Genomic DNA, 141435 nt, shown 5'->3' with positions numbered 1-141435 from the left:
AGGGCTCCGGAGCCCACCCCGCCCACGCCAGCCCGCACACCCCCGCCCAGACGGAAAGGAGGAACACCGCAGGGACCCCGGCGAGGGGAGAGGGCCCAGCCGCGTGTCCTCCGGGAGAGTTTGCCGGGCATCTGCAGTGGGTGCCGGCCCCAGCAAAATCCAGGTCTGAAGCCACGTCCGCCTGGCCGCAAATCCAGGGTTCCTTGTGCTGGGGAGGATGCCAGGCGCGGGGCAGCAGCCACTGGGGGCCCTGAGGCTGTGCGGGGCTGGGGCGCGGGGTCCCAACGCAGACCCCAGCGAACGCACGGGACCGAGCGGAAAGGAGCGCCCGCCAACAAGGCAGGGCGGCTAGAGCTGCGCGCTGGGCGCCACAGGCCCGAGGAAGAAGGGAGTTTGGCGCCTTTGAGAAGCTCAAACAGTGAGGGAGCTGCGGGCAAAGGCGCCCGAGGCCGCTTTGCGTGTTCCCCGCCGGGCGCCGCCGCCCACCGTCACTTTTGTGCACACGGTTGTCCGGAGGTCGGGGGGCAGGGGCCCGGAGAGAGCCCCATGCCTGCGGTCCCCTCCTTCCTGTCCCCTCCTCCAAGTCTGCCGCCTTCCCCCAGCTCCCTCTCCTGCGGGCCCTTTCCCGTCCTCCTCCCGCCCCTGCCCAGCTCGAGGCTGCCTCACCCACGGCGCCCACTCCCACCCTCTCTTTCGCCCTCTCTCGCTCAGACGCTTCCACATTTGGGGTCCGTTTCTGCATCTCCGATCTCTGCACATCTCTTTCTCCGTCGCTCCCGGGTCCCGGCATCTTTCCGCCCCGCCCCCCGCGGTCCCCAGGGCCCGCCCCCGCCTCCACCTGCCCCTGCCCCGCGCCGCGCCGCCTCCTGCGCACAGCGCCGCTAGCCTCGCTAATGCGTTTCGCATGGCGCGTCAGTCAAACGCCCTTCTAATGTCCTTAAAGCACGCAGAAAATTGCATCCTTATGAAAAAAAAAAAAAAAAAAAAAGCAAATTGCCTGGTGGAGGCGGAGCTGCCGCGGGGCTCTGGCGGCCGCGCGGCGCGTTTTGAGGGGCTGGGCTGGCGGAGGCGCCGGCCCGGGGGCTGCTAGAGCTGCAGGGCGGAGGGAGCCCGGATGCCGCCTTCCGGCTAGCGCCTGGGCCCGCCTCCTCGCCCCCTCACCCACCACCCTTGACCACCTCTCCACACTTGCTTCCTCCACCCTGGCCAAACTCCTAACTGCCTCAGGACCCTTGCATGCGCTACGCCTGCTGCTTGGCATGCTTTCCTTCAGGTCTCAACTGAAGGGTCAGCCCAGGGACAGAGATCCTCTCTGACCATGCCGACCGAAGCCCCCACCCCACTCATTGTCTATCACCTGCTTTATTTTCTATAAGACGTTGGTCACTCCCTGAAACCATCTTGTAGGTTTAATTGTGCCTTCTATGAGGTTTACCCAAGCGCCCTCACCCCCAACATGAGGTCCTTGGGTCAGAGGCTGCGTGCCCCTCGCCTAGCACAGTGCCTGGCACACAACAGGCATTTAATAAATACTTAGTGAACAAGTGCACAAACTCATTCCGGGCAGGCAGGGGCTGCAGGGGACCCTAAGGCACCCGCAACACCCCGAGCTGAACCTCCAGGCTGCTGGGCAAAGCGCAGTGGAGGCCCACAGAGGTGAAGTCAGATCCGAATTCTGCTAATAGCTGTGTGTCCCTGGGCAAGTTGCCTAACATCTCGGAACTTTATCTGTAAAATAGGAGTAAGGTACATACCTTACTGGGCTGTCGTCACTGGATCAACATAGTGGGTGGGCTTGTGTCGCACGCTGGGAACTGCCTGCCACGCTCAGTAACTGCTTTGCTAAATGAATGAATGGTCCGAGGAAGTGCTTGGTTGATATCAGAGTCAGTCCACCATGCCACCGAAGGCAGACACCGATATTTCTGGAAGCACTAAGAAAGAAAAGTTTGCGAGGACATGGACAATGTAGCCATCACCCGATGTTTTTATGTCATCAGAATTTTTATGTTATACTTACTCAAGGATCTCTTTGGGGCCTATTAAGACATTGATTTTTTTCACAGGCCACTACTGAGTTTACATAAAAAGGAAACTATCAAGGAAATCAATGGCTTGAGGTATTTGGAACACCTCTCTGAGGTCAGAACTGCTTCTGAATCCATGACCTCCCACAGCCAAAGCCCTGTGCCTCTTGGCCTCTGCCTGTGTCTCCCCGAACCTCCAGGAAGGTCTCTCCCTCCCCTGCCACTCTAGGAAGCTTCCTGGCTTTCTCCATTGAGGGCCAGGGCCGTTGTTGCTGCGGGGACAGTCACATCCTGCAGACCCCAGGACCCACAGTGCCTGGGACACCTCTCCCCCAACTGTCATATGAACTCAGATTTCAGGAAAGGGAAGATGCTGTCTTAAATTTGATGAGATTCAGTGAGAGGGTGTGAGAACTAGGAAAAGGGGACCTTTGAAGTCACACAAGGGAGAGGCCTCCTGCAGAGTCAGGCCAGGGGGTGCCTGGGGGGGGGGGGGCTTACTGCAGACACAGGAAGATCTACTTTTCACTGCATCCGTGTGTCCAGTGACCCAGGGAGCAGGGCCAGCAGAGAGGCTGGCCCAGAGCCAAGCTGACTCCGCATGCATAGTCCTGTCTCTGTGGCCACCTTTCTTCCCCACTCACTGACAGGGAGTAAGCCTCCCTTACTCCCTAAAGTGGGGATGGGGAGGTGGTGTTTGAGAAATTTCCTTCAGCTCGAAGAGCCCAGGCCAGGGGCAGGTGGAGGCGGGGGAGAACCCCTCCGGCTCCTGGAGGGGCTTTGGGGGCAGAGGCTTCCTGGGTAGGCTGGGATCCTCTCTGGACCTCGACGTGGAACCCGAGATGTCACTTTGAGGCAGGAGCCCCTCTTGAGTGCGGCAAGAAAATCAGGCAGAGGGGCAACCCGACGGTGAAGGGGCTGCCTGGTGTCTCCTCCCCCCTGCAGCCCCTGGAAGGTGAGGCAGCGGTGCCGAGTTCAGGAGGAGAGGCCGGCTCCGCTGCCTCTTGCGTCTGCTCCTGGGTACCGTCAGGAGCGCCCTCCCTGCAGGAGGCACAGACTTCACACCGGCCGCTTAAGCGTCGCCCGGCACGCCCTTCTCGTCTGACGTAAGGGCTCCCACCAGCACTTTTCCAGAACTCCGCACCCGGAAGGGGTTAAGCCAGAGTAAACTTAGTATCTTACAAAGTGGCGTGGCACGGGGAGGGTGGGGAGCCCCCACTCGTGGCTGCACCTGTCACGTCCCGGGCCAGGGGACTGGCTGCCGGCCCCAGGCCCGCCTCGATGGGACCCCCCTGTCCCAAAAGCTCCTGTGTGCCGCCCGAGCTAGGCTCCCGCTGGCACGGGCCAGAGCGACGGGCTCAGGGCCAGGGTCGCCATCCCGCATCCCTCCCTCGGCCCCTCGCAGACCCGCCCCCGATGTCTCCCCTACCGCCCAGCCCCGCCGACCCCCTTCCCCTGCCCTATAAGCACAGAGCGCAAATTTGGCGGCGGTTGCGGAGCGCGGCCGCCAGGCTAATCCGGAGACGCTCAGCCAGCGGGCGGCCTCGGCCCTTCCCGCCGAGAGGGTCCGGGATGCGGCCGCCGCTCCCCCCGTCCCCCACCCCAGGGCACGGCTCTCGCGAGACGCCGGAGCGCGCTCCCTCCCCCGGCCGCCGGCCCAGGGCGCCCCAGGCGCGGCCGCGACCTCGTCCCCAGCGCAGTCCCGGGGCTGTGTTTCCCAGGACCTTGGGGCGGAGCCGAGAACGGTGCGGCCGGGAGCGGCGAGGGGGCGAGGGGGCCGTCCCTCCTGCCGCCGGGCCTGCTCGGAGGGGCGCGCGCTGCCGGGTGGGGGAGGAGGGGCCTCCGCGCGGGGTGGCACCGCGTCACCTCCGTGGAGGGGGGAGGGGGCGCGGTGCGGCCCTTTCCCTGGAGTCGCGGCTCTGCGGGCGGCGGGCTGCGCGCCAAGTCTGGGGCGCCGTGGACACGTCGTGGCTGCGGCGCCTCCTCTTCTCCGGGAAGGGCTGAGCTCCCTCCCGGGGTCCCCAGGGCAAGGAACGCACCGCGGGGGCCAGGCCTGCTGCGGTCGCCCACTCCCAGGCCCACAGCTACACAGGCAGTGACAAGGAACCCTCCCACCCCCGCCCGCACTGGGGGCCCAGCTCCCCCTCTGACCGGCTAGTGACCTCTGGACAGCAGTGCCCGAACAGGCTCCCCATCTGCGCCTGGAGGGGCTATCGTGGCTGCAGTACGGGCCCCTGTGCTCTGGCGCCCGGTCCGGCCGGATGCCCCCCGCCCCAAGCCCTCCTCCCCCGCGGCCCTATCCTGCAGTCCGGTAAGGGGGCTGCCTTGGGGATACGCCGCGGAAGCGCAAGGCAGTCTGCCCAAGGTCGCATTCCTCAGAACGGAGTCCAACCGAGGGCCCCAGCAGCGACTTCGAGGAGTGGGTCAGAACGTCTCCTTCTCTTCTCTTGGACCCTCCTTCCTTATACAGCTCCGCGCCGCTGAACAGGGGCCGTAGCTGGAATTTGCGCCCTGGGAGCACCCGGGGACAAAACTGGTGGGACCTTCCCTTCCCTTTGAAGTGGAGACAAGGAAACGGAGCGGCGTGCAGGCTTGACTGGCCCGGCTGGGTGCAGGAAGGTTACCGCCCACCGCCGCAGGGAGCCAACCAGGGGTGACCCTCAGGGCCGGAAGGGATTGGGGGCGCAGCGGTACACCGGGTTTTGGGGGCGCCTCGGAGACGCTGGCGAGCGAGTAGGCTGGAAGCTGTTTGCAAGATTGAGCCTTTGAGTGCGAGCTGGTTTCCTTGAGACCGGGCAGGGCTGGGGCGCACGGAGAATTGCCTGCGGTCCTCAGAAAGAACCCACTCTCTTACTCCTCCCGGCCTTAACCCGACGCCTGCGATGCTCAGGGACCAGAAATCTAAGCGCTGGTTTCACCAAGGAACGATTAAGTCACAATTTGAAAGGCAGCCGTCGCCACCACAGGTGGAGGCCAAAACTGTCGTTTTCACATTCGGGAGACCCAAAACCTGAACGTGGATAGGATGTTCCTCTGTCCCCCGTAGCTGCTCCAGGAGGGCCTGGTTAAATCCTGGTCCCACTTGGAATTCTGCAGGGCCAAAATGCAGTCTCTCTCTGAGCTGTAACCAGCGAAGTGGCCATCTGTCCACCCCTAGACTCTGGTCGTCGTCCTGGTGAGAAGTGCATGGGCAGGAACCCACTGGCGTGCCCAGCCCATCCTAGAGGGAGAGAAGTCCACCGAAGCCTTCGGGTAGAAGAGGGCGCCCGCGGACACACGCCTCCAAGCCCCACCCCTGGAGAGCGCGCCCTGCGCTCCCCGTCCTGTGGCTGGGTCGGGTGCCCTCGCTGCCTGGAGCGGGACCTCGGGGCTAGGCGCCGCCGCTCGGCGTGTGCCGCGCAAAACGTGAAGACCGGGAGGCAGGGCTGCGCAGGTGGCGCGCCTCTGCGTGAGCCTTGGATCCCGGGCGTCCTGTCTGCCTCGCGAAGACTTGGCCTGGACCACGTCGAGGACCTCACGAGCGGTTCTTGAACCAACAACCGGAGGCCGCTCCCAGCCCCGGGACACTTCCCGAGCGAGCTCCGCGGTGGCCTGGGGCTCCCGCGTAGCGTGGCTGCTACTGCCGGCGCCCTGGGCTGGAGGAAAGGGGCGGAGGCTCACCCCAGCCCCTCACACCGAGCAGAAGCGGTTCCAGGAATCCTGCAGCAACCCAGCCGCCTGCCGTGCCCAGTCCGAGCCCGTGGGGCAGGTCACGGTTCGCTTCCACGTAGCCCGGGGAAAGGATGTTTCAGGAGCCACTGCAAGCGTCCCTCCTACTTTGCCACGACCACCCTCCCCTAGCCCCGCGGACTCAGAGACCCCTTCATCAAGCCCGGCTGTGTCATAAAATATTTTATTGGAAAAAAATCACTGTCTTCGCAAGAGAGGGGTAGGAGCCCCAGCGACGTCGGGGGCCCGGCCTCAGGGTAGAGCCACCGGGCTGTCCGCGCGCCCTGTCGGGCCGTGGTGGCCTGCGCCGGGCCGCTGAGTCCCCGACGCGCGGAAGCGGGTGTGTGCCGGCGGCGTCCGGACGCGGGGGGCCGGCCGAGGCCGGTGGGGGTGCGGGAGAGGAGCGGGGCGTGAATGCGCGCGGAGCTCCGGGCCCAGGCGTGCCACGCGCCAGACGCGAGTCTCCAGGCCCGGGCCGGGGAGCGCACTAGGGCCGGGCTTGGCTGCAGGGTCTGTGTCCTTTCTTGGCCCCTAACTGTCCGCATTCAAGGTAATAATGAAACGTTTAGAAAGCAAATGGTGGGGCCGCAGAAGGGCCTACTCGCGGCTTCCCGCGCGCGGAGGGGGCCTCGGCAGCGCGGGGGTCCCGGCTCGCCGCTTTGCACGCTCAGTCCTCGCGGCTCCTGTCGATGATCTCGCCTGGCGCCTCCGCCGGCCTCTCCGCCTCCTTGGCGCGCTCCTGCTCCGTGAGTTGCTCACTCGTGGGAATGGAGTTCTTCTTGGGCCTCCCCTTGGGCTTGGTGGGAGACTCCAGGCCGCCGCCCTGCAGCACCTGTGCAGAGGAAGGGCCGGCCCCGCGGTGAGCTGGGACCAGGCAGCGGGACTCCGTGCCCTGTGCCCAGGCAGGGCCTGCCGGGCACTTTCCCACGGGCACCACCAGGCCATCTGAGGCCGTGCCTGGCCCCAGGAAATGGCGGCCATTTGAGCCGAAGGGTTGGGCCTGGGGGTTCAGGCTGCCAGGAAGCCTGGGGGCGCAGCGGAGCACGAAGGAATGTGGGCTGTGCTAGGGCACCCAGAGATGAGGAGAGAGCAGAGAGGGTCCCTGCGGGCACCAGCCGCGCAGGGAATCGGAAGGGGAATCGGAAGGGAGGGAACCGTCTAGGAGGTGGTGGGGAGGTGGGGAGGGGCGAGAGGAGAGTGGCTCCTGGAGGGCACAGGGGCCTGGCGCCAACCAGGGGCGAAAAGCCACAGGCACACTCACTATTTTCTTCCACTTCATCCTCCGATTCTGGTACCACGTCTTCACCTGCAACTGACTCAGGCCCAGGGATTCCGCCAGATCTATTCTGGAAAGAGCAGGGTGCACCCTCAGCTGGGCAAGTAGACTCCTCCCACCATCCGCCGGGCTCAGCCGGGACCCAGGCTACCTGTCAGGCGTGGAGAGGTACTTCTGCTTCTCGAAGCGTTTCTCTAGGCCCATCAGCTGCAGCTCGGTGAACACTGTGCGGCTCCGACGCCCCTTCTTGGCCTTGGTGCCCGGCTCCCCGGTGCCGGGCGTCTCCAGCTTCCCACGGAGCTGCAGCTCAAGCGGCAGGTGCGGTGTGCCAGGGGCGCCGGGCAGTCCAGGCCCTGCGGCCAGTAACGCTGAACCCAGCCCCGAGCACCCGAGCGGCGCCAGCGGGAACTTAAACACCGCTGCCTGCTCGGCCTTCAGCACGGCTGGAGGGAGAAAGAGTGGGGAGCCGGTGAGCTTGGGCCCTGCTCCCTCCTAAAGACCCCCAGCACTGTGCGCTTGGCCAGCGCCACCCAGCACAAACCCTTCCTGCCTGGTCACAAAGAGCGCGATTTGTGCCGCACGCCTAGGGTGACACTCTTCAAAGCCAGCGTCCCTGGAGTCTGCGAGGGGGGACCTCCCGCACCCCCGCCTTTGGTTGCTGTTCCCCAGGCCCCAACCGCCTCCGGGATTTTGGGATTCTCAATGCACACAAGGTTTCCGCAGGGAGAAGCACAGTGTGTGTCTTTCACAGAAAAGGAAAGCAAGAAGTGGCAAAGAGAAGGGCGAGCGTTTGCCCCAACCGAGTCGGCATCGCTGCGGCCCGGCCGGCCGAAACAAGATGTTTGTTAAATGAGTGAGCGCATCTGGCGTCCTGGGCCGGGCACCACAGCCACGCGGCGGGCAGGCGGCCGGTCTTTAGCGGGGGTGGGGCTGGGCGCTTCCGGGAAACTCGAGCACCCGCGAGTCAGGAAAGTACCCTTCCTGTTTTCTGTTTAGACTCTTCCCGCGAAGACCTTTCCATTATTCATTAGTCCTGTGATGATTGGTTTTTCTTTTTTTGCCCGCTTCCAACGAATTGTTAACAGCACTGCAAAGAGCAGCGGGGAGGCTGCCTCAGAGCTGGACTTGGAAGGCACGCACGAACGAACGGATGGGCCCTGCTGCCCCGTGCGCTGGCCGAGCAGCGGCTGCAGAGTCAAGGGTGCAGGGCAAGGCAGTCTGCCGGGCGGGGGTCCTGCCTGGGCGGGCATCTCACGGCGGCCCAGGCTCGCCCTGCTGGAGGAGGCGAGGGCCGGGCAGCGTGGAGGCAAATGTGAGGAGGGGAGAAAGGATCCTTGGGAGACGGTGGGAGACGGAGGGCAGACAGACCCCTTAGAGAGAAGCCCATGGGGGGGAGGGGAGAGCGGTAAGGGCAGACAGACCCCTTAGGGAGAAGCCGACGGGGCGGGGGCAAGGGCCAGAAGAAGAAGGGGTGCCTCGGAGAGGGACCGGCAGGGAAAGGCAGGATCGGCCAAGCAAGGAAGAGGAAGGACCCGCGGCGTCAGAAAAGGCCGGAGCAGGCAGCTACAGACCCAAGGAGGCCCAGCCGACCTGGAGGGGGAGGGCCAGGCGGGCAGCGGCTCACAGCCAGGCCTCTGGTCCCCAGGCCAGGCCCAGGGGCGTGGGCGCTGCAGCAGAGGCCGCGGGGCTCCCACCTGAGGCGCCGGCACCGGCGTCAGCCCCCAGCACAGCCCCCCAGAGACTCGGGCTTCTTCCCCAAAGGTCCGGCTTCCCCGCCGTGGGCAGCCGCGGCCACTCCCGACCAGCCCTCTGCGGCTGAGGCCCGGGAGCCCGAAGCCTGAGGTCGCTCTGACCCGCAGTCAGACATTAGCAGTCCGGTCCTGCGCCCGCGCCCGGAGGCCGCAGGTCGGCGGCGAAGGGGAGAGCGGACGCCCCCCTCCAGCCGGCCAGGTCTGTGCGCGGCCCGGCGCCTGCCCCGAGCGGCGACCTCGAGGCGCCTGTCCTTCTCCCCGCCCCCCCACCCCCACACCGCGCGGCCCCGCACGTACCCAGGTGGCTGTGGAAGGGCCGCGCCGCCAGCAGCGCCTGCACGCCGAACTTGAGCAGCTCGCCCGCGGCGGCGGCGGCGGCGGCGGCGGGCGCGGCGCCCTTGGGCCCCGGCGGCTCGGTGAGGATCTCCTCGATCATGAAGCTGCGGTAGCGGTGCGGCGGGTGGTCGGCGCAGCCCTCCGGCGGCCCGAAGCGCGCGGCGCCGGGCTCCCCAGGCCGCTGCATCGCGGCGCCCGCGGCTCGGTGGCGGTGGCGGCTGGGCGCGGGGGCCCCGCGCGGGGCTCTAGGCCGGCCCGCAGCTCCGGGCGGCGCGCGGGCGCCGGCTCATGCCCCCCTCCCCCGCCGGCCGGCCGGGGCGGAGGCGCAGGGCGCGGGCGGGGCGCGCGGGGCTCGGCCGGTCGGACCCGGGACTGCGCCCCCGCCCCGCGCCACCGCGCCTCATGCCCGGCCGGCCCCGCGTCACCGCCCCGCCCCGCCCCGCCCGGCCGCCCCGCCCCGCCCCGCGCCGCCGCCGCCGCCGCCCCCATCCCCACCCCCACCCCCAGGGCGAGAGCCCCAGGGAGGCCGGAGACGGGAGGGAGGCGGGAGAGAGGGGGCCGCTCGAGGGGCGGGCCGACCAGACCGAGGGGACCCGGCGAAGCGCACTCCCAGGAAGGAGAGAGCCAGAGAGCTCGGGGACCAGACCCCAGAGGTGGGAGCGGAGGGCTCGAGACCGAGGTGAGAGGGGCCAGCGCGAAACGGCGAGGCCACACAAGATGCGAGACAGGGGTGGGGGTGCCACGGACGCCGAGACGTGCGCGGAGAGCGGCCGGCAGAAGCGGGAGCCGCGGGCCGCGACGTGCCGCAGGGCACAGAGGCAGGCAGGGCTGGGCAAGGGGCGGTAAAGAGAGAGCTGGGGCCGCTAGGAAGACAGCGGCCTGGCCGGAGGAGGTGGGGGGGCGGGGGGTGGGTAGACAGCCCTGGAGAGGTCGGGGGAGGAGAGGCAAAGGCCGCGAAGCTCGCTGGGAAAGGGGTAGCTGCGCGCAAGCCTCCTGGCCGGCGCTCAGAGCCGCCCGCCAGGCCGGGGTGCAGCGGGAGGCAGCCGAAACTCGAAGAGCGGCGGCCGCACCTGTGCACCCCCGCCTCAGTTTACCAGGCATGGCCTCATTTGTCCCGAGCTGGCTGCCCCGAGGGGTGCTCCAGCGGGATTCATTACATCGCCAAGTGATGCATGGACACGTCCTCCTTGGCAACCCCGCTGGCTGTGGGGTGGGTTCTGCCCCCCTGGAGGAAGACACGGATGTCCGGGAAGGACAGGCTGCAGCCTCCCCTTTCCCCAGCTTTACAGTAAGAGAGAAAACTGTCCCCAGGGCTGAGCCGGCTGAGGGGCCACAGGGCGCGCTGAGAGCCTGGGGGCAACTGGCGTTGCCCTACGGGTCTCTGAGCCTTAGAGTACCCCCACGTGACTGGAGGAGGTCCAGCCTTCCCTGGCTGCTTCTCTTCATCACTGCAGGAATATCAACCTGAGCCGTCGGGTGAACAGCCCCCCCCCCCCCACCCTCTCGGCCGAGTTTCTGCCATCTCTGGTTCCCACCACTCCCCACAAGCCATTGCCCCATCTGGGCCTCACCTTCCAGACCTGTCCTGCGGGGATGCCGACTCTTGGCTCCAGGGAGGCTATGACAACTCAGTGGGGGGGGGGGGGGGGTCCTGCACCCATGTGCCCCACAGGTCTGTTGGGGAGGAGTACACCATTTGTCTGGGCAAGGAGGGTATCAATGGGGGTGGACGGGTGTCTCTGGGAGGCTGCTCGGCCGAGGTCCTTGTCCACTTCTCCCCCTATATGAGCTCTGCCCCAGGCCTCAGTGTTTGCTTCTGGGAAATGGCCTACCGACCCACGGCCTGCATTCTGCCAGCGGATGCAGGCTCTCTAGCCCCAGGGCAGGCAGTGAGACCTCTGGGACAGCCCCACTCCCTGCACCCGCCCTAGCCCCTTCGTGAACTAGGAGATGGCCGAGACTTCTTGTCCGTAGGGACAAAGACAATGTCTTGCCAGAGGCTCTGAGATCCCAGCTGCTTCCCCCTGCAGTGGTCGGGTGACTGGCTGGAGCTGCCCCTTCCTGGACGTAACAGCCAGCATCAGGTCTGAAAGGGGGCTTCCAGGTGCTCCACCTGTGGGTGGTCTTGTGAGTCACATGGTTGTTGTTGGAAAGGGGACAGTGTGGGACCCACTGAGAATGACAGTGTCCCACACTGAGCCGGCCACCCTCCCCATGAGAGGTGGCATGATGGGGGGTGGGGCCACCATGCCAGCTGTCCCAGGGAGAACCCAGCGGCTCCTGGACGGCACTGCCCGTCCCCACCCCCCCACTCCCCCCCACCCCGGGCCAGGAGGAGCAGGGCTCGTTCACCATGTGCTCCCTGCACATGTCAGCATCACACCATTTTCCTCTCACCGCCCCCCACCCCAGTTGGGCCCACCAGCCTCCACCCATCCTCACTAGCCCTCCCCCTCCCCCTCTTCGCAGCGTCTTTACAAGGGCATAGATGGGGGTGTTTCCTTTGGAGGGTTAGGCCCAGCCACCTCCACTCTATCCCTTCACCCCCCCCCCCCCCTTTTGAACCCCTGACAGAAGTTTCTCAGCTCTAAGCCGTCTCTTCCCGATGCAATTGCTTCTCCAGGCGGTCTCGGGTCCTTAGATGGAAGACCAGGTCCCAGATGACACTGGGTTTCCAGCAGCGGTCAACAGACCCATCTGCCCCCCCCCCCCCCCACGTTGGCCTCCTAGGTCAGGCTTGAGAGAAGGAAGTCATTGTCAGGGTGAGACCTCACCTCTAGATTTGGGGGAGTCAGAACACTGCGCAGCCCAGCCCACACCCCATTTCGCAGGTGCGGAGGCCCAGAGTGCCTCCCCCAGCTCTTTGGACACCGCCCGGGCGCTTTCTCCGTGGCTGGTGAGGTCTGCGCGCAGGGAATGAGGCCCCGGGCTCTTCGCAGAATGCCTCCAGGGGACCAGTCGGAGGCCTTGGTCTGGGCCTCGGTCCCAAGAGAAGCCGGCCCGCCCATCACCCTCCCTCAGGTCTCCCATACCCGGTGGGAAGGCCTCTGACCTCCCCGCCGGAGGAGGCCTCCCCGCTGGCGCGATCCCAAGCAGACCCGCAGATAAACCCCTCTTAGGCGAAACAATGCGCACGAACGGTAGCAGGGCCTCTTCTGCTCGGGAATTGCCGCGTCGTGGGCCGGCAAAGGTTCACCGTGGGTCCCTCCTCCCCGTCCTATAGGAGGGGGCCCCCGGGGCGGAGGAGCCTCCGAGCCTCCGAGCCCCCACCCCAGGGGCGCAGCAGCCGAGCCAACGCCTGGGACCCGACTGGGGCCTCCCGCCGCCGCCGCCGCGAAAATCCCGGAAACCGTCCGCTCTCGGCGGGCGCAGTGGAAAAGGTGACCTCAGCGCCCGAGGCCAGCCACCCTCTCCCAGCGGCGGGCGGCGAGGGGCTTCAGGTGGCTGGGGGGTCCCGGCGCCGGCTGGGGCCGCTTTCCCCCACTGAGCCGCCCTTCCGGACCCCGCGGCCGAGCTGGAAGCGAGACGCGGGGAGGGGGTAACTCCCTCCCTAAGCAACCCCTCAGCAGGGGTGCCCGGGTTCCAGACTCCCCCTCCTCCCCCGGCGCCTCCTCGAGGGAGCCTTTCGCCGTGGTTGTCCCGAGCCCCGACGCAGACGGGGAGGCTGAGTCGGAAGTGCGCGGACCTGGGCGAGGCCGGCGGCCGGCGGCGCTGCTTCTGCATGGCCGGGAGGGGCCCAGAGGCGCCGGGAGGGGCCTGGGACCAGCCCCCACCCGACCCCGGCTCCGGCGGGTTTCTTTGCGTCTCCTCCCCCGTTGGCCGTGGGCTTGGATCTTACGCCGCAAAACGGAGTCAGGGCGGGAACGGAGGGTACGTTGCTTCCAAGACCTGTGGGCTCACCTCCCAATGCGACGGCTCAGCAGCTGCCTGCGGAGACTCCCACGCTTCCTCCGCGAGCCCCGACGGGCCAGCGGGTCCCGGCGCAGCCCCGCGCGCAGGTGCTCATCCTCGCTCCCTCCCGGAAGCCTACGGTTCTGGTTGTCCCCGGCCCGGCCCGGCAGGCGGAGGTGGCTCCCGCACCCGCCGGACCTCAAGTGCGCAGCGCCCCGAACGCACCGTGCGCCTTCGGCTCGCGCCCTGCTCGCGCTCCCGGTGCGCGGGTTCCAGACTGGCCACCTCTGTCCTGCCTTCAAAGCAGAAGATCTCGGGGTCCTCACGCTCGCAGGTCACATCTCTCAGGGATCGCCGAGTGACTTTCTCGTTGGAGACGCCTTCCTTTACGAAAGTTTCGATGTCAAGTGTAGACTTTTCGTTTTGGATCATTTCAAACCCCTGTGAGCTTGGGGCTCAAATCGGGTTTCGGGACAGCGCCTTAAGACACATCCCTCCTTCTTCTCTTCAAATTATTCCTTTTCTGGTATTTTACAAACTTGCTCCTTTGGAATGTGCTATTTTATTTTTGTTTTGTAGTTATTTTTCTTAAACGTGTGGTTTTCTTTAGAAGTGTGAATTTTAAAAGATAAATCTGTAGGCAGGTAGTAACTGGCTCGAGGCAGCGCAGACCCCAGACCACCCAGCCTCGTCAGCCCCCTGTATGTCCCGCCTCCTTTCACGCCGACCCCTCCACCTGGCCCCAGGAGGCTCCGCAGGGACCTTGGATCCCAGTCCACACCCGGGGCCGGAAGCGGTGGCTGCTGGGGCCGGTGTTCGATGGGGACCCGCAGCATGCGCAGGAACAGTGAGGACGGGTGTGGGCGGCCTGGAGATGTGCCCCGCGCTCTGGGCCCTGTGAGTGGGGACACGGTGCCAGGCCCCCAGACTGGTCAGACTCCTGCCTGGGCGTGCATTCCAGACCGCATTGGGACTGGGAGCTGCTCCGCCTCAGGGAGAGGGAGGGTCCGTGCAGGCCGCCCCCACGGCCATCTCCGCCATCACAGCAGGTGCCAGGTCGCCCACTGGCCACCACCCCCCCCCCCCGCGTCACTGGCCTCGAAGGCAGCAGAGGAGGAGAGGCCCCACAGCAGAGGCAGGGTCTCTCCAGCGGGACCCCCCTCTCCAGGTGCGCCTGGAAACTGCTTCTGCTTCCCTTTCTTTTGCTTTCCTTTTCCATCCTTGTTGGCTCTCCTGTTTCTCGTCCCTCCCTGCATTCACTCACCCTCTTTCTTCTTTTACTTTTTAGCTCTTCCTTCACCTGGGTCACCTTCCGCTAGGGCTCCCTTCCGCCCTTCTGCTCCCCTCTCGCAGACACTGCTCCTTCCCCAGTGTCTTCAGTCAGAAGGAGGGCTAAGCCAGTCAGTCTTCCTGATGATAAGGCGAGGGTTGCACTCATGGGTGGCTCCAGGGTGCCCGATGCAGAACCCGTGGAGGGGCCCGTGGCCTGCGTACCTGGACCACGTCTCCTTCCTAGCCAGCCAGCGGGGTACCTGGGGGCCCAGGCAGAGACCAAGCCACTGTCTGGCCCCGCCGCCCCTCCCCCCAGGCAGGTTGGGAGGGCCGCACCAGCTCCTCAGGTTGGGTCCGCCAGCACCTGGGAGGACAGATCAGGTTGTCGGAGTTCAAGTAGGGACTCACACCTGTGCCTCTCCTCTTCCTCCATCCCTTCTCCTGGGACTGGGGATGTGGGCGGGGCTACAGGGGACAGAGAAGCCACAGCTGCCTCACCCCTCAGACAGCAGGACAGTACGGCCTCTGGTCCCCAGACTCCCCTCCCTCCTGCTGGTCTGAGTGGGGATGGGGTCAGGACTCTGGTGCCGTCCCCACACACCAGGCTGTCCTGCCCCTTGCGCCCGCCTGACCTGGGCTTCCTGCAGCATCTTGTACCTGTCTTTGAGTGCTAAGGAGGGGCCCCGAGGCCCAACTCGCAAGTGTCCAAATGCCATCCAGAGCACAAAGGACCCCACAATGAGCCCAGGACCCTGGTTTCTGGTCCTTTCCTTCTCCTGCCCTTGAGCAAGTCCACTTCCTGTCTATTGCCTCGGTTTCCCCAAATGAGACAATGAAAGGAGTGAACTGGGTGAATTCTCCTCCTTGCCAGTTTTAATAGCCTAGATCAGGGGCCCCAGACTTTCTCTGTAAAGGGCCGGATACATCAAGATTTTAGGCTTTGCGTCCACACGGTCTGTTGCAGTAACCCCCTCTGCTCGGCAGTGAGAAAGCAGCCAGAGAGAACGTGTCCTGGCTGTGTGCCGACCACACTTGATTTATGCACATTGACACTTGGATTTCATTTAATTTTCACATGTGGCAAAATATTATTCTTATTTGTATTTGTTCTGACCATTTAAAAATGTCACAGCCGTCGTGGGTGCAGGGGCCGTGCACAGCCAGGCAGTCTGGTTTTCTGGTCTACTATTTGTAGTCTATTTCTGATTCTCATGCACACACATATGTACTTCTACATCAGAGGTGTTACCTAAGCAAAAAAAAAATTTTTTTAGTGTTTTCCCCACATAAGCACCCTTTAGTTTAGCTCTGGAGCCTTGGACACATAAATGATGTAGTTCATTCCTATGACCGTGTTTGACTTCTTAACAATTTAAAATCTTCTCGATGCTCATACTGTGTTATACACGCATGGTTTAGAGTTGTCAGCTCATCGAATAGATGGGCTCTCACAATAGTCCTTTAAGGATTGTTTATTTACCCCCCCCCCCTTTCCAGTGCTTTGCACACTCCTGGTGACAGGGAACTCACTCCCTTCAGTGGCAGTGCTAAGAGACTCCTAGGGCTGGGTCCTCTGGAGAGTCCTGGCTATTGAGAACCCAGTGACCTGCCTGCTGGCCCCGGAAAGGCAAAGGCTACCGTGGGTATGAGTGCTCCGTCCAGGGCCCATCCTTTCCCATCTCTACTCAATTCCATCTAAATCCTCTCCAGCTGTTGAAATGTGGATGGACAAGGGAGCCACATCCTTGATTTTCTGGAAGTTTCCCAAGTCCTGAGCCTTTGCAGGCCTTTGCAGCTGCCAAGTGACAAATCCTGCAAGGAATATGCAACGGGAAAGAATATGACAGAAAAACAGCTATTATAAATGTGTTACTTGCTAGAAATATTTCCAGGAAATCTTGTTCGTGCAGAGGCCTCACGGCTCCCCCATCTGCATCTTCAATGGCTCTCGCGCCATCTGCTGGTCGGATTGAGTCATAACAGGCTCCCCAGGAGGCTCTTTTCCTCATCAAAAGGAAAAACAAGCCAGAAATTCCTCTCCCCTTTATGTACCAGACGTCTGTTGGATGCTAAGGAGACAAAGGAAGGGGCAATTTATCTGCCCTCGAGGAGCACAGTTTAGCCACGGAGAGAGGTAGAGATGTGCTCACAACTGATAGCAAGGGTGAAGCTGTGACACGGGTGGGGACAGGTGGGGAGAGATGGAAAGCTTTCTAGAGCAGGTGACATGCTGTCGCACCCAGCCAGGGGTGAAGAGCTTCCAGATGCAGACGCGATGAGCTCACGCCTTCTGGGGGGTGTTAATGTTCCAATCAGTGTGCTGGCGGTGTGTCGGCTTTTCAGTGTTTGGATATTTTGGACACAGCCAGCCTTTGGAAACCTAGCAGGCTGGAGCTCCATGCCCCACGCCCTCTCCTGACATCTGCGGATGTTTTCTGGGCCCTACTGCTGAGAAGGGCTCCAGTGTGCACTCCCCAAGTGGAATCACCCTGGGAACGGTTTGAGGAGCATGTCCTCCGAGTCCCGCCCTCATACTGTCTCATTTAATCCTCACTAGGACAAGGGCTACTGAGCCAGTGGCTCCCACTGCCAGATGTCACCTCCAGCCAGGTGTCCAGAAGCACACCTTGCTCACTGTGTTTAAATCTGGCCTCCTCCTCCCTGCACCTCCCCAGGCAGCCACTCCTGCTCCCACACAGGGGGTGGGTGGGGAGGCCCGGCCCAGCAGCCGTCAGTGCACACAGGCCTCGCTGGCTGCTGACTGCAGGCAGCCCTGGGAGGCAGGCCCCATTCAGGGTTCTGGGCCCCTGTGCCAGCCTTGCCCCGGGCCCATCCTGGCTGTCTAGGAGAGCAGATGGGCGTTGAAGACAGGGGTGACCAAACGTGGTGGCTTTGGGAAGAACGGTCCGCTCTGGGAACCCCAGGAGAGGTCAGGGGAGGAGGCAGCTGACTCGGTGTCGGGGTGTGGCAGGCAGGGGCAGGGAGGTGGAGGAAAACCATTTTCTGGGGCTGGAAAGCCCTCTGGAATGTAAGCTTGGTGTGGGGGTCCAAGACCTTCTGGGAGGTCTAGGTAGTCACCTGCTTCGAGGCTAAAAGCCTTGTTCCAGAAACACGGTGGTTCCCGAATGGTTTTGCATTTAGTGGTACACCCGGCAGCATCCTCAGCCAGGGAGTTACGGTTGTAGACCCTCCTGGCACCTGGGGACAGGCTGGGGACAGCTGTTGGGGACCAGGGAAGGTCTGGAGACCCCTGTTGTAAGCACATAGCCAGAACCACCATGTACAGACTACACAGCTCTCGGGGGTATCACTGACTGTGCTGTGAAGGGCACTTCAGTGCACAACCCATACAACTGTCCAGGAGGCCTGCCAATTATTCATTACCTTCTGTTCTCATGGAACAAAAGGGGGTTGAAGAGACCGTTGTCTTTCAGCTCATCGTGCTCTGTGGGCCTCTTTCCCAGACGATGAGCCACGTGTCGGAACAAGAGGAAGCAGATCCTTTCAGTACACGTCATGTGAGAGACCTACCCTAGTTTAGAAATCCAGGTTTTAAATGCCCTGCTGTTTTATGTTTCTACTACAGATGAGAATAAAATTTCTCTAAGTGCAGAGCAGGGAATCGAGGCCAGTTGAATTCTGAGAGCGCCCCCTGGTGACGTGCCCTGTGTAACCCCCAGACCGTGGGCGTACCTGCTGGTTGGTACCTTATCTGACAGACAGGATTTGCTAACGTAATTGAGGTCCCTAACTGGTTGTGTTGAATTGATCAAAAGGGAAATTATCCCGGACTTGACCCAACCGGGGGACAGGGGCCTCCCTGAGGTCAGGAGATGGTTCTGTAGGCCTGGAAATCGGCTGCTACGTGGTGAGGGCCCTACGGAGGGGCCATGGGACCAGGACCCCAGGGGGGGCCTCCGGGGGCAGAGAGCAAGGAGGTGAGTGATGCCAACAGCCCGAATGAGCTTCGAAGTGGGTCCATGGTCAGCTGGACCTGCAGATGAGGGCAGCCCTACCAGCGGCCTGGGCGCCTTTGTGGGACCTCCAGCAGAGAACCCTGCCTGCACCCCTGGCCCGCAGACACCCCGAGATAACGAGTGCATGCTGTTTGTGGTGATTCGTTAGGCAGCAGTAGAAACCAATTCGGTACGGAGACCCGTGCTGTCAAATGTGACTTCTGCTCTGGAGTAAAAAGAACACAAGAGGACAGGACACTCCTCCATGCCCCAGGGGCAAAGCGGGGGGTCTGCCCTGCCGAGAGATCACAGCATGCCGGTCCCCACATGCCTGCTGACACCCGGGGAGGCCCTTTGGCAGGGAGCTGGCCACAGTGGGCAGGACCTCTGTGCCGCTTGCTGGCCTGGAGCAGAGAACAAAGATCATTCTGGTCACCTAGTATCCAGATACCATCCTGCTGCAATTAAGAGTTGAGTGCAGGAAAAACCCTGCCCAGAGAGGGAGGCTGCTGAGCTGGCTGGTGGTGCACACAGGCAGGGGCGAGGGTGTCCAGTTCCTCTGTCTCCATCCCTGCTTGGCTCTTCTGGGCTCTGGGAGGCAAGACAAGGTAGCAAGTAGAATTTAACCCTCTTCTGAGACCCGGGTCTGGTGTCTGCACTGCCCCACCTGCCATCTGGAGCTGGGTCTGGGTCAGGTCACAACACTCCCCTCCCCGCTGCCCTGCAAACGCACTGCCCACAGGAGTCCTCCCCTCCCTCGTGGTGACAGACCCCAGTTGCGGATGCCAGTGTCTGCGTCCAGCACCGTGCCCTCGCTTCTCCTGTTCCCTGACAGGACCCTTAGGTCCTGGCAGGAGTAGGTGACTGGTACAGCCGTGCCTGGTGGGGGGTTTGCCTGCTCGCTGGGTGTGAACAAATGGGGTGTTGGGAAGGGTCTGAGTGCACCGGGGCCATACCACTATCTGGATGCCGTGGGGAGAACCCTGAGCCTGTGACCAGCTGGGCAGGCCAATTCTGTCCTGGCCCCCTGACACCACTGACCCTCCCAGGGTGGGGCCCAGACCCTCCCTGGAGTGCTGCAGCCCTGCAAGGCTCCTACCTCCCTAACCATGAGGCTGCAAGGGCCTGACTGTCGCAGGCTGCTGTGGTTCCTCAAGTCCCTTCATCCCTTGTAAGCAGCGGCAGGCGTCACGAGGGTGGGGCATCGGCTGTGTTAATAGCCACCTTGTCTCTGGAGAGCCTTCCTCAAAGGGTGGGGGTGGGGGTGGAAAGGCACGGCCGGCTCTCCCGGCCTGGCCCATAGCAGGTGCTGAGTGAGCACAGCTCTTGCCCTGCGCCTGAGACCCCTGCCAGAGCCTGTCCACTGGGGTGACCCCCTAGTCTCCTTCCGCTCGGGGCTCCCGCTGCCCTGGATCCCCACTCCGCTGGCCCTGCCTTCTGCTTTTCCTTCCTGCTACCCCCAAGTCCCCCATCCTCAATCTCTTCCAGATCCCGATCTCCAGCCTCATCACTGGATGGGCGGCTGGTATCACCCCCACACTCCCCCAGGGAAACTGAGGCTCTTCCAGGGCCCTCCTAGTCTGACATTCTGAGACAAAACCAGTCCATGCTGTGTTTCCATGGTGGATCACAGCTCCGCAACAGCTCTGGCTCCCCAGCACCAGCCTGGGATTGTGGGCAAACAGTAGGACTTCTCTGAGCCTCAGTTTCCCTATCTGCCTGGTGGGGACGGTAACAGTCGCACATTCAGGGGTTACTGTGGATAAAATGAGGTGCTGTTTTCAAGGTGCTTAGCAAAAGGTCAGGTTCAGAGTAAGTGCTCACAAGACTGGAGCAAGGAGGTGGGTTTAGGAGCCAGTGGTCACTGTGGGAGCGAGCACAAGCCCGAGCAATTAGTATGATTGTCTTCCTCTTTCTGACAAGGAAGCTGACTGGAGGCATTCCCAAAATAGACCAGGGCAGCGAGTGAGGGCACAGCCAAGATTCGAGCCCTGTGCTAGGAGATCAGCAGGTGCCCAGGTCTGGGAGGGGAACCGAGTGGTCCGGCAGCAGAGAGGAAGCCTGTATGTACTGGGAATAAGAGATGGAGAGAGGCCCCGACGGGCCCAGTGCAGTGGGCAGGGGGGAGGTGCGGGCGCTGTGCATGCGTCTGGAGAGGCCTGTGCGCAGAGATGCTGTAGGGGGTTCTCGGCACAAAGGTGGCGTGGCCTCCTCCCGCCCGCATGAGCCCCTGTCCGCGTAGGCCCCCGCCTATAGATGGCTGTGTGCTCACTGCCCAGAGCCCCTGGCCACTTGCTGTCTTGCCCTTGCCCCCCTTCTTGTGCAGGCCCAGCCTTGGGTTTCAGATCTTGGGGTGAAGCCAGGTGCCTTTCCAGGACAGGTGGGGACAGAGGAGATGCATGTGCCCAGGCTGGACCCTCCCTGCCTCTCTCGAGCCTCAGCTTCCTCCCCACCCCACCCCCATCCCCTGGAGAACCAGGGACCCTACGGGACAGGGGTGGGGGGCTTCCCCTCCTGTGGGAAGAGGAGGAGGAGCCCTGAGCACAGCCTGCCATCCACCGAGCAGGTTCTCAAGGACGCCAGGCCGGTGCCCCCTGCAGGGTGCTGGCACTGAGCGAATGGCCCAACCGCCCTCTGCTGGGTGCTCGGGGAACAGCAACTTGGCCCGAGCCATCTTCTCTCCAGCCCTTCCAGCTGCAGACTGAACATTTGTGGACGCGGTCTATGTGTATTGTGTCATCTTTGCCACAGGCCTTTAAGGTCCTTAAGAACAAGACTCACCGACCCCCACCTCCATCCCTGCCGAGGACTTCACGTTTCCAGGGGGACGGGGAAGGTCTGATGTTTAAAAATGCCGACAAGGAGGGTTCTAGAACAGGGCCATCACTGCCTGTGTGGCTTTCCAGGGCTCCTGCCAAAGCAGCCCCACACACAGGGCAGCTTAGAACAACAGAGTCCAGGGGTGCCTGGGGACTCAGTCGGGTAAGCGTCGGACTTCAGCTCAGGTCATGACCTCGTGGTTTGTGAGTTCGAGCCCCATGTCGGGCTCTGTGCCGACAGCTCAGAGCCTGGAACCTGCTTCAGATTCTGTGTGTCTCTCTCTCTGCCCCACCCCCACTCACGCTCTGTCTCTCTCAAAAATGAATAAACATTAAAATTTTTTTTTTAAATAAGAAAAGAACAACAGAGTCTATCTTCTAGCTGTGCTAGAGGACCCCCAGATCGAGGGGTCGCAGAGCCTCGTTCCCTCCCAACACCAGGGGAGGACCCTTCCTTGTCTCTTCAAGCTCCTGGAGCCAGCCCCTGCTGGCCTCCGTGTCTGCCACTGTGGTCATTCCCATCCATGTGTCCAGGTCTCCCTCCTCACCAGGCCTGCAGCCATTGGGTGGGGGCCCACCCTGATCCAGCCTGACAGAATCTTAACAAGTTATATCCGCAAAAACGCTTATTTCCAAAGCGTTACATTCACAGGGGATGGGGAGTTAGGACTTCAGTATGTCTCTTTGGCAGTCGAGATTCACCTGACACTGCCCGCATAGCATCTTTGTACAAATTACGTAAAGACCACCCCTTATGCAGGTAGGCATGGCAGCAGCAGCAGAGCACAGGCTGGGTTTGAGCCCCTCACATGCCCTCAAGTCAGGTACCCTTATGCAGTGAACAATCTGCACAACTGGAAGCAGCAGCTCTGTTCTGGAACCTCTCATTGAGAAGCTTAACATCCATTCCAGATAAAAAGTCCAGACTGGAATTTCAATGTCAACCAGGGCCAGAAGGTGCTATGAAGCCCAAGGGAGAGGCCAAGGCGGGGCCTGCAGCAGGCAAGGCCACAGGGGGTACATTGTCTGCGGAGAATTTAAGAACGATAGCAAAAGCTCAGTAAAAGTGGATCTGCCTTTTATTGTCCCCATGCACCCACGACTCTAAACAGTGTAACTCAAATCTCCTGTTGGTCTTAGCTCTAAGCGACTGCTACAGAGTTTTCAGATTAGTGCCCACTTATTACTTGTCTTTTCACGAACACTGTGGCCGGCACAGGAGTTGTTCAGATAACTGGAATTCTGCAGCCAGGCCAGACATTCACATCCATCTTGAGTGTGGAAGGCTCGGGACCACTGGCAGTCATGACCCTGTGGGATTGCACACCCCTGAGACCCAGGGTAGTCAGTGTCCCTCGGGAAAGCAGAGTGACCACAAAGACAAAGACAGACTCCCAGCTTCTTCAAATCTGCCATTCTGCAAGACCCCGGGAAGTTTTGATTAGTTTTCAAACCCTCCGACAGTGAGACGGAGATCCAGTGGGAGGTAAGAGCTAATAGTGCCATGGTCCGGAACACAGTGGTCGTTACCACACGAGTGATAAAATGGCAAGAACAGCATCAACATACCAACGTCAACTTCCTGCTTTTGACGCTGGTTAACCCTAGTTAATTCACCGGTTGCAGAGTGGGATGGAGAGTACACGGGGACCTCTCTCTACGACCTTTGAATCTGTGATATGGTTCAAAATAAAAACTTAAAAATATATATATATAATGGTGGAGGGGCACCAGGGTGGCTCAGTCGGTTAAGTGTCCAACTTTGGCTCAGGTCGTGATCTCACGGTTCATGAGTTCGAGCCCCACATCAGGATCTCTGTCCTCAGCACAGGGCCCGCTTTGGATCCTCTGTTCCCTTCTCTCTCTGCCCCTCCCCCCCCCACAAATAAATAAATGCTTAAGAAAAGTATAGGCTTAAAAAATATATATATATACATATACATATATATGTGTGTGCATATATATATATATATATATGTATATAAAATGGTACACAAGAATGATCTCAAAAACAAAAAACAAAAAAACTCCAAAACGCCATGACGGTGCAGATTGTAGAGTGTAATCATTTTGTTTGTGAGTGCAAATTTATTTTGTACCTGAAATATTTTACTGAATTTGGTTATCTTTGAAATTAGAATTTATTATTCTTTTAAAATTATGCTACTTAATTAATTTTTATTTAATTGTTATTGGGGCGTCTGGGTGGCTCAATTAGTTAAGCTCCAACATCGGCTCAGGTCGTGATCTCATGGCTCGTGTGTTCGAGCCCCGCGTCGGGCTCTGTGCTGACAGCTCAGAGCCTGGAGCCTGTTTTGGATTCTGTGTTTCCCTCTCTCTCTGCCCCTCCCCTGCTCACACTCTGTCTCTGTCTCTGTCTCTGTCTCTGTCTCTGTCTCTCTCAAAAATAAACAAACATTAAAAAATTAAATTGTTATTAAACCACAATAGACCAATGTGTAGGTTTAAGGTTTTCCCCTTTCAAAAACACTCAAGTAAGTCGAGGGTACTAACCTATTGGTTTCTTCCTATTTTGTACCATATAGATAGATAGATAGATAGATAGATAGTTTTGTTTTGTTTTGTTTTGTTTTTACTGGCATGAAGTTAGGTAAAAGTTTACTGTCTGAGTCCCTTTACCGCCATGATGGTGGTTGATTCATGTCATTTCATGATTATTCCTGAAAACAGTTTTGTTGTGTCCCGGAGAGGGTGCTAAATAATGCAGCACCAGGCATGCTGTATACACTGTGGGGCCCAAACTGACCCTGTTAACTGCTTGGGGCCTGAACCCAGCTCTGCCCGGCGCCCTCCACCCTCTGACCTGTCTGCACATCTGTGGCTCGGCAGCACAGGGTAAACACAGGTGCCCCGTGGCCCTAAATGTCAAGGACAGGCTGACTCTACATTTGGTTCTTAGGAGGGAAGCAAGTTTCAGGAAGCTTTGTCCCCAAAGGCGAAGGCTGCACAGTTAAGGTGTAATTATAAACACACCCTGTTAGGGGTGCTCTTGGTCACTGGGGACCCAGCACACATGGACCCCTGGGGGTCAGGCCGGCGGGCCAGAGTCCTTAGAGGAGCCATGTTCCCCCCGTGGCCTCCCGTGTAAAGGGGCCCATCGACAGACACTTGTCTACATGCTGCTGTAAGGAGCCAGTGGGTCACATGTGGGCGTGCTGTGTCCCTCCATCCTCACCACCACATACACGTCACTCTGCTCAACTGCTCCCTACACAGCTCAAGGGCCACTTCACCCTCTGGGCCTCAGTTTCCCCATCTGTGATTGGCTGGCTCTCCAGGCACCTGCCAGCGCTGATGTCATTTTTGTCCCAGCTCTCATTGTCCAGGACCTATTTATTCCTCCATGTGGCTGCTGGGTCCATCAGCCACTTAACCCACAACAGTCCTAGGGGTTAGGCATGGTCTTTCCTCCTTACAGATAAGGAGACTGAGGCTAGCTACGTTGGTAACTTGCCTGTTTACTCTGTAGTGAGCGTGGAGCTGGGGCTTGAACCTCAGCTCTCACAAAGCCCACTAACCACTAGGCTACACTGCCTCCATTGCAGGCAGAAATAAACCTCAAGTTCCCAGCACCAACTGCCACTGGTGAAATTGAAAGCCTTGTGTGGTAGTGAGCTCACTAACACTGCAGGTGTGCAAGCAGAGACAGGCCGATTTGTCAGGGAAGTTGCAAAGGGTCAGAGAGAGGATTCCTTAAGACCTGCATGCTTCAGTGACAACATTGTATTAGTATGGGTAGTACGGACGTTTTAACAAGATTAATTCTTTCCATCCATGGACATGGAATATCTCTCCATTGATTTGTGTCTTTTTCAATTTTTTTCATCAATGCCTGATAATTTTCAGGTTAAATTTATTCCTAAGTATTTTATTCTTTTTTGGTGCAATTTTAAATGGAATTGTTTTCTTAATTTCTCATTCTGATAGTTCATTATTAGTATATAGAAACACAACAGATCTTTGCATATTGATTTTGTATCCTGCCACATTACTAAATTCACTTATGAGTTCTAGAAGGCTCAGGGTGGAGTCTGTAGGGTTCTGTGTGTGTAATGTCACATGTCTGCAAATGTGACAGCTTCTTCCTTTCCAATTTCGATCCTTCTATTTCTTGTTTTTTCCTAATTACTCTGACTAGGAGACTGTGGTTTTACATTTAAATGAATTTTTTGTAGACAACACATAATTGTGTTTTTTTTTTTTATCTATCTCTGCCTTTTAGTGTGAGCATTTAAGCCATTGATATTTAATTTTTGTTTGTTTATTTTTGAGAGAGAGAGAGAGAGAGAGAGAATGTGGGGGAGGGGCAGAGAGAGAGAGAGAGGGGGAGACACAGAATCTGAAGCAGGCTCCAGGCTCTGATCTGTCAGCACAGGGCCCAACGCAGGGCTCAAACCTACAAACTGTGAGATCTAGACCTGAGCTGAAGTTGGTCATTTAACCGACTGAGCCACCCAGGTGCCCTTAAACCATTGACATTTAACGTAGTTATCCATACGGTTGGATTTAAGTCTACAGTATTGATACTTTTTTATTTTTCTTCATTGCTTTTTTTTTTAATCCCTGCCTCCTTTTAAGGCAAATACCTTTTTTTTATGATTTCAGTTTGTCTCCATGCTTGTCTTATTAGGTAGATTTCTTTTATTTATGCATTAGCGTTATTAGTTGCTCTGGGATTTATGTTGATCACGATCTATGTTCAAATAATATCATATTTTCTCATGTATAATACATGAATTTTACAACAGTCAACTTACATGTCCTTTCCCCCCACACTTTGTGTGTTGTTATTGTACACTTTAATCCTACATATGTTGTAAACTGCAAAATACGTTGTTGGTTTTTGCTGTAAGCAGTCAATCATCATTTAAGATTAAAAAATGGGAAAATGTGGAGTGCCTGGGTGGCTCAGTCAGTTAAGAATCCCACTTTGGTTCAGGTCATGAGCTTGTGGTTCATGGGTTTGAGCCCTGCATTGAGCTCTGTGCTGATAGCTCAGAGCCTGAAGCCTGCTTTGGACCCTCTGTCCTCCTTTCTCTCTGCTCCACCCCTAATCACTCTCTCTCTGTTCCACCCCTAATCACTCTCTCTCCCCAAAATAAGTAAACATTAAAAAAAAAATAATTCGGGGGGGTTGCTGAGTGGCTCAGTTGGTTAAGCGTCCAACTTCAGCTCAGGTCATGATCTCCCAATCTGTGGGTTCGAGCCCTGCGTCGGGCCTGTGCTGACAGCTCAGAGCCTGGAGCCTGCTTTGGATTCTGTGTCTCCCTCCCTCTCTGCCCCTTGCCTGCTTATGCTCTGTCTCTCTTTGTCTGTCTCTCTCAAAAATAAAAATAAACATTAAACAAATTTTTTTAGTGGCAAAATGGATTTCAAATGTATGCACATAGTCGCCAGTCTGGATGCTGTCCGTCTCCTTCCTGTAGAAGCACAATGTCGTCCTGGCCCCATTCTCGTTCTGCTTGAAGCAATCCTCCCATAACATTTTCTGTCGTTCGGGTCCACTGGTGGGCTGCTAGCTCAGCACTTCTTTCATCTTTCTGGCAAGATGCTTTTATGGAATATAGAATTCTGGGTTGTCATTTTTTTTTGTCTGAACACTTAAAAATGTTGTTTGATTGTCTTCTGGCCTGCACAGTTTCTGGAAAGAAAGCCACCGTCACTGTCACCTCTGATCTCGCAATACGCCTTTCCTTCTCCAGCTGTCTTAAGTACGATGTACCTTAGTGGGGTTTTCTTTATATTTCTGCTATTTAGCATTTGCTCAGTGTCATGGATATTTGGGCATGCAATTCACCTCAAATTTGGAAATCTCAAGTATAATTTCTTCAAATATTTTTATGTTTTCCCTCTCCTTCTGGGACTCCAATTACTAGTCTGCCAGACCACCAGGTATTGCCCCACAGCTCACTAAACCTCTGGGAGATTTGTTTTCAGTATCTCTTGTTTCCTCTGTGCGCTTTATTTTGGATACTTACAGTTGCTGGCTACGAGGTGTCTGATTCACTCTTCTGCAGAATCAATCGGCCCTGCCCGGCTTATTGTTCACTTCAACATCACAGTCCTCATCTCTCCATCTTCCACTTGTGTCTTTTTTACACCTCCCGGTTCTTTCCTCATGATGTTCACATTCTCCCTTCTGGCCCTGATCACAGTTATAAGATTTTTAATGTAGTCGTTTAATATTTCCATCTATTAACACCATTACCTGTCACTTCTCCGTCTGCTTGTATGGCCTGATTTTTCTGCTGGTCTTGGCCATTTTTCTTGCTTCTCTGCATCTCTGCTCATTTGTGGACAGTGTAAGCTTTAGAGTGCTGTTCAGTGCTGTTATTTTAAATTTTTTTTAACATTTATTTATTTTTGAGACAGAGAGAGACAGAGCATGAACGGGGGAGGGTCAGAGAGAGAGGGAGACAGAATCCAAAACAGGCTCCAGGCTCCGAGCTGTCAGCACAGAGCCCGATGCAGGGCTCGAACTCACGGACTGCGAGATCATGACCTGAGCTAAAGTCAGACGCTTTACCGACTGAGCCACCCAGATGCCCCAGTGCGTTTTTTTTTTTTTTACAGAGTGTTACATTTTGTTCTGGCTGAAGTTATGTTACTTGCAGATGAATCCAGTCCTTTCGGGTTTTGACTTTGAGATCTACTAGAGGGATTTCTGAGCAGCTATGGTCCTACAGGTAATTGAACCCTGGGGCTAGGCATGGCCTTTGAGAACACACTACCTAATGCCCCAGGCATTATGAGGACTCTGGGAACACAGACTATCCCCAGCCTCATCTAAACTCCAGGAATTGTTGTCTCCCGCTTTCCGGGATTTCTTTCCTCAGTCTGGGAGTTTCTCTGCCAAAGACTCGTTGGGCCCCTCTGCAGATGCCTGGGACTCTGTCTACAACACCATCCCCTTCTGCATCCTGTTCTGAAATTTCTAACCTTCTTGACGTCCCCAGAACTCAACGTCTGTGTCTGGAGCTCAGCGAGAGCTCTGAGTCCTGCTGGATTCCCCTGCCCTGCCCTGCTCTGCCACCCAGATGTCTGCTCCGGGCAGTGAGCCGGGACACCTGCGGGGCTCCCCTGCTTTTCAGCTTCTCCGCCCTGTGCTGCCGCTTTCCGGTGCCTGGAACTTTCTGGTGCCTGGTGTTGCACATATTTTTCTCCGCTGTTCTATTTTTGTATGGCCAGAGGGCAACTCCCTTAGTACTCGGTCCTTCACGGGCAGAAGTCGAAGGCATCCATTGAGTTCTTAATTTCAGTCATTATGGTTTTCAATTCTAGAATTTCTGTTTGATTGTTTTTAATGGTTTCCAGTTCTCTGAGAATTATTTTCCATTTTCTTATTGGATATGTGGAAGACATGAAATACGAAACTTAATTCTTTTAAAGTTCATGTCTGATAATCCCAGGATCGGGGGCATTCTGTGAGTCTGTCTGTAGTCTTATTTTTTTCTCTGAACTTTTGGTCAATTATTATCTTTTTGGATGCCTTCCTAAATTTGGTTGAGGGCCAGACATCTGTGGTTTACAAACTATGAAGACAGCTCGAGATTTTGGATTCTTTCTCAGACAGAGAGGATTTACTTTTGTTGCTAGCCAGCGGTTAGTGAGGGACAGACTCCCTCATTCACACGACAGATTGAGCTGCCAGAAGTTGCCTTTTGTCCTGGCAATCAGTGATCTGCTTCCTGTCTGCCCTCTCTCCTGGGGTGCACCCCTCCAGGGACCCAGCCGAAAGCCTGGGATGTCCTCTCCTCCTCGGCCAACTCTGAACAACGCTTGAACAACGCTGAACAACTCTGAACAATGCTTGTCCCCAAGCCCAAGGAGCCACCGACAGTGAGCCTTGAGGCCTGTGCAGCAGCGGATACATACCTTGGGGGAAAAGGTACCGGAATCGGGCTCCCCTCCCTGGGCTTTCTGTCTCTCTGCAGTGCTGTTGAAAGACATTTAGTTAGAGACTGTGTCCATCTTTTCTAGTTGCTCTTGGTTCGAGGATTAGTTTGAGACATGCTGGTTCATGGTTATAGGAAATAAAACTCAGCACGGATTTCTTCATAGTAGTACTTTTTGAACCTGAAAGGGCAGCGGCTGTGGCCAGTGTAACTCACATCACCAAGAACTCCCCTGTAGTCAGGGCTGACTCCAACTTCCTGAACGCCAGATCAGGGTGAACAGAACCCTCCACCTCTCCCTTGATGAAGCCAGGATTCGGGATCCTTGAATTAGGGTAAATAGTCATGGAAGAGATTTACAGCCGGGCCACATGCAGGTGCCTCCTTAAACAGGGTGTGGTCAGCTAGGTGCCCAAAGCTGAGGGACTCGGTTATCACATTAAGGTCCCAGAAAAATCATTCAAGTGCGAGTTGCTGGCAAATGCAGGCAAAATGTAGGATTTTCTGAGGGCATGACATAAAAATCTAGTCCAGTTCCTTGGACTGGACCCCATTCCTCAGTTGCCCCCAGAACATCCCCCTGATGTCCAACAGCACCTTGGACGCAGGGGCCTGGGCTAAACTTGCTGTCTTCCCCCCAAATCCCTTTTTTTCAGAGAAAAAGTTCTGAAAGGACACAGATTAAACTATTTTTTTTAACATTTAATTATTTTTGAGAGAGAGAGAGAGAGAGAGAGAGAGAGAGCGTGAGCAAGCGAGGGACAGAGAGAGGGGGAGACACGGAATCTGAAGCAGGCTCCAGGCTCTGAGCTGTCAGCACAGAGCCCGACGAGGGGCTCGAACCCGTGATCCGTGAGATGGTGACCTGAGCTGATGTTGGGAGGCTTAACTGACTGAGCCCCCCAGGCGCCCCTGTTGAAAACAGGGCCTCCCAGGCGCCCCTGGATGAAACTGTTTTAATGGGGCCACATCAGAGGAGGTCACCTGCGGAATCGGAGAACGGAAGTGGCGGCAACTTACGCTTTCCACCTTTCGCTCCTCTATAGTCTTGAGAACAATTTTAAACCATGGATTGGTATCGCCCTTAGAATAAAACACACCTGTCCCTCCCGTGCTCCCTGCAATGCCCACGAGGGTAGCGCCCCCACCCATCCCCGCTCACTCCGCCCCGACCCCCTTCCCCGCCCCCCATCACGTGGGAACACGGAAGGAGGCCCACCCCCTCCCCCAAGTCCAGCTCCTCTGGTGCTCAGCTCCTGTTTAACGGACTCAAACGCCTGCTCGTCAGAGCAGCGGGTCCTCATGGCTGTGCCTACGGTGAAGCCCCAAGTCCTGGGCGCGGAGCACAGACTCCCCTCCGCCTGAACCCAGGCCTTCCCCCACCCCGCCCCGCCAGGTCCGCTGGGCTCTCTCTCTGCGGCAGGGGGGTTTCCGGTCGGGGCGGGGCTTCCGGTCCAGGCGGGCGGCTGGGCGGCTGTGAGGCCTGGCGGGTCGGAAGTTCACGAGTGCTGAAGGCAGGCCTGCGTGCGGGACTCGGAGGGCTAGGGTCCAGGGCAGGGTGCCCCAAGCACCGCTCCCTGCCTCGTCTTTCCCTCGCTGTTCTCTGGGGTGTGTGGCCCGTGCTCCCGCCGACGCCTCCGGCCATCCAGATTCCCAACACAGTGCTGCTTCTCCCGGCGATGGCATCAAAGTAACACAAGGTCTGGAACGTCGTGGGCCTGGATTGAATTCTGGAAGGTGACTTACCACTGTGAGACCCAGGTCGCTCTTCCAGAAAAGGGGGTTCCCGGAGGTTGGAGGACTAGGAAAGAAAAGGGCGAGGCCCCAAGCCCAGCTCCTGCCACAGCAGTTCTGCTACAGACGCCAGCCTGCCTCTTGTCCTCCGGGGTCCCCGTGCCCCAGCACCCTCTCCGCGCAGCGCCTCGGCCTCAGCCTCAACCGTCAGCGCCCGACGCCTGCGTGTGGGCTCACAGCCTGGCCGGTCCGCATCCTTCCAGGGCATGGGCCGCAGAGTAACTGACCCCCAACGCTGTCCTCGTCCTGATCTCCCAGACCTGCGACCATGCGACCTTCCTCGGCCAGAGGGTCCCTGCAGACGTGGTAGACTGGTCCTGAGATGAGGGATGGTCCTGGATGATCGGGGGCGGGGCGAGGCCATCACTGGGCCCGGATAATCCGGAGACAGGACAAAGAGGCAGATGCTGGAAGCCACCATCAGAGTGATGCAGTGGAAGACTCTCCAACCCCCCAGATGCTGAAGAGCACGGGAGACGGGTTCCTCCCTCCCCCCAGGCCCCACAGGGAACCAGCCCCAGCCACACTTGAGCCCATGAAACCAACTTCATGCTTCCGAGCCTCAGAAAGGTAAGATATGAAATCTGGGCTATTTAAGTCACCAGGTTTGTGGTAGTTTGTTACCAGCAGTAGGAAATTCGTGCGGGAAGAGTGAGAGCCGCACCCGGCACCGTCTCCCTACGGTTTGCTACGGGGGCAGTGGCCCATTTTTCTTAGGTCGTAGGTGCATGTTTGACATCCTTGAGAAGGCCAGGGCGGGGTCTGCTGAAGTCAGTCAACAGCCAGCACGTCTGAAGACTCGAGCGACACGCCATAGGCTTAGCGTGATGGCCACACGCCTCCTCCTGACCCCGGAGGTTGCTCTCAGGCCTGGGGTCCATCACACCCGCCACACCTGCAAGGATCGTTTCTCACTGTGAAAGTGACACCTGCCCGCCCCCATGCGGGCAGCAGGAGGCGGGCCACCTCCTCCACATGCCTCGTCTGCTGCTTCCACTCCCTCACACTTGTCTGCCGGTAAAGAACAGAGAGGCCTGGACTGGCTGTTCATTTTCTGTAAGCAGAGAGTTGCAAGTATGGCCACAGAATGCATTAATTTCGGAATGAATTTCGTGAGTGACATGTGGTCCCTGGGGGTTATCTATTGCAGAATTTATTAAATCCCAGCATTACCAACCAGGGGTTTTTCAAAGTGTAGACTTTGTTAGAAATGTAAATCCTCAGGGGTGCCTGGGGAGCTCAGTCAGTTAAGCATCTGGCTCTTGATTTCAGCTCAGATCATGATCTCACAGTTTGTGAGTTTGAGCCCCACGTCGGGCTCTGTGCTGACAGTGTGGAGTCTGTTTGGGATTCTCTCTCCCCCCTTACCCTTCACTTGCTCTCTCTCTCTCTCTCTCTCTCTCTCTCTCTCTCTCTAAGTAAATAAATAAACTTTAAAAAATTTAAAAAAACCAGAAACATAAATCCTCAGGTCCCGTCCTAGAACCGTGTGTTATGGACTGAATGTTTGAGTCCCCTCAAAATTCATATGTCGAACTCCTAATCCCTATGTGATGATGTTAGGAGGCGGGACTTTGGGAGGAGATCTGGTGACTTTGTAAGAGAGGGCCCAGAGAGCCCCCTCATGCCCTCCACCGCGTGAAGACACAGCAGGAAGTCTGCAACCCAGAAGAGGGTCCTCACGTGACCCACTGGCACCCTGATCTCAGAGCCCCCGCCTCCAGAACCATCGGGAAGGAATGTGTGTTGTTGAGGCCACCCCGTCTGTGGTGCTTGGTTACAGCAGCCCATGCTGGCTGAGACACTGCACGTCCCTCAATGCCCAGCGGTCACGTCTTACCGAGTCCTCGGTGAATCAGGTGCACACTCAGATTGAATACCGATCTGCCTTGCTCCTGCTGGACACGCTTCTGCAGCAACAAGGCTCCGTGTAGCCCCACTTGCATACCTTGAAAGCCAGGGGCTCACTACCTAAATTAGGTTTGGTCATCAAAAGCTCTTTCTTGTATTGAGTCAAAATCTGTCGCTCTGTCCTGAACCCGCGTCTCCATTCTGCCCCTGGGAGGCACTTAGAAAATAAGTGTATTCCGCTGATGTCCTTCCTCCGGCCACTGGTGCGCCCAGAGGGCAGAGCCCCCGGATGGCTCCAGGTCTGGGGGCTCTGCCCAGGCAGCCAGAGGCCCCAAGCAGGGGTGCTGTGTGAACTTCTTGCCTTGCTGCCTACGGACTCCAGTGCCTCCTCTGAAGTGGGCAGTGATCAAAGTGGGACACAGGGCACCTGGGATGTCCACCTTTCCCCTCGCCAGCTGTCGCTCAGGTGGACATGTCCCAGTGGCTCCAGAGCTGTGCCCTCAAACCTGCCTGGGCCTTCCTTTGCTGTGTTCTCACTGGAGGCCCCTGTCAGTTACCCGATTCTGTCCCAGCACTGCTGAGGCTGAGGCTGTTTTCTCCCGGCATCAGACGGTCTTTGTGTCTTTGCCTCCGTGGCTCATCATGGCTCATCATGGCTCTTGCAGCTGCTGGAGGTTCACACACCCTGGCTCCCAAGTGCAGGAGATGTGCAAGAGGGGGGCTCAGGAAGGAAAGAGGCTGCAGATTTGAGTGGCAGAAAGGGGCCAAGGTGGTGAGAGATGGAGGTCAGAAGGGCCTGGAGGGGGAGGGGGCCATGCAGCATTGGGAGTGACACGAGCCAGGTCAGGTTTGGGGAGCCCCTCTGTTCGCTGGATTCGGTGACAAGTGCCAAGGGGGTGTCCTCAGAGGATGAGTGAGGAAGGGCATTTCTGGCCCAGGGAACAGGCCTGGCAACGTTCAGAGGAGAAAGGAAGGAGCAGGACCTGGTGGGAAGCTGTACGTCACTCTATGAGATCCGGACCCCGATTCTTTCTTCATTACAAGCAGCTTCCAGGAGCACCAGTGTCCTCCTGCCCGGTCCACACTGGCTATGAGTGGTCGAGGCTGGACTCCATCTGTCCAGCTGGCCTCAGGCTGGAGGTGCATCCCCGCCTGGGACTCCAGACCCGGGTGGGGTGTGAGCCGGGGCCATGGTTTCATTCTGTGCCATCAACCAAAGTTCACATGACCAGCTGGCTGTCAGCGGCTCAGCTGGTGGAGATGCCAACTCTGGTCATAAGGAGAAATGAGCGTTTGGAAAAATACAACCCGCCCCAACCAGGGAGCCTGACCAGGTCTGGGGGTGGCGGGGACGAGGGACAGAGCATGGGCCTGATGGGCAAGCAGACTACAAGGTCAAGTCCAGTGGCCCCCAAATGTCTTTTTTAGCTGGTTTGGGAAAGCCAGGCTCCAGTCGGACCCCAGGCATCAGAGAAGGCTGCCCTAACGAAGTGCCACGGATCGGCGGCTTTGACAACAGAAACAGATACTCTCAGTCCCGCGATGCAGGCGTGGGCAGGGCTGGTGTCCCCTGAGGCCTCTCTCCTGGTGTGTAGATGCCATCCTCTCCCCGTGTCGCCCCTCCAACCCTCTGTGTGTGCCTGTGTCCTGATCTCCTCTCCTCAGTCGTGTTGGGCTAGGGCCCACCCTCCCAACCCCATTAGAACCAATCACATCTCAAAGACTCTACCTCCAGATAGTCACATTGAGGTACCAGAGGTTAGGGCTTTGACGCAGAAATACTTTGAACTGAGAAAAATGAAAACAACACATAACAAACTATGCGAGGTGCCCCTACAGTAATGCAAACGGCATCTGATGCTCTGCAAGTGGGCATGGAGGGAAACGCATTAACCAAGTGCCACAGGCTGTGTTGATCTGCCCAGTATAGATACCGTATCTGGGGCAGCAGGTGACATCGGAGCCACCACCTGCCCACAGTCCTTCAAGAGCCTCTGCATGGGCCCAACCGCTGAGTTAAGTGGGGAGGCTTCATTCAGGGCTGTGATGGTGGCATTCATTTCTTTAGTCCCCAGGGACGGAGCACTGCTTCCCTGTTCTGCGGAGAGTGGATGCTCCAGGGGCTGCCATCAGCCCTCAGGGAAGAAGGGTCAGGGAGCCGATGTGGGGGCGGTACTGCTTGTGGGGGGGGGGGGTCTGTGCACCCTCCAGGCCTCTGGGAGGCCATGACTCGACCCATCACCCCCCATGCTGCCCCGACGTGTTCAGTCCCTGGGAATCAGCATCAGTGCAGACACGGAATAGACACTTCTTTTCCTCCGGTGCATGATCACTTTAGCAAGCGGACTGAGGTCCCTTTGGGAGACGTGGGTGAGAATACGTGTGTGAATTCGCAGTATCCACATGGGGTCTTCTCTCGAGGGATTCGGGGCCAGTGAACCGACTCTCCATTATGGCACTTCAAGCCCGGTGTTTGGCCACCAGACCTAGAGGGTTTTTTTGGTTTTAATTTTTTTTTAATGTATATTTATTTTTGAGAGAGAGACAAACACAGAGTGCGAACAGGGGAGGGGTAGAGAGAGAGACACACACATACACACACACACACACAATCCAAAGCAGGCTCCAGGCTCTGAGCCGTCAGCACAAAGCCCGACGCAGGGCTCGAACTCAAGAACCGTGAGATCATGACTTGAGCCGAAGTCGGACGCTTAACTGGCTGAGACACCCAGGCGCCCCGCTCCCTAGGTTTCTGACCCGCATTAGTAAAATCTTGAAAATCTTCGAGCATTCAAATTGCGTCCTCCTGGGTCACCTCCCCATGTTCCCTGGGATCATGCTCAGGTCTGACCTAAACCACGGGTCTAGAGGCAACAGGGAGTGGTTGGGGTGGGCCTTGAAAAAGATGAGTATCCCTTTTTGAGGCACTTGCCCAGGCGTCCCGAGATCGAGGGTGTTAAGCAGAAGCAGCTGTCTCCTTCGACAGCAAACAAGCTGTTTCCCTGGCAGCGGAGGCTCAGAATGATTTGCTGGTCCAGTGTTGTCAGTTTCATCTGGGTCCAACCAGATTTCTCCATTCCCAGTGTCTCCATTTCCAAGTTTCAAGATTCCGTTCCTTCCCGATCAATACCCTAACTTTCACAGGGGAAGCTCGGCAAGACTGAATCTGGCTGCCGAAATCTAGCGCCCTGCACAGCTAAACAATGTGCCTGATTTCCAGCTTCAGGGGCTGTCTTGGACCCTCTCTGGTTTTCAGAAAAGGCTTCAACTGATTATTTTTAAATTTTTTTTTCTAACATTTATTTATTTTTGAGACAGAGAGAGACAGAGCATGAGCAGGGGAGGGTCAGAGAAGGGAGACACAGAATCTGCAACAGGCTCCAGGCTCTGAGCTGCCGGGACAGAGCCCGACGCGGGGCTTGAACTCACGGACCGCGAGATCATGACCTGAGGTGGTCGGCCGCCTAACCGACTGAGCCACCCAGGCGCCCCTAAATTTTTTTTTAATGTTTATTTATTTTTGAGACAGAAAGAGACAGAGCATGAACAGGGGAGGGTCAGAGAGAGGGAGACACAGAATCTGAAACAGGCTCCAGGCTCTGAGCTGTCAGCACAGAGCCCGACGCGGGGCTCGAACTCGTGGACCGCGAGATCATGCCCCGAGCCGAAGTCGGACACTTAATCGACTGAGCCACCCAGGCACCCCGACTTCAACTGATTATTAACACACCCGAGCTTCTTGTTTTCTCTCTGCAAGAGCTCAGGTGCCCCCACCCCTGCTGTAACAGTCAAGCACAAGGTCACTGGGATCATAAACCATCGCTGTGGTCCATGGTGCCTCACGGTCCATGGTGCTCCCGCTTTCCCTTGGTGAGGAGCTCAGCACTGTGCATGAGCCTGAGGGTACTGCTAAACCAACCCCCGAATTCCATCTGTACAGGTCTGCTTCCCGGGACCAGTCCCAGAACCAGTTCTGTATCAGTTTGGATCCAAGCAAGGGTCAGAAACCACACAGCGATTTCAACGGAAAGTTTAGTCTAAGGAATTATGAAGCTTTGATTAGGGAATAATATAAAGGTGGAAAGAGATCTCTAAAGGGAACCTGTCAGCTGGGTAAACAAACTGGGGTTCATCACAGGAAGAACATGCATGCCACATCGTTCTTGTGCGCAGCACACACAGGGGAGAGCAGACTTGGAAGGAGCCTGCTACCCAGACCTAGGGCTCAGACATTGTTGGGGAGGTGCAGTGTGTGATTTTGCTGGCTGCCTGGACAGAGCTGGTCCACAGTCTCTGGCAGCAGGAAAAGACCCTCTGAATTTGCCTCCTCACAGACAAGACAGCACACGGTCTCCAGTGCATGGGGTTCATGTTGGAAGAGTTGCAGCCATGTGGCCACCAGGCCAGTCCCCGACGCAGTAAGGTCATGAGGGACATGTGCTCCAGGGCTCTGGGCTTGTGGCTGGGGCAGAGCACCACTGGGGGTTCCCAGGAGGTGTGGCAGAAGACAGAAAAAGCCGGATACAGCATGTGGCTGTCAAGGGGAGGGACCCCTTGCCCCTGCACTGGCCCCTAGTGCCGGCTGCTGACAGTTCTGGTCATCACACCCTGCAAAGGCAAAATGCCAATGGATCCCAGGCTGTCACAGAGGAGGTGCTCCTGGGGCAACCCTGGAGCTCAGGGGCATATATAGATCTGGCCCATGCCACAGTGTAGACACCACACCAGTGTTTATCAGCAGGTGAATGGATGAACACAGTGGGGCACGTCTATGCAGCGGGAAACACCACTCAGCCATAACAAGTAGCCTATCACTGGCACACGCACCACACGCGTATGTCGCAAGGACATTTTTCTGAGAGCCGCAGACACAGAGGAGCCCACAGCACGTGACTCTGTTTGTAGGAAAGACTCTACCGGCAAAGCGTCAGTTGGATGGGGCTCCCGGGAGAAGTCGCTGCCAAGGCACACGCACAACTTTCTGGGATGATGGGGATGTTCTGTTTTTACAGTTGTGCTGGGTAAGTGGATGTACCCATCTTTCAAAACTCATAAAGCTCTACACTACAGTGGGTGCGTATTTTTTATGTAAGTCATGCATGCCACAGTAAAGCTAGTTTTCAAAAGTTAGTGGGAAACTATGGCCTCTCAATGAAAGCAGGATTATTAAGAATTCAAACTGTCAGATGTTGGGGAGAGGACCCCCACCAGCTGAGGGGCTGGCTGACAACAGAGTACACACACGCGATGGGGAGACCACTGCAGATGTCGGCTGTGGCTTCAGGACCAGTTGTCCACACGAACGGGCTTCTTGTTGGCTGTTCTGGGGTGTGCGTGGAAACCCGGTTTTCCCACCTCCTCCGCCTGTTGTTTAGTCAGCAGCTTTGGCGGTGATTCATTTCCGTTATCTTTGGGGTCACAGAATTTCCAGTAGGACTTTGAGCCAGAACAGGAATGACCATTCAGACGTTATTATGGGGCGTAATGGGACTTTGCGGTCCCCTCCCGGGGGTGAGAGTCAGAGGATCCCCCACGAAGCATGACTGCATCCTGTTGGAAGAGCGTGAGGCTTCTGTCCTCTGCTGAGCGTGACCGTAAATGCAGGTGGTGGGAGGTAGGGATGCTGGGCGCTACAGGGGCTGCGACGATGCTTGACTGCACGGGTTATGGCTGTTGTCATTGAGGTCCACACCTGCCTTGTTGCGCTTTGCCTTTGGCTGCTGGAGCCCCGAGTGTCTCAAGTCTGTGTTTCCTAGGGTCACCTGACAGCTGGCTTCTGGTCCTGAGGATGGGGAGCACAAGCAGGAGACACGAAGCTGCAGAGGGAAGACCGCTTGTGCTCTGGCAGCTCGAGGTAGCTCTGCGGGTGGGAGAGGTGTGGCTGTGCCCCAGGGGACCCAGGCAAGGGCGGGGGCGGGGAGGGGGGGTGGGGCCTGGTTATCACTCCTTCCTTTTTGCTCATCTGTACCTTCTTCGTCGTTTGTAACCAAGTCTCTGTATACATTTTTCTGTTTAAATACCTAGTAGAGTTTCTGTTTCCTTGCCCAGACTGTGACAAATACAATAATCCTACTATCAAAAACACTGGTGTGGCTTAGCACAGTAAGCACAGCAGCCTTGCCCAGGGGGTAGGTGGAGACAGGATAATCACCTGATACCATTTACATGGTGGTTTTAAAGTATTTGCTTAGCAGAAAGGGTGAGCGCTCTAGATAAATGAAGGAAGGGCCCGGAAGGAGGAACGGCTCAGCGAGCACCCCCAGCGTCTCCCCACCTCCAGAGAATTCATTTCTAGTCCCAAATCTGCATCCCCTCCTCAGCAAATCAAAGCCCTGCAGTTAAGGGCACCACTGTCTCAGAAGGCAATGTTTTGGCTCAGTTCCTCAGGACCCTCTGGTTCTAGGCCCTATTCAAAGATTCCTTCCCCCACCCCTGCCCTGCTATTTCCCCTGAGGGCAGATCCAGAAAAGATTGCTGTCTCTACCCTGCTGCTGCTTTCAGTGAGATTGGCTGGTCTTCCCTGGCTAAAAGGAAATGTGCTTTCTTTCCAAGTGCTCTGGAACTTTCCTGAGCCCTCTGGTGCTCCTGTGTGCATCTTCCCTCCCCCCCCCCCCCCCCCCCCCCCCCCGCCGCCCCACTCCTGGCTTCCCAGGGCCCCCAACATAACTGTCAGTTAGGCCATGACATAGAAGGTGCACAGAAGTTAGAAAAGTGCAGAGACAAAAGATTTAAATAAGAAACAGTGCCTCATAACATATTATGTCCAGAATATCATAGAAAATCAGCAGTTAAGCCAAGATCCAGGAACATCTCCACTTCATCGAGAAAAGACAATCAACAGAAGTCAACACTGAAAGGATGCAGATGTCGGAATTATCTGGCAAGGATTAAAAAAAATTTTTTTTTAACGTTGATTCATTTTTGAGAGACAGAGCACAAGTGGGGGAGGAGCAGAGAGAGCAAGACACAGAATCCAAAGCAGGCTCCAGGCTCTGAGCCCTCAGCGCAGAGATGGACGTGGGGCTTGAACTCATGGACCGTGAGATCATGACCTGAGCTGAAGTTGGATGCTTAACTGACTGAGCCACCCAGACGCCCTTTATCTGGCAAGGACTTTAACATAGCCATCACAAAAATGCTCCAAAGAGCAAATACGAACACGCTTGCAACAAATGAAGAAATAGAAAGTCTAAGTAAAGAAATAGAAGATGTAGAGAAGAATAAGAGGAAAATTTTAGAAGTGAAAAATACAAATGAAAACCTCAATGGATGGACACAATGGAAAATGGAGAGGAGAGGAAAGAATCAGCGAAGTTGGAGGTAGAATAGAAGAAACTACCCAACCTGAGCAAGAACAAATAGACTTGAAGAATAAACGAACAGAGCTCGCAGATCCTGTCGAACAATAACAAAAATCACACACTGAGACTTTAGAGGCTCAGAAGGAGAGGGGGAAGAAGGTGGCCTGAAAGATTTTCAAGGAAATCACTGCTGATAATTTCCCAAATTTAGCAAAAGACATAAACCCGCAGATTAAAGAAGTCGAGGATAAACAGGATCCACCCAGTGAAACCCACACCAAACACCACAGTCAAACTGAAAAGGTATCTGAATCCGCAAGACAAGTGAGTGACCCCTTGCCTGCAGAGCAAACAAGCCTCGGACAGCAGAGTCGGCGTCAGAAACTGCGGCGGCCAGAAGGAAGCCACGCGGCGCGCTCCAAGCGCGGACAGAGGACCACTGTGAACCCAGAATCCTACACCCCGTGGGGATAGCCCTTGGGAATAAAGAGAAGAGTGAGACATGCTCAGAAAGGAGAAGTTCAGTGGGTCACCAGCAGACCCACTCTGAGAGAGCTCGAGACTGAAGCGACAAAGGAAAGATTTTGAAAGATCAGGAAGGAAGGGGGAGAAATACAGTGAGAGTACCAGCAACCCCGGTAGACTCTGCCTCTTACCTTGAGCCCCCGCATCGTGCTGGACAGTTGAAACAAATCAGTGTTCCCTGGAGTCTACTGGGGAGCAGGGATGCGGGGGGAGGCGTGCCCTGTCCTGGCGGGGGGGGGGGGGGGGGTTCCCAGGCAACGCATACTTGATCAAACCGCCTACAAACAGTCCTGATACGGCAGTGAGCAATGCATGTAACTGTCTGTTAACGGAATACAAGAAATGTAAGAATCCGGACACAAAAGTCAACGGAAAGACATCCACAGGCAGAGAAGATCGTAAATCCTCCTTTTTGCTCCCATTAATGTGGCAGTAAAAGTACAGAGGGGAAGAGATCCATCTGGTCCACTCAAGTCCCAGGCTGTACCATCCGCTGTCAGCCAGCCGGGGTCCAGGTGGTCCCGGAAACCTGCAGGGAGACGTGGGTTCTTCCTGGTCTCCACCCCACCCCACCCCCTCGCATTGGCCTCCACACCACCGACTCCATCAAAACTCTAGCATCTGTTTTTAGAGAAAGGTTTTGTCCCCATTTTCTGTTCTGAACATACACTTTGACCCAAGCTCCCACCTTGCAACATCAGAAAAAAGCTCTGTTTGCAGCCTCTTTCATCTGCTGTTAACATGAATTAGGTTGTAAATTAATCAACAAAGTCACTGGTTAATTGGCTTTCATTTCTTCCAGAAATGTCAGGAGAAATGATATTTTTCAGAGCTTAAAATGCATTCCCCAGCCAGAAACGCTGGGCTACATAAGAAGGTTTCATCCTAGGCCAGATGAGGGTGAAACGGGGCAGACAGATTTCTCTTGCGGCCCCCGCTTCCTTGGTGGCGGTCTGTTCACAGGGACAGGGCAAGAGCCGTGCCCTGGAGGACCTGGCTTATCGCCGCGTCCTGTCACTAACGAGTTGTGGGAACTTGGACAAGTCAACGCCGTGAGCCTGGTCTGCAAAGTGCATACAAATCTACCCCATTTGGCCTTTGCAAAAAATTCCTTGTAAAATGCAGCATATCACAATGATACATTCCTTTTCAGGGGCTGGAACATATGAGGAAGTGCAGGAAGGTTGGAGAACCAAGCTGAATCATGAAGGAGGAAAGGGAAGGCGGTGTTTTCGGCCAGAAGAACAAGGTGGCAAAGGTGAGGGAGGGCGGGGCAGATCCAGAAAACTGCTCCGAGTTTGCACAGCCAGGTTTAAGGACTGAGGGAAATGGGGGATGGGGGGAGGTATTGGAGCAGGCAGGGCAAGGTCACGAAGCCCTTCTGGTGTCACCCGAGGGAGTGTGGCCTTGGAGGATGTGGGGAGCCATCAAGGCATTTGCAGAGGGCAAGACCAGGTCTGTTGTGTGAGAGCTCCCTGGGAGTGGGGCACAGAGGAGGGACCTGGCACAGACTAGGCTGGAAGACCCCCCCCCCCCGCCCCCCGCCGGGGCCAGGCCTGTCAAGAACCCAACCGGGGGCTGTTGTACTGTGACCGAACGTCAGGTGGAGCGTCCAACTTCGGCTCAGGTCACGATCTCGTGGTTTGTGAGTTCGAGCCCCACATAGGGCTCGCTGCTGTCAGCCTGTCAGTCCAGAGCCTGCTTCAGATCTTCTGTCCCCCTCTCTCTGCCCTTCCCCTGCTTGCACTCTCCCCAAAAATAAATAAATATTTTAAAAAAGTGGCTGAAAACCCTGCCCATAGGAAGAGATCTTAGTTTTACAATGAGCTAAAGTAACTTTAGAGCGACTCCGGGGGCTTCTGCGCAGGCCCTCAGCTCCAACCTGGGTAGCTGCCTGTTCTGCAGAGTAGACACATTCTTTCCCTGCCTTCGTCCCTCCCTCTCCCTGAGAAGATGCTCCCAGTGTGTTACTGGGGTCGCTGCCTTGCAGCTGATATGGAACACACTGTACATCCAGTGGTTTTCAAACTCCCCACCCTCATTCCTCAGGATTTTTTATAAAAGAAAACCAAACAGGGAACCCCAATATTAAAAGCACATTTTATTTATTTTTTAAGTTTATTGATGTATTTTGAGAGACACAGTGCACTGCCAGCACAGAACCCGACACGGGGCTCAAACTCACAAAAATGCAGGATCATGACCTGAGCTGAAACCAAGAGTTGGATGCTCAACCGTACATTTTAAAGGCTCTTCAGACAGTTTAAATATTTTGTTTACATTTATTTTTTAGGGACAGAGAGAGACAGAGCACAAGTGGGGGAGGGGCAGAGAGGGAAGACACAGAATCAGAATCAGGTTCCAAGCTCTGAGCTGTCAGCACAGGGCCTGACGTGGGACTTGAACCCACAAACTACAGAGATCATGACCTGAGCTGAAGTCGGACGCTCAACCAACTGAGCCACTCAGGCACTCTGGCTCTTCAGTTTAAATCTTCATCTTGCACAGTTCAGTTTGAAAAGTCTGATTCCCAATGATCTCTGCTAAGAATTCAGCTGCTTTCCAGGACGGGTCATTCTCTGCAACCTGTCCACTGCTCACAATGCTTGAGGTCAGGGATCTCCGTCCACATCCAACCTACGATCTCTTTTGTCTGGTTAAGCCCATTGCTTTTGGTTCTTGTCCTTATTAGAATCAGATCAATTTCTTGCTATAAGTTTACACAATAACAGTTTATGCCTTTAAACCTATGGTTGGACTATTTCAAACACATGGATAAAAAATTTAAAATATGGTTGTCCAGATGTTTCCAAATCTCAACCAACAATTATCATTTCTCATTGGTTTCCCCGTGCCTCTGAACTAGAGACCAAAGTTAAACTGGCCCAGCAGGTCCTGTGTGATACAGGTCCTGCCTGCCTTTTCAGCCTCGTGCTCCCATCTCCCTTAGTCGGCCACCGCTCCTCCCCTGCCATTCTGGGCTTCCCTGCATTTCTGGGATGCTCCAGGCCTTGTTTTCACTAACTGCTTCTTTGTGACTGTGCATAAATTGACATACAATTCAAGATCAAGGGCAGAAGTGGGGTCACGATCTTCCACTTGGGTCTTAAGTTCCTTCATCTGTAAAATGAGAAGGGTGAACCGGACCGGGTTGGACACCAAGAATGGGATCCCATGATTCCCAGGGAGCCTCAGAGACCTGCATGGCTCAATGAGCTAGGAGAACGGAACTTTGGCCCATGCGAAGCTACAACGGGAATAAATCTTCACCAGGCTCTCACTCACCAGGCTCACGTTTCCCTAGTTCCTTAACGAGGTAGGTGCTGTTGACCTACTTTACCATCGCCATTTTCAGGTAAGGAAATGGTCCACAGAGAACTGAGATAGGACCCTTAAAGCAGACCTGGGGATTCGAAGGCAAAATGAAACCAAAACCATGTTTCTTTGCTTTTAAATGGAATTATATGAATTTAATAATGTAACCAGGGCTGTCCAGTTAATAGGCTGGGTGTCAGAGCAGGGGAAGAAACGTATTCTTGCTTTCAGATACCTTTCAAAACATGACCCACCCGGGGAGGGGGATAATAGTACGCAGACGTCTTCTTCTTTTTTTTTTTTTAACATTTATTTATTTTTTTTGAGACAGAGAGAGACAGAGCATGAATGTGGGAGGGGCAGAGAGAGAGGGAGACACAGAATCCGAAGCAGGCTCCAGGCTCTGAGCTGTCAGCACAGAGCCCGGTGCAGGGCTCGAACTCACGCACCGCGGTGACCTGAGCTGAAGTCGGACGCTTAACCGACTGAGCCACCCAGGCACCCCAGTACGCAGCCTTCTGATAAAGTTGGTAACCAGTGGAGTAGTTGCTTCATAAAGTACCTCAAAACCCACGAGGATCTAAGAAAACCTGACACATGGCGTGCGCAGTGGTAATTAGCTGCCATGGGCGGGAGTGCAATTGTCAGAAAGCAGGAGGAGCAGGCCCCACACTGCTGCCCTCACTTAGAACACCCTTTCTCTTTTAAAAATTCAGTCTTGGGGCGCCTGAGTAGCTCAGTCGGTTGAGCGTCTGACTCCGGCTCAGGTCATGATCTCGTGGTTTGTGAGTTCGAGCCCCACATCGGGCTCTGTGCTGACAGCTCAGAGCCTGGAGCCTGCTTCTGATTCTGTGTCTCCCTCTCTCTCTGCTCCTCTCCTGCTCACGCTTAGTCTCTCTCTGTCTCTCAATAATAAATAAGCGTTAAGAAAAAAAAAATTTTTTTTTTAATAAAAAAATAAAAATTCAGTCTTGATTGTTCTATCTAGTAAGGACTGGCTTACTTGCACGAGTACCCACATGGAGCCCTTCCCAGCCTCCCCTCGATAACGCACATTAATAATAAAAACGGTGCACTGCAACTGACTTCCTACTCCCCACCCACCATTCTTTCTAGTACCTTCTGTCTCCCACTGTATTGGTATGGTGGCCTGGTGGCTGCCTTTTGAGCAGATTTAATAAGCAGGCATCAGGCTCTCGCTGAACTTGAACATGCCAGACCCTGTGGCCACTAGGAATCCCAAGCAGCCTGTTTAGTTAAAGCCACATGGCTGGGGAAGTGGGCAGCTCGCTGACCATCTGTTGTCTTCCTTCTCCAGGGGCCGAGTTGAAGGAATGTGGAAGGTTAGTGAGCTCTCGCTGGCCCACGTGGTCCTGCCCAATCTGTGGTGTGGGCCTTGTCCTCTTGGAAGATAAAAACCCACATGAAATGTGTCAGGGGTGCACATGCCTATACGGTGACCAGAGTTTCCTGTGAACTTTCCAGAGGCTGTAAGGGAATGTCAGAAAACAGCATGGGCTTTGTAATCAGACCGTTCAGGGTTTTAGACCTTGATTCCTCCACTTAATTAGGTAACTCTGGTGCATCTCTGAGCTTCCTCTTCCTGTAAAATGAGGCAATGATAACATGTTTATCTTGTGGGGCTATTGTGAAGATGAACTGAACTAAGTGTATGGAGCACAGAGCACAGACCGGCTGCTTTGATTGCTGGACTGTAACTAAGCTCCCTCTTCAATTCCTCTACGTTGGTTTCTTCAAACCATCAATCACTCATCCCATAAACACTCACTAAGTGCATGAGAACATGCCAGTGGCTAAGCTGCCGCCGGGGCGGGGCAGGACTGGGGGGAGCTGAGACAAGCAGGAGGATGGGGTGGGGACCCCACAGCGAGCAGGGCTCTGTGCTGAGAGCTGAGAATCGCTGGCAGACGAGCCCCAGCATCTGGATGTCGTCCTCACTTTTGCTTCTTCACTCACGCATTCATTCAAGAGACTTCAAGGCTCACAGGAGCTCTTGGAGACAGGCCAGCCGGGCTTGTGCCCCCACTTACTTCCCCCCTGCGGTGAGGATTAGCCACTTTCTCAACAGGAGCCTCCTGCCCTCAGCCTCAGTAGTACTGTTTTTGAGAGCGATGGGGTTGTGGCGAGATCTCCTGCCCTCTTACTTACGGGCCGTTATGGTTTGGTCCTTGTCCCTGGTCCTCTGATCACGTGGATTTATTTGTGTTGTCAGTTCTGTCACTAAGTATATCCTTTTACATCATGTTGTTATAGCACACTTCCATACAATTTCAGGAAAAAGTGGGTACCACTGGAAATTAAATTAGAGAACCACATGATGAGGACATTCCACAGTGCTAATTTGTTCTCTCTTTCCCCCAAATCTGTGGCAACGAGTGACTCATCTTTAAAATAAAATAGCTCTAGAGTTGGTCATCTAGAATAACTCAAGGGAAAAAAAAAAAACCCACAAAACCCTTGTCATGGCTTCCATCAAAGCAATCAATCTTACAGCACAATAAAAAAACTCCAAGAAGGTTGTCAGTTGAACATGGCATTAGAGTGAAATTGGATGGCAGTCTTTGCACATATTACTCAAAAAATTGTTTTGGTGGAACACCCCATCCAAACTGTCATAGAGAAATGACGTTGACATAGTCCAGACTTTCCCCAATAGTGCTGATTTAAAATACCGAGTATTTATTTATTTATTTATTTATTTTTAATTTTTTTTTTCAACATTTATTTATTTTTGGGACAGAGAGAGAGCATGAACGGGGGAGGGGCAGAGAGAGAGGGAGACACAGAATCGGAAACAGGCCCCAGGCTCTGAGCCATCAGCCCAGAGCCTGACGCGGGGCTCGAACTCCCGGACCGCGAGATCGTGACCTGGCTGAAGTCGGACGCTTAACCGACTGCGCCACCCAGGCACCCCTAAAATACCGAGTATTTAATTTGGGGTTAGAAAGTATGATCAAAGTAAGTAAAGAATACATCTTTCCAGGGACTAAAATACAATTATTCCTATCTAGTTCTGAGGTGTGAAAATGAAGTAATGAGACTTTATTGCGTTGGCTGAGGAAAACATCACACACATAACCCCTACCCTCGGTTGTGCTTTCCATGCAATTTTGTAAGCTTTTCGTGGACCCACAAGGCATCCCCCTTGCCTGCTCTCAGATGGGGGATGTTTGAACCCCTGACTTTCCCTCTCACTGCTGGTAGATGATCCTGGCTTAGCTTGAGTCAACTGCCCGTCTGTTGGCTGGATGCCAATGGGTATCCAAATTAGGAATGGATTTGGATATTTGGATACCAGAGGGTATCTAAATGAGGAATACCACCAAGACTACACACAAAGTAAAGAAACCCCCAAATCGAGGAGGGAATGGCTGCAAGTGGCCATAGGGATGCGAAGTCCTTATGTGCATACATGACCAGTTACGTGCATACGTGACAAGTCACGGCAGGGCACCACCTAATTATTATGTTCTTTTAGTCCTCTCTTCAAACCCAGCAGTCACATAAGCGACACCCTTTTGCCCTACATACTTTTGTACTGCTATTCCCTACACTTAGCTTGGTCCTCTCCAGTTCAATTTTCAAGACCCCCAGTCAATTATCTCTTGAGGCCTTCTCTGATGACTCCCTACTTCTTCCTTGCCTCCCCTCCAGATTGGATACTCTTCTCACATGTTCCTACACCACCCAGGGTTGTCCTGATGAGTTCAGATTGTGTTCTGGTCTTTCTCCCCATAGTCTGTGGGCTCCCTACAGGCAGATCAATGTCTAACTTTCCCCACTAATTGTCAAAGTTTAATGCAGCAACAATATTTGAGAGGTATTTATTTGTATATTTATTTTAGAGAAAGAGAGAGAGAGAGAGAGAGAAAATCTTAATCAGGTTCCACATTCAGTGCGGAGCCTGATGCAGGGCTCAATCCCAGAACCCTGGGATCATACCTGAGATGAAATCAAGAGTCAGACACTCAACCCACTGAGCCACTCAGGTGCTCCTGGAGAGGCCTTTAAACCAGTCCGGTTACTTATTAATAAACCATAGTGTGGGCACTCTTCTCCCTTGGACAAACTTGAGGAAAATCAAGTTCAAGTTTTTCAACTCTCTTTTAGACTCTACTGTTCATCAAAAACGTTTCCTTTTACAATCTCACTATATTGTTTTGGCACGGTAATATCTTTACATTGGTGTATTATGTGAGGCCTGCTTCCTGAGCTGCAGAGAGGAGTGATCTTGTCAGAGCTGGGTGGCCTTGTTGATTTAACAACACAAACTTACATTACTTGGGCCCATGTGTTTGTAGCACTGTAGAGCCGCCCACACCAGATCATCTGGTGTACGTAAAAGCCATCTGCGTTCTAGTTTGCCATTCCTGATCAGCGGTGTTGCGGAGGTAATCATGCCTACCTCGCAGGGTTGTTGAGAATTAAATGGGAAGATGTATGCAAGCATCCGGCACAAGGTCAGCCACAGAGCATGTATTCGTCTAGTAAGTTGTTCACATCCAGGAGGACTTATTTCTAAGGAACTGTGTGATATAGGACCACCTGCACCGGTTTAAACACACACAACACACACAACACCCAACCACCCACCAGGACGTAGCATTCTTTCCCTCTTTTTTGGAAGGAGATTTCACCGCGGAGAGAAACGTGCTCAGACTCCATTTCCCAGCTGGGTGAGCTGCTAAGGTTAAGTGTCTAAGATGTGGGTAGAGGCTGTTGGAAGGGGCTTCTGGAAGGCCCGTCCTAAATCAAGGAGGTGACTGCCGGAGCTCCCCCAGATTTGCGGTCGGAAGCCAAGCCGTGAGGACAGAGCGGAGAGAGCCTGGGCCCCTGGGGTCCCGAGCTCCCCTTGCTCTTGAAGGGGAGGCAGCCTTGCGATAAGGCTCGGGGTGTTGGGATTTGGGGGTTCTGCTACACGCAGGCGAACCCCATCCGCCGCGCGCTGGGGGAGCAGGTGCGGGCCCCTTGGGACGCTCGTGGGCCGGTCGCGGCCGTCGGGGCGGGGTAGCTCGGGGGCGGGGCCCAGGTTCCGGCTCCCCGTCCGCGGGCACAGGCTGGCCGAACCCGGGCCCTGCCTTCCCTTGCCGCTGCCGCCGACCTCCGAGTCGGGCCGGGAGGCGGGATCCTGCGGCCTTCCCGCGGCCCGCCGCCGCATCGCAGGCCGCCTCGGGCTGCCATTGGCCGGCGCGCGTCACGTGCGTCGGCGGCGGGGGCGAGGCGGCGCGCGCGGCCCGGGAGCGGCCCAGAGCGCCTGCGCCGGCCGCGGCCGAGGTGGGCGCCGGCGGTCGTGTGGCGCCGGGCGGAAGCTGCCGGGCGGCTGCGGCGGCGTCCTTGGCGGGCGCGGGCGGCGCGGTGAGTGCGGGCGGGCGGCCGGCCGGCCGGCCTGGCGCGTCTCCTCCAGAGGCGGAGGTCGGCCCTGTGCTGCCGCCGCCCCGATCCCGACGCGTCGGCCGTTTGTGGGAAGCACGTGAGGAGAGTGGGGACCGGGCGGGGGGCGGGGGTCGTTCCGCCGTCCGCGCGGGGAGGCCGAGGCTGGGATGGAAGCCCGAGCCCGCCATGGCGGTCCCGGAGGCCCCTGGGCGCTACCCCGCCGCCGGCGACTTGGGACCGCGCCGCCTCCCGCCTGCTGGTGCGGGTGCCCCCAGGTGCAGGTGTCCCGCCGGCGTCTGGGACGCCCCCAAGTGCGGGCGCCCCCGTGGTGAGCGTCCCCCAGGTGCAGGTGTCCCGCCGGCGTCTGGGACGCCCCCAAGTGCGGGGGCCCCCCTGGTGAGCGTCCCCCAGGTGCAGGTGTCCCGCCGGCGTCTGGGACGCCCCCTGGTGCGGGCGCCCCCGTGATGAGCGTCCCCCAGGTGCAGGTGTCCCGCCGGCGTCTGGGACGCCCCCTGGTGCGGGCGCCCCCGTGGTGAGCGTCCCCCAGGTGCAGGTGTCCCGCCGGCGTCTGGGACGCCCCCTGGTGCGGGCGCCCCCGTGATGAGCGTCCCCCAGGTGCAGGTGTCCCGCCGGCGTCTGGGACGCCCCCTGGTGCGGGCGCCCCCGTGGTGAGCGTCCCCCAGGTGCAGGTGTCCCGCCGGCGTCTGGGACGCCCCCAAGTGCGGGCGCCCCCGTGGTGAGCGTCCCCCAGGTGCAGGTGTCCCGCCGGCGTCTGGGACGCCCCCAAGTGCGGGCGCCCCCCTGGTGAGCGTCCCCCAGGTGCAGGTGTCCCGCTGGCGTCTGGGACGCCCCCTGGTGCGGGCGCCCCCGTGGTGAGCGTCCCCCAGGTGCAGGTGTCCCGCCGGCGTCTGGGACGCCCCCTGGTGCGGGCGCCCCCGTGGTGAGCGTCCCCCAGGTGCAGGTGTCCCGCCGGCGTCTGGGACGCCCCCAAGTGCGGGGGCCCCCCTGGTGAGCGTCCCCCAGGTGCAGGTGTCCCGCCGGCGTCTGGGACGCCCCCAAGTGCGGGGGGCCCCCCTGGTGAGCGTCCCCCAGGTGCAGGTGTCCCGCCGGCGTCTGGGACGCCCCCAAGTGCGGGGGGCCCCCCTGGTGAGCGTCCCCCAGGTGCAGGTGTCCCGCCGGGGTCTAGGACGCCCCCTGGTGCGGGTGCTCCCTGGTCTGGTTCTCCCCGTGAGGTGCAGGTGCCTCCAGGTGCGGGTCCCCCAGTTGCGGTGCCCCAGGTGCCCCGCGTCCCGGGCCATTTTCAGGGGCTGCACCTCGGGCTTCGGCGGGGACCAGCTGCTGACCGGGCCTGGCGCCCTGCCTCGTCCGCGCGGTCTGGGAAGGTGCCTTGTCCTCCCTTCTCTCCTCCTTTCCAGTGTAGAGCTTCCTCCTGTGCTCCTCTGATCCTCATAAAAATTTCAGGCCCACGACAGTTATTTTAAAGGTAACACTGGACGCTATGAAAAGGGGTCTGAGAAGCACAGTTCCCCCAGTGCAACCAGTGTGGCAGAATCACTTCCACACCCTGCCGAATCCCCCTACTGATGATGAAGTCTCCCCGGTGCTCCTCGTATAGATTGTTCAGGGTCCCAGCATTTAGGAAAATCTTCGGAGAGAAGGGGCTTGCACTTCAAAATCCCACTTGGAAATCTGGAAATTATCCTGAGGACAAACCTTAACTCACAGTTCTCTTAAAGGCACATCTCATCCTTTTTCCGACTAAAACTGCCTCAACATCTGAAGATTTTCTCTAGCTTTAAAATAAGCAGCACGGTGGGTGTGAAAACGTGTACGTTGGAATGTTTCTTTGCTGGTGACTTTATCCGTTCTTTCTCACATCACTTTGCCTCACCTAAAGATACATTTGATTTTTTTTTTAGTTTACTCATACATTTCCTGTTCTAAAATATGTAAGTTGAATAATCAAAACATTTCCTTGCAAAATATATTTTTTTAAGTTTTTATTTATTTTTGAGACAGAGAGAGAGCATGAGCAGGGGAGGGGCAGAAAGAGAGGGAGACACAGAATCCGAAGCCGGCTCCAGGCTCTGAGCTGTCAGCACAGAGCCCGACGCGGGGCTCGAACACACGAGCTGTGAGATCACAACCTGAGCTGAAGTCGGACGCTCAACCGACTGAGCCACCCAGGCGCCCCACTTTGCAAAATATTAACTGTGTCATTTAACGCACTTAATGTGTTGTTACTGAAGAAAATGGAGTGTTTTTTGGTTCCCGTGGAGGCAACTTGGGGTAGAGAAGATAAAGTGGGTTTTGGTTTAAGCAAGAACTCGTATTTTAACCCCATTCTAACACTTTTCCTGACCTTGGGCCAGTGACTTCCTGGCTGAGTCTCACTTTGCTCATCTTTAAGATGGGGACAGTGCCTCCAGGGTTTTATTTGGGACAGCATATGGAAAGGCCTGGCAGAGTACTAAGCACAAGCAGTTTTGTCCTGTTCCCTTTCACCTTCCCTGTTTTCAGAGATTAGTGCGTTCCCATACTGCTGTAACATTCCAGGTCATTTTCATTTCCAAAAAAAATGCAATTTATTTTTGAGGACCTACTGCATGCAAGGCATAAAAAGAAAAAATCGATAAAAATAATAACGAGCCGTGGGGCGACTGGGTGGCTCAGTCTGTTAAGCGTCCGACTTCGGCTCAGGTCTTGATCTCACGGTTCATGGGTTCGAGCCCCGCGTCGGGCTCTGTGCTGACAGCTTGGAGCCTGGAGCCTGCTTCGGATTCTGTGTCTCCCTCTCTCTCTCTGCCCCTCTCCAACTCGTGCTCCTTCTCTCTCAAAAATGAAATGAAGACATTTAAAAAAATAACAACGAGCCACCTTTTAAATATTTTTGAGAGATCTGTGGGCACGGGCTATTTATTTAGCTCCTAATCATGCTTTCCTTTCTATGACTAAAATCATCCATCTGTTAATTCAGTAAATGTTTATGAACAATTATTGGTGCCAGGCTTTGTGTTAGGTGGAGGGGATATAGCAGTGAGGAAGGCAGACAGGGTCCCTGATCTTACAGAAATTATATGGGAAAAAAAATACAAGCAAATATAAAAACAAAGGTAAGTACAGATTGTGATAAATGTTTGAACAGCACAACTACAAAGTCTCTGAATGTTAGCATGATGAGGAAATGTGTTTCTCACTGAGTTTGATTTGTAACAAAATAGTGGTTGGGAAATTCTCTTAAACTCTTAAAGTCTCAATTAAAAGTACATTGTGCATTAGAAAATAGGAAACTTCAAGAAAATAAACGAGCACAGTTGAAGATTTCACAGGTCTGAAATACTTTTCACAGTTGATCCAAGAGATGTAACTTAAATTTGTTCTATAAAAATGTCAGTGCTTTGACAGTTCTTTGGCTTAACTTACAAGAAGTTATAATCGTATTTTTTCTTGGAAATCATTCCCTTTAATGGCAATTAGTATGGGCACCTAGTTTTGTAGAAAATTGTGTCCCCATAAATCTTTCTCCATGATCTCGAAAACGTACTGATCCTCAAGCCCATGAGACTTTTAACACGAACAGTGAGTGTGGACTATTAAACAGGTGTCTGAGAGAACAACTAGCCCATGACCTTAGACATCGCTTATAAGGTACATGTTTTTATTTTTCTAGTTGATCAAACAGCAATAGATCTGATGACAGCAAATTGAACAAATTGGATTTTTAAGGAAACTGACTTTTGCAAGTGACCAGTTACGATGATGAAAATCTGAAACTCCCTAACTACTTACACTTGCATGAAAAAAACTAACAGAAATATTAACAGGCATTCAGCTTATCATTTTCTCAGTTCGTTATTAGTCATGTTTCCTGGGCTGTCTAGTTAAGTATTTGGACATAACTTTTTTGCCATGGTTTAAAACCTAACAGTTGTCCTCTAGGTGGTAAACCTTATGATTTTAGTCCATGATCGTTTTTTTTTGTTTATTTTTTTTTTAATTTTAGAGAATGAACAGAGGGAGAAGGGCAGAGGGAGAGAGAGAGAACCTTAAGCAGGCTCCGTGCTCAGCGCAGAGTCCGACATGGGGCTCGATCCCATGACCCTGGGATCATGAACAAGTTGAAATCAAGAGTTGGATGCTTAGCGCCTAGTCCTTAACCTCTTGATTGGCAGGTCCCCCCCCCCCCCCCACGCCATCAACTAGCCTCTTTGTAGTTGCTATGAAAGATCACTTCTGCCCTTTGTTCTTTCTCTGTGGGCACGAACACCTGTCAGTCTCTGGGTCAGACCTTTGTGTCTGAGTGCTGTCCCGCTTACGAGCATAGGAGCCGGCCACTGTAGGTGGAGGCCAGCTAGGAGAAAGCCTGCTAATAGTTTCTTGAGGGAAATAAAAGGCTTTTTGGTCTGGGAGTCATTTCTTTTCACTATAGTTCAAGCAACACCATTTTTTTCTGCACGGTCGGTGTAGTTTGTGGCGTTCTACCCTTCAGAAGGAAAGATGTTTGGCCCTATATGTGAACTCAAGACTTTATTTCATCAAAAAAATCCTTTTAAGTTTATTTATTTATTTTGAGAGAATGAGAGTGAGCAAGCAGGGTAGGGGCGGGGGGGGGGGGGGGAGAGAGAGAGAATCCTAAGCAGGCTCTGCACGGTTAGTGCAGAGCCGGATGTGGGGCTCGAACTCAGAAACCGTGAGATCATGACCTCAGCCGAAACAAAAAGTTGGACGCTTAACTGAGCGAGGCACCCAGGTGCCCCAATTCTAGTTCTTTTTAAGCAGATGTTTTATTGCTAGAGTAAGGACCAGAAGAATCCATTTATTGAATTGCTCTACAGGATAAATTTGGAAACCCAAACTGCCTGTCCAGGAACAAGATCAATTATCCGCGCCTTTCCTTCCCTAACCCTGGCCTCTCAGCCTTACTGCCCACCGGAGGGGTCTCTGTCGGAAGAGGTCTCTGAAGGAAGATTTATCCTATTGGTGACAGGTAGCACCTTCAGTTGTCTTCTTTTCAAACTTTGTCAGCCAACCCTTTAGAATGTTTATTTTTTACTTTATTTGCTAGAGGCAGAGCCTGAAGAGTAGACTTGAGGGGATTAGGGTCAGTGTGGAAAAGTAAAATCACATGCTGGAACTTTTCCTCAGAATTGTAGGGAAAGGGGAGATGGCTGACTGAAAATATGTTTAGAGTTGAGTAATAGATACTCAAGTTTAAAATTTTTGTGTCCCAAAGAAAATGGCCCAATTTAAAAATTCTGTCTAGCCTTTTGTATATTACCTCAAACTTGGTAGCAATTTTGTTGTGTCTATCACTGATGGGCAAATATATTTGACTATTACATTGTGGCTGTTTTGAAATATACAATAGTTTTGTCTTTATCCCCCAATGAGAAACTATGTATAAATTGACTCAGGCCACAGGTTAAATTTACAGCAGATATTAGAAACAATGGCAGGAACATATTGTAACATGTAGCACGAAAGTAAATAACTAAGGCCGTGTGTAATGTAATAACCATTACGGCTATAGGATCTTTTGAAAGTGGAATTGTATTCCTATAAAAGTAAAACATCATGGAGCATAAAAATTTAGAAAATACTGATCAGCCAAAACGAAAAAAAACCTTGCAGTTCCAGCAGCGTTAGCGTCGTATTCGTTGAGCTCGCCTTTGTTGATCTGCGGTGGATTTACTCGGGATGGTGGTAGACAGGCCAGCTGTCCCGTGAGCACTGGACGCCGCGTCTCCTGCGAGCGCGTGTAGTGTGTGCTCTCTACTCTGGGAGTTCCGTGAATGGAGGCACTTATTCTAAGGTCAACACCTTTTGTCCACTCTTTTTTCCAGACTGTGACCTCTCCGGACGTCTTCAGACGTCTGGCTCCTCGGGAATCTTTAGGGAAGGGCCCGGTGAGCTAGCGTTTCAAGTCTGTGGTGGCCACCTGAGTAAGAACTGAAGCGTGGCCGAATATGTACTGCGAGTAATAACGGAAGCTGTAGGAGCGGGTCAGGGGAAGTCAGCCACCTGCTGTCTCTCAAGCGCTTTCTCTCCGCCTGTGTGGACGTACTGTGTGGACGGTTGTTGTGTTTGACTTTGCTTAGCGGGAATGCCTTTCCGTTTCCAGCCAGCTCTCTGCATGTCCGTATGGCCCGGAAGTGCTGTCCTGCAGTTCTGTCCCTGCAGGCCAGGCCGTCCCCTGCCACGATCCCTCCCGACCCGCGGGCCTCCTTGTGCTCACCGCCGTCAGTGCTGTCGTGTCTTGAACACATCTCGGGCTTCTCGCTTCATGTCATCGGCCCACCTGAACACGCTCACCTTCCCCGTGCCCTGTGAACACTGGCGTCACGCTGTGCCCTCTCCTGCTGGCCCCCGTGGTTGAGCTCCTGGTCTCTGCCCCGAGCTGACTCGTGTCCACACGCCCTCCATAAGCCTGTTTTGCAAAGGTCCTAGCACGCATCCAGCTTAGCCTGTGTTTAATTTTGTGAGTATAAAGCTGTACAGAATCAACTGTTTTCTTTCAGCAAAAGCTCATTGGGAGCAGAGGTGATAAGCAGGGGCATTGGGGAGGCTTTCTCCTCTCGGTGGTCAGTTGTGTGTGTTTCCTGGTACATGTGGGAAAGCATTCTCATCTGGATAATTTTCTTCTCTTCCCTCTGATGCAGCCATTCCATATTTCAAAACAGAGAAACAGAATGTTAATTATGTGTGGAATTTTAAAGTGTTCATGCCCTTAATGGTCTAAAGTTCTATAAAGTGATCGTGGAGTATTTCTGCTTTTCATTTTGTGCTGTCCAAAGTCTTATTTTCTAATTGCCTGTTACTTGGATCAGTGGTGGCCTCCTTGAGTCAAAGTACAGGACTCCCCCATTCATGTAGACAGAAAGAAAACTGAACAGTTTTTCTGCATGTTAAGTTTTAGACTTTTAAGTTCTGTACTTCTAAAACGCTAATTTCTCTAGTTGATTATAACAATATAGAATGGGAGTAATATCCTCTTGTCACATAAGTGGTGAAATTTACTGGTTTCAGTAGAGTGAGTGCTGTTGCATTGGGCATTTGGGGAAGAGATCGTAACACATATTAATCACTTACTTGGTGCCAGATGTTGACTCCAACTCAGCCTGTGAGGGTGTCCTGAGCCGTCCCTCAGGCCACGCACCTCAGGAACTATTTTGTCTTTGTACTCCCCCATGTTCTCAGAGCTCTTGGCACCTCGTAGGGGCTCAGATATTTACTATATTGAACTGGACTGTTGTTCGTGTGACTCCCTAAGCATTCTGGCATCTTCCCCTCTAAGGCATACTCTGGTTTGTCCCCCTGCCTTCCGACTTTGGGAAAAATATACCTGCACGGTGACACAATTTTGTATTATTGAGCATGTCAAAGGTTTCTGTTCCCAGGTAGATACAACTGAAAAGTGTAGTATTTATTTGTTGCTCAAATTGTTCCAACTTTACCATCGAGAGCTCTTTCCGGTGGTTTCTGATTGTGTTTGGAGCACTTGCCTACTTTTCCGGCACTACAGGATGCTTCAGATTCATCTAGTGTATTCCCTGTTCCAGCCCTAAAATCAGCCATTTCAACAAGGATCCCTGGATCCTGGTGTTAAAAGCCAGGATTTGCTCTGATGTGCTCATCGCTACTGGGGTGTCCTTGCTTTTAGGTCCCGTGAGTGAGCAGAGCTAGGAGATAAATATGTGGATATTTACTTACCTGTGTGTGCACACATCTCTGTAATATTTCCACTTTGAGTCATCGGTTTCTGTATTAAGCTAAATAGGAGTTCCGGCTGATGCCTCAGGCTCTAATTCAGAACCCCCCCACCCGGTTCATTCTGGCCTTTTCCCCAGTGCTTACTTGTTATCTGTACCCTCCATCTGCGACAGCGAGAGACCCGGCTTCTGCCATTCACCATGTTTCTACTTAACTTCTCCATTCCAGGATACGTGTGCAGGAGTATCAAGATTGTTAACCAGCCCCTCCCTGAGAAGTCGCATTTCCAGCTACAGTGGAGTGTGTGGTTCCTTTTGACTTTAGTCTCCGGTCATTTCCAGAGTTACTCAGGTCCCTTTCTGCCATCCCCCTTCCTCCTCCCCGTGAGGTTATTCACACATTTGTAATACAATTAAATTCTTTTGTCTGCATTCCCTGCTGGGGTTCCCCACTCTCCACCCTCCTAGTTGATTTTTTTTAGTTTGCATTTTAAAATATTGCATAAAGTTTATTCTTTGTGCTATAAAATAGTTCTGGGAGGGCTGACTAATGGATAACATACGTATCCATCACTGTAGTACTAGACAGAATAGTTTCATGGCCCTAAAAATTTGTGCTTTACTCGGTCGCCCCTCTGCCCTTTTGATGTCTTGCAAAGACTGTTTTGTCTCTTTTCCAGAAAGTCCTATAAATGGAATCTTACAGTGTAATCTTACATTGGATTCTTTTGCTTAGCGTGCTACATGTAAAATTTATCCACATTGTTGCATAGAATAATGATCCTTTCCCTTTAATCACAGAACAGTGGTCTAGTAGGTTTTGTGACAGGTGGGTCATTTCCAGATATTGGCGATTACAAGTGAAGCCATCGTGAAGATTCACATATGTGTTTTTGAGTGGATGTGTTTTCAAATTAGTTGGGTAAATAGCTGAAAACAGTTTCTGGGTCTTACTCTAGGGCTGTGTTGAGCTGGCTGAGAGACCGCCACACTGCCTTCTACATGGCTGTACCGTTGCCCTCTCTCCCACCAGTGGTGAAAGAGGCTTCCTCTTGCCCCCCATCTGTGCCAGCAGTTGACATTGCTAGGTTTTCTTGTGTTTCTGTGTTTTGCTGTTCTGACATAGAGTGGTATATCATTGTGGTTTTAAGTTGCACTTCCCTATACGAAGCATCTTCTCATACGCTTTATTTTCATCTGTCTGTCTTTGGTGAGGTGCCTGTTCACATCTTTTGCCCATTTTTTTTCTTTCGGTAGAAACTAAAAAGTATAATATAAAGGTTTTATTTTTAACTTCAAAATAAAGCTCAAACAACACAGAAGTGTATAAAGGGAATAAATAGGACAAATGCTCCCTTTTTTGCTCCAAATGTAAATCTCTTAAAACTGGTATTAACAGATTGACACATATGGCGCCAGTTTTCCCTTATGTTTCTAATTCACAAATGCATTTTTCTATAATTTTGAAGTTTTTTTAACACATAAATGTAACTCAACCCAAACTATTACTCTGCAACTTGCTTTTATTTTTTAACTTACTGCCGTATTGCAGTCAAGTTCCAGCTTAGTGCATGTAAACATAACTTGGTGAGAATGTAACTGGCTTGTGTTCCGTGAGAAATGTATGCTAGCATTTGCTCAACCATTTCTTACTCAGAAGTATTCAAATTCATACCAGTTTCTTTTCTACAAGAAAATTCTGCAGCAACCGCAATTTACACACCCTGATGTCCTTTTCATTTTTTTCTTAAATAAAAATGCAATATGTGGGGCGCCTGGGTGGCTCAGTCAGTTAAGCACCCGACTTCAGCCCAGGTCATGATCCTGCACTTCGTGGGTTGGAGCTTGGCCTCGGGCTCTGCGCTGACAGCTCGGGGCCTGGAGCCTGCTTCAGATTCTGTGTCTCCCTCTCTCTCTGCCCCTCCCCTGCTTACACTCTGTCTCTCTGTCTCCCCAAAATAAACAAACATTTAAAAAAAATACAATATGTAAATACCTATAATATCTCCAATTAACCAACATATGAGCAGGAAAGAGTAGTTATCAGTCATCCTGGGAACCTGTCCTCCCACCCCTGCCCTCTCTCCTCCCTTTCTCATTTTGCCAGTTTTTAGGAGTGCTTGGGTGGCTCAGTCAGTTGAGCGTCCCACTCTTGATTTCAGCTCAGGTCGTGATCCCAGGGTTGTGGGACTGAGCCCCACATCAGGCTCTGCGCTCACAGCATGAAGCCTGCTTAGGATTCTCTCTTTCCCTCTCTCAGCCCCTCTCCCCCGTGCTCGCACATGCTCTCTCTCATTTAAAAAAAAAGAAAAAGAGTTGTCCTCTTATTCAACCTTTAAAGTTGTTTGCATGTGTTTGATGCATGTCCTTTGTCAGACATGGGATTTGCAGGTACTTTCTCCCAGTCCGTCTTTTCATCCTCTGTGGCTTTTACAGAGTTCAAGGTTTTCATTTTAATTAATTTCAACTTAAAAGTTTTTCTTTCATAGATTTGCTTTTGCTGGTATACTTAAAAACTCATCACCAAAACCAGGGTCATGCAGATGCCCCCCTGTACTTTCTTCTAGAGATTTTATAATGTCTGCATTTTACATGTAGGTCAGTGATCCATTTTGAGTTAATATCTGTGTGAGGTTCAATTTGTTGCATATGTACTCCAGTATCTGGCATCACTTGTTGAAAAAGCTGTTCTTTCTTTATTGAATGGTCTTTGCACCTTTGTCAAAAACTGTGTTTTTGTGGGTTTGTTTCCAGGCTCTGTTATGTTCCATAACATGAGTTGGTTCTTTCACCGGTTTATAGTCAGTCTTGCAATCAGGTAGTGTGAATCCTCCAACTTTGCTCTTTTCCAGAATCAAATTGGCTATTCTAATACATTTACTTGTTCATATAAACATTAGAATAAACTTGAGTGTGTTTCCAAAAAGCTGGCTGGGATTTCAGTAGGAATTGCATTAAACCATCGATCTGCTGACGTCGTTACTACATTGAGTCTTCCAAATACAAGAACATGAAATATCTCTCCCTTTATTTAGATTCTCCTTGATTTCTTTTGATCAGTGATTTCTGGTTTTCTGTACCCACATCCTGTACATATTTTGTTACATCTATACCTCAGGACTTCATGTGGGGAGGTGCTGTTATAAGTGTATTATTTTTTTAAATTCAAATTCCAAGTGTTCATTGCTGGTATATAGGAAAGCAGTTGTCTTTTTTATCTTGATTATGTCCCTTTCAGCTGTGCTAAATTCACTTATTATGTACAGGAGTTATTTGGTAGATTCTTTGGGGTTTCTGGATAGAGAGGTATGTTGTCTGTGAATAAAGATAGTTTTATTTATTTCTTTTTATTTGATTTTTTTATTCTTTTTATTTTCTTCTTTCTTCTTTATTTCTTTTTATTTTATTTATTTTATTCTTTTTATTTTATTTATTTTTATTTCTTTTTATCCAATTTGTATACCTCTTCTTCTTGTGTGATTACACTAGCTAAAACTTTTAGTATGAAGGTGAATTAGAAGTGGTGAGAGGGAACATCCTCCTTCCTGATCTTGGGGAGAAACTTAACATCTCACTATTTAGTGTGATGTTAGCTGCGATTTTTAAAAATAGTCTTATTAGATTAAGGGAGTTCCCTTCTAAGTTTTTTGGGTTTTTAGCATGAATGGATGTTGAACTTTGTTTCTCCTGCATATATTAATATAATCATATCTGTTTTCATTCATTCCATCAATATGACGAATTACATTGATTTACAGATGTTGAATCAGCCTTGCATTGTTGGAATGAACCCCATGTTACCATGTATTACCCTTTTTATATAGTCAGTTTGCTGGGTTCATTTTGCTAATATATCTAAATTCATGAAAGATCTTGGTTTATAGTTTTCTTTTTTTGTAATATATTTTTCTAGTTTGGGAATAAAAGGTAATGTTGGCCTTACAAAATGAGCTGAAAGATGATCTCCCTTCTGATTCCTGGAGGAAATTGTAAAAGTGGTATTGTTTCTTCCTTAAATGTTTGGTAACATTCACCAGTAATACCATCTGAGCTTGGTGTTTTCATTTTGGGGGAAGATTTACCACTGATTTAATCTTTTTCAGGTGTAGGGCTATTCATATTATCTGTATTTCCTGGGGTGAGTTTTGGTTGGTTGCACCCTTCAAGAATTAGTCCATGTTATCTAGATTATCAAATTTAGGGGTGCCTGGGTGGCTCAGTCAATTATGTGTCTGACTTCGGCTCGGGTCATGATCTCACAGTTTGTGAGTTTGAGCCCCACGTCGGGCTCTGTGCTGACAGCTTAGAGCCTGGAGCCTGATTCGAGTTCTGTGTCTCCCTCTCTCTCCCCCTCCCCCCTCTCAAAAATAAATAAACAGTGAAAAAATGAATTATCAAGTTTATGGGCATAGAATTGTTTGTACTATTCGCTTAACTTTTTGATGTCTGTAAGATTAGTAGTGATGACTCCTATTCTACTCCTGATTGGTAATTTGCGTCTTCTCTTTTTTTCTTAGCTCTTGGTTTGGTTTATTGTTTCCTTCCTTCTACTTGCTTTAGGTTTTGTTTTTCTTTATCTTATGTTTGAAGTTGGAAGCTTATGTTACTGATTTTAGACCTGTCGTCCTTTCTGTTGATCTTAAAAGTAAAACTGCTAGTTATTTTACTCTGTACAGGAGTAGAAGAATTGCAATCTAGGACGTTCAGGTTACTACAAACCATAGGTAAACTCAGAACAAAGCAGAAGAATGCACTTTTATGGATGAAAGGGGGATTTGCAAAGGCTGTTCTGCACAAAAGCCCAGTGGAGGTAAATGGGAGTTTCAGGGTGGTGCCCATCTCTCATTGGCTGGGCTGTGATAGTCTCTCATTGGCTGGGTTGTGACCTGTCTCTTTGGCTTGGCTGTGATCATCTCTCATTGGCTGGGCTGTGAACATCTCACATTGGCTGGGTATTACCATCTCTCATCTCTTATTAGCTGAGCTGTGACCCTCTCTCATTGGCTGGATATTACAGTGTCTCATTGGCTGGGCTGTGACACCTCTCATTGGCTGGCTGTGTTCTCTGTCATTGGCTGGACTGTTGCCAGGTCAGGAGAAAATCTTCCTTCATCCTGCAGGGGTGGTAAAGTGAACTTGGTCCTGACTGAATGCAAGGTAGGGCTCTTCCTGTTGCATCTTCAAAGGCTGCAAGGAGTGGGGGTGGGGGCATGAGAGTCCCCCCCCACCCCGTCTGACCCCCAACTCCACTCTAAATAAGGTTTCCTTTACTCATTTTCACATTCCCCCTTTTTAATCAAGAGCTTTCCCCAAAAGCAGCACCTGTCCCGAGTCAGGTTTTCTGTATTTAGTGGTTTAGTCCCTCAGTGGCACAGAGGACCTTTGCTGGTTGTCATGTCCTACATCGGAGGGAAAATGTATAGCAGTTGGAAACCACTTCAGGCCACATTTGAGTAACGAGGAAGGTTAGGAGGGAGAGACTCGGGTGGTTTCCAACTAAAGTTTCTGTCTTCTCAACGTTGTAAGTGTTGGAAATCACCTTGAAGCATGAGCTAGAATCACCTTATTGGGTACATCGTTTTTACAAAAGTTTGACAGGTAATAAAATGCAAAACCTAAAAATAATTATACAAAACAAAAAAAGTAATATGACAATAACAAATTACATTATAGTCTACAAAGTTTTCCCGTTGAGACTTCACGATGCCGCGAGTGAGTGTGACAACTCTGAGGACTGAGCGTGGTGTGTGCACAGTGCAAGGGTGGTAACATCACACGGCCGAACAGTGCACGCCTAACTAACAAAGCACCTGAATGGTGAAGTGGGTTTCCCGACCACCATGATGTGTGAGAGGGGCCCCCAGGTAGGAGTAATCTTCTTTAACAGAATTTTAGCCACAGAAGAAGCATTGGCCTGTCTACAAGGGGAAGCTTCGGTCCGGTGGCAAAACATACAGACCACGACAAGAACATGTTTCTTTCCCCGAGGTAGGGAAGCCGTATGAGATCCATTTGCCAAACCTCAAATGGTCCGTCGGACGGTTCAGAGTCTGGGAGAAGTGTGGTTTTCCCTGGATTATGCCTTGGATGTGGGACGAGCGAAGTAGGCACCCTGTTATCTTTTCCGCACCTGTATTGGTCCACGAATGCCATCACCGTGTCAGGAGACCAGTGGTTGAAAGCACGTACAGGGGTGAGCAGTGGGGGTTTTGGAACTTCTGTGGGCAGATTGTTATTTGGTCCACACCAGAGTTCTCTCTTACTATCAAACCAACAATGACTAGATTTCTAATACTGTTTTTCCTTTTCTGGGGCCAATTTTTGGGGTCTCTGGTCAATTTTCCCAAATTATCATTTGAGAGAACATCCCTCTGGACCAGGGCAGAGGTCTGGCTGTTGGCCTCCGAGAGAACAGCATTTGGGGCAGAAGTGTCAGTGAGGTGGTTTCCTTTGGCCTCCAGGGACTCACGTCTGGAATGCCCAGGAACCTTGGTAATGGCCAGAGCAGCCCTTAAAAATATGGCACGTAATATATTTAGACACAGCCATTTAAAATTTCATCTCCATTGGAGGTAACCCTCGCTGTTGCCATGCTGTTTCAAAGTCCTGAGTTACTTACCGGAAGGGGTGCCAGCTCTCGGTATAAATGCCTGTGGTTTTACCCTTGGCCAGGGTATCCAGCTCGAGTCCGGGCACGTAACTCAGCCTGTCTGGCTGAAGTAGGCAGAGGTAAAGGTGCCCCCTTAGTGACTTCAAAAGGGGTTCCAGTTGCACTCCCAGCACGAAACTTACCATTTTCCTCCTTTAGATAAGAACCATCAGTGACCCATTAAAAGTCTGTATTTCATCTGCAGAGGAATTCCTGTAACTTGTCACAGGGCGTCAAAAGGTGATGTGTCAACATCGAGCCGTCGTGAGGGTCTTGTCAGTGAGGGAGGAGAGAGGAATAGTGGGGTGAAGGCTGTTGCAAAAAGGAAGAGTCACATGAGGAGCAGTTAGCAGGGGGATGGTAAGTGAGGCGACTGGCTGAAGAGGATTGAGTGTGGGGAGAGTTCGGGAGGGCTTCCACTGCATGGGGCACAAGGATGGTTAGAGGGGACCCCGTGACTATCTCCGCAGTGGCCTAACCAAGAGGGCAGTGGCAGGAATGGCTGGGAGGCAAGGGGGCCGGGGAGACATCCCTGAGCCACATGGTCTAGTTGTTGGCTATAATGCCCTACGGGACAGCAGTGGTGCCCGTGATTTTGGGGTGAGCGCTCCAAGGGCATTCCCTTCCCTCTCACATACCAAGAGGGAAAAGGGGAATTGAAAGGACGTCCAAAGGCAGGGGTCGTATTAGGCTTTTCCCTAAAGTCCCAAAAGCTGTGTCATCCTGATCTTTCCAAATAACAGGGTCAGGTTGGTTGATTTTCAGGAAAGCATGAGGAGGTTGAGCTGTAAGAGGGTTTGGAGTCCAGTTTTGACGCAGTCAGCTAGGCCAAGAAAACCTCGTAATTGGTGCTGGTCTTAGGTTTAGGGATGTTCAGGGTGCCCTGAAGTCGGCCTGGGTCCAAATCTAGCCCAGGTTCTGAGGTCAGGGGCCCTAAGTATCGAACCTGAGTTTGAGCAAATGGCGGTTTTCCTTCGGTGACTTTATGTCCGTTTAAGGCCAAAGGTTTGAACGGGTGAACGTTGCCCTCCTGTGCAGAGATCTGAGAAGAGGGGCAGAAGGGCGAATCCTCTGCGTACTGGAACGAAGTAGAGCCTGCAGAACACTTTCTGTCGTCCGAATCGGCTTTTAAGTTTGTGGAAAGTAAGGACTCTGAGAAACCCTGGGGCATGACTGTCCAGGTGGATTTTAAGTCTTCCCCAGTGAAAGCAAAAATATATTGGCTGTCCTTATCTACTGGAATACTAAAAATACACTGTATGCATCAATCACAGTGAAAATTTTGTTTTCAGTGGGATTGGGTGTCGGTACGGATGGGGGTTAGTGATAACAGTGTGACGTATAGTGTGGAGATCCTGGACAAACTGTCGTCCTCAGCCATTGAGTTTTCTCACAGGGAAAATAGAGTATTACAGAAACTAGTGCAGGATCACTGAGGCCCTGAGCCTTGTAACCTTGTGTTATGGGCTTGATGCCTTGAAGGGCTTCTTTATTTAGAGAGTATTGGTTAATTCTGGGGAGAGAGTTTGGAGGATCTGTTCGAATCTTGATGGGAGGTGCACTGTGGGTTCTGCTAATACCAGCTGAAGGTTTTGCCCATGAGGAGAGTGGTAGCTGATCTAACAGGGAGAGATGATCAGTGTCTTTGGACTTAGCTCTAGTTAGCTCGGAGAAGGAGCAAACAGAAGACGTTGAAGGGTCATTTGACTTACCGATTTGGCTGGCCACTTTGATTGCTGCTGTCAAATTCTAGGATTATTTCCCCCTTTGGGGAGGAAGGAGTCGCAGCATGAAATTTTTCTAAGACACCTCAGCCCAATAAGCGAATGGGCAGAGGAAGGAAGGAGAAAAGGGCGTGTGTCTCTCAGAGGGCCCAGACGGAGGGAGTGGGTTCAGGGACGGAACCTGCTGAGGTTTATTGGAGACCCCGCTCCGTGAGCTGTTCCAGTGCTCCGAGGGGAGGGCTGCTTGGTGGTGGTGCGTGGAGCACCGAGAGTCCAGACGGGCAGAGATTCACTCCCAGTCTGGAGAGTGGTTCCTCCAGGTCGATGAAGAGGGGGGATTGGGAGACACCAGGAGTTCCGTGGACCCCCCCCTCCCTGGGAATGAGGAGGATATTGGAATAGGTTGGCTAGAGGGTCGAAGGTGCCTGGATCACTCCAGTTGGCAACGGTCTTTCCGCAGCGTCCTGGCCCTTTGCGGTAAGAGCAGAAACCATGAGGTTTTGGTTTTGTTTCGGGGCCTCCATTCGCTGGAGCTGAAAATTGAGAGTTTTGTGGTCTTCCTTTTAGCAAGCAGGTGTGCAATCCAGTAGTATTAAGTATATTCACATCGTTCTGCAAGATAAGTTGTATTTTCATTTTTATTAGTTTAAAATATTTAAAGCTGTCTCTTGAGACTTCCTAACACGTGTGTCATTTAGAAGTGTTTGTTCAACTTCCCAATATTTCTAATTGTTGAGCCATCTTTCTATTACCGATGTCTGCTTTGGTTCTGATATGCCACGAAGCAGGACTTTGTGTCACTCCTATGCTTTCACGTTGTTAAGATGTGTTTTATGTGGCAGCAGTGGTCTGTCCGGTGCTGTTCCATGTGCGCTTCTGTTGGTGGGTGAATACGTACCAATTAGACCAAGCCGATTGGGAGTGCTGTTCAAGTCACCTGTATTCTTGCTGATCTTCAATTTTTTGGAGAAGAGCGTGGAAGCCTCCAACTATACTTGGTGGATTTATCTATTTCTCCTTTCAGTTCTGTCAGTATTTTCTCATGTTTGTAAAGTTTACGTTTTTAGTTCTTGCATTTGGGTGTATGATAATTTTGAGTTAATTTTTATATGAGGTATGAGATGTCATCTGAAGTTCACGTTTTTCGCACATGGATTTTCAGTGGTTCCGGCACACTTTGTTGAAAAGAGCATACTTTCTCTACTTAATTGCTTTAGCATCTTTGTCAAAAATGAGTTGTCCAGCGGGTGTGGCTGTGTTTTTGGGTGTTTTTTGTCCCATTGTTCCATTTATCTGACTTTAAGCTACTACCTCACTTTTTATTACTGTTGTTTGAAAGTAAGTAGTGTTAGACAGACAACTTTTTCTTCTTTTTCAATGGTGTTTTAGCTACTCTGGATCCTTTGCATTTCCGTATGTTTCATAATTGGCTTTCAGTTTCTGCAAAGTCCCCATAGGATTTTGGTTGAAATTGTGATGGCTCTATTGGTCATTATGGGGTGAATTGATATGTTAACTAGGCTTTGCAACTATGAACACAGTAGATCTTGCCCTTCCTTTTAGGTCCTCTTTAATTTTTCGTAGTAGTGCTTTATAGTTTTTAGTATTCAAACTTTTTACCTCTTTTATCAGATGTAGCCCTAAATATTTCTTACTTTTTGATGTTCTTATGTTTTCAATTTTAACTTCATTACTTATCCTTATTATATAATATGTGATTGGTTTTTATATACTGATATGTATACCACAGTCCTGCTAAATTGACTTATTGTTTCTAATAGATTTTTTTGTAGATTGCGTCAGATGTTCTACATAGATAATATGTCATCCTTGAACAAATATAATTATACTTTTTCCTTTTCAGTATGAAAACCTTTCACTTTTTTTTTTCTTGAATTATTGCTCTGGTCTCCATACTGTGTTAAATAAAAGTGACAAGTGTGGATGTGCTTGTCTTGGTAGAAAATACATTGAGTTGAGGGGTGCCTGGGTGGCTCAGTCGGTTGAGTGTCTGCCTTCCGCTCAGATCATGATCTCACGGTTTGTGGGTTGGGCCCTGCATCAGGCTCTGTGCTGACAGCTTGGAGCCTGGAGCCTGCTTCAGATTCTGTGTCTCCTCTCTCTCTGCCCCTCCCTACTCATGCTCTGTCTCTCAAAAATGAATAAACATTAAAAAAAAATTAAAAAAAAAGAAAATACATTGAGTTGAATGAAATCTCAACGTACCAAAGTTTGTGGGCCACACCTAAAGCAGTGCTGAGAGAGGGAGCAAGGCTGGTTCAGTATTTGAAAATCAGTCAGGGTAATCCACTATATCAACAGGTTAAAGAGACAGAAATTATACATTTATATCAGTTGATGCAGAAAAAGCATTTGACACAATTAAGCAGTGACCATTATTAAAATTCTCAGAATGAGGTGTCGTCTGGGTGGCTCAGTCGGTTAAGCATCCAACTCTTGATTTCGCTTCAGGTCATGATCCCAGACTCATGGGTTCGAGCCCCTCATTGGGCTCTGTACTGAGCATGGAACCTGCTTAAGATATTCTCTCTCTCTCTCTTTCTCTCTCCCCCTCCAGTCCCCCTCTCCCTCCCTCCCCACATATGCACTCCCTCTCCCTGTCTCTAAAAAAAAAAAAAAAAAAAAAAAAAAACCTACCAGAAAATTAGGAGTAAAAGGGAACTGCCTTGACTTGAAAAAGAGCATTTGTAACAGAATTTATAGAACTAAAACTATAATTCAAGCTTATAGAAATAAAATTGTTTTTGTGTATAATTCTTGTATCTTGCCAACTTGCTGAACTTGCTTATCAGTTCTCTAGTCTTTTTAGTGGATTCCCTAGAACTTTCTAAATATAACACCCTATCTGCAAATAGAAATAGTTTTACTTCTTCCTTTCTAATATGTAAGCTTTTTATTTCTTTTATTTCTTTTTCTTGGATCACTGCACTGATTGGAACCTCATTACAATGTTGAGCAGACATGGTGAGAGTACATATCCTTGTCTGATTCATGATCTTAGGAGAAAGCCCTCCATCTTTCTGTAGATCATGATGTTAGTTGTGGGCTTTTCATAGATGCCCTTTATCAGGTTGAGAAAATTCTCTTCTGCTAGTTTATTGAGTGCTTTTACCTTGAGAGGATGTTGGACTTGGAAATGCTTTTTCTGTGTCTATTGAGATGATCATGTGGTTTTTGTCCTTTATTATGTTGATGTATTACATTAATTGATTTTTTAACGTTAAACCAGCCTTACATTCCTGAGATAAATTCCACTTGACCATGGTGTATATACTTTTCTCTATGTTGTTGGGTTCAGTTTACTAACATTGTTTAAGGCTTTTTGTCTCTGTATTTGTAAGGGATGTTGGTCAGTGGTTTCTTGTGATATCTTTCCCATTTTAGTATCAGTGTAATACTGTACTTATCGAATCAATTATGACAGTCTTCTGTTTTTGAAAGAGTTTGAAAAGGTTAGTGTTAATTCTTTAAATGTTTGGTAGAACTCACCAGTGAAACCATTTGGGCTTGGTTTTTCTTTGTGTGAAATTTTTGAAATTAATTTATTTACTTCTTGTAGGTCTATTCAGATTTTTTATTTCTTCATGAAGGTATTCTTGGTAGTTTGTGTTTCTCTAGTAATTTGTTTCATCTCACTATTTGTTGGAATATTTTTCTTCTTAATATTCTTTTATAATCCTTATTTCTGTAAAGTTAGTTATAATGTCCCTTTTGTTATTCTTTAAGTTTATTTTGAGAGAGAGAGAAAGCGCGCATGCAGGTGGGGTAGGGCAGAGACAGAAGGGAGAGAGAGAATCCCAAGCAGGCTCTGCGCTATTAGCACAGAGCCTGACACAGGGCTCAAACTTAGAAAACATGAGATCATGACCCAAGCTGAAATGAAGAACCAGACGCTTAACCAACTGAGCCACTCAGGCACCCCATGTTATTCTTGATTTAGTACTTGAGTCTTGGTTAGTCTAGCTGAAAATTTGTCAATTTTGTTGATTTGTATAAAGAACCAAATTTTGGATTCATTGATTTACTCTTTTATTTTTGTTTTTCTCTATTTCATTTATTTCCACTGTGTTCTTTTTCATTTCCTACTTTCTGCTTGCTTGGGGTTCATTTTGTTCTTTTTTTTCCCCAGTTACTTAAGGTGAAATAGTAGGTTATTGATTTGAGTTCTTTCTCCTTTTCCCCCCCCCCCAGCAGACCATAATCTTTCCCTTTTTTTCATACATGCAGTTATAGCTCTAAATTTCCTTTTTAAGCACTGCTATAACTGGTTACCCCACAAGTTTTGATATTTTGTATGTTTTCATTTCATCTCAAAGTGTTTTATATTTTCTGTTGTATTTTCTTCTTTGACTCATTGGTTTTTTAAATATATATTTAGCTTTTATATATCTATGACTTTCTTCTGTTATTAACTTCTAATTTAATTTCATTGTGGTCAAAGAAGATATTTTCTATGATTTAATTCATTTTTAATTTACTGTGATTTGTTTTATGACCTAGGATATGGTCTACTATGGAGAATGTTCTATGTGAACTTGAGAAGAATACGTGTTCTGCTTTTGTGGACTTGAAGTGTTTTGTAAATGTCTGCTACAACTAGGTAGTTGTGGTATTCTTTAAGTCTTCTGTTTCTTTGTTGATCTTCTGCCTCATTTTCTCTCTGTTTCTGAAAGTGGAATATTGAAGTCTCCCAACTATTTTTGTTGAATTGTCCCATTTCAACACAACCTCTTCAGGTTTTCAGTTTTACTTTGTGTATTTTGGGATTCTATTCTTATGTGCATGGATATTTAGTCATTATATCTTCCTGATGAATTGATTTCTTTTTTTTTTTAATGTTTTTGTTTATTTTTGAGACAGAGAGAGACAGAGCGTGAGTGGGGGAGGGGCAGAGAGAGGGGGAGACACAGAATCTGAAACAGGCTCCAGGCTCTGAGCTGTCAGCACAGAGCCCGACGCAGGGCTCGAACTCACAGACCTTGAGATCATGACCTGAGCTGAAGTCGGACGCTCAACCGACTGAGCCACTCAGGCGCCCCTGATGCATTGATTTCTTAATCATTGTAAAATGTCCTTATTTTGCCTCAGATAACAATTATTGTCTTACAGTGTTCTGTGAGGTATTAGTATAGCTATCTCAGCCGTATTTTGGTTACTGCTTACATGGTATATATTTTTCCATCTTTTTTTCTGCCAGCCTGTGTCTTTGAATCTAAAGTGAGCCAGGTGTCAAGGGGTATCTCACTGTTTTCATTTGCATTTTGATGACATATGATGTGGAGCATCTTTTCATGTGCTTATTTTCCATCTGTATATCTTCTTTGGTGAGGTGTCTGTTAAGGTCTTTGACCCATTTCTTAAATCAGATTGTTCTCTTATTGTTGAGTTTTAAAAGTTTTTTGTATATTTTGGATAACATTTCATCATCAGATGTGTCTTTTGCATATATTTTCTCCCAGTCTGTGGCTTGTCGTCTTATTCTCTTGGCATTGTCTTTCACAAAGCAGAATTTTTAAGTTGAGTCCAGCTTATTTACTTTTTCATGGGTCATGTCTTTGGTGTTGTATGTAAAAAGGCATCACCACACCCAGGGTCATCTAGGTTTTCTCCTGGTTTATCATGGATTTATAGTTTTACATTTTATGGTTCAGTTTGCCATCCATGTGAATTACTTTTTGTAAAGAGTATAAGATTGGTGTCTAGATTTTTGTTGTTGTTGTTATGTGGATGTCCAGTTGTTCCAGCACCATTTGTTGAGGAGATTGTCTTTGCTCCGTTGTTTTGCTTTTGCTCCTTTGTCAAAGATCAGTTGATTGTACTTCTGTGGGTTTGTTTCTGGACTCTCTATTCTGTTCCATGGATCTATAGTTTTGTTCTTTTGCCAATTCCACACTGTCTTGATTACTGTAGCTTTATAGTAAGTCTTGGAAGTTATGTAGTGTCATTTCTCCAGCTTTGTTCTCCCTAAGTATTGTGTTGGCTATTCTAGGTCTTTTGCCTCTCCCTATAAACTTTAGAAATATTTTTAATGATATCCATAAAATAACTTACTGGGATTTTGGCTGGGACTGCCTTGAGTCTATAGACCAGGTTGAGAAGAATTGGTATCTTGACAATGTTGAATCTTCCTAGCCATGAACATAAATATCTTTCCATTTATTTAGTTCATCTTTGATTTTGTTTATGAATGATTTGTAGTTCTCCTCATGTAGATCTTACCTGTATTTTGTTAGATAGATCTTTTAAAAAATCTGTTCTGCCATTCTTTTACTTGGTAGAATATCTGATCCATTTACATTCAATGTAACATAATTACATTACTGATAAATTACTGATAAATTAGAATTTATACCTACCGTTTTTGTATTTTTTTGTATGTCTGAGGTCTTTTGCGTTTCTTTATTCGTTGATTCTTGCCTTCTTTCATGTTACATATTTTTTTAATATACATTTTCAGTTCCCTTTTTGTTTCTTGACTATGTATTTTGAGTAATCTTCTATGTGTTTACCCTGGAATTACAATTAGTATCTTAGCTTAAAACAATCTAATTCAAATTAATACTAGTTTAATTTTAGTAACATACAAAACCTTTGCTCCAATATACCTTCATTCCTTTCTCTCTCTTTTGTACTATTACCGGCATTCAGTTCAAATTACATCTTTATACATTATAAGCTGTTCAAGTCATTTTCATAATTAGTGCTTTATGTAGGCATCTTTTAAAACAGATAAAGAAAAGAGTTTTATTTATATGTATTTTTATAATGCTTATTTTGTGAGCTTTTTTGTTCTTTCTTTGTCTGGATTCAAGTTACCCTTTAGTGTCCTTTATTTTGGACTGAAATACAGTATTTCTTGTAAAGCAAGACTGTTTTTTTGTTTTTTTTGAAGTTTGTTTTTAAATCTGGAGATGACTTAATTTCTCCATTTTTTTCAGGAAGAGTTTAGCTGCATGTGGAATTCTTGGTTGACTGTTTCTTTCAACACTTGGAAGATGGCTACCTCCCTGTTCTCCATCTTTCTGAAGAGACACAGCTATGTGTTCTGCAGAATATGCATGGGCATATTCTGGGCTACAGCTTCCTCACCTCTGGTTTATTGACCTCTTTACTTCTACCTGCTTTCTTTCCTCTGGGAGCTTACTAAGGTAACTAGTTCACCGATAACCTCCTCCTGCTTCTTGCTCTGTGGGGTTATTCTTTTTAAAATTTCTTTGCATTGGGGTCTTAGGAGGAAGAGAAAGCTAGAGTATGAGAGTGTAAGAGAAAGCTAGCTTAGTCCACTACTTAAACCAGAAATTCTATGTATCTTCCTGTAGAAAGTTTGATCTAAGCCTTTGAAGATCCTGGAGCCACACTCCCGCTTATGTTTTAAGTCACCCAGACTTGTCACCCAAGTACTGAAATATGTTTCACAGAATAGTTTTTTCTTAGGGGCACCTGGGTGGCTTAATTGGTAAAACGTCCAACTTCGGCTCAGGTCATGATCTCACAGTTTGTGGGTTCGAGCCCCGCATCAGGCTCTGTGCTGACAGCTCAGAGCCTGGAGCCTGCTTTGGATTCTATGTCTCCCTCTGTCCCTCCCCTGCTTGTTCGTTCTCTCTCTCTTTCTCTCTCTCTCTCTCTCTCAAAAATAAATAAACATTAACACATTTTTTTAAAAAGAATAGTTTCTTTTAGAGAAATAGTTCAGGAAGTGAAGAGGTAGAAAATCATGTTATCTTCTTAGTCTATAAATAAGGATAGAAAAGTGAATAACAAACTGTTTTCCTCATTATTTTAAGCTTTTCATGTTGAACTACCTGAAATTGAAAAAGTTGTAAACAGCATGTCATATAAATGTATTTAAATGTGAACATAATTTTATATCCACGCTACTTATATATTTACCAAAAAGGAATATTTAGTTAATGAACGTCTGTTGGTTAAGAATCCAAATTAGGCTGAGCAAAGTGGTGTGGTATCTGGTGGCTGCCGTGGGGAGTGTTTCTTCCTGTGGATACCACCGGCATAGCAGTGACCTGATTCCAGGTGATTGCTTGGTCCAAACTAGGATGTTGGTGGGAACATTAGTACCCAGGGCTCACCCAGGTATGTGAAGCTTTTTCTAGGTCTGGTTGATGCGGTGGGGCTTCTTAATGTATTTTGGGATTTTGTGAAGGTTGGTGGAAGGAAGAACTGTAAAAGGAAGCCTTCATTATGTGACTGCTAAACAGAACCCAGGGGCCCTGCATTCACAGTAGCCTCCATGAATACCTGCTGTTATGTGACTGCAAGCTGCTTGTCTAATGCCTCATTCTCAAAGCATCACTGGAGGGGCACCTGGGTGGCTTAGTTGGTTGGGCGTCTGACTTCAGCTCAGGTCATGATCTCACAGTTCGTGAATTTGAGCCCCGCATCGGGCTCTGTGCTGACAGCTAGGAGCCTGGAGCCTGCTTTGGATTCTGTGTCTCTCTCTCTCTCTCTCTCTCTCTCTCTCTCTCTCTGCCCCTCCCCCACTCATGCTCTGTCTCTCTCTGTCTCTCAAAGATGAATAAATGTTAAAAAAAAATTTTATAAAAAAAAAAAAAATAAAGCGTCCCTGCAAACTAGGCAGAAATGCAGATTCTCAGCCCCACCCAGACCTACCAAGTGGAAATTCTGGGAGTGAGGCCCGGCCGCTGGGCTTTTAAGAGAACCCCTCTGATGGGTGTTGAGTCAGGAAGGGTTGACATCTTGATGAGTTTAGAAGTACCTGTGGTGGTGACACTGATGTGGGTGAGGTGTGTTTACATCTGTGGGAATGATCCTGGTGTGGCTGTTTGTGGGAAAAGGCTAGGAGCGTGGGAACCCTGCTTGCAAAGATCTGCTTCGCCTATTGTTAACGTCGCACCCATTTCCTTATCATAAGGTGTTTTCTGGAGCATCTGAACCAGACAGCATACTTCTTCAGATGGTGCAGCGGCAAGGGTCCTGCTGTGTGTTGTTTTCCCTGATCAGTGATGAGTCTCCTGAGAGCCCAGGGACCTTCCCGAAGGTGCAATGCAGGTGTGAGATCACAGCAGCCCGTGAGGTTCAGGCAGACTGCCAGCTCTTTCCCAGAGGACCTACCTTGCAAGAAGGTCTGGAGGGGCTTCAAGAAGGAAAAGGCACCTTTTAAATGTTGCCTGCCTACCCCCAGGTGATTTGAGGAGAAAAAGAATTTCATTCAGTTTCCTCATTTTGTTTGAGTTTGCAGATTCAGAAGTGAGGATGTTTCCATTTAAAAGAAATAGGGTTTTTCATTTGTTTTACTGCATATGGACTCATAAAAAGTGCTATAATTCTTTAAGGACAAAATACAAGTGTGGTGTCAGGAAGCATCCGGGCCCCTAGGTAAATCTGCAGTCGGCCCTGCATGATGAAGGGATGTGATAAAATACGTAATTGGTGTTAGGGAAAACATCCTGAAGGAGAGGAAGTTGAAGTTCAACAGACCCACCCCTCCGGGAATTAGAAGGGACACCCATCTGTCAGGTTGAAGACCAGCAAGGGGTTGGAGATGTAAATGTGATCAGGAAAACTAAGATAAGGAAACAGTTCCTTGTGTTTGCATGTGGTGCTGTAACCTGAGACAGGTGAGGCATAGCTGCTATTTCCCCTTTACAGCGACGTCAAATGACGGTGGTGCTGGTGGTCATGACCTTTGAATGGTTATTCGTGTATTCATTCACTAAACCTGTTGAGCATGTACTGTGTGCTGGGCCCTGTTGTATACAGTAGTTGACAAAGCAGACAAAACTCTGCCTTCGTGGAGCTGACCTCCTAGTGGGGAAGGCAGATAATAATATAATAGGGATAAATCAGTAAATTATGTGCCATATTCCATGTTTTCTTCAGAAGTCCTGAGGACATGGAAACAGAGGGGAGCTGGTTTAAATTGTAAACAGGGTGGCTACGTGGGTTTGAAGAGAAGGGTGGTGTGACCCGGGTGACCCTGGCTGCTGTGTTGAGGATAGACTGAATTATGAGTCGGGCACGGAATTAGGTCTGTATACAAGCTCGTGGGGCATCTTTACGGTGACCGCAGGGCAGGTGTGAGGCTCAGAGGTGGCAGTGAATGTGCTTACGGTCGCAGAGCTGGTAAGTGCCAACAACCCTCCATCGTGGAGTAGCCCAAACATGTGAAGGAGGTGTGTGGTTGACACCTGTCTTTGGGACAGCAGTGCTTTGAGATTTGGATGAAGGAAGGATCAACCAAGTGTCTGCACAGAGCAGAACGAATGTGAAAGTCTTGCTGTGTGAATAGGGAGGTCTGAAAAGTTTCTTGGGAGCCAAGGAATTATCAGCACCACAAAGTTAGAATGCATACAACATTGCATTCATTGCATTGCATGCAAACGGGAGTTTCCTTTATTCAGTGCGAGGTCTTTACTGTTGAGAGGCTGTGTGTGTATGGTGGTGAAGAGAACAGACTGTGGAATGAACGGTGTGAATTCAGATCCCAGCTCCAGCATTTAATAGCTGTGTGACTGCAGGTAAGTTTTCTGACTTCTCTTTGCCTTGGTTCTGTAATCTGCAAAATGGGAATAATATATGAACCTAAACATGTTTTTACCATATGGTCCTGTGGTCGTGATCCTTGGTGTTTGCCCACGGGAGCTGAAAAACCCACGCCCGCACAAATAGGCTGCACACAGATGTGTACACAGATGTGTACACAGCTGTATTCATAATTGCCAAGCCTTGGTAGCAAGTAGAATATCCTTCAGCAGGCGGCTGGATAAGCAGACTGGTCCATCCAGATAATAGAATATTACTCAGCACTAAGAAGAAATGGACTGCTGGCCACAGAATATGTGGAGAGGCCTTAAATGTGTGTCACTAAGTGAAAGAAGCCAATCTGAAAAGGCCACATACTGTATGATTCCAATTACTTGACATTCTGGAAAAGGTAAATCTGTGGGCATAGTGAACAGATCAGGAGTTGCTGGGGTGGGGGTAGGGGTGACTGAATGGGGCATGGAGGATTTTCAGGGCAGTGAAGATTCTCTGTGTGATCCCATAATGACAGATACGTGTCCTTAGACATTTGCCCAAATCCGTAGAATGTCCACCACCTGGAGTGGTGCCTTAGGCAAGCCGTACATCTGGGTGATGATGACGTGTCCGTGTGGGCTCATCGGTTGTAGCGAAGGTGCTATCTGCTGGGGGTGTCGACAGTGGAGGCCGTGCACATGCGGGTGGGACAGGGGTGTGCAGGGATTCTCTGTGCCTTCCACGTAGTTTTGCTGTGAACCTAAAACTGCCCTAATAATAAACTGTGTTTCTGATTGGAGTAATGGTAGTACTTCCCAAATGGTGTAGTGGTGAGGGCTCCGAGTTACAACAAACAAGGCACTTGGAACGGTGCCTGGCTGGAGTCAGCCTACGTGTTTATTATTACTAACAGATTATTCACAAGCATGAAAGTGTTTATGTAGCTGTCCTGTGTTCACTCATATACTTGGAAATGTCTATTTTTGCCCACACAGACTTAAATTTCCAGCCTCAAATTCTTCTACCATGATTGCTGTGTAGAAGGCAATCCGTTGACACGTTTCTTTAATGTGGGCAGAGGGCCTCTTACGTCAGGAGGAGCTGGACGGAGTGTGGGCGGATAACGTGTTCCGTTCCTCAGACATCCTGAGGGTGGGCCGCGGACTTGTACTTCCCACCAGGCACCCGAGAGGACTCTGAGCCCCAGAGCAGGTGGGAAGGGTGACGCCACACCCCCGACCTCCCGACTCCTCAGGGCTGTCCCCGTCAGCTCTCCCAGAAGTACACACGCAGGCTTTTTGTGGGGAAGGCGGAACGGAAGGCAGTGACCTCAGAACCCCTCGGGCTGTCACGGAGCCTGGCTCTTGGGCCAAGGGACTTTTTTATGAAGTAGAACGTTCTTTATGTCAAACTCTTACTCGGTGACGACTCTTCCAACAGTGTGAGTCATCGTCCATTGCCGTTCTGAGTTTTAAGTATTAGGTACTAATTAGTGAGCCTGTGATTAATTCTGAATTTTCAGTCATTTCGAGGGACTTCTTGAGATGAAAGCAAATTGCAGGATAGAGCGAGCAAAATATCTGTTATTAGCAGCAGGAAATGACACTAACTAAGAGGAGTGTGCAGTGAAATGACAGGCTTGCTCTTCAAACTCTCTTTCTCCTGACTCTACAACCAGGCACACAAAACCGATCCAGTTGTGGACGCAGCCGATGGTTCATAAATCTTCCTCACAAGGTCGGCCATTACCAACTGCTGGTGGGACTGTTTTACACGTCGTGAAGGCAATGCTTTGCAGACTCTTATAACATGTTACAACACTGGTTTGCAAATGAAAACAACAGTAATATATCGGATACCTATATGCCAGACATTGTGTTAGAAACACACACACACACATAGTTGTTCTTTATCCTCACAATAAGCTAGGAAAGTAGTCTAATAATAATCCCCATTTTACAGGGGAGAAAATTGAGGCTGAAAATGGTTCCTGTGGCCAGCAATGAACAGTCAAGGTTTTTTTTTGTTTGTTTGTTTGTTTGTTTGTTTTAAATATGAAATTTATTGTCAAATTGGTTTCCATACACCCGGCGTTCATCCCAACAGGTGCCTTCCTCAATGCCCATGACCCACTTTCCACTCTGTGCCACCCAAGAGTCAAGGTTTAAACACAGAACTTGTGACTGCACAGGATGGTCCGGCCTAGTTAAGCTGTATGTAATTGGTCAGCAGTTCCTCTAGTTGGACTGGACATCAGTGTTTTCACACGGAGTTAATCCACAGTGGACACTCCTGCAGAGTCCCCTAGCCAGGGCCAAGGGGGTTTCTGCTTCCAGCCATGGTGAAATTGCGGAGAGCAGGGTTACCTTCTGCCTTAAACAACTAGAAAACCAGATGAAATATACAAAAATGGGTTTGGGACAGTGGAAAGCAGGCAGCTCGGGACCATGATCTCTGTGAGAGACAAGAAGAAGACGTGTGTGAGCCCAGGATTGGACTCCCGGGAGGCAGTTCCCAGGCTGCCTTGTGGGACGGGGACAGACACAAAGCTACCTTGGATATTCACTGAGAGCTGAGGTGGCTGGAATTTGCGGTGAAGGGCCCTGGCGGGAAGGAAGTGGCACGGAGAGGGCCATGGACGTGTGCAGAGGGCCTGCTGGGCTCCGCTGACCTGTGTTTGACTGAATACTGACCATGCGAGCTACCCAAGGCCAGGGGTGGACACAGAAGGAGTGGACAGAATACCTTCTGGGGCTCTCAGACAGCTGGAAGGAGTTCACGTTCCCACCAGCCAGACAAGAAGGGCCTCATGATACTCAGAGCAGCAGGTGGAGGCCTGGAAAGGTGTCAGCTTAGCAATGGGACTAAGCCTAAAACGAAGGCTGCTGTAGAGCTGCCGTCCTGATTCCATAGAATTCGTCTAATGAGATGAGGACAAGAGGTTAGGAACTGAGACCTGTTGGATAAGCAGTGGGGATTCCCCGGAGGAAGCTGGAAGGTGAGGCGGGATGGAAGAAGGACTGGTGTTCAGGCAAAGAGGAAGGTCGCTGAATTTGTGGAGCCGGGGGCCACCGGACTTTGTGGATAAAGGTAGTGATGGGCTACTGCATGCATGGAAAGGGGCCTGCGTGGATGCCCTTCATTTTCTCCTTTAACTCTCAGTCTCAGAAAGGGCTTGAAATATACTCTTTCCCAAACTGATGTTGATTATATATCTCAGATCTCTGAAAATTTATAATTTAACACTAAGTATGTATAGTAACTCTCAGGTAATTAGACCAATAAAGAAAACACTCCATTTGTTGCACCATTTTTCCTTGGTTAGAAGGATTACTTTTAATAAAAGGCACGTATTCGTGTTGTTGGCAAAAGCACAGTATTTAAGGACTGCCTGGGTGGCTCAGTTGGTTAAGGGCCTGACTCTGGATTTCAGCTCAGGTCATGATCTCACAGTTGGTGGGATCAAGCCCCGCGTCGGGCTCTATGCTGAAAGCATGGAGACTGCTTAGGATTTTTTCTCTCTCCCCCACTGTCTGCCCTTATCCTGCTCATGCTGTCTCTTTGTCTCTAAATAAATACATAAAATAAATAAATAAATAAATAAATAAATAAATAAATAAATAAATAAAACAGTGTTTAAGCTATATAAATGTAGGTGATTTACAAAGAGTTTTATTTTACTGTTCTGTTCTTTTTTATTTATATTCTAGTTAGTTAGCATACAGCATGATCATTTGTTTCAGGAGTAGAATTCAGTGATTCAACACTTACATATAATACCCAGTGCTCATCCCAACAAGTGCCCTCCTTAGTACCCATCGCCCATCCCCCACCCACCTCCCTCCATCAACCCTCAGCTTGTTCTCTGTTGTTAAGAGTGTCTTGTGGTTTGTTTCCCTCTCTTCTCTTTTTCTCCCCCTCCCATATGTTCATCTCTTTTATTTCTCAAGTTCCACATATGGGTGAAGTCATGATATTTCTTTCTCTGATTGACTTATTTCACTTAGCATAATACACTCTAGCTCCATCCACGCTGTTGCAAATGGCAAGGTTTCATTCTTTTTGATTACCAAGTAATACTTCATTGCATATATGTATACCACATCTTCTTTATCCATTCTTCAGTCTGTGGACATTTGGGCTATTTCCGCAGTTTGGCTGTTGTTGATAGCAATGCTATAAGCATTGGAGTTTACATGCCCCTTTGAATCTGTATTTTTGTATCCCTTGGGTAAATACCTAATAGTGCAATTGCTGGGTCATAGGGTAGTTCTATTTTTAGTTTCTTGAGGAACCTCTATCCTGTTCTCCAGAGCCGCGGCACCAGTTTGCATTCCCACCAGCAGTGCAAGAGTGGCCCCCTTCCTTTGCATCCTCCCCAACACCTGTTGTTTCTTGTGTTGCTAATTTTAGCCATTCTGACTGCTGTGAGGCGGTGTCTCATTGTGGTTTTGATTTGCATTTACCTGATGGTGAGTGATGTTGAGCATCTTTTCATGTGTCTGTTAGACATCTGGATATCTTCTTTGGAAAAGCTTATGTCTTCTGCCCATTTTTGAATTGGATTATTTGGTTTTGGGGTGTTAAGTTTGGTAAGTTCTTTATAGATTTTGGATACTAACACTTTATCTGATATGTCATTTGCAAATATCTTCTCCCATTCCATAGCCTGCCTTTTTAGTTTTGTTGATTATTTCCTTCACTGTGCAGAAGCTTTTTATCTTGATGAGGTCCCAATAATTCATGTCTGCTTTTGTTTCCCTTGCCTTCGGCGATGTGCCTCGTGAGAAGTCGCTATGGCCTAAGTCAAAGAGGTTGCTGCCTTTGTTCTCTAGGGTTTTGATAGTTTCCTGTCTCACATTAAGTCTTTCATCCATTTTAAATTTATTTTTGTGTATGGTGTAAGCAAGTGGTCCAGTTTCATTCTTCTGCATGTCGCTGCTCAGTTTTCCCATCACCATTTGCTAAAGAGACTCCCTTTTTCCCATTGGACATTCTTTCCTGCTTTGTTGAAGATGAGTTGACCATATAGTTCTGAGTCCATTTCTGGGTTTTCTATTCTGTTCCATTGATCTATGTGTCTGTTTTTGTGCCAGTACCATGCTGTCTTGATGAGTACAGCTTTGTAATATAACTTCAAATCTGGCATTGTGATGTCTCCAGTTTTGCTTTTCTTTTTCAGGATTGCTTTGGCTATTCGGGGTCTTTTGTCATTCCATACAGATTTTAGGATTGTTTGTTCTAGCTCTGTGAAAAATGCTGGTAGTATTTTGGTAGGGATCGCATTGAATGTGTCACTTGCTTTGGGTGTTATTGACATTTTAACAAGGTGACTTTTATAAAGTCATGTTAGGATACATATGATATTCTTTGAAGATGGGCCATCTTTAATTTTGTCGTTTAACTATTATGCTTTAGCAATACTGTCATGCTGCAATAGGGACAGCATTTATCACTCCAAAATGGGAGATATTAAATTAGGATTTACATGTTGTATTGGAGAAGGTTTTCTTATTGTGGCAGAAAAGTTGAAGTCATAGGAAAAATCTTACAGGTTGGACTATATAAAACAGGACTGCTAGGCAAAACACACCATAAACATATGCAAGACATGATAAACTGTAAAAAAAAAAAGTATTTTAATTAAGTTTTTAATTTTAATTCCAAGTAGTTGACATTCAGTGTTATATTAGTTTCATGTATTCAAAAACAGTGACTCAGCACTTCCACGCATGGCCCTGTGCTCATTGCAACAAGTGCACTCCTTCACCTGCATCTCCTATTTCCTCCATCCCTTCGCCCACCTCCCCTCCAGTAACCAGCAGTGTGTTCTCTTTAGTTAAGAGTCTGTCTCTTGGCTTGTGTCTCTCCTTTTTTATGTTTATTCTTTGTTTTGTTTCCTGAATTCCACATGTGAATGAAATCATATGGTATTTGTCTTTCTCTGACTGATTTCCCTTAGCATGATACTCTCTAGCTCCATCCACGTCATTGCAAATGATAAGATTTCAGTCCTTTGTATGGCTGAGTAATATTCCATGGTGCCTGTACCACATCCTCTTTACCCCTTCATCTATCAGTGGACACTGGATTCCTTCCAGAGTTTGGCTATTTGTCAGTAGCGCTGCTATAAACATTGGAGTGCATGTGCCACTTCAAATCAGTATTCTTGTATCCTTTGGGTAAATACCTAGTAGTGCAGTTACTGGATTGTGGGGTATTTCTATTTTTGAGGAACTTCCATACTGTTCTCCAGAATGGCTGCACCAGTTTGCATTCCCACCAACAGCACAGGATGGTTCCCATTTCTCTACATCCTCACCATCACCTGTTGTTTCTTGTGTTGTAAATTTTAGCCATTCTGACAGGTATGAGGTGATATGTCTTCATCATTTTGATTTTTATTTCTCTGATGATGAGTGATGTTGAGCATCTTTTCATGTGACGGCCATCTGGATGTCTTCTTTGGAAAAATGTCTGTTCATGTCTGCTGCCCGTTTTTAAATTGGATTATCTGCTTTTTGGGTGTTGAGTTGTATCAGTTATTCATGTATTGGATACTAATCCTTTATCAGATATGTCTTTTTTTTTTTTTTTTTTTTAGTTTCTATATCATTTATTTCTGCTGTAATGTTTATGATTTTCTTCCTTCTACTATTTTTGGGTTTTGTTTGTTATTTTTCCAGCTCCTTTAGGTGTAAGGTTAGGTTGTTTATTTGAGATTTTTCTTCTTCTTTTTAAAAAATTTTTGTTTATTTTTATTTTTCATTTATTTATTTTTTAAATTTTTTAAATGTTATTTATTTTTGAGACAGAGACAGAGTGTGAGCAGGGGAGGAGCAGAGAGAGAGGGAGACAGGATCCAAATCAGGCTCCAGGCTTTGAGCTGTCAGCACAGAGCCTGACACGGGGCTTGAACCCACAAACCGGGAGATCATGACCTGAGCTGAAGTCGAACGCTCAACCAACTGAGCTACCCAGGCACCTCTCTTACTCATTTTTTTTTTAGAGAGTTCAGGGGAGAGGGACAGAAGGAGAAAAAGGGAGAGAATCTTAAGCAGGCTCCATGCTTCATGCTTAGCGCAGAGCCTGATGTGGGACTCAGTCCCATGATCCTGGGATGATGACCTGAACCTAAATCAAGAGTTGGGTGCTCAACTGACTGAGCCACCCAGGCACCCTGAGACTTTTCTTGCTTCTTGAGGTAGGCCTGTATTGCTATAAACTTCCCTCTTAGAACCACTTTTGCTGCATCCCAAAGATTTTGGACCACTGTGTTTTCATTTTCATAATTTTTTTTTCTTCTTTGATTTCTTGGTTGACACATTGGTGTGTGATTTTTTTTTTTAATGAAGCCTTGATATTCTTAATATAAAAAGACATCTTGTAAGTCAATAACAAAGGGGCAGATGTCCCCATAAGGAGAAGAGCTAAGCCCTGAAGCAGGAAGTGTATTAATACATTTATTAAAAAAAAATTTTTTTTAACATTTATTCATTTTTGAGAGAGAGAGAGAGACAGAACATGAGTGAAGGAGGGGCAGAGAGAGAAGGAGACACAGAATCTGAAGCAGGCTCCAGGCTCTGAGCTGTCAGCACAGAGCCCGACGTGGGGCTCAAACTCACAGACTGCAAGATCATGACCTGAGCCGAAGTCAGACACTTAACTGACTGAGCCATCCAGGTGCCCTGATAAATTTATTTTTCAAATTGAGTATAGTTATATTAGTTTTAGGTATATAACATAATGATTCAACATTTATATATGTTATGAAATGATCACAGTAAGTCTAGATACCATCTGTCATCATACAAAGTAATTACAATATTATTAAGGCTTTTAGGCTTTCACCATTGTGTGTGTTGTTAGCTGTCAGTTTGTCTCTGTAATATCCTTACTGTTCACTGTTCACTGGAATATCATGTGAGCCTTGGATTCAGTTTTAGATTTTCTAAGAGCAACATTAATAATAAGAATCAGAACATTAATTTTAATAATGTATTTTATTTAACTCAGCATATCAAAAATATTTCAGTGTAAAATCAGTGTAAAAAATTATTGGGGTGCCTGGGTGGCTCACTCGGTTGAACGTCCAACTTCAGCTCAGGTCATGATCTCACAGCTCGTGAGTTCGAGCCCCGCGTCAGGTTCTGTGCTGACAGCTCGGAGCCTGCAGCCTGCTTTGGATTCTGTGCCTCCCTCTCCCTCTGCCCCAACCCACTCGCATTCTGTCTCTCTCTCAAAAATAAATAAATATCAAAAAAATTAAAAAAAAATTATTAGTGAACTATTTTAGTCTTTTTTGTATTAGGTCTTCAAAATCGTATTTGACACTGACAGCACATCTCACGTCTACACTGTCCACATTTCCAGTGCTGGGGAAACACAGAGCTAGTGACTATTAGCAGCAGAAGTCCAGCACTTTGTAGGTGATTCATAAATGCACATCCCATAAGCAAACTCTCAAAAAGTAATCTGTTTTTTTCTCAACAGACTACCATGCCTGCGGGAATCCTGCCTCAAAATGAAGAGCCATACTCCACTTTGGTGAATGACAGTCCATATGCTGCCAACATGAAGGGTAAGTTCTTTGATACACTTTTTGACGCTTTGTGCAGAGTAGCGTCTAATGAAACAGTATGAGTAGACATGATGGAAAAGGCTCGAGGCCTCACACTAGAACCCCAAGTGCAGTCACTGCTTATGGCTCTTGTTTACTTCTGCCTCCCTGTTTTGACCTGTTAAAACTCCTTCTCAAAATCTTGAATAAGCGGTCTTTTGAGAAGGAATGTTGAAAACAAAGTTTGCCTCCTGCATTATCCTTAGACTGAAATGACCTCTTCCTCTCATTTCTAGCCTCCTTGTGAGGCAAGCTTTCTCTTCCATCCGTCGCAAGTGTCACTTCGAAGCAGGTACCCCTGCTCCTCCCAGTTTGTGTCTTCTCCATTCCATCCCACACGTTTGATTTTTCCCATGGTAGCCCTGGGAGGAAGGGTGCTGTGACGGGGACCCTTGCTGCTGTCGCAGCTACTAGGCTGGCGACTGATTTCCTGCCATGAGCCATCAGCCAGACGTCAGGTCATTTTTTTTGGCAAAACCTTTGCATGGTTTTGGTCCTGCCCTGTTCACGTTAGGGCTTCTGTATCAGGAACCTTGAAGGGCTTCCCCCTGCGTCAGATGAGGTAACGTACAGAAAGTAAAGAGGCAGGGGTCTGAAGGTATTGGAGTCCCGAACTTGCCGGGAATAATGGGCTCTGTTGACTGTTCTCTCGTAGGACTCTGACCACCCCACCAGGGGGAGCCCTCTGTCATCAGGAAACCAGTGTCTCCCTCCTCTTACTTGTCAGAATTCCCCTCTTTGTAGTCCCTCCTGCGTCTGTCTGCTCCTGTCTGACTCAGTAGGGACCGGCCTATTGGTAACCACTGTTTGTGGACAGCGTCTGAGAGCTAACTCACTGTTCGTTTCCCTGCTTGAGAAAGAAGCGCTATCTAATACAAGGGCGGCAGCGGTGCCTCCTTGCTGCTTCCTTTGTACGGCATGTTTTTTGCCTAAAGGACGCCCCAGCTAACAACCCCGAGTCAGACCTTTTTCCCTCTCCCTTCTTCTGTCGAAATGTCCCCTCTTAGCTGGTGTTTCCCATCAGGGATTTTCTTGGCTTCTGAGATGGGCAAGTCTTCGTCGTACAGGAGAGCCAGGTGACGGCATCCCTGACCGAGTCCCGTGATGTCCCCAGACTGCGGTGACAACCAGAAAACCTGATGTGTTTTCAGATGCCCTGGGGGAGGTCGTCATACCCATGTTGTGATCCTCTAGAGAAGCTGGTTTTACCTCTCCTAAAGCCATCTCTTTAATTGAAAATCTCGTGTATAAAATGTAGCTAATTTTTAATTAGGAAAAAGTCTGGAGAAATAAGAAACTTACTTTATATCTAACTTTTTTAGAGTGAGTCTCATCTCTAAAGGTAGTTCTACCTACTGGGTTAACATTGGGCTAGGAAGCATTTTTTTTTTAATGTTGGCTAATGAACTATAAGGAAATTTAATTAGGGGGTCAGTAAGTAAAGTATTTAAATTATTTTTAAAGGAAAATAGAAAGAAAACTCAACAAGAACTAGCTTTAGAATGAGACAAACAGATTTAAATATTCTAATTTTTGGAAAAAAAATTTGTGGGGAAATTTCAAACATTCACAAAAGTATATAGACTACTACAAAGATCTCTGTGGAGGTACCACTGCCTGTATGGGTGCCAGTGGAGACCCCACCCCCAGGGAGGTCCCCTTCCCCGAGAGGTACCGTCCCCCATCTTTAACAATTTCGGCTCACTCACTTCCTCTACTCCTTTCCCTGCTTCCATATTACTTCATTTCATTCCTTAACCATATCGCCATCACCATAACTAGAAAAATTTAACACCGGTCACCTAATATCCTCAATACCTGAACATCGTTCAGATTTCTAGCTGTCTCATAGACGTATGTATGTTTGTTTGCATCGGGATCCAACAGAATCCATATTGCATAATTGGTTGATATGTATCTTACATCTGTTTTACATGTGGATTTTTCTCTCTCTTTCCTTACAATTTATTTTTGAAGAAACCAGGTTTTTTGCCCTATGGAGTTTGCCACAATCTGTATTTTTCTGATTTTATTCCCACATTATTTCCTGTAAACTGGATTAGTGGAGGGATGTAGAGCCTGATCAAGTTTTTTTTTTTTAATTTACAACCATGTTTCATGGATGGCACTATATTCTTCCATCAGAATGCCTGTGATGTCTAGTTGTCTCTCGTGATGTTAGTTCTTTCATTTTGCAAGAATTTCAGACTCGTAGAAAAGCATTAAAAAATCCCTAAATGCTGTTCACCCAGAGACCCCCTCTCAAGTTTGGTCAGCTGTGCCAGTAACAGCCTTTAACAGCAAAAGGATACTTGTCATGTTTTTCCAGTTTCTTTCTGTGACCACAGTCCTGCCTTGATGTCTGTGAAACTTACAGGCCAGGTACTTTGCAGCATATTCCTCACTGGGGGTTTGTCTGCTGTTTCATCATAGCACCGTTAAGGTTTTGCGTTTCTGGCAGGAACATCACAGAAATGACTTCATTCTCTTCTCACGGCATCCCATCAAGTGACCCAGAACGCCATCTTGCCACATCCCTGGGGTGCTCAGTTTGGTTCCATCAGTGCAGTGGTGTCTGCCGGCTGTATCCACTGTAAGTCGTTCCTTCTCCCTTCGACTTCGTACTTGGTGGAGAGGCGCTGGGAGGCTGTGGGCACCTGGTCTTCACCCAGCTCTCTCCCAGCCCCGCAGCATCCGCTGGCGTCTCTTGCCTGAATGAAGTATTGTGGTGACAGATGACGGAGGGGAGGCTTCCTGACCCCATCACTGCTTCTGCATTTCTTAGCTGGCATTCTCCAGGAGCAGTTCCCCTTCCCCTTGGTTCATTCAGTTATTCTCCGTTCCGGCGTAGATCCTCATCTGTGCAGGGAGTGTACTCTTTCACTGTCCTTTGTTTTCGCACTCCGCTGTCCCCCATTGGGCCAGAAGAGCCTCTCCAGCCTGTAGCTGTGTCATCTGGACACGTCCCTGCTCCCTGCTCCCTGCCTCCTAGCCCAGCAAGGTCTTTGGTGTCCTCTTGTACCTTTCCTGGTCCAGCCCTGAAGTCACCCGTTTCTGCCAGGAGCTCTGGTTCCTTCCAGTGCGGAGTGGTGTTGGGAAACCCAAAATGTGTCCCCAAGCTCCCTGCAAGACAAAGCCAGGAAGTGTATGTTATAAGTGTGCATAGATATCTACCCACTTTTATACACATATTTGTTTTTATATATTGAAAACTATGAGTTCATATTGGTACTTGCTGTTGTCTCATCCATCACTGTACCATCATTCTAGCTTTTCCCCTTACTGAGTTTATAATTCCCTTCTCCAAGAATGAGGAACCTTGCTCTTACTTAGTGAGTCCTCCTTTTCATGACCCGTCTCCCAGCCCTGCCCTGCCATCACTTGCCTCCACTCGCTCTTCCACACAGGGCCTGTGCCCTGCTGGCTCGAGTGCCACAGACTCTGCTACAGCTGACCCTTGAGCAGGCGGGTTTGGACCCTGACCACCAGCACAGATGAAAATCCACATATAACTTTTGACTCCTTGAAAACTTAACCACTAATAGCCTCCTGTTGACTGGGAGCCTCACCAACACCATTGATTAACACAGATCTTGTGTGTTATATATTGTATTTTTACAATAAAGTAGCTAGAGAAAAGAAGACGTTATTAAGAAAATCCTAGGGAAGAGAAACTACATTTACAGTACTATATGGTATTTATCCAAAGACATCTGCTTATATGTAGACACATGGAGTTGAAACCCATGTTGTTCAAGGGTCACCTGTGGTTGCCTTCCTTCTGTGGGGCCTGACCTTTGCTAAGTAGGCCTGCTTTGTGGCTGTTCTTATCTTGATTATGTGTACACTTTTAATTAAAATATTGAGATAATTATATAGTCAGTCACATGCAGTTGTAAGTCATATACCCTTTACTCCGTTTCCATCAGTAGTAACATCTTGCGCATCCGTAGTTCAGTGTCCTGGCCAGGATGTCAACATTGTTGCAGTCGAGATACAGGATGGCACTGTCACTGCAAGGATCCCCCCTATTGCCTTTTGTAGCCAGACCCACTTCCTCCCATGAGCCTGGCCCGTGACAAGTACTCATCTGTTCCCACTTCTATGATTTTGTCATTTCAGGAATTGTATACAAGTGAAATCACACAGCATGTAGCCATTTGAGTCAGCTTTTTCCACTTGGTGTCATTCCGTTGGTGTTGTGTATCCACGGTGTACTTGTTCTTAATGCCAAGTGGCCTTGCCTGGTAGGGGTGCACCACGGGGTGTTTATCCATTCACTCCCCAAAGGATGACCAGGTGGTTTCCGTTTGGGGCTCTTGTGAACACACATGAGCAGCTTTATGTGTGAGCGGGAGTTTTCCTTGCTCTGGGGTTAGGGGTCAGGGGTCAGGAAGGAACTTCCTAGTTCACACAGTAGTCGCATGTTCAGTTTTACAGGAAACTGCCAAAGTGTTAACCAAAATAGCTGTGCCATTTTGTGTCCCCCAGCAGTGGACGAGTGATCAGCTTTCTCTGCTATTTCACTGTCCCAGCAGGTGCGTGCTAGTGTCTTATTGTGGTTGCTCAGCTCACTCACTAGATCTAGGAGGCTTTTGGAGATTCTTTGCGATTTTGTGTGCAAACAATCACATCAGCAAATAAGAGCAGTTTTATTTCTTTCCTTTGCAATCTGTATGCCAGTATTTCTCTTCTTGCCTTACGGTAGTGGCCTAGCACGTCTGCTGAGCAGAGAGAGTTCGGAGGGCCACTGGCCTTGCCTTCCTCCTCCCTCAGGGAGAAGACCGTGTTTCACCTTTCAACATGATGCTTACAGATTCTGGCAGGTTCTCTACAACAAGTTGAACCAGTTGCCCTCTGTTGTTAACTCACTGAGATTTTTTTGGTCATGAATGGCTGCTGGAATTTGTAGAATGCTTTTTCTGTGTCATTTGATAGAATTATTTTTTCTTTAGCTTATTGATATGGTAGATTTTATTGTTTTTCAATATTTAACCATCCTTACCATACCTACAATAAATCCCGTTGGCAGTGGCATATAATTCTTTCTGTGCATCGCTGGATTTGGTTTGCTGCTATTTTGTTCAGGATTTTGTGCTTAAGCTCTGGAGAGACGTCGGACTATTGTTCTCTTCTTTTGTACTATCATTGTCTGCTTTGGTGAAAGAGTAATCCTAGCTTCCTAGAGGGGGTGGAAATGTTCCCTCCTCCCCTGTTTTCTGGAAGACACTGAAAACTGGTGCTCATTCTTTAGATGTTTGGTGGCATTTTCCAGTGTCTCAGCAGTAGTCTTGTGCCCCAGGAGCCTGCAGATTTTTTATCACACAGTATTTTCGAGTAATACTTGAAATTACTTTTCTGCCTTCAAGGTGCTCAGGTGCCCAGACAGGTTAGAACAAGCACATACAATAATTTTCAAATAAGGTTTTCTCTGCTCATCCTGGAATTAGAGACCAGGGTCCCATACTGAGATGCGGGCTGCCGCCATCTTGACAGCTGCCAAGCTGGGGGGGTGGGGGGCGTGGGGCAGGGACAGGCAATCAGTCATCAGAATGGCGTGGTACTGGCATAAAGACAGACATAAACCAGCGAATAGAGTAGGGATCCCAGACAAAAACCCCTTGCATGTGTGGTTAAATGACTTTTGCCAAGGATAACGAGTCCGTTCATTGGTGTAAAGGCAATGTTTCCATCAGTTGGTGGTGGAAAGACCGGGTGTACATGTGCAAAAGAGTGATATTGGGCCCTTACCTTATGCCTTGTGCAAAAATTAGCTCAAAATGGATAAAAATCCTAAACGTACGAGGTGAAAGTATAAAACTCTTAGAAGAAAACTTAGAGGAAACTCCTCGTGATGCTGGAGTTGGCAATGATTTCTTGGCTGTGACACAAGAGCACAAGCAATAAGAGAAAAAAATAGGTAAATCAGACTGCATCAGAATTTAAAACTTCTGTGCTTCAGAAGATGCTGTCAGCAGAGTGAAAAGTCAGCCTACAGACGGGAGAGACTGGAAATCACAGAGCTGTCTAATCAGGGACTAACATACAGAATGCATAAAGAACTCCTGAAGCTCAGCAACCAGAAACAAACAACCTGACTCAGAAATGGACAGAGGACTTGAGTAGATGTTTCTCTGGAAAAGATACACAGATGTCTGATAAGCACATGAAAAGCCTATTTTAACTGTTACGGAAATGCAGATCAGAACCACAGTGAGATAGACTGCGTATCCACCCGGATGGCTGTTACCAAAACAAATGAACTAACCAGAAGTAAGAGGTGTGGGTGAGGGAGAGACTGGACTCCTTGCATGTTGCTGGTGTGGTAAATGGTTTTACTATGGAAAACAGTATGGCAGTGTCTCAACAAATAAAAAAAAATAAATATATGATCCAGCAATTCCACGTGTGGGTATATACCAAAAGAATAGAAAGCAGGGACTCGAGCAGATATTCGTGCATCCACGTTCCTACAGAGTTCGCCCCTACAGCGTTCGCCGTAGCCAGAAGTTGGAGACGAGTCATGTATCGTCGGCAGGTGCACGGGGAAAACATGGTGTGGCACATACACACAGTGGAATACGATGCAGCCTTAGAAAGGAAGCAGATTCTGACATCTGCTACAGCATGGATGAACCTTGAGGACATTATGCTGAGTGAATAAGCCAGACACAGAAGGACAAATACTGTGTGGTTTCTCTTACACAGGAACTACAAGAGTCAATTCCATAGGGAGGGCGCTGGGTCGGCCGGGGGGCGGGGGGGGGGGGGGGGGGGCGGGCGCGGAGTTAGTGTAATGGGGACAGAGTTTTGGTTTAGGAAGATGAAGTTCTGGAGATGGTTGGTGGGGACGGTTGCACAATGTGAATGTACTTAATGCCATTGTACACTGAAAATTGACTAAGATGGTCAATTTTATGTTCTGTATATTTTACCACAGTTAACAAAGGGAAAAAGGAAGGCACTCTCTCTTCCTCTTCTTTTCTCTTCCCTTCCGGAACAAATCCGTGTAAAAGCCACTGGCAGGGCCACGAGATGTGGGTGAGGGCAACAGCAGGATGGCGAGCGTGTAAGAAGCTAACCTGACTTAGGGAGTCAGAGCCTGCCTGGGGTTAGCAGGGCTCCTGTGTGTGGCCGGGTGGCCCCGTGTGGAGCATCAGAACACACACAGGGCCTGGGCTTCCCTGAAGGTGGTGGCAACAGCCGTGAGGGGAGAAGGGTCACACAGAGGGTCCTGGTTAAGGATGACAGAAAAGTAGAGGGGCCCTGTGTGTTGGATTGGAATTGATAGTACTAGGGTGAACTCAGTTTCCAGTTGATGATGCATGCACGTAGAAATAGACGTGGCTGGGGCGCCTGGGGGGCTCTGTCGGTTAAGCGTCCGACTTGGGCTCGGGTCATGATCTTGTGGTTTGTGGGTTCGAGCCCCACATCGGGCTCTGTGCTGACAACTCGGAGCCTGGAGCCTGCTTCGGATTCTGTGTCTCCCTCTCTCTCTGCTCCTTCCCCACTCGCGCTCGGTCTCTCTGTCAAAAATGAATAAACACTAAAATTTTAGAAATAGTGTGGCTGCAAACATGTGGAATGTGTGCATGCGTGTACATATTTTTTTTTAAGTTTATTTCAGAGAGAGAGAATGATCAGGGGAGGGGTAGGGAGAGAGGGAGAGAGAATCCCAAGCAGGCTCCACACTATCAGCACAGAGCCCAACTTGGGGCTCAAACTCACAAACTGAGATCATGACCTGAGCCAAAATCAAGAGTCAGACACTTAACCGACAGAGCCCCCCAGGCGTCCCACGTGTTCGTATCGTTTAGCTCTGTGTGCTGAGCAGGCCCGCTGGCGGCAGCATGCCCATAGCCACGAGCACACCCAGCACCCAGACTTGGTTCCTAAATGCTGTTCTTCACCCATGAACCCCCAGGCTCCGTGGGTCTAATCGTGAGGAAACAGACACATTCTGCAAGCTAAGCGCCTGTACTCCGCAGAAATGAAGGGCGTCAGAGTCCAGCAAAGACTTTGGAGCTTGCTCTAGAGTGAGTGAGAGACGGGACGGCGGGTGCAGCGTGTGGTTCTGATGCTGTGGCGTGGTTTGCCGTGAGCAGCACTGAGGTCACCAGGGAAGCTCCAGTGAGGTCTGAGGGATAGCGGCGACTGGTCACGTATCAGTCGTCATCTGATCTGGGGGAATCTAGAGGTTGTCTTTGTCGAAACATACGCTAAATCATTTGGCGTATTGGGCGGCATGTATGCAGCGTATTCTCAGACGGTTCAAGAAAAAATATTCTTTGTATTGTCTTTTTATTTAAGTTTGAGATTGCTTCAAAATAAAAGATAAAGTCTTTTCCAAAAAAGTTTTTAAATTGAAACTAAACTGCCCGACTGTGTGGCATGCTGCTGAGCAGTCCGAGACAAAACTCACGAAGAGGCCATCGGAGACCTTTGCTGGAACAACTTTCCACGGATGGTGGAGGCCAGAGGGATACGGGTGGAAACTGACACACGCAGCGGCCACCGCAGTCCACTTTTCAGAGTGTTGGCTGTGAAGGGGGACGAAAGGGCCTTGGAAGTGGGGGGCTGCGGGGAAGGGTCTGGACACAGTGACATGTGCTTGGAAAATCAGGAAGCCGCAGCCCAGGTAGGGCAAGTTTTGGAGAAGTTCTGTCTTCAGATATTTGAGCATCTTGCAGAGTCAAAGAGATGCTTCGTGTTAACTTTTAGAGGAAAGAGGCAGAGCCAGAGTTCACAGAGCAGGCGGCTAGGACTGGACGTCGGAAGACACGCCGAGCTATCCAGCAGCTGGACGCTTGTGACTCCTGCGAGAAGCGAGCCCCCTGGGGTAAAACTTGGCAAGCAGACACGGCGCGGTCGGCGTCCTGCCCGACTCCTGGATGTGACTTCCCCGGTGATTGGGGGCTGGGGCCCCGTGGATCTGCGGCTCTCACCACGCTCTTGGGCCCGCGGTCACGTGATGTTGTTCAAGTAGGAAGTTCCCAACCCTTTCTGAAACCTTGGATGTGAGAGAAGTGACCGGTTCTTGGGGCTCCACGTCTGCTTTAACCGCCACGTGTGGGAATTGAGGAGAGGACAGTGGCATTCTCTGTTGCTTCCTGCCCTCATCACAGGGCTAGACAGTTTCACATTTGCAGTGACCAGGACATCCCGGTTCCATAAACATTATTCTGAACTGGGGAAGGTCTGATTGCCCACCTGCACACAGGCCATTGGCCGGGAGATGGCCTGTTACGGCGTGGAGATGGGCACCCGGCACCCCCATTCTTCGTGCCTTGAGGGGCCGTTTGTGCGTTGGTGATGACAGCAGCTTGGGGCACAGAGGGTTGGTTGTGGGGATTATCCGTTATTGTTTTCCTACTTCTTGGAGCCTGGTTTCTTTTTAGACACCGCATATTTGGAAGTGAGGAGAAGGTAAGAATAGTAGCAAGGTAGGGTCCCCATGAGTTTATGTTTAGGGAATGTAGAAAACTGACATTTTTTTTTATTATGTATTTAGACAAATAGGTTGGCAGAGCAGTGAAAACAAATGAGTTATTAGCAGGTGAGTGGGAAGGCCCTTGTGGCAAATAAATTAGAACTGTGGGCCAAGAAGGAGCTTATGATAATGGTGTTTTCTCTGTGGCCACCAGGAAAAAACGCTCTTTACCTTTTAAGTGTCTGCTGACAGCATGGCCCTTCACAAATTACTCTGACTTTAAAAAATTCTGTTTTATATGTAACGTAAAATAGGAATTAAAAGTCTTTTTGCTTCTGTTTATCTAAAGAGAAGTCTTCTATTTTTTTTTCCTATTGGGGATTTAAATATTAAAATGTTATTTCTAAGCGTCTGAATAGTTCATCATTAGCCATCTATAATTCATCCCAATTATAAGTTATAATAATTTAATAGAAATAAATTCATAAATATAAATTATAAATTAAATTTTTTAGTGGATTTTTAGGTTGTACAAATATGCTTTCTTAATGAACACAAAAGAAGAGATCGGTTTGGTACAAGTATAGTATCTTCTCTTCCAAGACTTGGAAAACAGTTTCTTTTGAATTGTTGCATGATTGATTTCCAGTGACTTTCTGTGAACAAAAACGTGGTTTTCACAGGCCACAAATTAAGGAGATGTGAGATTTCTGAGGTCAGGGAGGCGGAAACAAAGCATCTCTGAGATGGCTTTCCTCGATCCTATTTTAATGCCGTGTTTCTCTCTGACCTGAGGAAAAAAACCTGTGTTGAGTTTTTAAAAATATTTCCCCTTCCAGTGTCTTCACACGTGGTTGTCGAAACGGGTGAAGACTCAACCAAATGGAAGTCTGAGCTTCGGTGGTGAAATCTGCTCACCAGCCACCTCACCCCTGGGGGTTTGCTGAAGGAGAAACGTGGAAATCAAAAGGTCCTGGGCCTGAAGTGTTTCTGTCTTGTTTGTAAATAAAGTCGGGGGTGGTGGCCTGAATGTCCGGCAGTGAAGACAGGAGTGGGTCAGTGGCGATGCACCTGTGTGTGCATCCCTGAGTGAGCGCCTGGGCCGGTGTGTAGAAGGGCAGGAAATGGCTTGTGGTGTGCTTCCAGACTCACCCAAGGCCCCATGCAGACAGCGGGAGGGGGGCTGTGAGGTCTCAGGGGACAGGCGGGAGAGGGGTCGTGCGGTCTCGGTGGGCGGGAGGGGGGCAACGTGGTCTTGGGGGACAGGTGAGAGTGTGGTCTTGGGGACAGGCAGGAGAGGGGTCGTGCGGTCTCAGTGGATGGGCGGGAAGGGGCTGTGTGGTCTCAGGCAGGACTGAGGCACGCTCCCTACCAGAAAGCCGTTTGGCACAGGTAAAACCAAGTTTTCAAACGTGGGTTTGGTCGCGATTTGGGCATTTTGCCAGCGGGTGGTTTTGGAGGCTGAGCCAGCCAGGCAGTGGTGCTGTGCTAGGGGAGTGGGGGTGTCCAGGCGGGCCCCTGGGTGGACCCCAGCACCTCAGGTGTCCTGGGTGAGCCTGAGGACGCGCTCGGAGGAGGGCCTGCACTCAGGGTTCCCCGGGCGTCCGCTCCGTGCTGACTCGTTCAGGTGAGGTCGGCCCACTTCTGTGGATTTCACAGCAGAGATGGTTCTTGAGAGAACATGTGAGCCGTCCCTTCCTTCGTCAGCTTTGTCCAGACAGGTACTGCCCTCAGCAAAGCCATTTTCATTTTTGGAAGTGTTGAGAGCAACGTCGCTTGCACCCTCGTCTGGGGATGTCCTTAGCGCCGTAGACGTGAGGCGTCCCCTACTCCCCTACTTGAGGCTAGAGACTTCCCAGCTGCTGCTCATGTGCCTTTCCAGTCCAGTGGAGCTGGCCTGCTGGGTCTCCCCACCCCCAGCTGCAGGAACCTGAACCCTGGCTCCCGCCTGTCCGCTCCTGTCCACTCGCACCGCTGCTGTCCCAGTAGGCCCCTGGTTCTCAGCCCCCCACCCCGTGAACCACCGCCTGGAGGCTGGCTCAGACCCCCAGCCCCGAAGAGCAGAGGCTGTCCGCCCAGCCGAGTTAGAAGCCCTCAGACTCCAGCTCACCCCTGGTGCAGCCCCTTGTACTCTGAGCCCTCCTGTAGAGCTCTGTGGAACTGTGCTTTCTGGTCACTCACAGTAAGACGTTCTGGGGGCCTCGGTGGCTCAGTTGGTTGAGCACCTGACTCTTGATCTCAGCTCAGGTCTTGATCTTGGGGTCGTGAGTTCAGACCCTGCGTCAGGCTCTGCGCTGGTTGTGCAGCCTACTTAAAAAAAAAAATTTTCTTTTCCATCACTGTATATGAAATGACAAGGTCCTGGCACTATACGCAGAGTAGGAATTTGGGTGCCAGCTTAAGCTTTTCTGTCTCTCTTACTGGACAAAGTCTGTTGGGTTGGGGAGTTAGGCGTGCACTGTAGAAGGAGCTTGCTGACAGCATGACTGATCATAGAAATAGAACAAACACACAAGAGCTCGTTTCTCTGTGCACGTGGCTGAAACACCACCTGGAGAGACAGAGAGACGCAGAGAGACGGGGCAGGCGCAGCCCACATCCCCGAGGGAGGAGGCGGACATCAGTGCTGGATTGTCTGTTCTCAGCTTGAAGCCTCCTCCTCACCCAGCTCCTGACAAGAATGTGGTACTTAGTGAATTTTTGCTGCACGCCTCCACCAGGACATTCCTGAAGCATTGTCCTCACCCCCCCCCCGCCCCCCCCCCGCAGTCAGTGACAAAAGGCACAGAATTGCATCTGTGAGTTTCTGAGAGGCCTGGCTGTTGTCTCAGCCCAATAAAGGCATGACCAGGGATTGCGTTGTCACGTCCTGAAAATAAAAATACGAAAGTAAAGGTCTTCTGATTAAGACATCAGCGCTATACACGTCTTTATTTGTTCTGTCCCAGTATTTTTTAAAAAGTTCGATCGAGAAAATTACAGGGGGCTTTGGTTTTGAAGAACTGAATGGTGTTTTTATAACGTCACGAGCTGTACTGCGAATCCTTCATTATGGTTCACTTCTCTGCCCTGTGCACAGAGGAGTGGAAACGGAAGGGTTTTCAGAACGTTCAGAGAATAGATACGAGAAGAACAGCAGAATTTAAACCTTTTAAAGTGTGTATAAAAGGCAGGGTTTGTGTCATGAACACATTTTTCTTAATTCATCACAATGTGTTGTTAGATGCAATTCTTTGATCTGTCAGGACTTCCAGCTGAGTCTGAGAAAAAAGAGACTCGTTACAACTTGGGTATATAATCTACTGAAAATACACGTTCCTCTTCCCCCTGCTCCAACAATCCCTCCAAACTGCAGTCCATTCATGTGGGATTTCGAGGATGCAGCTCTGAGTGGGAATCAGTAGTTTCTTTGTTCGTCACCGTGGCAACAAGCCCGCCTATCCTGAGCGGCTGGTGGATCTCGCAGGCTGATCGCAGGCTGGTGCTCTGGGCTCAGTGAGTGAGTTGGTGGCAGAGCAGGCTGGCGCTGCCATCCCCGGCCATGCAGGACCTGCCCCGGCGGGGCTCTGCCCTGCCCTTCCTCAGCGCCTTCCTGCAGGGCCGCCGGCACTCGGCCTCGGACCCTGTCCTGCAGCTGCAGCAGGGCCGCCGGGGCTCCGCCGCCCAGACGCTGTCCTCGTCCTCTCTGCAGGTGATGGTGGCCGTGGCCTCCGTCCGCCGCGCCGACAGGGACTCAGCGTGCCTCCAGAGAAAAAGTAAAGTTCTTTTCCTTCTTTCAGATTGCCACAGCTTTGAGTATGAACTGAGACTGCAGGTGGCATGCTGTGTTGAGACCGTCTAGGTTTTGACAGTTAATTCTGCGTTCCGCTTTTTACCGTCTGTTGCACTCAGGGCTTCAGTGGACATGGAATAGGAGATAAAGTGATCGGATGTTTTGTGCTTTTTCACGAAAACATAATTTTTGAAAAAACCCATGCCCTTGTAAAAGATCTGCTTTTACGGTTTCTTCTTCTTCGCCACCAGTGTGACACGTGGAGGTGATCATGTGCGAGCGCCTCTTCTGTGTTGGGAGGTCCTGCTCTTAGAGCACAAGGCAGCGGTTTCACTGTGGCAGAATGAGGGGGTGCAGCAGGAACGTCGTCTCCAATCCTGGAGGGCGTTCTCACGCTACTCTTCCATCTGGAGACTGGGTTTTGAATCTTCCCTTCCGTGTACATTCTAGGAAATCCAGGGCGTCCAACGCCAAAGTACACAAAGGTCGGAGAGCGGCTGCGACATGTGATTCCTGGACACGTGGCCTGCTCCGTGGCGTGTGGCGGCAGAGCTTGCAAGTACGAAAACCCGGCGCGCTGGAGCGAGCAGGAGCAAGCCATTAAGGGGGTCTACTCGTCCTGGTGAGTGGTCCTGGGCACCCGCGCTGGGCGGTGGGGCTGTGCAGCCTGCGGGCCTGGCAGCTCCAGCAGCGGTGTGAAACCTCGTTTCCTCGTCGGTGAGATGGAAATAATAAAATCACCCCATAGCGTTTTTTTAAGCAAGTGAAATGACGTGTGTAAAGTATCTTAAAGAAATGGTGACCGGGGAGGTCTTACATGTCAGAAGTTACTGGAAATAATGGATTCGGCTCTAAGTTTGAGAAGTTACAAGGTGCGTGTGTGGTTTCCTGGTCTGACGCAGGTACCGTTGGCCTCCTGTTTGCTCCCGTCTGCCGCGTGAAAGGGCGCGCGTGGGTGCACACGCTGCCCATCTGCCTCAGTGGGGAGCCGTGCGCCATGTAGGCTCAGGATGGCGTAAGGCACACGCCTCGTGCGAAGTACGGGATGTGGCTGGCTCAGCATTCGGTCATACCGCTTTCTGTTCTTAACAGTAAACTCTCAAGTATGCCTGCTTTGATGTAGTGATACCTCTGAAAACGTGTGGTAATCAAGCCACATCATGTCTGAAACCCACTAAGAGTTCACCGTTTAAAGAACTCTAGCAGTGAGTCATTTCTTGCAGCGGGAATCCCGCTTCCAGGTCAGACGTTTGTCGACCCGCTTACCTGACTGCACCCGCGCTCTTGCGTCCTGGGCTTGCTGGTATGCGTGTGGTGGTGGAATCGGGTCGGCTGTCCCCACTGTTCCCCACAGATTGCATTCCAGCCTGAGGAGTGTTGTGAGAAAGCAAACAGTGTTCCTGAGATGTGGTCGGACCCTAAATTTCTAATAATGCAGCTCGAGGCCCCATTAATATTTTTGTTTCACTGTTGACTAAGCCATCTGAGTCTTTCACCTCTGATGCTTTCATGGTCCTTCTGTCCTCGCCTTGGTCTGACTCCTGCTGAATTTGGGGGGTCCCCGTTAAATGTCAGGACTCGCCCTGGGGGAGAGTTGCGGTATCCTTCTGGACCCTGATCAGCTCAGCCGACGTCTCTGTTACTGCTCAGGTTCATGTGGCCCACAGCCCCTGATGGACTGCCCGGTGTTTCTCACCAGAGCCCTAAGCAGGATCCGCTGTCTGTCGGGCCTCTGTCCATTCGTACTTTCCATAAAAGTCCATTCGTCTACAGGCCAGGCGCTCTGCTAGACACTGTCACATTATAATGTCATCTTCATGAAGCGCTGGAAAAGTAGACATTGTTAATGTCCTTTTAATGATGAGAGGATTGAGTCCGGAGCAACTAAGTAATCTACTACTTAGCTAGAAAGCAGAAAAGCCAGCGTTTGAAACCAGACCCGGCTGACCCCAAAGCCCAGATGTTTCGCTAAATCACAATAAGTCGGCATTTATTCATAACCACTCGCCAGGATTTGTGCTAAAGACTTTACACCCACACCTTGTCGAATTGTCGTGCCAACCCCACGAGGCAGGCGTTATCCCTGCCTCACACAACGGGTGACTGGGGGGCAGAATTGCCTTTGATGCCCGATGAGGTGGCTCTGTCACGTCTGCTAGAATCTCATGAGAGTCCTTGAAAACACTCTGCTGCAGTCCACAAATACTTTACGTCCTGGAATTTTTTCCAGGCTTTCAGGGTCTCTTAGAGCCCTAATTGTGATGCAAAATTGAACCCAGAGCTGTATAAGAAAATTGTTCTACAACTGTTGAAATCGTAGAAAAAAACAGGGACTTGATAACTCGTTCTCTCAGTACTTAGAGCTAGAACGTTCCAGGTTTTGTGCATCTCACCAGCCCCGTCCTCCCACCTCAGGGTCACTGACAACATCTTGGCCATGGCTCGCCCGTCCACTGAGCTCCTCGAGAAGTACTGCATCATCGAGCAGTTCCGAAGGTAAATGCTGCACGCTGACACACTTCGATAAGCCAGCTCGCGTCTTCTTGTCTGTCACTTTTGACTTCAAATAGTCAAAGAGTAGGCAGTGAAGGGCTTCTTTCAACTAGGAAGTTAAGGTTTTGAGAGTTATTAGTAATGTTTATTAATGCCAAAAGATGGTTGATTTTTTTAAAACTCTAGCTCTCAATATGGTAACTTCTTTCTTTTCTCCGGTAAGCCATGGCATAAAAACAATCATCAACCTGCAGCGCCCTGGGGAGCATGCCAGCTGCGGGAACCCCCTGGAACAAGAAAGTGGCTTCACGTATCTTCCTGAAGCTTTCATGGAGGCCGGCAGTAAGTCCCCCACTTCCCCTCCGTGAGTTACCAAGGACAGCACCCAGGCTCTCGCCCACTCCGCTCTTGGGTCAGAGGGTGATGGAATGAACGAACGCTTACTGTAGGCTCCCAACGGGGGAGATGAGCTGATTGATTCTAGACAATGCGACCATTCTTCTCTGGCGTTGCTGTTGAAAGTACAGGATTTCTTTTGTCCCGTGCGAGCGATCTTGGGACGAGCCCTGTAGAAACAAAGCGTGCATGAATTGCCATCGTAGTGCGCCAGACCTGTCCTACCCATCCGTCCCATCCCGTGGTACTGCTCTCTGTTCCGACTCAGACCACACGGCTTACTCATGGCAGCGGGACTGGAACACAGCACTCACTCATGCTGTTACTGAAGCCCGACTCTGCCCCTGGGTGGTACTCAGGGGTTCTTTACTGGGCAGTCCCAGGAGCCCAAGTCCGGGAGCCTAGGGATGGGGTCACTCAACACGTGCCATTCTCACCAGGCTGGAAAGGACCAGCCCAGGCCACTTTGGGGACTTGTTTCTAAGAAGCGTGTGCCTCGCTTTTTTGTCTCCACCAGGTGGAAAATCTGTATGCACCCAGCTTGTGCCACTTGCCAGTCCTTTAAACGCATTTCCACGCTTGAACAAGATGGCGTGCTGTCCTTCTGTGGCTGAGTAATTTGGGTGAAGGTCGTGGCCTTTATTAATCTGCAGTCCTGTTTCTCCTTAATTGTTTCTGGCTGAGTTTTAGCAGGAAATGTCTTGAGTAATAGAGAATGTGCTTTGTAAGAAATGCAAACAGTAAATTTACCGGAAATACAAAGAACCTATTATTTTAGCCTCCGCATGAGGTGCAGCCAGCCTGCCTCACAGCTGTGCGCTTTTCACGAATCCACGCGCTTCCTTCACACGGCTGCTCACGTACTGTCCTTTATGTTGATTTTTCTTCTCTGTTCTCTGTTTCATTGTCCAGTCTATTTCTACAATTTCGGATGGAAGGATTACGGTGTGGCATCGCTTACCACTGTCTTAGACATGGTGAAGGTGACGACATTTGCCTTACAGGAAGGGAAAGTAGCCATCCATTGTCATGCAGGGCTTGGTCGAACAGGTAAATTCTAGGAAGTGGACTTACTGTCTTAGAGCATATCTAAACCTGGACAGAGCGATGCTTCCTAATACGAGGAGAGAAGAGAAGTAGTTTTCAGAATCCTGTCGGAGTTTTGGATTCAAATGAAAGAACCCACTGAAAGAAATTTGAACTATCTTTGGAAAAGACAGTTTCAGTGACCATTTATTTGTGAGAGTATTTTTGAAAGACCTAGGACTGAAAACTCATCATATTTAGTAAACAGATGGGTTTCCACGGCTCACTAAATGATCCGTCTGGTTTTTCTTCTTCAAAGGAAAAAAAAAAAAACCCAACACTTTAATAGTTAATGTATTTTAAAAATGGCATTTTCCTTAACCAAAGTAATGAGAATAGAAAGCATTGTTTTATTTGGTGTGCTCTAGGCATTTTACACTTTTGTTTTTTTAAGTCTTGGGCAACAACGTGCACGTTGAAGGAGGTTAAGTAGTTTGCTACGCTGAGTAAGTGGCAGAGCCAGGATTTAAATTCAGGGCTGGAAGGATTTGGGTGGTGACGGGAGTCTATCTGTGCTTCAAATTCTATGTAAAAATCAATGATTTTACTTAAAAATGCAGCAAATCTCAGTGTAGTGCTGATACTATTACAAAAGCAAATACCGTAAGGTTAGAATCTTAATTGTAGCCTGGTCCAAGCAGACACCTGAGCTGTGCGCCAGCCCCCGGGTCTCCACGTGCCTGGGAGCATTGGGAGGGCAGGGGCTCTGTCCTGCTTGCTTAACAGACTTGGCGAACCACACACATGTCTTCTGATTTGCCTTTTATCTTGATATTAGTCAACTGTTATTGTTGGATTAATTGATCAATTATCACCAGTATGTTATTCATTTTAATTTGATATTAATTAATGCAAATGTATAATGTTTGTAATGTTAAGTTTGTTTTCTTTAATAACAAGTACTTACAGAATAAAGTTATATCTTGGTTTGGAGAAAAGTACTATTAGTATAAACGAAAAGTCCAGAAATAGACTGAATATGAATAATAATCCCCAGGCAAAAAATACCCAGAAAGGAAAAATGCCAGGCTGGGGATGTGGCAACTACTGATGGCAAAGCTGGCAGGGGTGGGAAGGAAGTGTGCAGGGAGGGGTGATAACGGAGGGATTGTGGTCCAGCCTCTGATCCTCCTGTTCCCCAGCCCCACGGGGACCACATCAAATCCACGGCCTGCTTTCTGCTCTGAACACCCTTAAAATATCCCATCCAGTCAGTCCACACACCTTGGTGGACCTTCCCCTCACATCTCCCTCATCCCCTCTCACTTCCTTGTCCCCCTCACCACAGTCTCCCTCATCCCCCCGCCATACTCCCCCTCACCCCCCCACCACACTCCCCCTCGTCCCCCCATCCCCTCACCACACTCCCCCTCGTCCCCCATCCCCTCACCACACTCCCCCTCGTCCCCCATCCCCTCACCACACTCCCCCTCGTCCCCCATCCCCTCGCCACCTCCCCCTCATCCCCCCATCCCTTGCCACACACTCTCTTGGTCCCCCTCACCCTCTCTCACTCCTGCATCCATCCCCATCACCCACACTGTCCTTCTCTGGGTAGAGAGATGACTGGATTCTCAGGGGAAGACGTGACATACAGACAGGGAATAAACACTTGTACAAGAAGTCAGTAAGTTATAGTGGCTCTTAAAATAATTCTTAATATGCTTTCCTAACACATACTCAAATTTTAAATCTTAAAGAGTGATAACTAAACGATAACCTTCTTCATACCAATCTTCTCTTTACCTCTAGGCGTTTTAATAGCATGTTACTTGGTTTTCGCCACGAGAATGACTGCTGACCAAGCAATTATATTTGTTCGGGCGAAGCGACCCAATTCCATACAAACTCGAGGACAGCTCCTCTGTGTAAGGGAATTTACCCAGTTTCTCATCCCTCTCCGCAATATATTCTCTTGCTGTGACCCCAAGGCACACGCTGTTACTTTAGCACAGTATCTGATTCGCCAGCGGCATCTGCTTCACGGTTATGAGGCCCGCCTTCTGAAACACGTACCCAAAATCATCCACCTCGTTTGCAAACTGTTGCTGGATTTAGCTGAGAACAGGCCAGTGGTGACAGAAGAGGTGGCAGAGGGGCCCAGCCTGTGTGCGGAAATCGAAAAGACTGTTTCTGAGGTGATCACCATGCAGCTGGACAAAGAGTTACTGAGGCAGGGCAGTGACGCCTCAGACTCCTTGCCGCCCGCTGCAGTGGCCGTGGATTTTGAGAATCAGGATGTGATTCTTTCCAGCGAACAGCAGATTGACCCTCTTTGGAAGAGGCGGAATGTTGAGTGCCTTCAGCCCCTGACGCCTCTGAAAAGGCGATTCAGCTACAGCGACTCTGACTTAAAGAGGGCTGAGTCACTTCTGGGGCAGGGGGCAGCTCCGTGGACGGGGCCTGCCGCAGCCTTGCTTGGCCATAACCCCAGACAGCAGAAGCCCACAAGCCACTGTCACACCCCCCAGTCTCCACAGCTTGATCTGAGTAAGGAAACGCTGGTCCGAAATACATTCTCTTTCTGGAATCAAGCTAAATTTGGAGGCCTGGAAGGACTCAGGGATGAGGGGTCACCGGGTTTCCATAGGGAGACTGCTGCGAAGGAAGTACAGCGGAGTAGAACCTTCTCCTCGGGGGTTTCAGGTCCCTACAACCCTGGGGATCCAGTGAGACCCAGCTTTGCGGATGTCCCTCGGGAACCGGACCGTTGTCCCCAGCAAGCGCCCCGTCTGTGTGGAGCTCCCTCCGCTCACTGCTCTGAGACTCCCCGCAGCCTTGGGGACCGTGACTTCCTCTGCAAAGTACCCTCCTCGGTTGGACCCACAGCCCAGGAAGGCAAAGACCTGCCTGAGGTCACTGCACACACTGCTTCGCAGGCCGAACTGAGTGCTGAAGCCAGGAGAGTGCTGGCTGCCAAAGCCCTGGCAGATCTCAGTGAGCTTGCAGAAGAGGAGGGAGTGAAAAGGAAGGTAGAGATGTGGCAGGTACTTCTACTTCACTTAACTAACGTGTGGGAAGCACTTCGGTCGGGGCCGAAACAGCGTCTTACCAAATTTAAGTGCGACAGGAATCTGAAGACCTGTTTGTGTCACACTTAACTTTGGAACTTGAGGTTTCTCGGTGTCTGTGTGAAAGAACAGGCTCAGCGCCTAGTACTTAGGGTGCTTGAGTGAGCAGGGCGTGGGTGCTCGTTGACGGGTCGGGCGGGGGGCTTCCTTCTGGCTGGGCCCGTGAGACCTGGCCTGGGGGCCGCTCTGAGCATCTCTAACCTGAACTCAGGTCAGGGAGCTGCACCTGGAGAACCACAGAGAGAGGTTCTTTCCCCGAGTCATGGACCCAAGTGCTGAGTGAGGTGGGGGGGTGGGGGCGTGATTCCACAGAGCAGACGGGAGCAGCCATGGAGTGCCTTTGTGCTGTCACTTTTTCTTGACCTTGGGTCTTTGGGGTCCATTTCTTGGCTTTTAAGTTGGAATGTGAAATTTTAACCCCTTTCTGTGGTGCACTTTCATTAGAAACACAGTCTTAAATCAGCTGTACTCTTCACCCGGCATGAGCAGCTAGTGTAGACAAAAGGCAGGCCTTCCCACGTAGTTACCAGAAGCTGGTAAACCGCCCACGTGTGGAGCTGACAGGCTCGGCTCCGTGGGATCTAGACTCCTTAGCCCATAATGTCCCACAAATCATTCGCGTAGCTGCTCCTGTGTATTCTAAGTTAATAAGCAAGGCATGTGCACTTTCCAGGAGGGTCGGAACCTTCCAGGTGCAGAGGTGGGAACTGAGGCAAGGAACCTCGCACCCGCTTACGGCCGTGTCACCGCAGAGCAAGTGCTCGTTGTCATCAGAGCCACGGGTGTTTGCCGAGTGAATACCTAACACACACGGATTTCCCACAACATGAAGTCTTTTCTTTCCGCTCCAAACTGAACAAGCCTTTCGCTCAGTCTGTGGGCCCCTCCTTTACGTGGCCGTGGGCCACAGAGCTCGTGGCGGGACCCCTCGTGGGCCAGTCCTACGCGGCTGGACTGTCATGTGAAAGCATTTCCTAGAGGTGAACACAGCCCCTTGGTTTAGATAGGCTTGCCCTCTGTTTCCTTTTCTGGATTTCATCATGGGCCTTTGAGCAATAAGACCAGTTAGTTGAATTCTGTGATTTGGACCACACAGTGCTGCCTGTTCCCTCTCATCTGCTGTTACGTCACCTGCTCTCGCAGGAACCCGTAAGGATACCCCACAGATTCTTTGTTAACTTAACAGTCCTCATGAGTTAAGCATCACAGGCCGCAAAATCAAGGGTCACAGGGTCGGGTCATGTGGCCAAACACAGCTGCGCGGGTGCGGCTCAGAAAACTGCATTCTGTCGTGTCAGAGAACGTGACAACGTGACGGCATTTTGCTGGGCGAGCCTTTGGTTCGTGCCGTCCCGCCCAGCCTCTGGTCACACTGCACACCAGATCTGCCATGCGCGTGATCGGTGGGGAACGGAGTCCCCACAGCCGAACTTCATGGCCTCTTTATGAGATAACGAAGAGGGACCTGGAGCCGGGGGACCCGGCAGCAGCGCGGCAGGAGCCTCACGTCTGGGGTCCAGCCAAACGCGGGGAATGCTGTGTGCCCCCTTCTCACTTCGGGCCTCTGAGCGAGGGCCCCCTCCCCTGGTCTGCTCGTGTGCCCTTTGGGCCTCCAAGGATGGTGAATGAATGCATGTGGCAATTATTATGCATATTACTGTAGCACACACGCACCGCATTGACTGAAACCTAGGTCTGAACCCCGTCAGAAGTTAAAACTCTTCTTTTCCCTGCTCTCTGTGAGGTCAGCATTCAAAGCCGCCTGCAGGCGTTTGGGGTGTGGGCAAGACTTCGGATCACTCCCCCCATCGGATCTCAGGACGCGGGCTTGTCCCGTGTTCACATGGGACTCCGGAAGGGAATTGGAAAGAAGTGCATTTGCCCCGCTTGTCGCCTTCTAAGCTCTTTGCTGGGGCTGTCTTGGGGGGTTTAGTCGGAGCTCTTCTCACCCAGGGTAACGCAGATGTGCTCTCAGTCACGCTTTTTCCTCTGCCGTTCCGCTTCATTGCGGTGGGTATTTCTGCTTTGTTCCAAGCACCCTGAAAAGGAAGGCTCCCTCTCCCTCTTCCTGAACAGTTTCTGTGGTTTCAGGGTGGGGTGCAGAGCTTAGCGCTGAGGCCAACCCTCCCTCTGTGGTTGGGGGGGCGGTGGTTCTTGAGCAGACCTTAAGCTAAATCGGCCCAACATGCAGGGCCCCCAGCTTCACAGACCGAAACTGAGGCTCAGAGAGACTCAGTGTCTCAGCCCAGTGTGCCACCTGCTGGTGGGGGCACTGGGAAGGTCCCGATCCACAGCCTGGAGCCCGGGACTGTCACTCGTGGACAGCCTGAGGGCCTTCAAACCTCAGTGGTGCTGCCTCTCTGTCCCTCCCTCTCCCCCTCCCCTTTCCCTTCTCACCCCTCCCTATTCCTTTTCTTCCCTCCCCATCCCCTCTCCTCCCTTTCCTCCTCACCTCTCCCTCCTCACCTCTCCCTCTCCCTCCTCCTCTTCCTCACCCCTCCCCCTTTTCTCCCTCCCCTCCTCTCACTCTACCTACCCCTTTCCCCTCCCCTCCGTCCCTCTTCCTTCTCTTCCCCTCTCCACTCCTCCCCCTCCCCTTCCCCTCCCCTTCTCCCTCTCCCCTCCCCCTTTCCCTTCTCCTTCTCCCTCTCCCCCTTCTCCTCTCCCCCTCTCCTCTCTTCTCTCTCTCCCTCCCCCTCTCTCCCTCCCCTTTTACCCTTCTCCCTGTCCTCTCCATCCCTCCCCTCCCCTTTCTCCCTCTCCTTCTCCCTCTCCCTCTCATTCTTCCTCTCCTTCTCCCTCTCTTTCTCTCCTTTCTCTCCCTCTTTCTCTTCCTCTTTCTTCTCTTCTTTTTAGAAAGAACTGAATTCCCGAGACGGAGCTTGGGAAAGAATATGTGGCGAAAGGGACCCTTCCATCCTGTGCAGTTTAATGTGGTCTTGGGTGGAGCAGCTGAAGGAGCCTGTGATAACCAAGGAGGACGTGGACATGTTGGCTGGCAGCCACACAGAGGCCGCAGAAGCGTTGTTTTTGTTAGAGAAGGTAAGAGGCTGTTGGCCAGTTGATAAGTTAACCAAGGCCCACAAAGTGCGGGCTTCGTGCTCAGAACTCTCGCGGAAAAGGGAACTCGTGCCGAATCCCATATCTGGGGCTCATTTAGGTTTTTCCAAGGCGGGAAGAGATGCACACGCAGCCTAACACTTAGAAGATGCAAAACCAGGGGCTCCTGGGTGGCTCAGTCGGTTAGGCATCCGACTTCGACTCAGGTCATGATCTCACGGTCCGTGAGTTCGAGCCCCGCATCGGGCTCTGTGCTGACTGCTCAGAGCCTGGAGCCTGTTTCGGATTCTGTGTCTCCCTCTCTCTCTGACCCTTCCCCGTTCATGCTTTGTCTCTCTCTGTCTCAAAAATAAATAAATGTTAAAAAAAAAAAATTTTTTTTAAAAAGAAGATGCGAAACCAAAAAGGGAAAATACCCATGATTCTAGGAACACCACTTTGAACATTTTCAAGTCCTTTCTTTCAAACATTTGTTAATCCTTTCAGAAACAACTTCGTATTTCATGTTTCAGACACACACGCTCGCACGCGACCTTATAGATGAGGACGCCCTGTGTCTGGAGTCCATTTGCCAGGCTGCCCTCTGAGCAGCTGCCTGACAGAGATGAACTTGGAGGGGAGACGGGGGCAGGTCACCCCTGGGGCGTCGGCCAGGCCCTCGCTGGGTCATAATTTCTGTTTTCAGCTTTGTTCGCCTCCACGGCCCATACAGAGTGCAGCCCCACCTTACAGGGAAGAGGGGCAGCGTGTGTAGAGCAGGACTCGAACTCTGATCTGGCACAAAGCTCGCGCCCATCTGTCACACGGCACCCGCCCCGGGTTCCACGGCCTTCACTGCCATCCCCGCATACAGGGCACTTACATTATTTCAAGTTGTTACCCCTCCACACAGCCCTGTAATGTTGAGTTCTGCTTGCGGGTCCTCTGCGTTTCAGATCAGGTCCTTACAGTAGATTTCAGAGGCCACAGCAGGGGCGCCTGTACTGGGCGCAAGTTCTTCCAGTGCTGAGGTGTCTCCTTTGCTTCTCTGAAGTGAACAGCCCCCGGGGGTTCAAGCCGGACACCCCCGTCCTTCCCCTGAGGTTCCAGCTGGCGCACTGCTGGAGGCCACAGCACTGTCTGTCTGTCCCCCATGCTGGTCCTCCTGTCTATCCCAGTGCCAAGTCAGCATTCGCTAGCTGCACAGAACCAGTTTTATCCAGAAATTAGCGGATCGTCTCTGTTCACGGCAAGGAAGACATTTGATCTGCAATGACACTTGCGTGCGTATTCAGTTTTACTCTGTATAATAACTCCGCAGCTTGGATGTTATCTCCTGAAAGCTTTTCAGATTACACTAACACCCAACAGTGAATATCGGTAGAGCCCTTGGTAGGTCGTTCAGTATCAGAGGTTCTGAGTACTTGGTCACAACCAGTTCCTGGCTCTGCAGTTGCTTTGAATTTATTTCTTGAGGCATTTTTCAAACCGCTTGTTTGATTTTGATTTTGATTTTGATTTTGATTTTGATTTCTGCAAACACAGGGCCAGCACCAGACCATTCTCTGCGTGTTGCACTGCATTGTGAACCTGCAGCCCATCCCTGCGGATGTGGAGGAGGCCATCCTTGCCCGCGCCATTAAAGCCTTCACCAAGGTGGGTCACACGCTGCAGGGGGCATAATCCAGAGGTCACTCACCTGCTCTGAAATAAAACTTTCAGCTCTGTTTTTCCTTAATGGAAGTGTGTTTGACATTTCTCAAATGTAGTTGTAGACTTTAGCCAAAATATATTAATTTCCCAACAGTGCTATCAGAAAGAGCTGAACTTTTTGAAGAACGTTGGAACAGAGAGCTTTGATAGAGAAACACTTGGATGTTGAGAAAATACTTCTAAATCACAGCCTGGTAGGCGTCAGAGAGTCTTTTCTGGTGGAGGAGTTCTACCTTGGGCATAAACAAGTAACCGGCCCCTGAGAATCCAGCATCCGCCATTGATGGCCCGGTCCCCTGTCCTGTTAGCAAATTTAAGCAGAAAGTGAAAGAGGGGCACCTGGATGGCTCGGTCGGTTAAGCGACCGACTTCAGCTCAGGTCATGATCTCACGGTCTGTGAGTTCGAGCCCCGCGTCAGGCTCTGTGCTGACAGCTCAGAGCCTGGAGCCTACTTCAGATTCTGTGTCCCTCTCGGTCTGCCCCTCTCTCGCTCGTGCTCTCTCTCTCAAGAATAAACATTAAAAAAAAAACTTTAGGGGCGCCTGGGTGGCTCAGTCGGTTGAGCATCCGACTTCGGCTCAGGTCATGATCTCACAGTTCGTGGGTTCAAGCCCTGCGTTGGGCTTTGTGCTGACCGCTTGCTCAGAGCCTGGAGCCTGCTTCAGATTCTGTGTCTCCTACTCTCTCTGCCCCTCCCCCATTCACACTTTGTCTCACTCTGTTTCTCAAAAATAAATGTAAAAAAAAAAAACTTTAAAAAAAAAGAAAGTGAAAGAAAAGGTTCCTTTATATATACGCCCTTTTGGCTTACAGCAGTGCTTCCTGGCTGAAGCAAAGCCAGGTCCATGCCAGGGGAAAAGGCACCCCTTACCTGCAGCCTCTCATAGGCCATGTGGAAACGGCCTTAAACAAAGAACCCGCTTTTCAGTGACAGCATCTGTGGTAAATGTTAGTGATGACACTAGTTATGTTTGTCCGCGTTCACAGCGTCTTCCCCTCTGCTCTCCAAGGTGCTGTCCTTCCTGCAGCTTCCTCGTTACCAGCGGGGTCTTTGTGGCACTGACCACCCTGGTCTCCTGGTCTCTTGTTGACAGTTTCCAGAGCCAGTGGCTCAGACCCAGGGTGCATGGTCCTTCACATCTGCATTTATGTCTTCATGGACCGTGAGGCCACCTGCCCTTGGGGAGGGCTTAGCTGGATGCTTAGCAAAGTGAACAATTCAAACCACTACTAAGGTTAAATGAGAAGTTTTTGCAGGTAGGATAGACAATATGATTTCATTTCTGAATTTAACTGAAAAAAATTATTAGTGTTTGTTTCTCTAAAAGTGGTGGGAATTCTGTACAATTTCTGTTGGCCTTTTAGAGGATCCTAATGAAAAGTTAAACATAGCAGCTGTTCCAAACCCAAGTGTAAAGAGGTTGGGAGATGTTGGGTGTCTCCCCGGGTGCATGGTCTTGTGAGCAGAGGCCCCGACCGCTCTTGTCCAGGGCTGGCTCTTTGAGGAGAGCTGTGCAACAGCTGCGGCATATGAGGAAGGTCCTGGTACCCTTTGGCCAGAGCTTTCCAGGCCCGCTGCGGCCCCTCATCAAACACTGGGGTCACCTAAGCCCGGAGTCATCGGCTATGATGCAAAGCCCTTGTGTGCGCGGCCTCTGCCTGGGCCACTGCGCATCACCCCCACCTCGTCGAGGATGGGGATGTGGAGGGCAAGGGGACCCCGTGATTGGGACGCACACGCTGTCCGGAGTCGTAGACTTGTTTGTCTCTGAGCCAGTGGTCTTGTGTCCACAGATGTGCTAGCCGGGCACAGCCTTCCTGCACCCCCTCTGGAGGAGGGGTTACTGACTGGGTGGCTCGTTTCTGTAGGTGTGGGTGTGGGTGGAGGTGTCCCGTTCTGTGTCCTACCATCACTCGACCCTGTGTCCCGGTGAACGTGGGCAAACAGTCCACGAGCATGGACACGGTACCTCCCCACCAAGGGGTGAGCTGGCTGGCTTCTGGGACAGTTTTCTGTGTGGCAGATGAAGCCGCGAGCCTCTGCCGACTCCTCCCGGAAGTGCTAAGGAGGGAGGGGCGGGGTCAGTCCCGTGTCACGGAGGTCGGCTGTGAGCTGAGGCAGCATGGCTGGCAGGTGGAAAGCCGGGCTCCCTGTCGGGTGGCTGTGGTGCGGCCTTGCGGCTGTTGTGCTCTTCCCTGTGCCACCAGCGATTAGTGTCAGATTCACCACTCCGCCCTCGTGGCTGCCCTGCCTCAGGACAGCCTGTGAGTGGACCTGTCCAGGCGCTGGATTGAATCTTTTGTTTTCGTTCATAAGTTTGCCTTTGGCACAGTCAACAGTTCTAATACAGTCTCTCGGTTATAATTAACGTGGGACGTGAGTTGTGTGTGTTTAGTTGAATATAACTGTGTTTGTAAGTCAGGTTTTCTCCACCCCCTTTCTTTTCTCCCAAAACAGGCTGATTAAAATTCTGTTACGGTGTCCTGAATCCATATATTCTTTGTCACCAGGTTAATTTTGACTCTGAAAATGGACCAATAGTTTACGACACCCTAAAGAAAATATTTAAGCACACACTGGAGGAGAAAGGGAAAATGACAAAAGATGGCCCTCAGCCTGACGTTTAGTGACGCTTCCCCACGGTGGACACTCCAGACCCGGAGACCCAGGCGGCGTTCGTGCGTACAGATGAACAGGAAGGGGGTGTGGAGCCGTTTCGGGTCCCAGCACTTTATCTCAGACGCTCTTGGTTTGTGCAAAGAACACTCATTTCTGTTGCGAGCGATTATTTATTTTAAAATACCCTTGAGCTACATTTTTGTGTTGAAAAATTGCCATAATGTTGGTGCCACTTTCTTGTATTTATTTAACTGAATTAATATTGTGTTAATATGTTAAGTACACGGTGTTTACATCTTTATTCTTTTTGACGTTTTGGAAAAAGTTGTAATTCTTCTTTCCAAAACAGCTATTTTGTTGATGGAGCTCTTGCTGGAGTTTTTACCAAGTAGGCAATTTTAGCAGTAAAACTTCACTGTGGATCCGTGAGCCTGATCCATGACCTGAGGAAGTCACAAAGTGTCTTCAACTATTTTGTATTTGTTAATAAGAAGGCGATTGATAACATTTTTAAAGGATTTTTTTAATTTGGAAATTTTTTGTTTTTTCTTTTTATAAATGTGTCAAAGGGTTTCAAAGTATATTATTTTTTGGAGTGATTTAGTTTTGTGTTAAGGGTGGTCGTGAGGTGGTTGGATTTTTTTATTGTAGGAAGTAGACTCGGGCCTCCAGATGGCCTTGCTGATCTCTCCGCACATCCAGCCTTACTCTCTCCAAACAGCGTCTTCACAGGAAGTGGTCAGGCAGACCCTGTGCTGACGGTGTGAGGTGTGAGGGCCGCATGGATCAGGCGTCAGGCCCAGGCAGGCACTGTGCTGACGGTGTGAGGGCCACACAGCCCGTACCTCCCACCTCCGTCCTTCTGCAGACCCCGCTGCCCCAGGGCCCTGTCATCTGCCACTTTTCACTAGGAAAATTAAGATTCTTAAACTGAAATGTGAGCACGTAGCCTGCATTCACCATATGGGCTTAAGTTAAGAAGTAAGTAAACTATTTGTTGCCTGACTAGTAACTGCCTAACGGGTTCTTTGTGGACCGAGCTGTCATTCAGCAGTTGAGGCTGTAACAAGTGTGTGCAGTTATCAGAGGCCAGGCCGCACAGGGTGATCGTTTTTCCCAACAGATGTGATACTAATCAAACCAGTTTCACACTAAAGCTGTCACGCTATTTTAGAGACAGAAACTTGGGGGAAGCGAGACTAACCTTGGATGAGATTCTCCAACTCCTGCATCTCTGAATCCGGCACTGGCACATCAGAAACGTTTTAGTCATTATGGGTCTTACCGACTCTGGCGGCAGATGCTGAATGCCGTTTCCTCCTACACTGTTTGAATTTTCTTGGGAAACCAGATCCAGTGAATTTTAATGAACTGGGTTGCCTGTTGCTGAGATTTCTCATTTTTAAGTGCCTGATCTGGGAAAGAAGGGGAGAAAAGATTACATTTTATCCAAAGGTACATTATAAAAATATGTTTTTTACCCCAAAAGATGTTTACCCACATGTCTGTCAGTGTCACATGGACAAGGGCCAGCAGGGTTCATTCGACAAGTGGCTATTGGCCTGTGTCTGTGATGACCAGGTTAGAGCACGGATCCCGCGCAGCCACAATGTGACCACGGCCGCACACCAGCCTGAGGAGGCCGGTGGGACAGGTAAACCAGGCTGTCTCCAGGTGTTGTATTTATTCGAATAAAAGTACAAACAACAAACCATAAGGCTCGTATGTCTTTAGCTGGGAGCTCTTGAGACCCTGACGATACGGAGGTGCCCTGGGAGGAGATGACCCTGTGGGCTGTGGTCAGCCCAGACTTTGCTGGTTCCAGACGAGCAGGTGGGGGTGGGAGGGGAGCAGGTCTCCAGGAGGAAGGAGTGAGGGGAGTCTTGAGGTCAGCGGGGCCCCTGCCTTTCCTGTATTGGAGTGGGTGAGGAGTTCTCTGTAGCCCAAAGGAAGGACCTCCGGGGTGGGGGATTCAGCTCCAGGGCCAAGAGCGCACACATCCAGAACTGACCGCCATGGCCGTGCACGCGCTCTGCCTCAGGCCAGAGAGAAGTACTGTTCACACTTGCCTGATGAAGGAGTCCTGGTCTGATGGACTCCAGACCCCGTGCTCTTCCCCCCAAAGCCGCCTGTGTGTGGCGTGCCCGGCAGGGACCGCAGGGCCCTTTCAGCATTGGGCTCTGTGGTGGCACCATAGAGCATCGTGTTGTTTGTGACTTAGCTATGGTCTCCATCCTCTGGAGCAGGCTGGGCTGCCGTGGTGCTGTCATGTGATCTCAGTATATCACACTTAGGAAGCGCAGGACTTCCTGTCCAAAAGCTCGCTGGTGCTGCTGGTTTCCAGACCGCTCTATCTGTTTGCAGAACTCAGAGACACCCTGTGATGTGCTGAGTCGTGTCTTCAGCCAGCTTCCCGGTCTTAATCTCAAGAAGACCGGGGTCCACAAGAAACCACGTGTCCTACGTCAGCGAAGTTTCTGTTTGCTCTTGAATGGGGGACACCTGCTCGTGCACATGTTTGTGTCCTGTTTCGGCCAGTTCTCTAGACGTCCGAAGAAATCTCCAGAGCCAGTACGCAGCAGACAAAGTGCTTGCCCCAAGTTCTTGATGTCTGAAGGCCCCCAAGTAATTTTGGGAATTGATGAAAAGTGATCGTTTCCTCAAGACCTCTTTGTTCTTGTTGTTGTTCCAAATGAACAATATTGATATATTTTCAGGGCAAGTAAATCAAAGATGATATTCCCTTTGGATTTTTTATTTTTATGAATGTGGCTCAAGAGTATCACCTTATTTAAAAGAGTCTACTCGATACCAGATGGTTGAAAATTGTTTACAGATAACATGGCAAGAGAAAAATGCAACAAATCCTGTTATGCAGGTGTGCATTATGTTTTACTTACGCTTTTAGGCATGAGCGGGTCTCTGATTAGCCCAACACTGACACTAAGACTGATTTGTAAATAATCACAGTGGAACCATTGAGTAGTGTAGCTTTGGGAATCCTTCATTCTCAGCCATCGTTTAAAACATTCAGACGCGCCTGGGTGGCTCCGTCAGTTGAGCGTCCGACTTCGGCTCAGGTCATGATCTCATGGTTTGGGAGTGTGAGCCCCACATCGGGGTCTCTGCTGTCATCACGGAGCCCATTTCAAATCCTCTGTCCCCCTCTCTCTCTGCCCCTCCCCTGTTGGCTCTCTCTCTTTCTCTCAAAATAAATAAAACTTAAAAAAAAAATCCAGTCACTGAGGCACCTAAATGGCTCAGTCAAGTGTCCAACTCTTGATTTCAGCCCAGATCATGGTCTCAGATGGTCTCGAACCCTGTGTCGGGCCCTGTGCTAACAGCTCAGAGCCTGGAGCCTGCTTCTGATTCTGTATCTCCCTCCTCTCTCTGTCCCTCCCCCACTCATGCTCTGTCTCTCTCTCTCTCTCTCTCTCTCTTTCAAAAATAAATACTAAAAAATTCTTTTAATAAAAAATAAAAATAAAAAACTTAGACATTGAATTAGATTGAACCAGGTAGAAAAGCCTGCAGGTCAAAAATGATCAAATACGGCCATTTTATATAGTTCAACCTAATATTAAATGTAATGTTCCTGAGACAGGTAGGTGATATTTCCTGAATTATTTTAACAAAGTTTAGATTAGATGATCAATTATTTTCTAGGAATATTCTATATGTCCCCAGTGGACTTCCAAAACAAGTGGAAGAGACCAGTGTGAAACTCGGCGAGCCTGTGCCCACTCAGTGCTTGGCCTCCGCTGTTGCCAGGGACACACAGGAGCCATTCAGTCTCTCACCCTCCATCAGGAGCCACGATTAGCGCATGTTCTTAACTAATGCTGGAAGCCTAATTCTCAGCACTGTGACTCACTGAATTCTAAATGTCCTTCAAAACTCAGCTCTGATTCCTTGGAACAGAATATGTTAACTGTAGTTAAATTCAGCTACCTGACTACACAGCCCAAGAAGATGGAGGGGTGTCACAGGCTGGATTCATGTGCTGAAGTGCCGACCCCCAAACCTCCCGAATGTGACTTTATTTGGAGATGGAGCCTTTACTGAAGTGATTAAAGTAACATGAGGTCATATGTGTGGGCCCGAAGACGGTGTGACTGGTGTCCTTATAAGAAGAGGAAATGAGGACCCAGACGCACACAGACAGATGACCCATGTGAGGACACAGGGAAGATGGTGTCTACACGGCAGGAGGGAGGCCTCAGGGGAGACCACTGAGTGAGTGAGGGAGATTGCCCACACCTGCATCCCGAATTCCAGCCTCCAGGACTATGACAGGATGGTCTCTGTTGTTTAAGCCGCCGTCTCTGTGGTCTTTGTTACACAGCCCAAGCTGACCAGTATACTCGATGCTCCCACTGCACCTCGTGTGTGTTTCTTCATCCCCTTACCTCAGGCGGCACATGGCTTGGTTTTGCTGGTGTCTCCACTTTATATAGATTGAAGAATGCAGTGTATTGTCCCGTGACTTGCTGATTTTGTTCAACATGCTCATCAAGTTTATCTGTGTTGATGTGTGATGCTACAGCTGCGTGGCAGCCCGCTGTGTGGACACCCCACGCTTCATTCCTCTGGCCTGGAGTGGACAGTTGGATGGTTTATATTTGAGCACAAATACAAGCACTTGGGGCCCAGTTGGAAGTCTTTCTGGGCTGTGGAGTTTTGAGTGGAATTTACGGGCTGTAAGGCACACATGGTTTCCTACGCAGTGACAATGTGTTTCTAAAAACGATAGCGTCCGCTTATGAACGTTCCCATTGCTCGGTGGCCTTGTCGACACTTAGTACTGGCTGCGTTCCTGGTTTTTGCCAGACTCGGCAGGTGTGAGTTATATTATCACGTGTTCTGGGCTGTTTGTAGTTCCTCTCAAGTGCTAGTGCACGTATGTGAGTGTCTCCTACAGCATTTAAACACATGGTGCTCTGCCTGTCAGTGTTCTTTCTTCTCCTCCATAATCCTGCCACACCCTGTGTGCCTGGCACACAGAAGGGATCAGCATATGTGGGTAAAAGGAAGAATAGGGTAGCGGACAGGAGGGGAGCACAGTGCCCCTCAGACCAGGAACAACCCAGGGAGGGCTGCCCCCAGCCTTGCCCACGCTGTGCTGGCAGATCTGGCTGTTGTGATCAGGCAGGGAAAAGAAATACGAGGCATTCAGAGGGAAAAGTAAAACTGTTTTTATTCTCAGACGTGATCCATGTAAACAACATGGTGGAATCTGTGGAAACAGCTGTGGGAACGTTCCGCGAGTTCAGTGAAGCAGACGGGTGCCAGATTGGTTCACGAAAGCCACTGCATCTCTGTGCACTGGCAGCAAAGCACCTGACCTAGAACAGTGACAGGTACCTGAGCATCAAATGCCGACAGATGAATCGGACAGAAAAGTGAGCCACCTGTTGTGTCCATCTCCTAGCGCCACGACAGCACATCATCACAAGCCGGGAGCTCGCGGCAACAGAAACTTGTTCCGGCTCCGACAGCTCCGGAGGCCAGGCGTCTGAAATCAAAGGTGTTGATGGGGCATGCTCCTTCCAGAGGCTCTAGGGGAGTGTCCTTCCTGCCTCTTTCAGTATCTGCCAGCCACAGGTGTCCCATGGCGTTTCGTGGCTTGTGGCCACATCATGCCCATCTGTGCCTCCATCTTCACACTGCCTTCTCCTTTTTCTCTGTTCTCTGTGGAGCTCTTACAAGGACTGTTGTCAATGGACTTAGGCCCATCAGGATAGCCTAGGATGATCTCATTCCAAGACCTTCGAGTACAACTGCAAAGATCTTTGTTTCCAAATAAACTCATGTTCTCAGGCTCCAGGGACTAGGACATGGACATAATGGGGGGTCAGGGTGAGTGGCATGATTCAACTCACTACACCTGCACACTGAAAACTACAGAATATTTCCAAGAGAAACTGCAACAGACCAAAAACAATGGAGATACACCTGTTTGTGAGTTGGAGGACTCAAGATTGTTAATATGTCCATTCCATCCAGGTTGATCTCTAGATTCCATACAATCCTAATCAAAGCCCAAGCTAGGTTTTCTTGTAGAAATTGACAAACTGATTCTGAAATTCACATGGGAAGGCAAAGGACCTAAACAGCCAAAAGAACTTTGGAAAATAACAAAGCAGGCTAACACTAACTGATTCAAGAATTATCATAAAGCTGCACTAACCAGAACTGTGTGGTGCTCATATAAAGATAGGTAGTTACATCAATGGAATAACGTAGTCCGGATTGAGACCCACAGGCACATGGACACCTGAGTTTTGACAAAGGTGAAAAGGCAGTGCAGAGAAAGGACAGGCTCTTAACAAAGGGTGCTGGGACAATTGGGTATTTATATGCAAAACAACAATTTGGGGAAAAAAAAAAAACCCTTGGGGGCACCTGGGTGGATGAGTCAGTTAAGCACGGGACTTCAGTTCAGGTCATGATCTCACTGTTCATGGGTTAAAACCCTGCGTCGCTCTGTGCTGACAGCTCAGAGCCTGGAACCTGCTTCGGATTCTGTGTCTCCCTCTCTCTGCCCCTCCCCAACTCCTGTTCAAAATAAACTCTCAAACATAAACATTAAAAAAAAATTAACATTGGATCCATACTTTGCATTATCTACAAAAATCAACTTTTGTCATTTTATTTATTTATTTTTTTAAGTTTATTAGAGAGCATGTGCACGAACAGGGGAGGGGCAGAGAGAGAGAGAAAATCTCAAGCAGGCTGCACCCTGTCAGCGCAGAGCCTAATGCGGGGCTCAATCCCATGAACCATGAGATCATGACCTGAGCTGAAATCAAGAGTCAGATGCTTAACTGACTGAGCTACCCAGGCACCCCTTAGAAAAATCAACTTTTAAGTGTAAAATCTAAAACTATAAACTTCCTAAGAGAAGATCTGTGATCTTAGGTTAATCAGAGATTTGGTGAATACAACAGCTAAAGTACAAACCATTAAAGAATAAGTTGATAGATTAGACTATACCAAGTTAAAAACTTCTCTTCAAAAGGCACTGTTAAGAAAATGAAAAGACCAAGCCTATAGACTAGGAGAGACTCTGCAAAGCATATATCTGATGAAGGACTACCTGAAACCTCTCAAAATGCAACAAGGTAAAAGAAAAAATAGTCCAAAGTTATAAAAGTGCTAAAGATTTGAATACGCCACCAAAAATACATAATTGGCAAATAAGTCAATGAAAAGGTGCTAAGTATTATTAGTCATAGAAAGGCAAATGAATCTGTACAGCAAAGGAAACAACCAACAAAAACTTTTAAAAGGCAGCCAATGGAATGGGAGAAATATTTGCAAACGACCTATCGGATAAAAGGTTAGTATCCAAAATCTATAAAGAACATGTCAAACTCAACACCCAAAAACCAAATAACCCACTTAAGAAATGGACAGAAGATATAAATAGACATTTTCCAAAGAAGACATCCAGATGGCCAACAGACACATGAAAAGACGCTCAACATCACTCATCATTAGGGAAACACAAATCAAAACCACAGTGAGATAACCACCTCACACCATCAGAATGGCTAAAATTAACAACACAAGAAATAACAGGTGTTGGTGAGGACGTGGAGAAGGGGGAACCCTCTTGCACTGTTGGTGGGAATGCAAACTGGTGCAGCTGCCCTGGAGAACAGTATGGAGGTTCCTCAAGAAACTAAAAATAGAAGTACCCTATGACTCAGCAATAATACTACTAGGTATTTATCCAAAGGATACAAAAGTACAGATTCGAAGGCGCACCTGCACCCCAGTGTTTATAGCAGCACTATCAACAATAGCTGAACTATGGAAAGAGCCAAATGTCCATTGACTGATGAATGGATAAAGAAGATGTGGTTTAAATACACAATGGAGTATTACTCAGCCGTCAAAAAGAATGAAATCTTTTCATTTGCAATAACATGGATGGGGCTAGAATGTATTATTTCTATTATGTTCACCTAGTGAAATAGAGAAAGACCTATGATTTCATTCATGTGAAATTTAAGAAACAAATGGGGAAAGTGGGGGAAAGGCAAACCAAGAAACAGACTCTTAACTATAGCGAACAAACATGGTTACCAGAGGGGAGGTGGGTAGGGGATGGGCTAGATGGATGACGGGGATTAAGGAGGGCATGTGTGATGAACGCCGGGTGTTGTTATGGAAGTGCTGAATCTCACCACATTGTACACCTGAATGTAATATTACACCGTATGTTATGTAACTGGAGTGAAATAATAGCAATGTGAATGACAGCCACAGTGAGGGGTCCCTGCACACCCTGTAACATGCTGAAATGAGCAAGACCACACCAAGTGTGGGTAGCTGGGGAGAAAGGGGAACCCACGTACACTGTAGCAGGGACACAAAACGGCATACACTTTGGAAAGCAGTTTGGGAGTGGCTTCAGAAATGAAACGGGTACCCACCGTGTGATCCAGCCATGCCATTCCTAGGCATTTGTCCCCGGGAACAAAATGTACACGTCCCTGCAGACACCTGCACAGGCGTCCCCGCAGACGATGTGCAGCAGCTCTGTTGGAAACACCACACCCTGGAAACAGCACACTTGTCCATGAGCAGGTAAATGGAAAACGCCACGGCGGTAGAGCCACACGAGGAGTGCCACGCGGCAGGAAAAGGGCGTGCACTATCAGTGACTCACAGCGGGAATGACTCACGGCGCCGAGCGGAAGAAGCCTGACAACAGGAGTTCGCACCGTGTGCGATCCCGTGTACATCAAAGTACAGAGTAACCTGTGGTGACCGGGCACGGATGCGGCTGCCCCGGGGAAGAGATGCACTCACAACAGGGACTGTGGTGTCGGTTTCACGGGTGCGTTCGTGTCACATGTTCCCCAGGTGCGCTGTTTACACTGATCTTCCCTCAGTGAGGCTCCTACAGAAAATACAGAAAATAGACCGTATTTGTCAGAGGAGGGAGGAGCGTTGGAGCGGCCACGTGAGTGTTCTCTGGGAGGGACCGAGACATTCTGTTCCAGGCACGCTGGGGCTGCGGCTGCATTTGAACGTGGACAACACGCGTGTGCCCACATCGTGGCTGTGCTGCTCTTCAGAGTTACAAGGAAACAGGCAGCTCGAATGCGCCGCGAGCCTCCGTGGGTGGCAACGTTTGTGCAGCCAGAGCTTTGTTTCCACAATCTGAACCCTTTACATGAATTGAAACGCATTTCTGATTTTAAATGTTCCCCGCCCCGGGGATTTCTGAGGGATGATTTGGGAAAATCTGCTTGTGAGCAGATGTCCCGCATTCCCTGCTCAGTTCTGTCTCTGAACATTACTTGGGAAGAGTGAAACACTGTTTTTCTGGACTCTGACTCACGCGGGGATTTTGTGGCCACCGCCCATTCAGAGCAGGGCCTCCCCCACCACACGCCTGTCTTCCTGCTTCAGGAGATTCAGCCGCGCTAGGCACGCGGCTATCTCTTCAGCAGTTGAGAGCTTTGACAACTGGCATTCGCAAACTAACCCGACGACACAGAACCCTCGAGTTAATCACAGAGTTTCAGAAAGGGTTGGGCCTGTCGCCTCCCACGAGGGCGCCGCTGCTGTGCCCGGAAGTCATCCCCCGGGAATTCTGACAGATCCTGGCCGCCACCCCGGGCCTGTGAGTCATGAAGAAACCCCGTGTGCAAAATAAACCCTTGGCAAACAAGAAATGGCTCTTTGGAGAGTGTGTGTCCGCACCAACAAAGAGGAAGCTGAATGAAACACGGGACTCCGTACATCCTTCACCCCTGGAGGCGCTCATTCCGGCCTTGCTGCGGCACCTTGTGGCCCTGGCCCTAGGGACAAGGACGCACAGCAAGTCCCTCCGAGGAGGCAGGACAGGCTGTCGCCCCTCGGGGCCCTCACAACCAAATTCCTCCGGGAGGAGGGAGGACGTGGGCTCAGCCTACGGAAAGTCCGAAAATTCCGGACAAAGGAGCAGTGTGCCGGGCTGCTTCCGGCCCGTTGTTCTGAGACCAAACCCTTCTTTGTCCCGGGGTCGCTCTGGTGCCACATTGCAAAGAGCCACCCCCCAGCCCCCAGTGTTAAATCCACAGACACAGGAGGGTGAGAAACGGCACAACCTTTACTGTCTTTCTTCGGTGCAGACTCCAGGTCCCCGTTTCCCCCAGGCTGTGTCTGAGATGTCAGACCAGCCCGGGTCCTCGGTGCCCCCTCTCGGCTGCCACAGTGGGCCCGGCAGGCCTGGAATGCGCGCACGTCTCTCCTGAAGATACAGAAGTGTGCCCTGAAGGGGCCGCGTGTGCTGTGAGCGGGGCTCCCAGCAGGGGGGCGCTGTCTGCCATCAGGGATCTGACCCTAAGCCCAAGGCCGCCTGAGGAGGAGGAGGAGGAGGAGGCCGGGTCAGGGCCCCTGGTCACTCCTGGGAGAGGGAGGAGGCTTGCTGAGGCGGTTCGGGCCCAGAGCGCAGACAGGGTGACCAGGAAGAGACGGAGCACCGGGCCGGGTCCCTCCCCGGCTCCCAGGACCACGCTTGTCTGGAGGGCCCCTCCCCACCGTCCCCCAGAGCGGCCCAGGGTCCGGCCTCTCCTCAGCCGCCACCCTGCTCCCCAGGGGCTGCTTATTTCAAAGTCGGGTTTATTGACAGAGTGGACTCAGACGCTCCACTTTCCACATTCTGCCCCCACAGTGCAAGTTCCCTGCTGTCCCACGCAGCCACCGCTCTGTCCTCTGGGTTTGCCGCCTCAGCGGGCCTCTGTTGGCTGGCCCAGATGCGCCCTCACTGTCCTGTGTGTCAGGCTGTGGCTCCGGAGGTCCCGCCATGTGGACTGGCCACGGCACGTGGGTCCCTTCTCCCACGGACGCTCGGGCTGTGAATAAGGACATGATGCGCCGGTGGCCTCTCCCGTGGGCTCAGCCCTGATTTCTCTTGGTGAAAAGCCAGGGACAGGCCTAGGCTGCCCTCCAGAGACTGTGCCTCGCCCCTCGCCCCTGCCCACACCCACCATCTGTTCTGCTCCGGCTCCCGGGTGGTGGTCTTTGCGCTCCAAGTCCCACGGGCTCTTGGGGGCCCAGGACCCCCCACCTCTGAGCCCCCTCCTGCTCTGTCTCCACCCATCCCAGGGACCCCCCCTCTGCACAGCCTCCCGGGCCCCAGGCCTCCCTGGGCCAGTTCTGCTGGGACAGCACTCACCTCCACAGCCGAGGCTGGGGGCTGCGTGTTGGTGCCCCCACCAGACTGCAGGTGCTTGGAAGGCAGGGCGGCTTTCAATTGAAACCAGACTCCCAGACCCAGGGGCACCTGGCCCTGCAGTGGTGTCCCAGGAGGATACAGAGGAAAGGGGCCCGTGTAGAGAAGGCAGAGGCCGTGAGCCCGCAAGGTGGCTGTGACCGTCGTTTGGACAGGCAGCACCGCAGGCCCCACGCGGCCGTCACGTGGCCCCAGCATGTCCGGTTCTCAGCCTGTGCATGTCGGATGGAGGCTGAGGGCACACGGTGGGTCTGGTTCCGTTCTCCCTGCTGCCCGTGGTCTCCTAAGCACGTCTAGGAGTGCGAGGAAGCCGTGCGTCTCGCCAGGAGCGCTCACGTCTGCAGGACCTCGTTAGTGAGCCCATCGGGAGCGGGAGTGTGGAGACACCCGAGAGGGGATGTGGCAGCTGCCTGGCCCGGCCTCGTGCTGCCCACGCCCCAGCTTGAGGCTGCCTGATCTCCCGAGCCACCCGCAGCCAGCTGGACGCATACACCTGCCCGCTCTCTGCAGACACGGTGCCACGCCGAGGCTGTCATATGCAGGAGGACAGGGCTGCACGGGACCCCAGACACGCCCCGCACCCACAGCCCCTCCAGCCGGAAGAGGCTGACCGTGCCCACGAGGTGGGCTGGGCTCCAGCTGTCCATCTGCTGCATTCGAGAGGCCAGCAGACTTTCGGGACAGAGCTGGACAGAACACATGGTCTCCATGACTACTGTGTGTTTGCGTTTCTGTCACTTTTCTTCCTTCCCGCCTCTTCACGTAAAACCCACTGGCGTCTGGTGAGCTGTACACGGAGAAGCTGCGGCTGGCACCCCGGGCGTCTGTGGAAACGCCCCTGTTCCTGGCGTGAGGAAAGCCTGGCGTGTGCATCGTGATGGGTCTCACGGGGCTGTGTCCGCGCCTGTTCTAGAAGCAGGGCGGGCGGGCAGGCGCTGCTGCGGCCGTGGAGGCTCTTGGGAACATGCTGTCCCGCTCCCACAAGCAGCGTCCTGGCCCGTCCCCGTGTCTCTCGCTGCAGCCACGCCGGCGGGCGGTTCTGTGCCGTGTGTCGGACGGTGGAAGAGGTTCGGGGCCCTCTGCTGAGGTGGCAGGTTTCTCTCCGGTCAGCACACGTGGGTCAGAACCTGCCCCACGTCGGGACTGGGGACACGGGCCGGCCAGTGGCAGGCTCAGAGGAGGGGGGACCCAGGCCGGGAGCCACGGGGGTCGTGCCCTGGGGCTTCACTCTGTGGGCACCTGCACCCCAGCCCAGAGACGCACACGCGGGGCGCCCCCCAGCAGAGGCGGTGAGCTGGGAGGGTCCTCAGAGCAGGGCCGACACGGGTGGAGAGGGCATTCCGGGATGAGGGAGGGGTGTTGGGGCTGGTGTGTATGCAGGTGAGAGACTCCAGTGGAGCAGAGGGGATGTGGCCCCGGGAGGGCTCTGCCTTTTGTTCCAGGGGCAGTGGGGGCCAGCAGTGTGGACCTGGAAACCGTTTCCACACCACACATCCTGTGGGACCTAATCTTGTGTGGTGTCTCCCCGAGCTGGAGGGCAGGAGCCACGACTGGAGCTCACCCAGGCCCCTTGGCTATTTGTGGAGGGAAGGAAGGAAGGAACGCAGACTGGACGGATCACGGGACGAGGGAAGCTACTCGGGTCCAGTGGGAAGCAGGGTGGCGGACGGCAGAAGGGCCAGGCCCACCCCCACCATGGTCCTCAGTTCAACACGGGGGGCCAGTGATGGGGCCGCAGTTCAGAAGCACCAGATGCTTGGATTTATTATGCTTTTCATTTTGCAACTTGGAATTTTCACGTATTTGTCTATTTGTTTTAAAGTCATGTCAAAGGAACACACCAGGTTGAAAGGATCAACCTTAGGAAAGGTCGATGGGAATGCAAGCTGGTGCAGCCACTCTGGAAAACAGGATGGAGGTTCCTCAAAAAACTAAAAATAGAACTACCCTACGACCCAGCAATTGCGCTACTAGGCATTTATCCACGGGATACAGGTGTGCTGTTTCGAAGGGACACGTGCACCCCCATGTTTATAGCAGCACTATCAACAATAGCCAAAGTTATGGAAAGAGCCCAAATGTCCATCGCTGGATGAATGGATAAAGAAGATGTGGTATATATATACAATGGAGTATTACTCGGCAATCAAAAAGAATGAAATCTTGCCATTCGCAACTACGTGGATGGAACTGGAGGGTATTAAGCTAAGTGAAAGTCATTCAGAGAAAGACAAAAATCATATGACTTCACTCATATGAGGACTTTAAGAGACAAAACAGATGAGCAGAAGGGAAGGGAAACAAAAATAACATAAAAACAGGGAGGGGGACAAAACAGAAGAAATTCTTAAATATGGAGAACAAACAGGGTTACTGGAGGGGTTGTGGGAGGGGGGATGGGCTCAATGGGGAAGGGACACTAAGGAATCTACTCCTGAAATCATTGTTGCACATATGCTAATTTGGATGTAAATTAAAATTAAATTAAATTAAAAATAAATAAATAAATAAATAAAGGAAAGATCGAGAGGAAAAGCCGCGGCCTCTGCTCCATCTCCCCTGCCCCAGGCTCCCAGGGACAGGCCCTCAGAACTTGTTCTAGAGAGTTCTTCCTGTGGTGGCCTCACAGCGCTAAATAAGAGGCTCATCCTGCCTGTTCCTTTACTGCCAGCCACGGACATGGCTGGTGTTCACTTCACGCCACCCCTGGTCTCCCCAGTGTGGTTCTAAGTCACACACTTAAACATAGGGATGAGAGACTCTCTGACTACACTGTAAAACGAGGCTCATGTGACATCCCTCCTCCCACACTCAGGGAAGTGAGCTGGCGGCCTTGGGCTTCACGGGTGTTCCCAGAGGAAAGGGCGCGTGCAGCAGGTGCAGCCGAGACAGGACGCAGTGGGTCAGGCCCTCCCAGCAGTGCCCAGCGGAGAGGCCAGCGATGGCAGGGGCCGCAGGAGAGGCAGGACCGGCCACCTGGGACACACCAACACTCCCTCACTTCTGTTTGAATAGAGATAGGGCCCACATCCCAGGTGCTGGCATTGAGGGGCCTGGCTGGTTTATTCCCCATGGAGCAGTCACACCCCTGAATTTTGGAGGAGACTCCCACAGTGAGTGCTGGAGGGTACAAGCCCAGGTCCCCCCAGCGAGACCACCCGGCAAGTCGGGATCAGCAGCTGGGACAGACTGAGCAGTCCCGTCCTCCGTCCAGAGAGAGGGACAATCCAGAAGAAGGCGCGAGGACATTTGCCACATCGGGATTCCCGGCAAGACATTTCTAAATCCAGTCCTGCTCACATCATAGGGCCTCCTCGAAAGCCTAAATAGGCACTTTCTTCAAAGAAAGGGACAGAAAATTCACTTTCAGAATATCAGCATTAGTAGCCCCTTTAAATCTGCAAGCATGTTACTGCTAACGAGCAACCCCAACAGCAGACCGAGGGGTTCCAGACACGGAAACAGGCTTAAAATTCAAGTCACGATGTTTGAGTTCACACAGCTGACTTCCCCTCAAGGCACAGGAAGCGCACACAGTGTGTCTCCGTAAGACCCTCCCAGACCAAGACCATGCAGCCAGCGGTCCCCAACGCCCACGCGACCCTCCCCTTCTTTCGTGGGGCGGGGGAGGGTTGTGCCTAAATTATAGAGATGGAACAATACGGTATATATTATTCCCACCTAGTTTCTTCCACTCTACATAATTTCTCGAGGTTCACTCATGCTGTATGTACCCGTCGTTCACGTTTTCTTTGCTGTTCCACTGTATGTGCTCACATACCCACCTATCTACCGTTGTCCTTCCGCTTACCTGGGGGAGTTCCCAGTGTCACAAAGATGGGACTTAAATTTGGAGCTTTCCCTTCAGACCCTGGGCTCGATTACCACGTGTTTCCCCCACAGAGTAACATGCAGGTATCTTTTCTCGCTGACCCCAGAGCGGCACGGAAAACACAGGTTTAGGTTAACGGTCTGGCCGGACATCCAAGGATGGAGCCAGAGTGGTGGCCATGGGACATCTGTGTCCCCCTCTAGCGTTCAGATCCCCGAGAGGGACCAAGCGTGTCTGTCCCGTTCACCCTCACATCCCCAGCATAGCAGGAGCTGAATAAAACTTTGTCAAACACATGGGGGCTCCTGGGTGGCTCAGTCGGTTAAGCATCTGACTTCTGCTCAGGTCATGATCTCATGGTTCGTCAGTTTAGGCCCCTCATCGGGCTCTGTGCTGACAGCTCAGAGCCTGCTTGAGGTGCTCTCTTTCTCCCTCTCTCTCTCTGCCCCAAGCTGCTCATTCATTCTCTCTCTCCCTCTCTCAAAAATAAATAAATATTGGGGCACCTGGGTGGTTCAGTTGGTTAAGCATCCAACTTCAGCTCAGGTCATGATCTCAAGGTTCGTGAGTTCAAGCCCCACGTTGGGCTCTGTGCTGACAGCTCAGAGCCTGGAGCCTGTTTCAGATTCTGTCTCTCTCTCTCTCTCTCTGTCTCTTTGACCCTCCACCCCCCACTCATGCTTGCTCTCTCTCTCTCTCTCTCACACACAAAAGTGAACGTTAAAAAATAATAGTTAATAAATAAACAAACATAAATAAAAATTTGTCAAACGTGGATTTGGGGATGGACCGTACAGTGGCCCCTGGTTTTATTATTATCCAGATGTGGTGGCGGCCAGCAGATCAGAACACAGCTTGTTCCCCGCAGTCCCCAAGCGGGGACCTGCCATGGGGGGCCACACGGGGAAGCACGGGGTCGGCCGGTGTGGGAGGGCTGCGGGCAGGATTGCTGTCCTGATTCCCACGGTAAGAAAGGTTTGGGATCAGCAGTGTGCACGAGCTCAGCGGGCTCTGGGAACAGGGCCCCCACGGGGAGTCTGGCACCTGGTGCTGGGTGACGGGGAGGTTCGCAGGTGAAGGCAGCCCCCAGGTGAGTCCTTCCCTGTCTCCACGCGTTATCCCATCCCTACGGGGCTGCAGGGCCCCAGATGCCAGAGCACCAAACACAGTAAACGAAACATGTGGTTAATACACTTGAGTCCTCAGTGCCTGGTTCGGGCACCCCCTTCTCAGTGCTGTCGCCCTGGTCTGCGCTGTCACCCCGGAGACCTGGTTCCTCCTTGCCTGCGCTCCCCTGTGCGTCATTGTCACCTGTGGGCATCCCTGGGGACAGGCAGGCACGCAGGCCACCCGGGAGGCAAGCTGGCGGGCCCTGTCCCCTCCCCGTAGCGACGTCACGGTTGGCGATGGGGACCTGCCACAGGCTCGCGCCTCTCTGTGTTCGAGTTCGTCTCTCGGGGGGGGGGGGGGGGGGGGGGGGGAGGGGAAGGAATGGGTTGCGGAGAGACATCCCGGCTGAAAAGGTGCTGGACAAGTTTGAGGAGGCCCCCAAGACCCTTCACCCCGCGGCGCACAGTCAGCTCGCCCGGATGCGCGAGGAGCGCGGAGAGGCCGCGAATCCGGCATCCAATTACGAGTTTCGGCGGATTCTCGCCGAGCTAGCCAAGCTGCCGGATCACTCTTGGTTGAGATCAGGTGTTTGCTCGGCAGGCGAGCAGAGGAGCGCTTTTGGAAGACGTTCCCGCGCCGACGCCCACCGCGTCCTTCACTCCTCACGCCGGAGCCCGGCCACGGGAGGTGTGTGGTCGGCCACGCGGCCACAGTGGGTGTGCAGCGGCCCCGCACACAGGGGCCCGACGGGTCACAGTGAAACGGCAGCGCCTTCGGACTCCGGAGGGAGAGAGGGTGGGTGAGGTGGGACCAGCCGAGCGGCCGTCCCTCCCCCGGTTCCCGCTCCTCTGTCTGGACAGCCGAGCCTGCTTCTGCGGCTGAGGTCGGGGAGTCGTCCACACGGCGCGTCGCAGGAGCCCCCGCTGCGTACGTTGTTGCGTACACGCACGTCTGCAGCGGGCTTCACGCAAAACCACGTCCTCTGCATCCCGCGCCCCAGCTAACGGGCCTGCGAAGGCCAACTGAGACAGGTAGGCCTCCCTTGGCCCTGACTTTAGGATGAGCCCGTGTCGGGTGTAACTCAGGTGCGAGTCGGATGTGACGCCCCTGGCCTGGGGGGCGGGCCCTCGGGTTCACAGGTCACGCAGCCCTGCCCGCCAGCCGCAGGCTGCTTTGCAAACCGAGGGCTCGAACTAAGCCGGTGACTGCTCCCCGGTCGGCGGGACCCGGCTCCGGCTCCAGGCTCTGCGGTCACTCCGGGCGCGCAGCCGTGGCCGAGAGCCTTCCGGCCCCTTGGTGTGAGCGCCAGGGGCCCGTCCTCGCGGGCCAGCGTGTCTCCGGGCCTCCCTGCCTTCAGCCGACCTCCCGGGCCGCCAGGCCACGGCGGCCTCCGCTCTGTTCCTTCGGCTGCCCCCCTCCTGCGAGGACTCACGGTGCTCCCGGGCGGGCAGGCTGGCGGGGCCAGCGACAGGGCGCGAGAGGAGAGCGTGCGCTTCGCCGTGGTCGGACTCTGACTTCCAGAATCAGTTTCGTTTGCCACAAATCCGCAGTGGTTCTGCGTCGTGGCTAGTGGTTATCTCGCCCCGAGGCGTGAGTGCTGATCCCAAGGCCCCCCAGTAGTGGAGGGAGGGAGAAGGGTGCCCCCATCACTTCCACTCACACGGTGCCCAGCTTGTCGCGGGCCTGCAGTGGGCTGGACACTGTGGGGGCCCCGTGAGATCCTTGGTCGCCTCCCCGTGTGTAACGTCTGCCGAGTGGCGGGCACCACACCAGGCCACGCTCACCACAGTCGGTCCTGCTCACGAGCCCCTGGCGGCCGTGGCGTGGCTGAGTGGAAGGGACCTTGCTGTTGGTGTCAGAAAGCCCTCTTCTAATCCCCTTTCCAGCAGCGTGTCCCTGCGGGCGTCACCCAGCGTCTCAGCAGCTGCCCGGCCACCTTGCACAGTAACATCTGAAGTGGTCGTGGTGAGGGTCCCACAAGGACCCAGCGTGTGTGCTGTGCTTTTGCTAAGCGGCCAGTCATCCGCCACTGCCACGACCTCTGTCCTCCGCCCGCCAGGGTGTCCTTGATACCTGCTCAAGAACATATTCCGAACATGCCACTGGCCTGCGGCTTGGCGGGTCCTGAGTGCGTAGAGCAGGGACATGAAGGGAGGCAAGCATCATTGACTTTTCTTTTGTCAATCAGAGGTGCCTCAGTGATGAAGAACTGATTCGTGGGATGCACCAGCCCTTTGGGGACCACACGTCTCGCCGGGACCAGGTGGCCAGGACTTCTGATGTCTGTGCAGAGAGGAAGGGGAGCTTTGCTGAGGACACCCGCCCGGTGCTGCCGAAATCCCAGAGTGTGGTGCACAGCACAGGTATGGCTCACATGGCTCGGGTGCTTTCCCCGCGTGAATGGCAGGGCCATGTTTGGGTTTAATTCAAATGGTTTTCTCTTCGGGGCACGAGGCTGACAGCAATGATGCAGAAATTACACGATGCATTCCCCAGAGCTTGACTGGGTCCAAAACTAGTCAAGATCTGAAAGGCGTGCCTTGAGACATGGCTGAATTCCTATTGCGTGGAGGGCTTCCAAAAATAGTCACTTAATGGTGACATCGGTTACCCTCTTACGAGATGCACAAATAGAGCGCATCCTAGCTTCTACAGCCTATTTCTCTTATTTCACGACTTTCCCCCCTGCAATATAGGTCTTGGGAACTAATCTCTGTATACATTTTTGTCAAGAGAACAAAATCCTCTAAGTCACACAGATACACAGACACACGCTGAAGACCAGATGGTCTTTCAGAGACAAATTCCAGGGGTGAGCTTTCAGTTCATGTAGACGAGAGACGCTACAGAAGCCCCTGGGGACCAATATCTGGGCCCCACCGGCCGCCTGAGGGCTGGTGGCAGGCTGGGTTCTGCGGAAGCAGAAGCTGAGATGGGGTTTGGGGTAGGAGACATGGAATGGGAAGAAGGAGATGGAAGGGGGAAGGCAGACTGAGCAGCAGGCCTGACATGCCCCTGACGCAGGTGGGGACTCGAGCCGGCGCTGCCCATCACGGTACCCCATGTAGGGCCGAGTCGGGACTGCTGTATGAGGGGCACAGCAGAGAGCAAGCGTGTGAACCTGGCCGCTGCCAGCCAGTGTCACCAGAGCAGGCAACACGTCCTCCCACATTTTCATAGATCTTCTCAATACCAACGAATGTTTGTTAAAATTGGTTTTATTACTTCCTCATCTGGCCAAGATGGAGCTACGGGGTGAATTTATCCTTCTCCCTGAAACGGTAACAACAAAGTAAACAGAAAAACGTGAAACGATGGTTTTCAAGACACCGGACCTCAGGCAATGAAGGATGATAATTCCTAAGGGATGGAGACCTAGTGGCCTGCAGAGGGTTCCGTGAGGGTCCGACAGACACCCGGGAAACACTCGTTTGTGGGAAACTCACCTCAGGTGGGGGAAGGAGCCACAGGGAAGGATTGAGGGACAGTGCCAGAGCTCAAACAGGCCCAACAATGACACCTGTTCCGACAAAGGAGACTGGAGAAGGTCCCACATCATGAGACCTTAGGACAAGCACTCTGGAGGTCTCAACCCCAGGCCCAGCTCTGCTCCAGACCCATCCAACAGATGATGAGAGCAAGAACTGACAGGATCACACTCAACTGTATTCAGAACACAATTTAAGACTTGTAGAAGTACAAAAATATCCAACATCCTACAAGGTAACATTCACCCTGTCTGGCCTCCGATCAAAGATTATCAGGCAGGCAATAAGCAGGAAAATATGGCCCACGTTGAAAACGAGATCCAAATCAAACCAGAATGGAGACAGATGTTGGCATTCGTGAAGACAATAAAAACTACCAGGAATCCTGAATGGGCTGAAAACACAGCGGATCAGGGTTAGGGACGCCACTAAAGCAGCGTTAGTGCGAAACTTACATTAGAAAAGAGTAAAGATTTGAAACTACCACTTCAGCTTCCACGGTCAAAAAGTACAAAAAGAAGATCAGAGTAAGGGGCTCCTGGGTGGCTCGGTCGGTTAGGTGTCCGACTTGGGCTCAGGTCATGATCTCACGGTTTGTGGGTTCAAGGCCTGCATCAGGCTCTGTGCTGACATCTCAGATCCTGGAGCCTGTTCAGGTTCTGCCCCTCCCCTGCTCATGTTCTGTCTGTCTGTCTTTCTCTCTTTCTCTCAAAAATAAATAAACATTTAAAAAAATGTAAAAAAAAAAAAAAAAAGAAGAGCAGAGTAAACCCAAGTAAGCAGAAGAAAATAATTTAATAAAGACCAAAGCATTGGGGCGCCTGGGTGGCGCAGTCGGTTAAGCGTCCGACTTCAGCCAGGTCACGATCTCGCGGTCCGTGAGTTCGAGCCCCGCGTCAGGCTCTGGGCTGATGGCTCGGAGCCTGGAGCCTGTTTCCGATTCTGTGTCTCCCTCTCTCTCTGCCCCTCCCCCGTTCATGCTCTGTCTCTCTCTGTCCCAAAAATAAATTTAAAAAAGTTGAAAAAAAAAATTTAATAAAGACCAAAGCACAAAACAAGGAGACAGAAAACCAAAACAGCAGAGAAAATCAATGAACCAAGAACTAGGTCTTCAAGAAGATGGATGGAATCAAACTTTTAGGCAGGCTGCCCAGGGAAAGGGCAGAGAGGGCAGGAGGAACACAGTTTACCCACATCGGGAATGAAACTCAGCATCACTACACATTCTGCAGGCACTGAAAAGACAATATAACGAAAGGGCAGACTCCATGCTTGATGTCTGACTTCTGAGAACCTCTAAGCTACAGGTCCCCCTCCCTCCCACCCCACATCTGGGCAGCTGGTAGACAAGCCCAAGTCAGCCCGGCCTGTGCGTGGGAGGCTTCAGACCAGTCCATTTCCCTGCTTCCTCCAGAAGGCCGCCCTGGATGAGGAGGCAACAGGTAATGAGGGCCTGTTGCAGACAACTGAATGTCGATAAGCCCACAACTCAGGTTAAATTCTGTGAAGGGCACCAACTATCAAAGATCTCCTGGGGCGCCTGGGTGTCTCAGTCAGTTAAGCATCCATCTCTTGATTTCGGCTCAGGCCATGATCCCAAGGTCGTGGGATGGAACCCCAAGTAGGGCTGGGCACTGACAGCATGGAGCCTGCTTGGGATTCTTTCTCTCCCTCTCTCTCTGCCCCTCCCCTTCTCTCTCTCTCTCTCTCTCTCTCAAAATAAATACAAAAAAAAAAAAAAAAGATCTCCTGAGAAGAAATCAGCTGCAAGAATAGCTATTTGGTTATTAAAGTTAAATTTGTAAACACCGTCCCAGGCCCACACAGGTCCACTGGGGAATTCTACCCAACACTCAAGGAAGAAGCAATAGCAAATATACACAGACTTCCCAAAAATCGAAGAAATGGGGATATGCGTCCATTCATTCTGTAAGACCAGCATTGCCCTGAAACCAAAACCAGGCAAAGAAAGCCACAACCAGTATCCCTTAGGATCTCTGATGAAAGAATTCTTCTCAAAATTTTACACGTCAAATCAAAAACTATATGAGGGAGCTAATACATCATATTATATATGTATATAGGTTTTATATATATATACATGTGAAGACAAATTTTTGAATCACACTAATAATAGGACACCTTAACGTACCATTTGCAGTACAAAAAACTAAGGCTCCAGAAGACTGACACAATGTAATAAACGCGCTAGAGCTTATTGAAATATTTATATGACACCTCGGTAATGGAAAACATTCTTTTCAAGTACACATTGAATAGTCACACAAATTGGTCTTATTTTAGGACACAAAAATTATATCACTGAGTTTCATAAAAAAGAGAAAAAAATATTATAAAACTTTCTGATCAAAATGCAATTAACATAGAAAATAACAACAAAAGGGGCACCTGGGTGGCTCAGTCGGTTGAGCTTCCGACTTTGGCTCAGGTCATAATTTCACAGCTCATGAGTTCGAGCCCCGCATCAGGCTCTGTGCTGACAGATCAGAGCCTGGAGCCTGCTTCGGATCTTGTGCTTCCCTCTCTATCTGCCCCAACCCACTCGCATTCTGTCTCTGTCTCTCTCAAAAATAAATAAACATTAAAAAAAATTAAAAAAAAAAGAAATTAACAACAAAAGTGCAAGAAGGCCTTCTACCTGGAAATTTTAGGAATTTAGTTAAACAACTGAATGAAATGGCACATACAAAACAAACTTAACAGAATCTCTAAAACATAACGATAATAAAAACACTGCATATCAGAATCTATATAATACATTTTAAAGAATAATCAAAGGAAGCTACACAGTCTTAAACACATGCCAGTAACATGGAAAGAAAATAAAGAAATTAAATTCTCACCTCAAAAACTAAATAAACTAAAAGGAAAAACAAGTGAATTAATAGATATAATAGCAGAAATGGCTAGAATAGAGAAATAATAGATATAATTAACAAAATAAAATCTTGATTTATTAAAGTGATACCAAAATAAACCACTAAATAAACTAATCAAGAAAGAGAGAAAAGATAAAAACATACGAAATAAGAAATGAGAAGGGGAAAAGAACCATTGAATCAAATGAATATTTAAAAAAAAATTTTTTTTTACATTTATTTGTGAGAGACAGAGAAAGACAGAGCATGAGTGGGGGAGGGGCAGACAGAGAGGGAGACACAGAATCCAAAGCAGGCTCCAGGCTCTGAGCTGTCAGCGCAGAGCCCGATGCGGGACTCGAACCCACGAACTGCAAGATCATGACCCGAGCCAAAGTCGGACGCTTAACCGACTGAGCCACCCAGGCGCCCCTCAAATGAATATTTTTTAATATAAGACTACTTTTAATGAAATGTAACATCTAGATGACATGGAAAATGTCCTAAGACACAATAGCTTAACATAACTGATGCCACTGGAGAGAAAAAGCTCAAGCAGAATAGTTTCCGTACAACAAAATAAAGTTATCAAGAAACCATCCCACCCAAAACCACCTGGCCCCGTTGTTTCCAAAGAATTCTACCAAATCTTCCACTTGCTTCAGAGCGCAGAACAGGGAGGACTTTCAAGTGCCTTTTATGAAGCAAGTCAGATGATGAGACATAATCCTGAAAAGACAATATCGAAAAAGGAAAATTTACAATTATTACTTATAAATAACCAGTGCAATTACAGTAAATATACTAGCAGAGAAACCATAACAGCACATTAATATAATAATATACCAGGGCCGAGTGGGATTTTTTTTCAAAAGTGAACACACTGATACGGAAAGTTCATATGGAAAAAATTTTTAAATGCAAGAATAGCCAGGAAAACACTAAAATGGAAAGGCTCTGAGGGAGGATTAGACCTACCAGATATTAGAACAGACTATGAAGCCTCTATAATTGCGGTACTGGTACCGGAACAGACAGGCCAATTTACAGAACAGAAAGTCCCAAACCAGACCTGAGAATATGTGACAGTGCAGTATATGGTGAGGGTGGCACCCACATCACTGGGCCCACGGTAAACTTTCCAATAAATGGCGCCAGAACAACTGGGTGGACATTTAGAAAAAGAGAAAATCAGATCTATGCCTTATACGTTACACTAGAATAAACCCCAAATGAATCAGATATCCGAAAGTAAAACCGACAACAATAACAAAAAAATATATAGTTCCCTATAAGAATAAGAAAAAAAAATCATATGGTCATAACAAAAAAATTGAAAAAATTTAACATCCATTTTGATAAAAACTCAGCAGTTTAGGAATAATCTCATATTCTCTGACTCTCTGACACCAACTAGGTGTCCAATGCTAACTAAATGCTGACACTAATTACCTGGAGTTAGTTCAGGCCTCATAGGCTAAGCACTCAGTCCTCCACGACTACCCCTACTTTGGACACCAGTTGAAAGTCTGAAGTTGCCATAACCCCCCTCCTCATTTTTTTTTTTTAATGAGGAAACTGGTGTCTTTTAAAAAAATTTTTTTAATGTTTATTTATTTTTGAGAAAGAGAGAGACAGAGCACGAGCAGGGGAGGGGCAGAGAGAGAGGGAGACACAGAATCTGAAGCAGGCACCAGGCTCCAAGCTGGCAGCACAGAGCTGGATGCGGGGCTGGAACTCATGAACTGTGAGATCATGACCTGAGCCAAATTGGACGCTTGACTGACTGAGCCACCCAGGTGCACCCCCCTCAGTTTTAATAATTCACTAGAACAACTCACAGACCTCAAGAAAACACTTGATTTGCATTCATGAGTTTATTGTAAGGATACAATTCAGGAACATTCCATATACAATGGTACGGGGCAAGGTAAGGGCTGGGGCTGAGGGGTGGGACAGCACAAAGCTTCCACACCTTCTCTGGGTGCACCACTGATGTGTTCACCAATCTGGAAACTCCCTGAATCCTGTCATTTAGAGGTTTTTATGGATCTCCCATCACATGGGGGATGAATGATCAAATCATTGGCCACTGATGATGGACCTCAGTCTCTGGTCCCTCTCCCTTCCCCAGAGGTGGAGGGGTGGGGCTGGAGGTTCCAACCCACTAGGCAAGGCTTGGCCTTTCTGGCAGCCAGTCCCATCCTAAAGCCATCTAGGGGTCCACCAAGAGTCACCTCATTAGCATAAAGTCAGATCTAGTAGAAGGGAGCTTGTGAATAATGAAGATGACCTTATCACACCTATCACCCAGGGAATTTCAAGAGTTTTAGGAGCTCCGTGGAGCACTCAGGTGGCTCATACATTGAGCGTCCAACTCTTGATTTTGGCTCCAGTCATGGTCTCACGGTTCATGAGTTCAAGCCCTGTGACAGGCTCTGCGCCGACAGCCTAGAGTCTGCTTGGGATTCTCCCTCTCTTTCTCTCTCTCTGAACCTCCTTCACTCGCTCGAACACACACACTCTCTAAACAAACAAACAAACAAACTTTAAAAAAAAAGAGTTTTAGGAGCTTCATGCCAGGAAGCAAGGATAAAGACCAAATATATATTTACCATTATACCACAGAATACCACATTATACCACAGAATACAGCAACAATAACAGGCATCTACGAAACTTTCCACCAACATCATACTTGATCTTGAAACACAAGTTTTTCCTTCAAGACTAGGAATGAGACAGAAATGTCTGTTCTTGTCACGGGTACTTAACATGGTACTGGAGGTTCTAGCCAGTGCAATAAGGCAAGAAAAAGAAATTTTAAAACCAGATTAGAAAGGAAGAAGCAAAGTTGTCTTTCTTCATAGATAATGTCATCGTCTGTGTAAAAAAAATATGATGGAAATACAAGCTACTAGAACTAATCAGGAGGTTTAGCTATGTTGAAGGTTACGAGATCAATATACAAAAATTAGCAACAAACCATTAAAAATTTTTTTAATTTATTTATAATAGCATCAAAGAAATGAATATAAAATGCTTTGTGGAAAAGTCGTATAAAAGATAGGTGACATCTTTACCCTAGCCACTATTAAATATTGCTGATAGGAATACAGAGGACCAAAATGAATGGAAGCATATGTGGTTTGTGCACAGGGAGACTCCGTGTTGTTGAGTTCAGTTCTCCCCGGACTGCTCTATAAAGTTAATGCAGTCCCACTGAACACCCCAGGGTGTTTCTAAGACAGAGTTATTCTAGTGATCAAATGGAAAAGCAAGGATTCTAGAATAAAACCAAAAATGTTTTGGAAAAGCAAGTTGAAGGGCTAACATTGCCTGGTTCAAGAATTATTATGAAGTGAGGGTAATCAAAACAGCATTATATTGCATAAAGATAGACAAGTGGGCCTCTAGAAAGAGACCCACACATATATGGACAACTGAGTTTTGACACAGCCGCAAAGGTTATGCAGTGGAGAAAGGATGGCTTTTTTAACAAATAGTGCTGGCACCATTGGCAATCCGTATGCACAGAGGTGGAAAGAAAGAGGGAAGGAAGAAGGGAAGGAAGGAAGGGAAAGAGGGAGGGAGGGAGGAGGGAAAGAAAGAAGGAGAGAGCCCAAGAAAGAAAGAAGAAAAAAAGAAAGAAAGAAAGAAAGAAAGAAAGAAAGAAAGAAAGAAGAAAGAAAGAAAGAAAGAAAGAAGAAAGAAAGAAAGAAGAAAGAAAGAAAGAAAGAAAGAAGAAAGAAAGAAAGAAAGAAAGAAAGAAAGAAAGAAAGAAGAAAGAAAGAAAGAAAGAAGAAAGAAAGAAGAAAGAAAGAAAGAAGGAAAGGAAGAGAGAAGAAAGAAAGAGAGAAGAAAGAAAGAAAGAAAAAGAAAGAAAGAAAGAAAGGAAGGAAGGAAGGAAGGAAGAAAGAAAAAGAAATGAACCAGGACCCAAGCATACTACATGCAAAAGTCAACCCTACATAGGTCGTAGACCTGTATATAGAAAACACCGGAAACTATACCACTTGTAGAAGAAAACAGGAGAAAAAAATTGTAAAGCACATGTCTGGCAAAAGATAAATAATATATATAGAACTCTCAAACTGAACAATAAGAAAACAAACAAGTCAATAAAAACAATCTAAGTGTTTGCACAGACTCTTCACCGGCAAATAGCACATGAAAAGCTTCTCAGCGTCACTGGTCATAGGGGGAAATGCAAACAGAAGCCACAGTGAGATCCCACTTGCACCATTAGGAAGACACCAAGTGTTGGCGAGGATGTGGAGGAAGGGGGGCTCTCATACCTGGTCGCTGGGAACGTGAAACGGTATGAACACTTTGGGAAAAGAGTTTGGCAGTTTTTTTAAAAAGTTGAACATGTGATCCAGTCATTCCGATCCCAAGAGGCAAGGAAACCTACGTGCATACAAAGACTTGCACACGAATGTTCATAGCAGCTTTCTTACAAGAGACAAAAAGTGGAAACCACCCAAACATCCAGACAAATGCACAAACAAATGGAAAGACACAGCAACCTGTAAATGCACCTGAAAATTGCTCTGTGAAAGAAGCCAGACAAAAAAGAATACGATCCCATTTATATAAAATCCTAGAAACTGAAAAGTAGCATGCAGTTAGAGACCGAAGGGCGGGGACTGCTGGGGGAGGGCGGGTGGAGGACGGGCGGACGGGCAGATGGGAGGGAACTACAAAGGCACAAGCATAGATGTGTTCATGACGGTGGTTGTGGTGATGGCTTCCACTCATCAAATATGTTTTGAAACCTATCAAACTGGATACTTTCTGCATGTCAGTTACACTCAGTAAGGAACTGGGTTTCCTGCACTCCTCTGAGCCTGTGGCATTATCAGTAAAGAAAGCATCACCTCCCTCATTCGTTCATCTGGGTGTTTGCATCTGTTGGGTGCCCGTTGGGTGCTCGACACTGGGCATCCAACAGTGAGTGAGACGGAGGCCCCGCCCAGTGAATTCACGCCGCTGATGCCATGCCACAGACACATGCGCTGACCACCGGGTGTTTGTCAACCAGTAGCATCTCACTTCTGTTGGAGGAATAGCGATGTTTTAAGCTGAAGTTCGTTGGTGAGGGACAAACACCAATAGGTCTGGGTGCTGGCCACACGGTACACATGCCAAGTGGTCCCACTCCCAGCTCACTCCCGGCGGGAGAATCCAGTTGTATTTTTTTTTAATGTTTATTTATTTCTGAAAGAGAGAGCAGAGCATGAGTGGGGGAGGGGCAGAGAGAGAGAGAGAGAGAGAGAGAGAGAGAGAGAGAGAGAGAGAGAGAAAATCCGAAGCAGGCTCCAGGCTCCGAACTGTCAGCACAGAGTCCGATGCGGGGCTTGAACTCACGAACTGTGAGATCATGACCTGAGCCAAAGTCAGACGCTCAACCGACTGAGCCGCCCAGGTGCCCCAAATCCAGTCGTATTTTAAATGAGATAGGGGTTGGGGACATAAGTAAGCAAGGCTGTTCTTTCGTGGGCTTCTCCTTGGGAGTTTTGGTCCGGTTCCAAAACAATCTCACTGTGTCGCCTATTCCTTATCATAAACACAGAAATTCAGATGACTCATTCACTGTTGGAATCCGTGTTACATTTTTTATTGTTGTAGTTGTGGCTCTGTTCTCTCCACAGAGCCTAAATTACTTAGAAAATACATCATTTTATATTTATCACAAAATAGATCATTTGACAAGTGTAAGAAAGCCCACCACTTGTGGCATTTAATATTTCTTGTGTAGGATGGAACTGTAAGTTTTCTGGAAGCGAAGGAACTACCAAACTAATACTAAAAAGTCAAGAGAAACAGAAAGAGGGATTTAAAATCTTACAAGACCCAAGTGCGTGACGGAAACAGATGAGATCATTGGCCTGCTCTTTGCCCACTGCTTTCTCTCTGGCCTGCAAGAGCCCCCTCCCCACCCAGGAAACCCTCCTGTCCATGGCCTTAGCACTTTCCAGACTGGTGAGAGTGGGCACGGCCGCTTGGCCTCTCCCGGCTGTCCCTGCTTCTGTGGCTCACCTCTGCCGCTGCCCCAGCAGTGCCCCGGCCTCGCTGCGCCCCCTGTTCCCTCACCAGACATGTCCCCTCCCCGGCAGCCCGCCCTCTCTGGCCCGGACACTGCAGTGGCTCCCACTAACAGCCGGCTTCTGCCGTTCCCACGTTCAAAATCCCCACCTTCTGGTGGGGTGGGGGGGTCCACATACTGCGAATGAATCCACAGTCTGGCCCCCCCTGGCCCTCCACCCTCCACACCCGCCCTCTGAGCCGGGCCGCGTCTCAGCCTCATGGCCTGACGGCTCCCTTTGTCCCCGTGGCCTTTCTGCCTGGACAGCCTTCCCTCAGACGATACCACTGCTCGACCATCGTTCTGTCCTGTCCTTGATGGACAGCATCTCCGAGACGCCCTCCCAGAGCACTGCAAGCTCAGGGCCGCCTCCTCCCTGACCTTCTGCTGTTGCCCCCACTGGCTGCGCATCCTTCCATCTTTCTCCAGGTCCGTCAGCACCCGGGACCCGTGTATACGTGTGTACGTGTCCTGTCTGTCCACGTTGGTTGCCCTCAGGAGGATCAGCCCAGTGGGGCAAATAAGACCCCTTGGCACCGTGGGGCAGGTGACGAATGGCGATGAAGGATGGCAGGCATATCTGTTCGTCCGCTCGACGGGCAGCCTGCAAACGGCTTCGGACCGGCGACTCCTGGTGTGCTCTCAGCAGGGGAGAGTCATGTCATTTCCAGGTTGGCATATGATGTTAGGATGTGTGACCAGGGTGACCTACGGTGACACACAAGACCTGTAGGAACGTGTCAGGTGCAAGAACCTGCCACTGCCGGAGTCAGGGGGAGGTGCGGGTAGGGCGAGCTCAGCGTGTGTGGCGCCCATCGTGTGCGGTGTG

General features: G+C 50.5%; 2 protein-coding genes and 1 long non-coding RNA gene across 16 annotated transcripts; 1 reads left to right on the top strand and 2 right to left on the bottom strand.

Moving 5' to 3' along the window:
* Positions 1 to 5903: 5903 nt before the first annotated feature.
* Positions 5904 to 9321, bottom strand: BARX1 (BARX homeobox 1). Its single transcript, XM_027041251.2, has 4 exons — positions 9060 to 9321; positions 7163 to 7454; positions 6997 to 7081; positions 5904 to 6567 (listed from the first exon to the last, which is right to left on the bottom strand). Exons 1-4 carry the CDS (start codon positions 9283 to 9285, stop codon positions 6403 to 6405), a joined length of 768 nt encoding a protein of 255 aa, XP_026897052.1. The 5' UTR covers positions 9286 to 9321; the 3' UTR covers positions 5904 to 6402.
* Positions 9322 to 41602: 32281 nt separating this feature from the next.
* On the top strand, positions 41603 to 113684 carry PTPDC1 (protein tyrosine phosphatase domain containing 1). Of its 14 annotated transcripts, XM_053205400.1 has the most exons (12): positions 62123 to 63850; positions 64489 to 64633; positions 72174 to 72383; positions 84226 to 84313; positions 98005 to 98176; positions 99970 to 100050; positions 100271 to 100389; positions 101356 to 101493; positions 103282 to 104516; positions 107457 to 107642; positions 109185 to 109295; positions 111865 to 113684. In XM_053205400.1, the coding sequence occupies exons 4-12, from the start codon at positions 84232 to 84234 to the stop codon at positions 111979 to 111981; spliced, it is 2241 nt and encodes a 746-aa protein (XP_053061375.1). In that variant the 5' UTR covers positions 62123 to 63850; positions 64489 to 64633; positions 72174 to 72383; positions 84226 to 84231; the 3' UTR covers positions 111982 to 113684. The 14 variants fall into 14 exon arrangements, with proteins under 14 accessions (XP_053061372.1, XP_053061378.1, XP_014939393.2 ...); XM_053205404.1 differs by lacking the exons at positions 62123 to 63850; positions 64489 to 64633 and adding an exon at positions 55021 to 55038; XM_053205399.1 differs by lacking the exons at positions 64489 to 64633; positions 72174 to 72383 and adding an exon at positions 60272 to 61998 and having other exon boundaries at positions 62834 to 63850.
* Positions 96914 to 102802, bottom strand: LOC113594282 (uncharacterized). Its single transcript, XR_003414647.2, has 2 exons — positions 100492 to 102802; positions 96914 to 100156 (listed from the first exon to the last, which is right to left on the bottom strand). It is a non-coding gene; the product is annotated as an uncharacterized LOC113594282 (long non-coding RNA).
* Positions 113685 to 141435: the final 27751 nt, after the last annotated feature.

This window comes from Acinonyx jubatus, chromosome D4 (assembly GCF_027475565.1).
Source record: "Acinonyx jubatus isolate Ajub_Pintada_27869175 chromosome D4, VMU_Ajub_asm_v1.0, whole genome shotgun sequence".
Taxonomy (NCBI): Eukaryota; Metazoa; Chordata; class Mammalia; order Carnivora; family Felidae; genus Acinonyx; species Acinonyx jubatus.
Note: the sequence above shows the minus strand (reverse complement) of the source record. Positions and strands in the feature narration are given on the sequence as shown.

Bases quoted from the DNA above. Each gene is read 5' to 3' on its own strand.
- BARX1 (XM_027041251.2), bottom strand. From the start codon at position 9,285: ATGCAGCGGCCTGGGGAGCCCGGCGCCGCGCGCTTCGGGCCGCCGGAG. The intron at 7,455-9,059 runs GTACGTGCGGGG...TTCTCCCTCCAG, and splicing joins GCCCTTCCACAGCCACCTGG to CCGTGCTGAAGGCCGAGCAG. The intron at 6,568-6,996 runs GTGAGTGTGCCT...TCCTCTGCACAG, and splicing joins GGATGAAGTGGAAGAAAATA to GTGCTGCAGGGCGGCGGCCT.
- PTPDC1 (XM_053205396.1), top strand. From the start codon at position 97,324: ATGCAGGACCTGCCCCGGCGGGGCTCTGCCCTGCCCTTCCTCAGCGCC. The intron at 97,538-98,004 runs GTAAAGTTCTTT...TGTACATTCTAG, and splicing joins AGCGTGCCTCCAGAGAAAAA to GAAATCCAGGGCGTCCAACG. The intron at 98,177-99,969 runs GTGAGTGGTCCT...CTCCCACCTCAG, and splicing joins AAGGGGGTCTACTCGTCCTG to GGTCACTGACAACATCTTGG.